A 135,328-nucleotide genomic window follows, 5' to 3' on the forward strand; every position below is an offset into this window, starting at 1 on the left:
CTCACGAGCACTGAAAAACATTCCGGGCTTGGGTGCCAGTGATTGATTCACACCTGTAATCCTAGCTACTCAGGACCCTGAGATCTGAGGACCATGGTGCCAAGCCCGCCCAGGCATAAAAGTTTGTGAGACTCTTAGCTCCAATAAACTCAGAAAAAAAATTAGAAGTGGTGCTGTGGCTCAAGTAGTAGCCTTGAGCAAAATGAACTGATTTGCTCAGATTTATGCCCAAGCCAGAAGGAAATTAGGAGAGAGCTCAACATTGCTGTAAAGGAGACAGATAACTACCACTACAGTACGTCTTTTAACTGCAAAAGAACCATAGAATGAGCTAGCTAAGAACAAGGATAACGGTCCTTGTAAAAACTGACATTTTGCAGTATGCATAAAGACATTTCATAACTATAGCACAAAGGTTCATTTTGATAATTTTGAGATACTCATTAAAAGCCCATGCTGACCTTTGAAATACTAGTCATGCTTTTGTCTATGGTCCTAGGATTATGTGTCTGTGCTACAGCACTAAACCTACAAAGTAGCAAAAGTCTGTAATCCTAGGAAAAAAAATTACCCCTTAGGAAATGATCCTGTAAGAATGCTGTTGCTCAGGGCACTAGGTGGCTGACATCTGAGGATGTGGTGATTGAATGAAGCCAGCCAGGACTGGAAAGGCTGGAGAGTCTGTGAGCCTCTGAGCCTCTTATCTCCACTTGTGGCTTAAGTTGTGGGATGAAGGGGGGGGGCAGGGGGAGTGAGCTCAGGACCGCACTCAGGAGGACCTGAGTTCAAGCCCTAGAACTGGAGGAAAAAAAAGTTCTTTACTAGGACACTTATTTGCCTCAAATATCTGGAGGTTTAAATTTAGACAGTGTTTTCCAGACTTGCTACTCTGATCTACAAAGCACAAGAGTCTTAGATGGCCAGCCAGGAAATGGCAGCTCATGCCTATAATCCTAGCTATTTAGGAAGAAAACCTGGAGGATCAGAGTTTGAAACCAATTCCAACAGATAGAAAAGCTGGTGAGATTTGATCCTTATCAGGCAAAAATTGGGACCAAAGGCATGGTTATCTGAATTATCAACCTGCAAACCAATCAAGAACAAAGAGGCCCTGAATTCAAGTCCTGACACCAGTACAACATACACACACACAAACAACAAGTTCAAATATCTTCACTAGCATTTTTTTTTTCCCATACTATTGAGGGAAGAAGAAAGTACCACTTACCTAAATTAAGCCTTGTATGGTAAGTTCCCAGATAAGCTGCCAGGTCTTCATTAAAATACCTGGTCATAGAATTCTTCATTATTTCACACATAACAAAGTTACTAATGAAAAGAAGTCCCTGACACGTACAGGGTTTTTTTTTCCTTTTTTTTTTTGTCAGTCGTGGGGCTTGAACTCTGGGCCTGGGCATTGTCCTTGAGCTGAAGATCAGCTCAAGGCTAGCACTCTACCACTTGAGCCATACACCACTTCTGGTTGTCTGCAGTTTAACTGGAGGTAAGAGACTCACGGACTTTGATACACATTGTGGCTACGAACCGCGATCCTCAGATTTCAGCCTTCTGAGTAGCTTAGCTAGGATTACAGGCATGAGCCACCATCACCTGGCTTTATAGGTATTTTGTCACTTGAATTATCACATTCACAAGGCACAGACATAGAAATGGTATAACACTATATGCATGGAGAAGGAAAATTACCTTAAATGAAAATACTATGTTAATGGCTTTCTGTAAAATACAACCACGATTCAGTAATAGTTTTAAAAAATTTACTGAAAAGTACAGAACACACTCCTCATTTCCAAGCCCTTGGCCTTATTTGTATTTTAGAATTAAGAATTTGACAGGATTAAAACACTAATAGTATCATACCAGAAGGGTCATAAGTTCATTCAGTGAATACCAGCAATATCTTCAAAAATTCAGATTTTTTTACAAAATGAAGTATGGTTCCAGAGTATTTTTAAATTTTGGAATTGTAGGTAAGAATGTCCCTCTATAAAATGCAGATTTATATGGGAATGGCGACACAATCCAAAATTTAAGAAACTTTCCCTGAGGCAGCCCCACTCTTAAAAAGTCTTGGAATCTTATGAGAGCCACTGAAAGTTTACATATTAAACCAATAAATCTTTATTATTCAAACAGTTTTCACGGCATATCTTTATAAATTTAAAAAATAAATACTTTGTATTATAGCAGAAAGTCACACAGATTGCATCAACTGACTTGTACAATGTAATAACATGAGATAAACTAAGCATCAGCACCATAAAACTGTTAAGATCTGTTTCTTAAAATTCAAGAAGATAGTTCTTAAGCACTGAAATTTTTGACTACATACAACTTGCACCAACAATAGTTTTGGAAGCTATAATTCAGTGATTGGTTCTCGCAGTAGCCATGTTTCTATTTCTGGTAACTGTAGAGACAATGTTCTTCCATTACTAAATAATCAATAAACTTCCTGATAACCTCCCATCTACAAGCATGTCAGGATTCACAAAAGAGAACTGTTAAGTTACTTTATATCTGTAATTTAGATTTGCACAGATATTTATTCTAGCAAAGATGCAGACTGTGTTTCCACCATGTTTTTTTCCCCTTTCTATAGAATCTGAGAGTTAAGATTTAAATCATAATCTTTAATCCTTAAAATTCAGTTCAGCTCAATTACAACCATAGAAACTACTGGTATCAGAACATAATAACTATTTTATTACAAAACTTACTATTTACAAAATGGAAAAATAAGTAAATGACTATTGCAGGCCAAAGTTAAAGGTTTCTCACCCAGTGATTGAATAAAAATTAAGCAACATTTCCATGCACTCACACGTCAGATCATTTCTGAAATATGCAAACTCTTAAAATTCATGTTAGTAAAACTTTAATGTATTCACAATACTTGTATGTTTATGTGGGAGATGGGAGAAATTCCACGGTTCTGTACAGTAAATTTAGTATTAACAGTTTGTTCATTTTCCTTTAATATTTTTTGGCTTCCATGAATACTCATAGCACTGGACATTCCACAGGGAAGAATTATAATAGTACCTTTGTCACTTTGCTGAATTCATCACAACCAGAAAAACACAAGTAGTTTAATGCTTTTGCACTAAACTGAATAGTTTCATCTCTGAAGTTATATTAAACTGAAGCCTTCATTGTGATCAATAGCTTGGATCAGTTTAGAGCGTAGAGTTTCTTTTTCTGTGTATTTTGGAAGATCTAGAAGATTAAAACAGGTATGGGAAACTGGGAGATAGTCCTCACCACCTCCTGTTGACTGGATGACTAGTTTCAGGCTCTTCATACCAAGAATTGGAATGCGATCACTACCTGTTAAAAATACTGCCAACAAAAAAAGCATTTCATGTAAGAGTGGCGACTAATATTTAGTATAGTTACTGACAGTAAAGTCTCACATGAACATCTGCTCTAAGGTAGGAATGGAAGACAAGTTTTTTGAGACATATACTAATGACTCTTTTGTAAACTACTTCAGCATTATGTTAATATCAGCATAAAGACATGGCCCCCAAAGTCAAACTGCAATTTATTTACTTATTTATTTTATTTAAATTTTATTTTTTGCCAGTCCCCGGGCTTGAACTTAGGGCATGAGCACTGTCTATGAGATTTTTCAAGGCAACTTATTTATTTAGTGAGGTCTCAAACTCTTCATATTCCTGCCTGAACTGCTTAGTGCTGGGATTGTGTGTCACCAGGCCTGCCACAATTGAAATGTGACAGAAAAATGCAAACACCCACAGAATGTCCTGTTTTCCACAGACACTGGCAAAGTTTTGGTGCTAAAATAAATTTAAAAAACGAAGATAGAGGGGCCAGGAGTTTGGCCTAGTGATAGAGTGCTTGCCTAGCATGCACAAAGGCCCAGGTTCGACTCCTCAGTACCACATATATAGAAAAAAGCTGGAAGTGGTGCTGTGGCTCAAGTGGTAGAGCTCTAGCCTTGAGGGAAAAAAAAAGTCCAAGGACAGTGCTCAGCCCCTGAGCTCAAGCCCCTCAACTGGGGGAAAAAAAAAAAAAGATAGAAAACAGCTACATTCCAAAAATCTTAGAATTTCTTTAAAAAAAAGTCTCTACAATTCCAGTTTATGTACATACATTTGTAATAGACAAGGCTGTTTTGGAGGTCTACTTAATTTAGCTGTTGAAATAATTTCATATTCAAAGACATGCAAATAACAGATAAACTGCTTTAAAAATTAGTTCAAAATTAAAAACAGGGCCTTGCAGTATACTATATAATCAAACTTACTACTTATTCTGTAACAGAATGCAGAATAGCTAGAAATACTTACACAGAAATTGTTTTTTCTTTTCCAGAGGTAATTCATGGAATACTTCCCAAAAAGTTTTTATTGTAGGATGTTCTGCCCAATACTCCCCTTTGTATTCGGTATTCTAAAAGCAACATAACCACCTTTTATTAAAATTAAGAGATATTTTTTTCTGGTAAGCTGGCATTGTTAGCCTACCATGGTCTAAGAATTTGGAACTTGTGAAATGCAGTTGGCTTATATACAATTTTTTGGACAGTTTGAAACTTAAAGCTCTTAGTTTCTAGAAGGAAGGGGTGTAAAAATGACCAGAAATGACTCCTCACTTCAAAGAACATGATGGTGTCAGTATTATCAATATTTGAATAATGATAAGCTAGAATTACTAAAATACCAAAGAACATTAAAGGTTCAATGACGAGCAAGCTAGGCATGCACTTTACCACTAGGCCAAACTCCCAGCTGCTAGGTACAATTTCTGACCCACAAAAACTATCTGAAACAATGTTATTTTTATGCTACTTAGTTTTTGGGATAACTTACAGCAGTCTAAGACAGTTCCCTCCAAAATACTTTTCACATACTCAATTCAATGAAATCTACTCTTGGCTTGACCTTAACCTTCAATTTTTAGAATAAGAGATAGAAATTATTAAGTTTTTGTTTTTAATTTTTGCCAGTCCTAGGGCTTGAACTGAGGGCCTTGGCACTATCCTTGGGCTTTCTCCAGGTTATTCCTCCTTACTTACCTTGTGGAACTTTCCAGTCCAGCAGGACACTCTCCAGACTGAACCAGTTAGGCCTCGTGTATCACTCACTGAACTCCTACTCTCTCCTTTATATTCTCACAATGCAAGGCTATATACTGTTCAGCAGTATTCTATAGAAATATGGATGTCCCATAGTTTACTCATCTCCTGAAAGATATCTGGTTGCTTCCAGTCTCATGCTTAATGACAGTATTTTTTTTTTCCCTCCAAATCCAGTGCCAATGAATAAACTCATAGTTTTACCTATTTGAAGCAGGTGCTCTAGCACTGAGCCACATGTCTCTTGTGAAATACTTTTTGTGCCAGTTCTGAGTTTAGAACACAGGGCCCTAGGGGTTTCCCGAGTTGTTTGTTTTTTGTTTTTTGGTTTTTTTTGGTGGGTTATGGGGCTTGAACTCAGTCTAGGCGCTGTCCCTAAGCTCTTCAGATCAAGGCTTCCTTGAGCCAAGCCCCACTTTTGTTTTCTAGAGGTTAACTTGAGTCTTAGGTCCTTTTGTGCCCGGATTGGCTTTGAACCTTGATCCTCAGATCTCAGCCTCCTGAGTAGCTAGGATTACAGGAATGAACCATTGAGCCCAGCTCCCCTGAGTTTTTGCACTCAAAGCCAGTACTCTACAACTGGAGGCACACCTCCACTTACAGCTTTTTGTTGGTTAATTGGAGATAACCATCTAATAATGGACTATTCTGCTGGGCAGGCTTCAAACCATGATGCTCAGACCTTGGCCTTCTGAGTAGCTAGGATTACCAAGTACCTGGGCTAAATATTTTAATCATTTGAAGTTTTTTACATAAGGATTTTCCTAGGATGGAGGCCAATGAAAAGCCATTCGGTTTTGGCTGGGGCTTCTATTCATTCCACACCGCCACTAATACCATCAAATAAAAATATAGCTTGGGCATAAGAATGTTCCTATAAAAAGACAATAATAAATAGGGGCCGGAAGTTTGGCCTAGTGGCAAAGTGCTTGGCTAGCATGCATGATGACCAGAGTTCAATTCCTCAGTATCACACACATGGAAAAAAGCTGGAAGTGGTGCTGTGGCTCAAGTGGTAAGAGTTCTAGCCTTGAGAAAACCCAAGGACAGTGCTCAGGCCCTGCGCTCAAGGCCTGGGATTGAGATGGGGGTGGGGAGAAAGAGGGGGTAACTAATAAATTACACAAAAAGGAGGGGGGGGAATCAAGCCTTCTATCAATAAGCCATATGTCAAGGCCTCTTACTCTAGTGGCTTTCTTGCTCATGGCTGGCAGTCTACTACTTAAACCACATCTCCAGCCTGGCTTTTTGCTGGTAAACTGGAGATGTATATATAGTTTTGCATATTTCTACTGGACTTAAACTGTGATCCTCCAGGTTTCACCCTCTGAGTAGCTGGGACACCAGTACTCAACTATTTTTTTTTTTCTATTTAACATCAAAGACTTGTTTTCTCCTACCTTTTCCAGTTCTTTCCAATCATAATTTGTATTTCCAATAACCATTGCTTGTAGTTCATTAGGTTGGAAGAGTAGAAGAACTTTTCCTCCACAGACCTTATGAAAGCCGGCATGAAAAGCATCAAATAAGGAAGCTACTGATTTATTGAATATGTAATCCACATAAGCATCAACAAATTCCTGCCTAGAAATAGAAAGGGCACATGCACAAGTTACAAATGCAGTATAAACCTTTAGGTGGTGCTTGCATTTTCTGCTACTTTTCTACAAATCAGAGAAAAACACAGAGATAAATGGGGCAAAGTCATAATGGAAAAACCCATTATTCTTTTCACATTATGGAACAAACAAAAACAAAAAACTCAGCTGCTGGTGGCTTATGCCTGGAATCGTAGTTACTCAAGAGGCTTCAATCTGAGAATCAAGGTTTGAAGCTATCTCAGGCAAAAAAAAGTCGATGAGACGCTTCATCTCTAATACCAACACACAAAAAAAACCCGAAATGGAAATGTGGTTCAAGTGGTAGACTACAAGCCTTGAGCAAAAAAGCCAAGTGAGAGTACGAAGCACTGAATTTTAAGACTTACTATTATCAAAAAAAAAGAAAAGAAAAACATGGGGAATCGGGAGCAAGCCTATAATCCTAGCTATTTAGAAAACTCAGATCTAAAGGATTAAAGTTTGAGACAAATCAGTACAAATAAATTCTAAATCTTAAAAAAAAAAAAAAAACAACAATAACAAAAAACCCTACATGGCTACTGAGAGGGCTAAAATGGTAGTGCCAGCCTAGCAAGAATGAGATCCCAAGTTCAAACACCAGTGTATCAACAATAATCAGGAATTTTCAGGAAGCATCCAATTTTGGCTTTTTACTGGTCAACAGATAACAAGAGTCTCACAGACTTTTCTGCCTTGGCTGGCTTCATCTGCAATTCTCAGATCATAGCCTCTTTAGTAGTTAGGCTTAAAATTTATGAAATAGTAAAAATTTATACTTCTCAGATCACAGCCTCTTTAGTAGTTAGCCGTAAAATTAATGAGATAGTAAAAATTCGTATCACCTCAGATGTATCCCTAAAGACTGATCTGCTACAAACAATGGGTAATTTGAGGAGTTGGAGGAGATTTGAGGTTCAGCCATTTTTCCTCAGGTGCCAAGGAATCTAAACAACAACAAAATTCTGTGCACAGCTAGGCACGGTGGTTCACACTTGTAATACTAGCTACTCATGAGGCTGAGATCTGAGAATTGAGGTTTAAAGCCAGCCCTGGAACAAAAGGACCTAGGACAATTATCTCCAATTAACATTAGGAAATGGGAAGTGGGGCTAGGGCTGGGAGCTATGGCCTAGTGGTAGAGTGCTTGCCTAGCATGTATGAATTCCTGGGTTCGATTGTTCAGTACCACATACATAGAAAAAGCTGGAAGTGGTGTTATGGCTGAAGCTGTATGAAGTGTTAGCCTTGAGAAAGCTCAAGGACAATGCCCACGCCCTGATTTCAAGCCCCAGGACTGGTATAAATAAATAAATAAATAAATAAATAAATAAATAACCAACCAACCAACCGGTGGCAGTGCTGTTCTTCATAAATCTGATGTTGTTCTGGTTCCTAGTACTTTGTATGTGCTTCCTTCTACAAAGGCTTAGGGTTTGGGTATTTTGAAATTTTATATATTTTAACTTGATATGTGTCTACCTTTCACCTCCAATTTCCATCCATGCTTATTTTGACAAGTATGCTGCTCAAGAGTTTTCGCATCATTTTCTTGACAGATTTCATCCAATTTTTCTTTCTCTGGCAGTACTAGGCTTGGGCCCAGGGCCTGAGCACTGTCCTTGCACTGTCTCAAGACTAGAGCGCTACCATTTGAGTCACAGCACCATTTCTCTTTTTTTCTATGTATGTGGTACCAAGGAATCAAATCTAGGTCTTCGTGCATGCTAGCTAGGCAAGCACTCTAATCACTACGCCAAACTCCTGGCCCATTTCTTTCAATTTTTATTTTCATTTTTTGGAAGGATCTAGCTAGATGTTACTGGGCATCTTGAGGACACTGGTTTGTTTCTCTGTTTTAATATTTGTCTGTACTGTTCACCTTCTCCTACACCCACACACACAGCCCTGATCTTTATTTTCCCTTTTTTGCCAGTCCTGAGGCTTGAGCTCAGGGCCTGAACAATGTTCTTGGGTTTTCTCAAGCTAGAGCTCTACCATTTGAGCCACAGCCCCACTTCTGGATTTTTCTATGTATGTGGTACCAAGGAACAAACCCGGGTCTTCGTGCATGCTAGGCAAGCACTCTACCACTAGGCCAAACTCCTGGCACACATAATCCTGGTTTAAAACTCTGCTTTGATTTCTTTTTTTGGGGGGAGGAGGCAGTCCTAGGCTTGAACTCAGAGCCTGAGCACTATCCTTGGACACGTACTTTTTGCTCAAGGCTAGTATTCTGCCACTTAAGCTACAATGCCACTTCTGGCTTTTTCTGTGTATGTGGTTCCAGTGAATTGAATCCAGGGCTTTAAGCATGGTAGGCGAGCACGCTACCACTAGGTCATACTTCGGGCCCTGTTTTGTTTTTTATTTTTTTAAATATATTCTAATCTTTGATTACTCATTTCACTTTTTTTGTTGTTGTTTTGGGTTGGTTGTGGGGCTTGTACTCTGGGCACGGACGCTGTCCCTGAGCTCTTCAGCTCAAGGCTACCACCCCTGGAGCCACCGCACCATTTCTGGTTTTCCAGTAGTTAATTGGAGGTAACAGTCTCAAGTTCTTTAGTGCCTGAGCTGATTTGGATCCTCAGATCTCAGCTCCTAGGGTAGCTAGGATTATAAGCATGAGCAACTGTGCCCAGCTTCATTTCACTTTTAAAAGTTAGGCAGTTGCCAAGAAAAGGACCCTCCAATAGAATTCCCTACTGAAGAGATAAGCAACTGGGCATGGTGGTATGGGCCTGGGATCCAGGTATTTAAGCTGCAGTCCATGCCAGCTTAAACAGAAAGTAAAATTCTATTAGAAAACTAATGAAGGGCTGGGAGTTTAGCCTAGTGGTAGAGTGTTTGCCTAGCATGCACAAAGACCCGGGTTCGATTCCTCAGTACCACATACATAGTTTAAAAAAGCTGAAAGTGGTGCTGAAGCTCAAGTGGTAGAGCCCTAGCCTTGAGAAAGTCCAAGGACAGTGCTCAGGCCCTGAGCGCAAGCCCAGGAATGGCCAAAAAAAAAAAAAAAAAAACACCTAATGAAAGCAAAAAGGACTTGGCTCAAGTGGCAGAGGTATAAATTATCAAATGTAAAGCCTCAAATAAAATGTCGAAGTTGGACAAGGGTAGTTTAGGGTACTTACTTAATAATTCTGCTAAGACAAAGGGTTTGTTTTGAATTTTATAAAAGCCAACCAACCTTTCTGTTTCCAACCATTTCTTCAAATTCTATGTTCTAATGGTTCTCTTTTCAAATCTACAACTTTCTTCTAAAATATGAACTGGGGGCTTTTGGAAGCTCCAGTCCATTTTATATTGTTGTTTGCTCTAGTCTGCTAGCTAGTTACCAATATTTTCTGGCCTCCAAAAGAGTATGTCTGCAACTGTCTCTTCATCATTCTTTTATTTTTTCATTCCCTTATTGCTATCTTCAAAAGAATTTTAGAAGTAAAGGTGATACCTTCACTGAAAATTCAAAGATGGTTTTATCTAAGCAAAAATGGGTTATGACAGTTTTTTTGTTTTTGTTTTTTTCCAGTCCTGGCTTGACTAGAGGGGCTGAGCACTGTCCTTGGACTTTCTAAAGGCTAGAGCTCTACCACCTGAGCCTTAGCAAAAGTTCTGGCTTTTTTCTATGTATGTGGTACCAAGGAATCGAACCCAGGTCTTTGTGCATGCTAAGCAATCACTCTATCACTAGGCCAAACTCCTGGCCCAACAGGTTTCTTTGTTTTTTTTTTAATTCAAGAATTTGTTAACATCATTGATTTTTACATCATATTTCAAATGTCATGTTTAACAAACAAATATTCAAGAAGAGAATTTCTATATACAATCACTGGCACATAGATTTTAGAACATAATTAAAATTAAGCTGAGGGTTTGTATGCTTTAAACACAGTAGAAAGCGCCATTTAAATGTTATTAGTCCCACTAATGCTACCACAGTTCACTTACCGGTTTTGTTTGTTAACAGCGGTATTTGCACCATTTAGAACCAGCTCTTTCACTTCTGTTGCACCAAAGTTTTCAACTGTGATCTATTAATTTAAATTTTAAAAAAGTTAATGTCAGATTTGAGTATTTTAATAATCTAAATTCTTACTTCCTTCATTATCAAAATGCAGTAAGTCTGAGACAAAATTATGTTACCCAGAAGCTTATTTATGAATCCTGCCCAAAGTCACAATCAGGGATTTTCATCTCTTCTAGCAGCAGATTAATATGCTACCATCATCTTAACTAGCAATTACCAAGTGTTTGGTTAGGTAAGCACAAGAAACTAAGAAATGACACAAAAACCTTAGAATGCAGAAAAATATTAAAAAGATATTTTTGTTCAATGTGTAATTGATTTCAATTATCAGAATGCATTCAGTATAAAACAATTACGTACTATCCCATGACTACTTCCTTATATTCCTCTGTTTGTGTGAATTCTTTATCACAGGTGGTTTTCAGCTACACATTAATTTGATTTCTAAAGACAGTTTCTTTGAAACTTTTTACTCCTCCTAGTAGTATTACTTATTATCATTTTTTTTTTTTGCCAGTCTTGGGCTTGAGCTCAGGGCCTGAGCCCTGTCCTTGGACTTTCTCAAGGCTAGCCCTCTACCACTTGAGCCTCAGCACCACTTCTGGCTTTTTTCTATGTATGAGGTACCATGGAATAGAACCAGGGTCTTCGTGCATGCTAGGCAAAGCACTTTAACCACTAGACCAAACTCCCAGCCCACTTATTATCATTTTTTAGAAAAGTAACACCATTGCCTCCAGATCTGGGCATAGCAGCATATGCCTTCAATCTCAGTAACTGGAAGATAGAAGTAGAAAAATCTTGAGTTTGCCATAAGCCTCAAGCTTGGTAGTAAAAACCTGCCTCAAAAAGCCAAAAGCTTTCAATCAAACAAGGTATTACCTCTAAAGTATTTTCTTCTCTATTCATTCTTTTTGATCTTAATAGATTACACAGGAAGTAAAAGGCTTTATTAATTCCCACTAGAAAAGGTATTAAAGAGCATGAGGAAGAAATGCCCATTTGTAAAGCACCTAGAAGGATAGGTAGAATCCAAAGAGGATTGGGATTCTAGGCTAAGGACATCAATGTGACCAAAGAATGAAAATATATAGCCAGTGGCTCTAACTGAATAATGACAATAAAAAGGTCTAATTTGGTACTAATGAAGGATATAATAGAGGAAGAAAAACCAAATTAAATATGCCTCTTGACACCCTTTCTAAAGCTTTTATTCTATAAGTAGTAAAGAGTTAATTTGAGAAAGAAGTAGCAGGAAGAAATGTTTACATCCACTACTCTTGAAGAAAATACCTACTGCCAGTTCATAAATTTAATGAGTAGATATCAGAATTTAAGTGCTTGGAAATCAATATTTTAGTTAAGTCTTATAATCAATATTCACAAGCAAAGTACCAGTAGCAACTACTCAGGAGGCTGAATTCTGAGGATCAAAATAGTTAGAAGTCAGCCCAGGCAAGAAGACCCTGAGATTCTTATCTCCAATTAACCATCAATATCTAGAAGTAGACCTATGGTTCAAGTGGTAGAGTGCTAACTTTGCATAAGCTCAAGGATAGAGTTGAACCTTTCCTCTGGTAAAAACAAAAAACAAAAACAAAAAAATCCCAAAACTTAAATGGGCATAAATGAATGTACTGAAAAGGGAAAATAAAATTTCACAGAATTAGGGAAATTTCTTTTTCCTTTTTTATGGCAAGTCCTGAAGCTTAAACTCGGGGCCTGGCACTGACACTGTCCTTGGGCTCTACCACTTTAGCCACAGCACCACCAGCTTTACTATGTATGTGGTACCAAGGAATTAAACCTGGGTCTTCGTCCATGCTAGGGAAGCACTCTACCAGTAGGCCAAACTCCCAGCTAGGAAATTTCTTTTTAATTTTGAAAACATATTTACTTCTGCATGCATGCGCTAACTCCTATTAAGACCAATGGATTGATAAACATTTGTAGGCAAACTGGCTTTTCTTGTGTGTATGTGCTGGGGCTGGGGCTTGAACACAGAGCCTAGGCATTGCCCCTGAGAATTTCCGCCCCCCCATCAAGTCCAGCACTCTACCACTTGCACACAGCTCCATTTCTTATTTTCTGTTGAAGTAGTTTATTGGAGATTATAGAGTCTCATAGACTTTCCTGCCCAAGCTGGCTTTGAACCATGATCCTCAAATCTCAGTCTCCACTGTGGCCAGAATTATAGACATGAGCCACTGGTGCCAAACTGGCAAATTGTGTAACAGCAGAATATGAAATCTTTTGTTAGCTTTGATAACAAAACCACAATCAGACTATTAGGGTTAGAAAATAGTGGGGCTTGAACTCTGGGCCTGGGTGTTGTCCTTGAGCTCTTCAGTTCAAGGCTACCACCCTACCCCTGGGCATTGTCCCTGCCACAGCACCACTTCCACTTTTCCAGTGGTTAATTGTAGGTAAGAGTCTTCTGTTCTTTTTTAGTGCCTGGGCTGACTTTGAACCACAATCCTCAGATCTCAGCCTTCTGAGTAGCTAGGATTACAGATGGGAACCACCTTGCCCAGCTAAAAATGTTTAAAAAGCTGGAGTTGTCTGGCGAATATAATGTAACCTTTCTATTCATTATAATAAAAAACAGCGAAAAAAAAAAAAAAGGGAAGGGGGCCTGGAGTTGGTAGCTCATGCCTTCATAAGCCTAGCTACTCCGATGTCAAGGTTTAAGGCTAACTTGGGTAACAAGAGATGTCCAAAACTCCAACTTAACCATTAAGAAAGCTGAGCATGGTGGTGTGGGCGTGTCATCAAAGCTATGGAAGTGTAGATAAGGTTGCAGTCCAGTTCATCCTGATCAAAAACTAAGAACAGAAAGGGCTGACTGCTTATCAAGCATCTTTAAGTCCTGAGTTCAAATCTCAGCACTGCCAAAAACCAAATACTCCAAGCAATCAAACTAAACAAAAAAGAAACAGGATTTTATCACTTTTATGAGTTAATTTTTACTCTATAAACTGTTCCCTTCATTCTTCCTCACGTTCTCTTTAAGTTTCAGCTAGTCTTTTTTTCTGACAAAATTCCATTTATCAATAGCTTTACGTTTGAATAAGTCAGTTATGACATCCCCTTTACCTACTTAATACTGCCTATTTTACAAGATTTGAAGTTTCATTCCCAAATATGGCATATATTTACATTTACATTCTACCAATTTGTCCAGCTGTAAGACAATATTGGCAAGAATGACTATATAGAGCAGACTGATAAGTAGTAAGCTCATTGTTAATCTCTGATGCTCATGCAAACAATAACCTTTTCCTAAACATTCCTGTAATTTTAGGTTCAAAAGTGAATTCCTGGACAAGTGCCTTTTACAATAAGTAATGTTAGCACAGTATTAAAGTGAGTATGCACATATATGCACATAATTGAGCAGGAACATGAATTTTTACATAAAATAGGGCAGAGTAAAAACCTAATAGAACTGATGATAAAAGGAAATAAAGCACATATTATGGCTAATACACAATTGATGCACAAACAGTGTTAGCTAAAGGGTGAAGAATTCCAACTATTATGAGAAATAATTGGACACAGCTGTAAAATGAAAACAATAATGAATGACCAGGCTAACCAATGACTGTGTCTTACCGTAAAATTTAGACAAAACGTTTCCTCTACATCATCTTCTGGATAATCCAGTAATTGTTGCATGCTTCTGCAAAACAATGTATATTTCTTAAGGTAAAATATTGCTATCTTGACAATCATGCTTATACATTTCTCATTCCGACTTGAACTCTGGGCCCGAGAACTGTCCCTGAGCTCATCAGCTCAAGGCTACTACTTGGGCTGGCTTTGAACCTTAATCCTCAGATCTCAGCCTCCTGAATAGCTAGGATTACAGGGATGAGTCACCATACAGCTAAAAAATTTAAGGCTTTATAATGAACTTTTTTGGGGGAGAGGGGAATGGAGGGTCAACCCTGGGGCTTGAACTCAGGGCTTGAGCACTGCCCTTGGGTTTTCTCAAGGATCATGCTCTACCACTGGAACTACAGCAAGACTTCTGGCTTTTTCTATGTATGTGTTACCAAGGAATCAAACTTGGGCCTTCGTGCATGCTGGGCAAGCAAGCACTCTATTACTAGGCCATGCTCACGGCTCCTAATGAACATCTGATCTCAGTAACAACAAAATGGATCTTTTTTGGGGGAGGGGGAGGAGGGTCGGTCATGGGACCTGAACTTTGGGCCTGGGTGCTGTCCCTAAGCTCTTCAGCTCAAAACGACCACCTTACCCCTTGAGCCACAGTGCCATTTCCAGTTTTCTGGTGGTTAATTGGAGATAAGAGTCTCATAATAACTAACCTCCCAACATCAGGCATTAGTTCTTTCAAATCATCCAGGGATGGCTTCTTTTTCAGGAGTTTCTTATATAAAGCCAAAGGAAAGTGAAGATCCACAATAGTAAAATTGTAAATTGCTAACCCACAGATAACACCAATCAGATGGAACAAATCACTATCTTCAAATGTCTGAAAATAACAAATATAAATTTAAAACATTTTTTTTTCTGATCACAAAAAGTCACCCTCATAATAGAAAGGTTTAAGGATATAAAAGTCATAAGAAAAAAGTTCATTCTCATTACCACTTCCCTAGTATAACACCAACGTTAACATTTTTAATTTCCACTCAATGTATTTTCTAAGACCTAGAAGCTAAATATTTATGTAAAAACATTACACATACACACCCTTCCCCAGGTATTTCACAGAAATATCTCCTACCATTATATAAGACAGTCAGCTTCCTGGAAGAAAGACTAATACATATAAGATTTACAAAGAATGTAGATAGTTCCTAAAATTTTCTTTCAAATCAGAGTACTATAATCATTAGAAGCATTTTTATTAAACCAGAACTTAGCAACTTTTATCTATATTGAGAATATGTGGCAAGTATTTTAGACTTTGTGCCCTTCTCAAAAGTATCTACAGCCAATAAGTGAATGAATGTGACTATACAAATATGTAGTGGAAAGAATTTGGCTGATATTGTTTTTTATCCTTTATCTAAATGATCTCCAATAGTAAATTAATTCTTCCCAGAAGAAAACTTAATCTAGTAATTATTATTCAATTTTCAAAATGAGATAAACAGAAGCAAAAGTATTATTTTCAGGCTGACCATCTTTCAAAAATTTGTTTTGTTGGGGGCTGGGAGTTTGGCCTAGGAGTAGAGTATTTGCCTAGCATGCATGAAGCCCTGGGTTCAATTCCTTGGAACTACATACCTAGAAAAGGCTGGAAGTGGTACTGTGGGCTCAAGTGGTACAGCTCTAGCACTGAGAAAGCCCAATGACAGTGCTCAGACCCTGAGTTCAAGCCCCAGGAATGGCTTCTAAAAAAAAAAAAGTTTTGCTGGGCTGGGGGAATGGATTGAGTGGTACAGTGTCTGTATAGCAAATATGAGGTCCTGAGCTGTTCATCTGAAATTTATAAAAACCATTTGTTTAGATAATTCTAACTGCAAGGGTTTTTGTTTGTTTGTTTTTTCCAGTCCTGGGCTTGAGCTCAGGGTCTGAGCACAGTTGTTGGGCTTTCTCAAGGCTAGAGCTTTACCACTTGAGTCACAGCACCAACTTTTTTTTGCACATGTGGTGTCAAGGAATCGAATGAGGCCTTTGTACATACTAGACAAGCACTCTACCACTAGGCCAAACTCCCGGCCCCCAAAAGTTTGTAATATTTGTAATTATAAACTGTACAGGTCACTGAACAAAATACGCTAGAATGACCTACTGCATTAATTTGATACATATGTATACAGTAAACATACAGGTATGTATACAAACGTAGGTATGTACAAAAGAAGCAATTTGTATGGATATTTTACCTTATCTGAAAACCAAATGAGCCGGGAATCTTCATAATACCTAAACATGCCATATTTAGGATCTAGTAATTCCCTCATGATGAGCAAGAAAAATTCTTTTCGTACCCCTCCTGCATCAACAGCATCTTCTCCAACGAATATAACCTAAAACAGCATAACGTAAATAATCAAAGAAATAAAAGAACATTTGAGTCTTCATGTACCATTTAATTCTTAAAAGAAATACACAATTTAATTAAGATACCACCCCCCTCCCAAATAACCTTTAAAAACTTTTTTTTTTTAAGTCCCAATTACATAAAAGAAAGTACTAGTCGGGTACCAGTGGCTTGCATCTGTAATCCTAGCTATTTAGGAGGCTGAAATATGAGGATAACAGTTCAAAGCCAGCCCAGACAGGAAAATCTATGAGAACCTTATTTCTAGTTAACCACTAGAAAACTGGTGCTGTGGTTCCAAGTGATAGAGTTCAGGCCTTGAGTGATAAAGCTCAAGGCTAGCATCCAGGGCCTGAGTTCAGGCCCCTCAACCAATCAAAAAAGAAAACAAAGAAAAATTACCTTCAGTGGCTTCTTGTAATCTATATTCTTGGTTTTTCTAAGAACTTCCATTGCATCTCCCACAATATTTTCTCTACGAACCACTAGAATTAGGCAGGGATTCACAGATTCAATCACTGGGAGAAAAAGAGAGGAGACGTTCTGTCTGTGGGCCTGATCAATAGCCATCTAGAAAACAAAAGGTTAAAAATTGTAGAAAGAATGGTGCAAAGCAGCTACTATGACTAGATAAGCCAACATCTACCTATCAGCTAGAGATAAGCTATGAGTCCTGATGTTTTTAACACACAAATAGCACTGTAACATATGGCATAGCATAGGAATTTAGTAAATTGAGAATAGAACACTTTTGAACTCGCTTATTATTATGAATTATAACTTGTAAGTTATGAATAACTATATCATGTAGGCAAGTCAAGTTAGGAAGTGATGTTTAATTATTTAACATAAATCTAATAAATATGTTTATCTTGAGCCATGGAGGGGAGCATTGGGGGGGGGGATGGGGAGTAAAGCATATAAGGAAATCATCTAGCTAAGTATTTTACAGAAATTTACCAGAAATACGGTGGTCACCATATGAACTCACACACCAAGTATTTGGTTTTTATAATTTAAAGCCTCTCCCCACCCCTCATGGCTTTCATCTTGTTCTTGCTCTAAAACAGAATGTATCATATTAAATGTACAAATCAGGATAGAAAAATAAACAGAGGGAGAATACAGGCAAGAATTTAATGTATATCCTACAAAATTAAAAAGAATGAGGGACGTTGTAAGTAGGGAGGGATGGGTGAGAATGCTGAAAGATGCATAGTATTCATAAACTGATTTGTTGAATGACAACTCCTTTGTATAACTACTTAAAATGAGTAGTTTACTAAGCGTACTAATTTTCTTCTTGGGATTAAAGTAGAAATAGCATTATCTGTAAAATTTTTCCTCTTACTAGGATCCTACAGCCCTAGTATTCATTTTTTAAATGATTTTGAGTAACAAATTGACATAATGAAGTAAGTTACTAAAATTCTGTTTTTAAAAGTATTTTTAGACTTAGATTCAAGGTTGTAATTCTTCATTACCTTGGTCGTGAAACTAGTCAGATAGTCTATATCTGAGGAAGATAACGTATTTTTTTGTGACTACTAGGATTTGAACTCAGGGCCTTACACTTATTATTCAGCTTGCATGCTCAGGACTAGCACTCTACTATGCCCCCAGACCTGCTTTTTGCTGTATAACTGGAGATGATTATTTCACAGACCTTCCTGCCTTGGTTTTATTTTGAACCAAAGGAGGCTGAAATGCCCTCCTGATTAGTTAGGACTCCAGCTTCAAATTAATAAAGTGAACTTACTTTAACTTTTCTTTTTTTTTTGGGGGGGGGGGGTGGGTCGTGGGGCTTGAACTCGGCCTGGTCGCTGTCCTTGAGCTCTCCAGCTCAAGGTTACCACCCTACCCTTGGGCACTGTCACTGAGTTCTTCCGCTCAAGGCTAACAAGGCTACTACCCTACCCAACCCTACCCTTGATCCAAGTCCCATTCCTGTTTTCTAGAGATTAATTGAAGATAAGAGTCTCAGGTCCTTTTGTGCCCTGGCTGGCTTTGAACCTTGATCCTCACATCTCAGCCTCCTGAGTAGCTAGGATTAGAGGCATGAGCCACAGTGCCTGGCTTGACTTTTTTATTGGGGATGGGGGGCAGTCCTGGGGCTTGAACTCAGGTCCTGGGCATTGTCCTTGAGCCTCTCTGTGCTCAAGGCTAACACTCTACTGTTTGAGCCACAGCACCACTTTTGGCATTTTCTGATACTGAAGACTCAAACTGAGGGCTTCATGCACTCTAGGCAAGCATGATAACCACTAATCCACATTTCTAGTTCAATTTACATAGTATCAACTAGTTTTTAAAAATATTTCTTATAAATGAACAAATGCTGGAAGCAGAAGAATGAAAGGTGATGACTAATCTCAACAACATTTAGAATTTTCTTCAAGGCAATTCATATCCTTCATCTACTAAGTAACTGACTGTATCCTAGTTTATTTCACCACTAGTCATTTCATCTTTTACCAAGTAAGTAAGACATATAATCTAACATGTTCTCATGTAAACTAGTAAAACTGTTTTTAAAGACTACATATTTACATAATGAAAAAAGGATATATCATTGTAAAGATATGTGAAAGAAAGTCTTTAATTGCAGCATTTTTTATAAACAACTCTCAGAAGTACATGCATATCATTCTAATAAGCAGTCTTCTTTGTAGGTACTTAGGTTACTTTTGCAAATGACAGCATAACATTGGTACCCAAAGAAAACTGATTATAGGCAGGTTTCAAATATTTATTTTGTATAAAACATTACGGTAGCAGCTTAACACTTCAAAGTCAAATTAGTCTTATATATTATTTTACCTGCATCTGTAAGACTGCATCTGTTTGTAACAGAGTAGTTTTTGCTTGGGCATCAAATACAAATGGATACGTACAGATTGTAACAGGGATATCTGCCAACTGAAAATAAAAACTTATTAGAACAAAATGATTTGTTGTATATTATTCTAAGTACTTTTTTTTGATAGATTCCCTTAATTTTTCAGATGTTTGCTTTACTAAAGAGGAATCTGTCAAATTTTCAAATGAAAATCTGTTTCTTAATATTTTAAGGACATTTACATTTTAAATATTAAGGAAGATCAAGAACTACTGTAAAAGTAATCTAACTAAAAAACACGTAGAATGATAGCTAACAAATTCTGAAATGTAATCTAGGATAATTTCTATGAACTCAAATTTCAAACCAAAATAACGCCTATACACACAATTACAAAAATCACACACAAAAAAGGACATTTTCTTACACAGCAAGAAAAGAAGGGTATATTATTCTGAACACAAGACTTTATTACATCCAACTTACCTCAGTTAATCCATGGCTGACATCCTAAGACAGCAATGCAAAATGCAACAATAATGAGGAAAGAGCAATGTTAGTGACCAAACTACTACTACTATTCAAAACAGCATTTCATATCTTTTGCTTGGATTAAGGAGATAGAAAATGTATTTACCACAACAGTTGTCCTTCCTACATCCTGTTTATGTCTATAAATGTAAGCCTTGTTTCAGATATTTTATGAACATAAAATTATCCAGGGGCAGGGAGTTTGGCCTAGTGGTAAAGTGCTTGCCCTAGCATGCACAAAGACCTGGGTTTGATTCCTTGGTACATAGAAAAAGCTAGAAATGGTGCTGCGGCTCAAGTGTTGGAGCTCTAGCCTTGAGAAAACCCAAGAACAGTGCTCAGGCACTGAGTTCAAGCCCGGGGACGGGCAAAAAAAAAAACAATCTAAACTTTAATACAATTAAATTTGGCTTTAGCAACTAAGTACTTCATTTGCAGGTTATAGAATCTTAAACTTGATGTGATCTTAAAAAATAACTTTATGGTTTTTACTGCATTTATTTCCATGAAAAACGGAAGAAATATTTCTCAGATGTTTGAGAATGGGTTTAAACTTTAAAAAGTCAAAGTCTTCTGCATTACAATACTACACAGAAACTAAGTAAGGAAAAATAAGCCACAAATTGGTTTTCGACAGTAGTAACAAGCAAAGTATAAGCTGTCTTGTATGCTTTTTAAAAGCCAAATTAACTTAAAATATAAAGTATAAGGCAGAAAATGGATTGATAAGTAGCAAAACAAAAATTTACAAAACTTACTACTTTACTGAAAATGAATAACGCCCCCCCCTTTGTTTTTTGGTGGGTCACGGGGCTTGAACTCTGGCCCTGGGTACTATCCCTCAGCTCTTCAGCTCAAGGCTTACTGCCACAGTCCCACTTCCCATTTTCTAATGATTAACTGGAGATTAAGAGTCACAAGGCTTTGTAGTGCCCAGGCTGGCTTTGAGCTTTGAACCTCAATCCTCAGATCTCAGCCTCCTGAGTAGCTAGGATTACAGGCATGAGCCACCATGCCTGACCAGGAATAAATAATCTGAGAAAAACTTACTGCTTCTAGAAAGGCCAGCCACGTGATTTTTTTTTTTTCAATTCAAATTTAAAAGTAGAGGACAGGAAATGAGGTAGAGGTAGTGAAAACAAAGTTTACAGAGCTTACCACTTCACTAAAACGGAATACATACTTTCTTATAACTTCCTGTATTCTCAGGGTTAGAGTAGTCCTCTACAGAAACAAGTTACTGAATGTACAGATGCTGTCTGGTGTAGTGAAAAGAACAAGCCAAAGAGTACAAGTAGCCTTTGGCTACTGGGAAGATCTCCAGGCAACTGGGAAGATCTACAGGCCACTGGAACATCCCGCCTGAAAAGTAACTTATTTGCCTGGGGCCTTTTGCCATTAGACAATGTTACAATGTGATTTATGATGGAGATTTTGGCTATGTGCTATCAGTTCTGCCTCTAGAAAAAGACCCCACAGGAGTAACATTTGACTGAGAACCAATAAAAACTGAACAGTGAAGTTCATGTGAGCTTCAGTAGCTTGCATTGATACCATACATCAATACCAGGTAACTAAGGAGGTGCTCTGCTTTTGGTACATTTCCTGGATTCTCCCTCATGTGCTTCTTCCTGTGGTTAATTTTAATCTATATCCTTTCCCTACAGCAAATTAATCCTCTGTGTTTTCTGGGTTCTGTGAGTTCTGAAAACAAGTTACTGAACGTAGCTTTAATGTGGAGAACAACTTGTCTAAACTTGAAATGGGTGTCAGAAGATAGAACAGTCTAGAATTGAGGTACTTCACAGTTGACTAGAAATAAAGGGAAAACTCAAACCAAATGAGTTTACTGGTATATCCTCCAAACATAGTCTACTTAGTCGTTTATACCAGCCCATCTATTTTGTTGTGAACATGTTATGTTGCTAGCTTAGTAGCTATTCAGAGGTAACATATAGTAACTTATTTCCACAGGACAAATACAGTATTCAACTAAAGAGATCACATTCGTAATGAATAATTAAGATTTTTGACATAAATATACATAGTATCAATGATGAAAATTTTCCTAATTTACATTACTTTTACTAATTTGAATGGGATGCATCACATAGATACTTTTTGTTAAAAGGAAAAAGGAATTTTAAAACATACTTGAGGGTGGAACTGTCCAAAAAGAAATATACTCGTTTTGGATTTTGTCTTATTTTGTTTTAGTTTTTTTTAGGTTGTGTTTTGTTTTGTTTTGTTGTTTTTTTTGGTCAGTTGTAGGGCTTGAACTCTGGACCTGAGTACTGTTCCTGAGCTCTTCAACTCAAGGATACCCCTCTACCACTTGAACCACAGCGCTACTTCCAGTTTTCTGGTGGTTAATTAGTAAGAGTCTCGTGAACATCATCCTCAGATCTCAGCCTCCTGAGTAGCTAGGATTATAGACGTGAGATACCAGAACCAGGTTAAGAAATATACGCTTTAGCTGGTTACTCTAACTATGTACCTCTGTACATCACCTTTATTTTATTTTATTTTTTTTAGTTTTGCCAGTCCTGGGCTTGAGCTCAGCGCCTGAGCACTATCCTTAGACTTTCTCAAGGCTAGAGCTCTACCACTTGAGCCTCAGCACCACTTCTGGCTTTTCTTCTATGTATGTGGTACCAAGGAATGGAACCCAGGTCTTCATGCATGGTAGGCAAGCACTCAACCACTAGGCCAAACTCCCGGCCCTGTACATCACCTTTATAAATTATAAATAATGGGGCTGGGAGTTTGGCCTAGTGGTAGAGTGCTTTCCTAGCACGCAAGAAAACCCAGGTTCAATTCTTGGGTTATCAAATACATAGAAAAAGCCAGAAGTGGTGCTGTGGCTCAAGTGGTAGAGCTCTAGCCCTGAGAAAGCCCAAGGACAGTGCTCAGGCCTGAGTTCCAGCAAGGACCGGCAAAAAATAAAGAAATAATAAATAACAATAAATTAAAAAAAATGAATCTCACTGTAATCCATACATAAAAAACCAGATACACCTTTTATTTTTTTTTCCATTCAGCCAATTTTTCAGAGGCATACACCAATAACATGTATATATAACAACTTAGAAAAATGTGTTAAAAGGAAAATGGCAAAGGGTTTAGTAATAACTAAGGTATTTCTTAAAGTTTAAGAGTAAAGGGCCAGTCAGGCTGGGAGTTTGGCCTACTGGTAAAGTATCTTCCTAGCATGCACGAATATCTGGTACCACCTACATAGAAAAGCCAGAAGTGGTACTGTGGCTTAAGTGGTAGAGCATTAGCCTTGAGGAAAACCCAAGGGCAGCGATCAGACCCTGAATTCAAGCCACAGGACTGGCGGCAAAAAAAAAAAAAAAAGAGTAAAGGGAGTTTGACTTAGTGGTAGAGTGCTTGCCTACTATGTACAAAGACCCATACTGGTTCCTCAGTAAGACATATAGAGAAAAATCTAGAAGTGGTGCTGTGGATCAAGAGGTAGAGCTCTAGTCTTGAGGGGAAAAAAAAGTAAAAGAATACTACACAATAAATTAGAAAATAATCATCAAACAGCAGAAGAGAAAAAAATAAAACATATCACCCTATCATCCTGCCAAGAGATCACAACAGCAGAGGGAGAAAAGAATCCAACTGAAAAACATTTCACACATCACCATTAGTGAACTATGGGAAAAACAGGATTATATAATCACTACCAAGAATAGGAGAATCAAGCATCTACTTCACAAAAATATGTAACAGGAAAGAGGTAAAAAGGACAGAAGAATGGAAGGTGATGATAAAAAAAAAAAAAAGCTAGGCATCTCAGCAGAACAAAAGGACTCCAGTATACTTTATATGAAATGTTTGAGACCAAAAGTGTTTCAGATTTTGCAGTGTTTTTTCTTGTTATTTTCTGGGGTTTTTGTTTTTGTTTTTTGCCAGACCTAGGGCTTGAACTCAGGGGCTTAGCATTGTCCCTCCAATTTTTCTAGGCTCTACCACTTGAGCCAGAGGTTCCATTTCAAGCTTTTTCTGTGTATGTGGTACCAAGGAATCGAACCTAGGGCTTCCATGCATGCTAGGCAAGCACTCTATCACTAGGCCAAACTTCAGGCCCCTGTTTTTGTTTTTTTTTAATTTTGGAATCTATATATGTTGCTTCTGAAACATTTGGGATGCTCAACCTGTGTACATAAAACCTGAAATTCCACAGAATATGATATTTTAACCATCATAGATGCACATACTTGATGGATTCATATATTTCCTAACTGGCAAAGAAAGTAATGGAGAATCTTTCCTTCCAACAGATGTCATAGCAATATTTTTCAGTGATTAACAAAAACCTTGTTTATACAAAGAATTAGTAACATTTATAATTTTGGACGGGGGGCTATTGGGGGGTTATCTTGAAGCTTGAACTCAGCCTGAACACTATCTTTAAAGCTTCTTTGTTCAAGGTTGATGCTCTATTATTTGAGCTACAGAAACACTTCTGGCTTTTTGTAGTTAAAAGGGGGGATAAAAGTTTCACAGACTTTCCTGCCTGGGCTTCCCTGCAAACCATGATCTTCAGATAATGGCTTAATATTACAGGCATGAACCAATGTGCCAGCAAATTAACAATAATTTTCACATTTCAAGTTTAAGACACGCAAACATAATGTTATAAGATATATAGGATAGTAAAGTAGTTACAATATGAGACACTTTTTTTTTTTTGCCAGTCCTGGGCTTTTTGAACTCAGGTCCTGAGCACTATCCCTGGGCTTTCTCAAGGCTAGAGCTCTACCACTTGAGCCACAGCAACACTTCCAGCTTCTTCTATGTATGTGGTACTGAGAAATCAAACCTGGGTCTTTATGCATGCCTGGCAAGGAGTCTAACACTAGGCCAAATTCCTAAACTACTTTTTTTGGAGGGCCAGTTCTGGGGTTTGAAATCAGCCTAAGCACTGTCCTTGAGCCATTAACACCACTTCCAGCTTTTTCTGTGTATGTGGTACCACAGAATAGAACCTAGGGCTTCATGAGTGCTAAGCAAACAGTCTCTTATCACTAGGCACCTTCCCAGCCCTCTTATTTTTAGACAGGGATTCACTATGTAGCCCAGGCTGACACTGAACTCATTTCCCAACCTCAGTATTTATGGACAAAAACTCTAGGTAAAAGGACAACTGGTATACTTCACAATGATCCAGGTAGATATTTCTAAGACACTTTTTTAAATTAGGTGTGCAGAGTACAAAGGATACATATTCCTATGGATTTCTAAGCACTTGGAGAGAATTTTTTTTTTTTTTTTTTTTTGCCAGTCCTGGGCTTGAGCTCAGGGCCTGAGGACTGTCCTTGGACTTTCTCAAGGCTAGAGCTCTACCACTTGAGCCTCAGCACCACTTCCGGCTTTTTTCTATATATGTGGTACCGAGGAATCGAACCCGGGTCTTCATGCATGCTAGGCAAGCACTTTAACCACTAGGCCAAACTCTCGGCCCTTGGAGAGAATTTTTAACTTAAGAGTGGGAAGGGGAGTTTGTTTGTTTGTCAATGCCACAACTTGAACTCAAGGCCTGGATGCTGCCCCTGAGCTCTTTTGGCACAAGACTAGTATTCTATCACTTTGATCCACAGGGCTACTTCTGGTGTTTTCTGTTGGTTAAATGGGGGTAAGAGTCTCAGACTTTCCTTACCCAGCCAGATTTGAACCACAATCCTCAGATCTCAATATCCTGAGGCTAGGATTTCAGGTGTGAGCCACCAATGCCCAGCTTGTATTTTTACTGTTGTTGTTATTTGTGGGTTTTCTGGAGATAAATTTCACTACGTAGTTAAGATTCTCCTGAGAGCTGGTATCACTGGTTTGCACAACATGTATGGCCTGAACCTAGGCACTTTTATTATACTGCTTCTTTGCCATATTTAGGTTATAAACTGGATTTCCTAGTGATCACAACATAATCACCCTTCAGAGTAAATTATCATTTTAAAAAATTACTTGTCTTTTAAATATCCACATAACTTGATTAAAAAAAAACAAAACAAAACAAAACAAAACAAAAAAAAAAACACTGGGGCCAGGAGTTTGGCCTTAGTGGTAGTGCTTGCCTAGCATTCATGAAGTCCATGGTTCGATTCCTCGGCACTACATACATAGAAAAAAGCTGGAAGTGGTGCTGTGCCTCAAGTGGTAGAGTTCTAGTCTTGAGAAAGCCCAAGGACAATGCTCAGGCCCTGAGTTCAAGCCCCAGGACTGGCAAAAAAAGAAAAGAGCTAAGCACTGGTGGCTCATGCATGCAACCAAAGCTACTTAGTCACTGAGATTTGAAGATCTCAGTTCGAAACCAGCATAGACAAGGACACCATCTCAATTAACCCCCAAAAATCAAGAAGTGGAACTATGACTCCTGTGGCAGAGTGCCAGCCTTCAGTAATGAAGAACAAAAGTTCCTTGAGTTCAAACGCTAACATACACAAGAATCTTGAGGTAGTTTTGTTATAGCCCATGTTGACCTCAAACTCATGGTCCATGTCTCCCCCAGTTGTCCTGAGTATTAGAACTACACACATGAGCCACAATACTAGGTTTTATTAAGTATCTGTTGAGTAAACAAATAAATATATCTGTCTTTACAAAGGCAATAAATCACTTGGCATTTGAGCTCCCCACTGATTCTATAAGCGGGGGAAAAAAAAAAAATCAATGAGTCTCTGCAAGTACTAAGAGAAAGAAGTTAAGATTCCTGGAGGAAAAACCACACTAAAAATCACACACTAACCACATCATTAAACAAAAAACCCTACTATGTTTTCAGTTACTAGTAGATTTAGTCTAGACACTATTAGAGGTGTTGTTGAATACACCTATCCACAGGAGCTTCTAATAACATAACAACATGCAAGCAATACGTTTACTCATGCTTCTATCATCACCTGATATAAATTAAATTACCCACTTTAGGGATAGAAAAATTGGCCTCCTGTACACAAAAATAGAAAACAATTAAGAGTATTTTGTATTTAGCTGCTTATCTATCTCCACATTGATTTTTGTTACAATTAAGAATATTTTATATTTAACTGCTTATCTATTTCCACACTGATTTTTGTTATTCTACTTCTTTCTTTTTGAAAGAGGTTCTCACTAAACCTAGGCAGTATTAAAAATTCATGGTGCCACCCCCACCATCCAAACACCAGGATTACAGGTCTGTGTGATCTCACTCAGGTACCACATTAAAATTTATGTGCTTAATTCACCTTAAGATTATGATAGTACTTTAATGGATATTGTGAGTCCAGTTACTAGAGACTTGGCCACATGCTAAAAAAAAGTGTGTGCATGTGAAAATACACATACATATATATGTATATACACATGAACACATATACACATATAGGGAGTCTGAAATACATTCAATATATATAAAGAAAAAAGGAAAAATGTATCTTGTCTCTTTGGTTTGCAGAAGAATACAATATTTGTTGTTAAACATAAATACTTATGCTATGTACTCTCATACTCTGAATAAAAGCTATGAAATAAACAGCACTGTAAAAACCTTTATTTCTTTTGCATTAGAACAAAAGACACGAGAATGAAATCACAAGATATAGGAAACATACCATTCCATAGGCCTGTTGTTGGACCCAGTTGATATAATCATTCCTTATGTCTATCAGTTCTTGTACTTCATGTATATAAAATTTATCGTACTGTATAATCTGTCCTGTTTTTTCATTTACCTAAAAAACAATATACATTAAATTGGTTAAATTAACTAAATTAATTTGCTTATATCAATTTAACCAGAAATATTAAGGCAAGTATTAAGGCTGAGTATTTCTCAGCTAATTTTTCTCCTCCTATGAAAAAAAAAAATATTACTGAGGCCAGGAATTTGGCCTAGTGGTAGAGTGCTTGCATAGCATACACAAAGACCTGGGTTCAGTTCCTCAGTATCACACGTATAGAAAAAGCCAGAACTGGTGCTGTGGCTCAAGTGGTAGAGTTCCAACCTTGAGAACTGCTCAGGCCCTAAGCTCAATCCCCAAGAATGAATGGCAAAAAATAAAAATAATAATAATAATAAATAAATACACACACACACACACACACACACACACAAGTGAATGCTTATTACACGCAAAGTATTAGTCAGTGCTATGGGAGACTGAAGTTGTAGTATCTGCACTAAGTACTCCAAACTCTAGTAGAAAAGTTGTAAATAGAGTTGGGAGTTTGGCCTGGTCATAGAGTGCCTGCCTAGCATGCATAAAGACCCAGGTTTGATTCCTGGTACCACATATATAGGAAAAGTCAGAAGTGGTGCGGTGGCTCAGGGTAGAAGTCTAGCCTTGAGGAATGCCCAAGGACAGTGCTCAGGCCCTGAGCTCAGCCCAGTACTGGCCAAAAAAAAAAAAAAAAGAAAGAAAGACAGAAAGAAAGAAAGAAAAGTTGTAAATGTCTTCACGGTGACAACACAGAACGGATTATGTGCCATTAAAGAATATATAAACTGTACATTATATATACAATAGGAAAAACAAGTCTTTACAGTAGCAAACACGATCTTAACCAAATATGCAAGCTAACCATCTCTTAATACTTATAACATGTCTTAATATTATAATGATATGTTACAGAAAGACAAAAAAGCAAAATGATTTAATTTGAATATAAGCAATACTTATCCTTTAAATTCCAGTTGGAAAGAAGGAATGGAGAAAAATCACAATGAAGAAACTACCAGAGGAATTTGGCCAGCATTTTTCAAGAAGGTAAGGTAATAGGGATAGAAAGTAGGATGGTACTCTAAATTGAAAGCAACTAGGCATTGGGTGTAGGAAACAAGGGGGTCAATTTGACTAAAATATTGTACACACATGCATAAAACATCAAGGTAAAAACCTTTAAACAATTAGCATATATCAAAGAAAAATTGTAACAGGAATGTAAACGGATGAAGGCTATGCGAGGATACTAATGAGAAAGTGAACACAGAAGAATCAAAGAGGGTGAATGTGGTTGAAAGACTATGTACATGTGTGAAGATGGGACAATAATGAAACTTGTTGAAACTGGTTTGGGAAGAAAGAAGGGAAAGTGACATAGGAGTTAGTCTATCAAAGTATAATTGCATACATATATGGACATACCAAGATGTGGGGGGAAATGTGAGTGAAAAGGTTAAAAAAAAAAAGTGAAAGAGGGCCAGGAGTTTGGCCTAGTGGTTAAAGTGCTTGCCTAGCATGCATGAAGACCCAGGTTCGATTCCTCGGTACCACATATAGAAAAAAAGCCCGAAGTGGCACTGAGGCTCAAGTGGTAGAGCTCTAGCCTTGAGAAAGTCCAAGGACAGTGCTCAGGCCCTGAGCTCAAGCCCAGGACTGGCAAAAAAAAAAAAAAAAAAAGTAAGAGGAATTCTGATGGCAGACAGTATCTGGAATGATTCTCCTGACTCTGAAAACAGCAATTACAAACTCTAGACTAGGTATAAAGCAACAATGAACATCAACCCAAAAATGTAGGCAGAAAACAGACATGCACTTTTTTTTTTAAATAAAAGAAAACACACTTTACTCCCAAATTGGCATGAGAGATAAAGACAATGAGCTCAAGAGGTAAGTAGAAATCTTATTAAAGTGATGGAAGTAATAAGTCAAGATGGCAGGTGTCGGTGGTTTATGCCTATAAACCTAGCTACTCAGGGAGGCTGAGATCTCAGGATTGTGGTTCAAAGCCAACCCAGGCACAAAAGACTTTGAGACTCTTATCTCCAATTAACCACCAGATAACCAGAAGTGGCGCTGTGGCTTAAGTGGCAGAACCCTAGCCTTGAGCTTTACAGCTTAGAAATAGTGCCCAGGTCCAGAGTACAAACTCCACAAGTGTGTGTGGGGGGGGCGGGGGGGATTCATTTAAATCAAATTTAAAAGAGAAATCGTTTATTTTATAAAGCCAGAATACACGTGATACCCAAAATTGATAGTAATCTGAGAAATGAAAAATACGAACCAATATATTCCTCATGAAAAAGACAAAATCCTCCACAAAATACAACAAATTAAATTCCACAATAAATATAAAGTACAGTAACGCTCAAGTGAAATTCATTCCAACAGTACAAAATCGACTTTACATTCCCAAATGAATGCTGTTTTTCAGAGGAAAAAGACTGAAAAGAATCGTTTGGGAAGTGACACTGTGGCTCAAAGGGTAGGGTGGTAGCCTTGAGCTGAAGAGCTCAGGGACAACGTCTAGGCCCAGAGTTCAAGTCCCATGACACATACACATAAATCATTTGTTCCACTTGACAGATACAAAACACCTGACAAAATTCGACACCATTCATCAATAATAAACAGCAAACTAGGACAGAAACCTTTCAAACCAATAAAGGCCCTGTAACAACTAACACGACAACTTTCTCCCTAAAATCAGGAAGTATACATGTAGATGACCACTTTCACATTCTACTAGAATTCTTAATAAAATACTGCAAAGACTAGGGGATATGGGTTTCATGTTTGAGGCCCTGAGAATAACACATGCATGTTCACGCACATTTGCATTTTTATATTTACATATTCATTCATATGTATGAGCATAAATACTCCTATGTATAAATGTATAGAGTGCACACAGCTTGGCACTGTAGCTCAAGCACTAGCCTTGAGCTGAAGAGCTCAGGGACAGCACTCAGGCCCAGAGTTCAAGCCTCCCACCTCCACCCTCACCCCCCAAAACAAATATACATAGTGAATGTGTGAACATGTGAGCGTGTGTGAGTGCATGCATGTGTGTGTTCATTCTGATCCTGGGGCTTGAACTTAGGGCCTGAGCTTTTTGTTCAAGGCTAGTGCTCTACTACTTAAGCCATAGCTCCACTTCTGGCTTTTTTTGGCAATGAACTGGAAAGAAAATCCTCACAGACTTTCCTGCCCCAGTTGGCTTCTAACTGCCTGGATTCTCAGAACTTAACCTCTAGAGTAATTAGGATTACAGGCATGAGCTATAAGTGCCTAGCTACAGTCATGTTTTTAATCTGTTTAATGACAAATGCACTTTGTTTTCTTTTTTAACAACATGTTACCAGGGATCTCACTTGGAAGAAACAGACCAGAGCATCATGAAGATGCTACAACTGACTTGCAAAAAGACAAGAAAAATACATACACTGTACGTGGTTATCTCTTCATCCTAGAGCAAGAGTCAGCAAACAATTACTTGTGTGCCCAATATTACCCACTGATATTTATAAATGAAGTTTTACTGAGAAGCCCATACATTTACCTGCTGTCCACAGCAGAGATAAAAGCTGAATGGTTGCAGTAAAAACAAGACATCTCACAAAATATATTCTACATGGCCCTTTAAAGAAAAACTTGTGAATCCTTGCTATAGTTGTTAGTATTGTGTTTAGTAACCAAAATCATTAGTCAAAACCCTATTTACTGAAAGAAAACATATATAATTTTTAAACAAAACCTACGATGGCTTCCCCTCCCAATATTTGTAAATATAAACACTAAAGTGTATTTGTGTGTAGTGTGTGTGTGTGAGTGAGAGAGTGAGAGTGTCTGAGATTTGAGCTCAGGGCCTAGGCATTGTTCCTAAACTTTTGTGCTCTACAGCTCCATTTCCAACCATCTCATGGACTTTCCTACCCAGGCTGGCTCTGGATCCTCAGATCTCAGCTTCCTGAGTAGCTAGGATTACAATTATGAGCCAATAGTGCCTGTCCATTTTCTTATTTTCACATTTCTAATATGCAATAAAATGAGAGGCAAATAAATAAGCATTAAATAAGTACTTGCAAAATAAAACAGGAGAAATTATTGTTCAAAACAACCTATTCAAATTCTCTTAAATGTTTAAAATTTTTAAGTTTGACAATAATATTTTTATTCCATGGACTAATTAATATTTGGGTTTATAAACTTTGGTTCAAGGCTGGTTATAATAACTAAATGTATTTCTTATATTTACTTAAGGATTTGTTTAAAGATTTGTTGCAAAAAAGAAATAGATGGGAAAATCATTAATTTAGAAAACAAACACAATTATTTAGAAGCTAGGCCACAAGTTTTTCCTTTTTACATACTAATATCACTACAAACTACCTCATAAAGACTCAGAAATATCCCAGTTACTTGCCAGTAAACTCATTTATCTCATAAAATATTCATTCCTGGACCGGGAGTTTAGCCTAGTGGTAGAACAAAACAAAGTAATTAAATAAAATTAGGGAATTACAGCATCTTGGGAAGGTAAAATGAAGTTTCTGATAAGAAACTTCGGCTTCATAAAAATGAATAACCTCTCGTAATATCCAGAGGTATTTATTCACAGCGCAGAATGAAGTACAATTTTCTTCCAAGTAGAGATAGAAGAAAAAACTGGCAATACTTAGAAGATGGTAAGGAATTCATCCTCAAAATATAGTGGAGACAATGAGATTAATTTTTTTCATCTATAAAAAGGAGTAAAATACTAACTGTTGATATGAATACCAAAGTTGATAATAATATATGCAAAGTTCTCACCTGGATACTGCTAGGAAATAATATATGTTAGATGTTCTCCAATTTGAATTATCTTTTGTAAGCTGAATCTTAGTACCTAGCATAAGTCTTTTCGAAAGATCTAGGGGAGATTAGTTTTTGTTATACTTCAATCAATAGGTACTATACACTATCTGCCAAGCACTGGTGACTCACTCGTATAACCCTAACTACTCAAGAGGCTGAGATCTGAGGATTGTGGTTCAAAGCCAGCCCAGGCAGAAAAGTCTGTGAGACCTGATCTTCAATGAACTACACAAAGAAAGCTGGAAGCAGTAGCTCAAGCAGGAGAGCACCAGCCTTGAGCATGTAAGCAGCTCAGGGACAGTGCCCTGCCTGAGTTTAAGCCTCGGGATTGGGAAAAGACAATAAAACAAAACTAATCACTTTTCATTAGAATTGAAAAAAATAATAATAGCTTGAATATTCCATAGTACTTTGTCTCCCTCAAGAATAATAAATTCTAATTAAACTGTTTTGCATTTAAAAGAAAATATCTATACGGAACACATTCTGTTCTATGGAACAAACTGTTGCCTGATTCTAAAATCTTAGCCCATAAAATAAAAAAAGGTCTCTAGCCCGGCACGGTGGCTCATGCCTGTAATCCTAGCTACTCAGGAGGCTAAGATCTGAGAATTGCCATTCAAAGCCCATCTGGGCACTAAAGTCCATGGGACTCTTATCTCCAATTAATCACCAGAAACCAGCAGTGGCACTGTGGCTCCAGTGGTAAGAGCTCAAGTGGTAAGCTCAAGAGCTTAGGTACAATGGCCAGACTCAGAATTCAAGCCCAAAACCAACAACAAAAAGTTTCTAGAAATGAAATCTTACTAGAATCTCAATAGAAACTGAGGTTTTTTTCAAGGTAAGTTACTTATTCAAGACTTGTCTATGGTTATAAAAGACAGAATAGTTGTATTCCCTTTCTCGAACTCCCTTCCTCTTTTCTTGCTATATCTAAGGAAAAACAGTATTATATATACATTGCAGATTTGAAATTGATCCTCCTGATGAAATTTTTCATTAAAAGGATCTTTTTAAAATGAAAAAAAAAATAATAAAAAAAAATAAAAAAATAAAAAGAAATAAGATAGGGGCTGGGAGTTTGGCCTAGTGGTTAAAGTGCTTGCCTAGCATGCATGAAGACCAGGGTTCGATTCCTCGGTACCACATACATAGAAAAAAAGCCGGAAGTGGTGCTGAGGCTCAAGTGGTAGAGCTCTATCCTTGAGAAAGTCCAAAGACAGTGCTCAGGCCCTGAGTTCAAGCCCAGGACTGGCAAAAATAAAAAAAATAAAAGAAATAAGATAAACAGATAGTAAAGGTAGAGTAATAAGTCCAGCTGAAAATGAACAATTCACCAAAACAGCAAGAAGGTGTATATGTATGGTGGTAGGGAGATCTAATAAATCTCTTGAATTTAGTCAAAAGGTATACAAATCCATCCCATAAAGCTAGAAAATACTAACAGTACATAAAGGTTCTTTTAGGGAATGACCGGTCTTTCTAAGGAAAAAATTACTATCATTTCTTTCTCATTATAATTAGAAAAATTAGTTGTTGTCTAACAATCTGGAACAAACTATAAAAAGAAAAAGTTCTGGAAGTAGTTGAAAAAAATACACAGGGGCTTAAGAATATAAAGGGAAATAAATAATCCATAAAACTCTTTCATACAGAAAGCAAAGGATGGCTCATGCTTAGCTACTCAGGAAGCTGAGATCTAAGGATCGATCCCTGGTTTGATGTCAGCTTGGGCAGAAAAATTTTCCAATTAACTAGTAAAAAGCTGGATGCAGGGCTGTGGCTCAAGCAGTAGAATGTCAGCCTTGAGTGAAAAAAGCTAAAAGGGGGCACCTTGGCCCTAAAGAAGGGAGGAAGGGACTGAGAAAAGAAAGAAGGAAAGACAATAAGATTATCTCCTTTACCCCTTTATTAATTACCTTAATATCAGGCAAGAAGGTCTAAAAGTATAAAGTATCCATTACAAAAAAGAAAACTTTTTAATGCTATAGGTTCAATATGAGGTTCTGGGTCACTCTGTAGGCCAGAAACTTATGCTTCTCCCTTAGGTCATGTCTGATCTAAATAGCAACTCAAGAATACCAAATGGCATAACAGAGATATATATATACCTACCAACTGTTAGGGATGCCTCAAATCCATCTCTAATGAAACAGCTGAGACTCTACTTCTTCATATAACTTTGCACTTCTACAAGTGTAAAGGGTACTATTTCTTACACTGAGAAAAAGGGCAGGAAAGAACAATAGGCAAATTAATGAATTATATATGGCTTCAATTTCAAATTAGTCATTTGTTTCAAATGAAACATTCACTTTGATTGAGGCCACTAGTACCTGACATCAAAAGAATGTAAGTTTAAATGTTCATAATAACAACAAAGGCCCAGTAGGTTTCAAATGATAATCATTAATAACTCATAAAAATATACAACTAAATCAACATAGTATATTTCTCACAAAAAATACAAGCGTTCTAATTCATTAATATGCTATTATTCTGCCCAAATACAAACATGTTATCTATACACGCTTAGCAAGGCCCAGGAGGACAAAAGTTCTAAAGTATAATACATTACAACTTTTAAAGGAAACTTAACTTTTTCAAATTTCATTGATATGTGTTTTATATCCATCTAAATCGTAATATATTAATTTTGAGAAAAGCACAATCAACTTGTTAACAGCAATGAGAAAGAAAAAATAAATTATTAAACATACCCTATGTAGTATTTCTAAAACCTTTAATGCAGTATGAAGAAAATTGTTGAAAATTCTTCTTTCAGAAGGGGGGATGCCAATCTTGTAGAGTTTCAAAAGATGTACCACAACTTCCTTAAAAAGGTCTACTATCTTGAGGAATAGTGGAGGTTCAAGTATTGACCACCAGTTTTCTGTTATTAAAGGGTAAACATGCAAAAAAAATGAATTTTAAAAGATCACAAATTTCAAAACAGACTAACCTTTCTTTTAGAGCGGTAGTTCTTAACCTTTTGTAAATCTCAGGAAGATGAACAAGGTAGTTCATTTAACATTTCTAGATTTAAAATGTTTCCAACTATGGTAAAGTATATTATCCTAAAAACTTTCAAAAGCAAATATAAATTATGAGCACTTATCTGAATTTATCAGTTATATAAACTATATTTTTAAAAATATACTTAATAAAAACAATTGTTAAAAATATTTACAAATCCTAATTTTGATTTTTGAAGAAAACAAAACACTGCATTGCTCAAATATTCAAGGTTCATTCTAAATTCCAACTTAATATAAATATGAAATGCCCACTTTTAGATGTAGAAACCTCCTAAAAATTAAACATAGAACCATAATATAAAATTGTAACATATTTCTTTCTCCACATTAGTTGTAGTTACATGACTACAAACATTATCTCCTATATAGCACAAAGAGAGAATACAAAAATTTTTAACTCAATGGCTAATTCCCTCAGATCCTAGTATTCTACCTCTTGTGTTTGTTTCTTACTACATTATGCTTAGCTTTAAAGCTCTTGTACTTTAATATATGTTATTACTTTATTTTTTATCTCCATACATCCAATAAATATTAACAGAAACTAAAAGCACTGGAACAAATGTAACAATCCATCATAAAAGGCCAGAAGTTAAAATTAATCCATATAATTCGAAAGATTAAAGTAAATTTATGCCAAAAAACAGAAAAGAGTCAGAGCAGTAAGATTAGATGAAGATTCAGTCTAGAAGCAGAAATAAAACACAAGGAAACTAGTTCAATTGAAAACTTTGCAGCTCAAAGATGATTTAAAACCATATCGAGTCATACTCTAAAGGCAATGAGAAATAAGGATTCTATTTATTTTTACATATTCTGCATATTCTAACATATTCTGCCTTTAGCAACACCAACAGTTAGAAGCAAATGACTAAAAGAGAGCCATAAAAGGAAAAACAAGCCCCACCAACAATGTCAAATAAACAAAACAACAAAAAAAAATTTTTTAGCAAACAAAAAAAAATTTTCATTTAAAGAGAAAAGATTTCAAAAATATTAAAATTCTTACCCAGTACTTTTAATGGTGCCTTTTCTAAGTTCACAAGAGCTGTACCAAAGGGAATTGCTATTGTTGTGAAATTGTTGGAATCACTCATCAGGGGACATTCTGGCAGAGTAAGATAAAACCTCAATGCTTCAACATCAGGTAAGGAGCTAGTCAATTTAGGTATAAGATTCTTTTCCAAACTAGCTGCAACCTATATTTTGACAAAAAACAACACCTACTTCATTTAAAGAGAATGTACTTTAAAAAAAAAGGGGGGGGGGTTAAATAAATCTTATGAAATAATGAAATGAAAATATAGCTTAGAAGGAATATAGTTTAGACTACAATAAAAATTAATGCCTAAGCATTGCTAAAAAATTAAAAGAGAATATTAAAATCAGAGATGCTACAAACATTTGAAAAGACTTATACTTCTTTGACAGCTACAACTGCTTTAAGATAAAACCTTATTTTAATTTTACTTTAATTACTTTATTGGAATTTGAACTCAGGGCCTTGAGCTTGCTAGGCAATCACTATACCACTTGAATCACATTCCTAGCTCTTTTTGCTTTATTTTTTGTTTAGGGTCTCTTTGCTTTTTTCCCAGGGCTGGCCATGAACAGTAGCCTCCTTCTCACATCTCTCACTTAGCTTGGATTATAAACAAGCATGTACCCTATACAAATTATTTGTGAGATAGATTCTTATTAACTTCTTCCTAGGGACAGCCTCAAACTGGGATCCTTCAATCTCTGCTGAGATGCTAGTTTACACAAGTGACTCATCCTACCCACCAGATACCTTATTTTAATTCTAATGTTAATATAGTCAATAAAATTATATAAGCATAACATAATGAGCCTAAGGAACTGCAAAGCTGATTAGCTGTATATACATAAAACGTCTAAATAATGCAGTTAAAAAATATTTTAAACCAAACCTGCTGAGATATCTGAGGATGATCGGGTTGTATAAGTTTGTGGAATAAAAGCCTAGCAGCATTCATATCAACGCCTGAAAATTTGGTACCAGTTCTGTAGTGATCATCATTGCTAAACAAAGATAAAAACACAAGAACAAAAAAAAATTTACTTCTTTTTTATTAGCATATAATTGTACTACCTTAATATATGATTTAATACATTTGACAGTTTAACAAAAAGGAAATTATCACTTACCTAACAGCTAAAAAACTTCCATTTAGGCAACCAGATGAGGAAAATGTTCCATCTATCTCACTAAAAAGAAAATTAAAGAAAAGCACATTTTTAATGAGAAATTTAATTGTTTTCCTTTTCATTGTGGTTCCATGTAGTGCTGGTCCTGGGGCTTGAACTCAAGAGCCTGAACTTATGTGCGAAGGTTAGTGTTCTCCAACTTGAGCCACAGTTTCACTTCTGGCTTTTTTGTGGTTAATTGGAGACAAGAGTCTCACAAACTTCCAGCCCAAGATGGCTGTGAAATTCAATTCTCAGATCTCAGCATCCTGAGTAGTTAACTACAGGCGTCAGTCATTGGCATCTGAGCTAGGATTTGAAGTTTGAAGGCAAAAAGAACAAAGCAAGAATTGGCCTCATTTCTTAAAAAGGAAAAAGATACCTAAAAGCATGGCTCAAGTAACTGAAGGTCTGACTAGCAACCACAAACAAAGAAGAATATTTAGTATTCAAAGCTATAGGAAACTCCTATAACCAATCCTCAAATTAAACTGAAATTAGATAAATTACTGAGAAATGATTATTAATTTGTATGCGTGTATGTGTACATGCAGGTAGCATGCAGCCCACCAACCTTAGGGTTTGAACTCTGGGTCTACATACTGTTCCTGAGGGGTTTTTTTTTGTTTGTTCTTGTTTTTGTTTTTGCCAAAGACTAGTGCTCTACCAGCTTCACTTCTGGCTTTTTAGTGGTTAACTGGATCTAAGGATATCACTGACTTTCTAGCTTGGGCTGACTTTGAACCTCAATCCTCAGATCTCACTCAGCACACTGAGTTAATTAAGATTACAAACATGATCCACTGGCATTCAGTAATTATTTATACTATTTGTTCAAGACTTTTTCAAATAAGTTCATCTGATTCATCAGATAAGATGGGGCATTCTTACAACGCTGGGAGCATGGCCTAGTGGGACCAAGGTTGCACAAAGCCCTGGGTTCGATTCCATGGTGGCACACAGCAGAAAAAGCTGAAAGTGGTGCTGTACTCAAGTGGAAGAGTTCAAAAACCTTGAGAAAACCCAAGGACAGTGGCTCAAACCCTGAGTTCAAGCCCCAGAACTGCCCCCAACACACACACATACACACGCTCAAAAGATGGCCTTCTTAATCAGTATGCACATTTAACTTTTTGTTTTGGCCAGGAATGGGGTTTGATCTCAGAGTATCCCAACTGCTGGGCTTGCTTCTCTAGACTGTGCTCCACCATTTGAGTCATATCTCCACCGCTGCTTTCTGCTATTGTTTTTGTAAGAGGACGTTGAGAAGACTTTTCTGCCTAGAATAGTTTCAAGCCTTCTTAGTAGATAAAGATGACAAGATGTAACCTATTGGCACTAGCACTGTAACTTTCTAATGCCAGCCCAGGAGGTTTGAACTCAGGGTCTAGGGACTTCCCTTATGGGGCTGACTTCAAACCTCAATCTTCATATCTACTAAGAGGCTAGGATTACAGGTATGAGCCATCAGCACTGACAATACTTCACTTTGTGAAAGTCCACATTGTAATAATAGTCCTGGGCATTTGGAAATCCTGGCAGTGTTCTTGAAGAAAATTTCAGAAAAAGTTTAAGCTGGGAAAGCAATCTAAAAACCCTAAGATAAATTAAATACAACCAACAGGGAATGTTGACAAGTATGTCATTAAGCAGTTGTGTCATGGGAACACGATAAAATAGTTTTAGACAAACTAGGAGGAAAGAAATAAAAACAGCCAGGCGCTGGTAACTTAATCCAGTAACTTACTCAGAAAGCTGAAATCTGAGGATTGTGATTCAAATCCAGTAGGGCAAGAAAGTCCCTGAGACTCAATGTCAATTCACCACCAGAAAAACAGAAGTAGCACTGTGGCTCAATGTGGTTCAGAATTAGCCTTGAGCAAAAATGAGCACACAGGCCCTAAGTTCAAGCCCCACAATAATCAACAACAACAACAACAACAACAACACACACACACACTCAAACACACAAAGAAGAAGAAGAAGAAGAAGAAGAAGAAGAAGAAGAAGAAGAAGAAGAAGAAGCAGCAGCAGCAGCAGCAGCAGCAGCAGCAGCAGCAGCAGCAGCAGCAGCAGAAGCAACAGAAGCAGCAGAAGCAGCAACACAAAACAAAAAATCTGCATTATATAGCTACTATGTACCTAAGCTATATGGCATAGATTACGAATTACTGATCTTAGGGCCATGATGAATAAAACATAAGATCATATCAAACAGAGGGAAAATGATATACTGAAGAGACCTGATAAGCATGAGGCATATGAGCTGCTGCTAGTATAATACACCATATCACTGTACTGCAAACATCTGTATAACTAAATGACTTCCAAAATGAATAAATGACATTCTAAAATGACTATAAAAGTAGAGCAAAAAATATGTACACCAGTAACAGGGTTGCCTATTATCAGATATTAAATACTAAATGTATTTCTGGGTGATCACCACAAACACATAAAAAACATATTGTCCTATGACAGCAAAAAATTCACTAGCCAAGTGACATTTTCAACTAAATTATCTCACTGGACAGTACAACAGTCTGTCAATTGTCATTACACAGCACATAAAACACTTCATCCCAAATACCAGCAAAAAGCAAACAAACCAGCAAAATCTTAAGTGACAAGTAATATTTAACTCTGTCAAGGATATAGAAGTTTATGATAGCAATCATAAGACAGAGGAAAGTATTTCAAACAGAATTTTATAATAGCTATATTTCATATTATAGCATAATGTACTTTTATATATATGAAAAGACTATATAAGTAAACAAGATTTTTTTTTGGGGGGGGAGCAGTCTTGGGGCTTGAAGTCAAGGCCTGGGCACTGTCCTCGTTGGGCCTTCTCAAGGAAGGGCTCTACTACTTAAGCCATAGTGCCAATTCCAGTTTTTTCTACGTATGTGATGTTTTGGAATCAAACCTAGGTCTTCCTGCATGATAGGCAAGCACTCTACTACTAGGCCATGCTCCTGACCCAGTAAACAAGGCTTTAAGTAATATCATTATTTGGGAAATTGCATCATTTACATTTTTTTAAATAAAAATGCAGTGGATAGTAGTAGAAAAAAAACACTTTAACAAATCCCCATTAGCAAAGGTTGCTTCACCACACAGAATTAAGAGATTGTGTCTTTGTATAGTAGAATGTTTTCCTTACTTGGCTATCTCCACAGGAAACCTTCCAGACGGGTAGCTTAGCCATTTTTGAATAAGAGTTTCATTCACTGTCCAGATTTGCTTTGAAGGATCAGGATATCTAAAGTCATCCGGTGGCCCAGAGTTCTAGATTTTAAAATTAAAGAGATTAGTCGGGGGGGAAGGGGATAACAGTATATCTGCTCAATGCAAGAATCTCTCAGTAAAAGCCGGGTGGCTCAGGGTGGCTCACGTCTAATATCCTAGCTGCTCAAGAGGTTGAGATCTGAGGATTGTGGTTCAAAGCCCAGGCAATACAAAGTCAAAAGACTCTGAAGAGTTCAGGGACAGAATCTAGGACCAGAAGTAGGGCAGTAGCCTTGAGCTGAAGAGCTCAGGGACAGCGCCCAGGACAAGTTCAAGCCCCATGATTCCCCCCAACCCCACCTCCCCAAAAAAGGAATCACCCAGTACATATCTCGCTTTAATTTTTTTTTTTTTTTAAATCATGGGGCTTAAACTTGCCTTGGGTGTTGTCCCTGAGCTCTTCAGCTCAAGGCTACCACCCTACCCTTGAGCCAATCCCCATTTCCCATTTTCTAGAGGTTAACTGGAGATAGACTCTCAGGTCCTTTCTTGCCCGGCTGGATTTGAACCTCAATCCTCAGATCTCAGCCTCCTAAGCAGCTAGGAATACAGGCGTGAGTCAGTGAGCCCTGGCTTGGTCATGGGTCTTGAACTCTGGGCCTGGGCACTGTTCCTGAGCTCTTCAGAACAAGGCTACTTACTGCCTTACCCCTAGAGCCACAGGGCCACTTCTGGTTTTCTGGTGATTAACTGGAGATAAGAGCGGACTTTTAGTGCCCAGGCTGGATTTGAACCTCCATCCTCAGATCTCAGCCTCCTGAGTAGCTAGAATTACAGGCATGAGCCACCACTCCCAGATGATTTTTAAATTTTTAAATTGAAAAGTCAATTTTGTCTAATCATTGGGGAACAAAAGAAATAGGTTAGACAGAAACAAAATTTTAATTTCTCAAAACTTTATTTTGCCAGTCCTGAGGCACTGTCCATGGGCTTTTTCCTCAAAGCTAGCACTCTGCCACTTGAGCCACAGCACACTTCTGGCTTTTTCTATGTATGTGGTGCCGAGGAATGGAACCTGTGCCATTGTGTATGCCAGGCAAGCACTCTACCAAAGGCCAAACTCCTGGCCCCTCTCCATGGGCTTTTTCAAGGCTAGTGCTCTTCCACTTAAGCCACAGCGCCACTTCCAGCTTTCTCTATGTATGCTGTACAGGGGAACTGAACCTAGGGCTTTGTGCATGCTAGACAAGTACTCTGCCTCTGCAATAGAGCCACACTCCCAGCCCTCTCAAAACTTTTTAAGCTAAGCAATTTTTACATGACTAAATTACCTGAAGGCTAGAGTAATGTGAAAAGCTTTGGTCTCCACCTGAGAAAATTCTTTTCACACAGAAATATTCTTGAGAATCTGTAATAAAAATAAAACCTTTTTTGAAAAAAAAAAGAAACAATCAAGAAAATGACGCCTTTGCAATAGCCCCCCAAAGAATAAAATACTTAGGAATTAACTTAACCAAAGATGTAAAGGAATTAGTTAATGAAAACTATAAAAGCCTAACAAAAGAAATTAAAGAGGACACCAGTTATGGAAAGACATCCCATGCTGATGGGTTGGGAGAACCAATGTAGTGAAAATGGCCATACTGTCAAAATTGATATACAAATTCAATGCAATCCCCATCAAAATCCCAAAGACATTCTTTACTGAAATAGAAGATACAATTCAAAGGTTCATATGGAACAAGACCTAGAATAGCCAAAACAATTCTAGGCAAAAAGAGCAATACTGGTGGTATTACAATACCAGACTTTAAATGCTACTATAGAGCCAAAATAACAAAAACAATGGTATTAGCACAAAAATAGACCAGAAGATCAATGGAACAGAATAGAAGATCCAGAAATAGAACCAGATACCTATAGTCACCTTGTATTTGACAAAGGAGCCAAAGATATACAGTGGAACAAACACAGTCCATTCAATTATTGGTGCTGGCAAAATTGGCAGCCACATGCAGAAAACTAAAAATTGACCCTAGCCTTTCGCCATGCACAAGCATTAACTCAAAATGGATCAAAGACCTCAGTGTCAGACCGGAAACCTTGAAATTGCTACATGATAAAGTAGGAGAGAAACAAACTCATAGGCACAGGCAAAAGATTCCTGAACAGAATCCCAGGGTCACAACAGATTGGAGAGAGACTCCATAAATAGAACTACCTAAAAATAAAAAGTTTCTGCACAAATAAAAGCATAGCCACGAAAGTAGAGAAACAGCCAACCAACTGGGAAAGATATTTACCAATAATACATCAGACAAATGCTTAATATCCAGTATCTACAGGGAAACTAAAGAAACTAATCCCGCCCAAACCCAACAAACCATTTACTAAATGGGCAAGGGAACTAAAGAGAGACTTATCAAAAGAAGAGGTTAAAATGGCAGAAAAGCATAATGAGAAAATGTTCATCATCCATGGTCATAAAGGAAATGCAAATAAAAACATCCCTAAGATACCACCTTACCCCAACAAGAATGGCTTAGATTTTGAACTTAGACAATGACAGATGCTGGCAGGGTTATGGAGAAAAAGGAACCATACTGCACTGCTGGTGGGATTGTAAGTTAGTTCAGCCACTCTGGAAAGCAGTGTGGAGGTTTCTTAAAGAACTGAAAATTGACCTTGCCTATGATCCTGCCATACCACTCATGGGCATCTATCCTGAACACCATAACCCAAGATATCATAAGGGCATCTGCTCAGCTAGTTTATCTCTGCACTATTCACAATAGCCAGGTGATGGAAACAATTCGGATGTCCTACTGCAGATGAATGGATACAGAAAATGTGGTGCATGTGTGTGTGTGTGTGTGTGTGTGTGTGTGCGCGCGCGAGCACACGCGCGCGCGCGCACACACACACACACACACACACAAAATATGGAATTCTACATAGCCAACAAACAAGATAAAATAATGGCATTTGCAGGGACATCTATAGCAATCATGTTGAATGAGACAAGTCAAGACCAAAGAAACAAAAGGCACACGGTATCCTTAATGTGGCTATTAGATCCAAACAGTACAAGAGCGAGGACTCAATATTTGCATACCCAATGCTATGGACATGGCACTGGAAATATAGACACAACTATATAGACATAAAAACTCATGACTCTATGTTTTATTACATAGATTATTATACATCTATGACATATAAACCCTCAGCCTAATTTTGATTATGTTCTAAAATCTAAGTGCCAGTGATTGTATATAGATTCCCTTCTTAAATACTTGTTTGTTAAACACGTCATTTAAAATATGATGAAAAAATCAATGTTAATAAATTCTTTAACAAATAGAAAGAAAAGAAACAAAATCGACAACTTATTTTTAAATCATCACATCTCAGGGCATCAAATTTGCTACTGGATTCATCCAACTCATCTAATTAGACCTCCCATTAATGGTTTGCCTAATTTAAGACGACTTGGAATAACATGGGACTGACTGCTATTGACCGATGATAGAATTACAGCATTAAATGATTTTATAAGCATAAGCAGTATTTTTTAAGTTTCAAGGCTTTTTTTTGTTTTGTACCCAAATAGTTCCTATTTCTGAATTTCAGTGAGTGTAAAAATATTTTTTAAGGGGCCGGGAGTTTGGCCTAGCATGCATGAAGACCCGGGTTCTATTCCTCGGTACCCCAGATACATAGCAAAAAGCCGGAAGTGGTGCTGAGGCTCAAGTGGTAGAGTGCTAGCCTTGAGAAAGTCCAAGGACAGCGCTCAAGCCCTGAGCTCAAGCCCAGGACCGGCAAAAAAAAAAAAAAAAAAAAACAACAACAAAAATATTTTTTAAAATAGAATGCAGATAGCTGTGATGACAGATTCATATTGCTTCATCCAACTTTTCATCTTAAACTTGCTTCGCCAACTTTCTGCCTGGGCTGGTCTCAAAAGCTAAGAACCTCTAAATCCCAATCTCCCTAGTAACTAGGATTACAAGCATAAACCATTATTCCTGGCTAAGACTGCATGTGCATACACACACATGCATGTTTGCACTCAGGGTTTAATATTTGCTTCACTTTTTTGCTCCTGCTTGGTGCTCTGCCACTTGTGAGCCATTCAACCAATCCAGCTGGCCAACAGGAGATGGGACTCACACTACTCTTCTTTCTTTTCTTCACACTATTCTTCTTTCTTTTCTTTTCTCTTCTCTTTTTCTTTCGTCAGCCATGGGGTTTAGAACTCAAGACCTGGGAGCTGTCTCTGAGCTCTTTCCTGCCCATGCTGGCTTTGAACCAGAATCCTTAGATTACCTCTTGAGTAGTAGGATTATCGGTGTGAGCCACCAGGGCCCAGTTTGATACTGACTTTCCTGCCCAGGCTGAACCTCAATCCCGTTTCTTATCTTCCTGAATAGCTAGGACTGAGAGGTACCCAGGAAGAATATTCTTTGTTTTTGATGGGTTATGTGGTTTGGGTACTGTACCTGAGCTCTTCAGGCTCAAGACTACCACCCAACCCTGGGCCCAGGCCTTATCCCTGAGCTCTTCAGCTCAAGGCTACCAACCAGCCCTGGAGCCAAGCTCCAGTTCCCACTTTTTTTTTGGGGGGGTGGGGGCAGGCCTGGGCTTCAGCTCAGGGCCTGAGCACTGTCCTTGGGCTTTCCTCAAGGCTAGTGTTCTACCCTGAGCCACCACACCATTTCTGGCTTTTTCTATGTATGTGGTACTGAGGAATTGAACCCAGGTCTTCGTGCATGCTAGGCAGGCACTCTACCACTAGGCCAAACTCCCAGCCTCCAATTCCCATTTTTTAGAGGTTAATTGGAGATAAGAGTCTCCGGTCTTTCTGTGCCTGGCCAGGCTTTGAACCTTGATCCCAGCCCAAGTAGCTAGGATTACAAAGGTGAGCCCCGCCCCCACCCCACTTTGGCTTCAGAAAGAATATTTACTCTTTTTTTTCCCCCCAGCTGATCTGGGTCTTGAATTCTGGGCCTAGGCGCTGTCCCTGAGCTCTTCAGCTCAAGGCTACCACCCTATCCCTTGAGCCACAGTGCCACTTCTGGTTTTCTACTGGTTACTTGGAGATAAAAGTCTAGGACTTTAGTAGTGCCTGGGCTGGCTTTGAACTGTGATCCTCAGATCTCAACCTCCTGAGTAGCTAGGATTACAAGCTTGAGCCACCGAGCCCAGCCCTGTACTATTTCTTGACCATGGCTGCTATTTATCTGTGACAATAGCTGCTATAGAAGTATGGAGCTCTACCAGGGACGTGGCACTGTGGTTCAAGAGGTAGGGTGGTAACCTTGAGCTGAAGAGCTTAGGGACACCACACAGGCCCAGAGTTCCAAACCCCATGACTGCCCAAAAAAAAAAAAAAAAAAGAATTGTGGAATGCAGAGCACTTACCTATCTTTTACGAAGTATTCAGGATTTGATCCCCAGCTTAGTAAACCAAAACAAAATATTCCTTTCCAGGAAAAGAAACACATTCGTAATTTCTTTGATTATTCCCTACAGCTAACTAAACTATTGTATTGTTGTGAAAGAATTGAGCAAATAATTGCCATTATGAATATGCAATAACAAAATAAACTTATAATGCTTAGAATATACTAATTTCTTCAAGTCATAAGTATCCTAATACCATAGACTTTCAAGAATTAAAAAAGTTGGAACTGATGGCTTATCCTTACAAACCTAACCACAAACTAAGAAATCATACTATAAACACAAAGGCACAAAGACAAATCAAAACATAAGAACCAGGTAGAATCTTATGCAGTTCTTAGCTAAATATAAGCATGACTAAATTAGCTTTTAAAAAAAATGAGGGGGCTGGGAGTGCAGCCTAGAGAAACAAGTGTTTGCCTAGTATGCACAAAGCCCTGGATTCAACACCTCAGTACCACATATACAGAAAAGGCTGGAAGTGGTACTGTGGCTCAAGTTATAGAGGGCAAGCATGAGAAAAATGAAGGAAAGGGTAATAACAAGATGCATAGTACTTAATAAAACACATGCTGAATGGTAACCCCTTTGAGCAACTACTTAAAGGTAATAAAGAATAAAATATACCTTCTAATTAATTCATAATAAAAAGTATGGGCCTTTTCAAATGTCAATGTTCACAGTATGTTCATGTCCAGTAATACAAACAGACAAAACCTAACCAACACACACAAATACCACTTTTATTATTTTTATTAAAAAAACAAACAAGATTCTGGTTTCAACATAAGCTCTTATATGATAGATATCTCTCATATGATAGATCCTATAAAACTGCTTTTATTACTTTATGTAGAATTTCTCTAAGCAAATTTAAAAATAATCACACTACTACTGTTCTGGAATTTTTGTGGTTGTTGTGACAGAGTTTTTAATTTTTAGTATTATTTTTTTTTTTTTTTTGCCAGTCCTGGGGTTTGATCTCAGGGCTTGGGCACTGTTTTTGGACACTTTTTGTTCAAGGCTACCACTCTGCCACATCAGCCATAGCACCACTTCCAGCTTTTTCCTGTGTATGTGATACCAAGGAATCGAACCCAAGACTTCGTGCATGTTAGGGGAGAACTCTACCACTAGGCTATGCTCCCAGCCCAATGACAAGAATTTTTTATGTAAGCAAAACAGGGAGTTCCCAGTGTTGAGATTAGAGGCCTGTACCATGAAACCTATAACTTGCTATTTTTGCATAACAATTTATCCTGGAATCCCCGCAGATACAAAAACATTTCAATAAGAAGTTTGATATGTGCAGCAAAGTTTACAACTTACATTAGAACTTACCAACATCTGATGGACACTGCCCATTATAAGGAAACCAATTTCCTTTTACAGTAAAAGGACTCTTTCTGTTGCTTGTTGACCCAGTTCCCAGCTGTCCATTACCACCAAGCCCAAAAGAGTAAATTCGTCCTGATGAAGGGACAAATGCTGAGGTATGCTGCCTAGAATGAAATTATAGAAGATCTCACACTTTATCTTCCAAATAATTTACAAATGAGAGAAATACAGCAAATTATTAATAACCTAATTTCTCTTTATAACCAAGTTTAAACATACAATATTAAGTATTGTTTGCTTTCACTGTAAATATTCACTGGGAGGCTGGGAGTTTGGCCTAGTGGTAGAGTGCTTGCCTGGCATGCATCAAGACCCAGGTTTGAATCCTCAGTACTACATATACAGAAAAAGCCAGAAATGGTGCTGTGGCTCAAGTGGCAGAGTGCTAGCCTTGAGGAAAAAGCCCAAGTACAGTGCTCAATCCCTCCTGAGTTCAAGCCCCAGGACTGGCAAAAAAAAAAAAAAAAAAAAAAAAGCTGTAATTCCATAACTTCTGAACAAAACATTAACAATTTTAATCTAGACAGAATTAATTTACTGTAATAAGAGTAGGTTGTATAACACAGAAAATTCAGAAATCCTATTATATATGATCAGGCACCAAAATAGCATTTATTCATATTGTCCAAGGAAGTGTCTCCCCCTTCCCTATTTCTCAGAATCTAGTGAAAAGCCTACGTCAATTAAAGCCTTGTATCTGGGCTTTAGTTTTAGGCTGAGGAACTGTGCTCTCAGTTTTGAGACCACAGGCCTCGCAAATGGCTTCCTACTGTCCTCAATTTTGCCTCATTAATTGAAAAACAAAACAAAACAAAAAAAAATCTTTCTGGTCAGGTAGTAGCTTGTACCTGTATCTAAAGGATTCAAAGCTATCCTAGTCAGAAAATCACATCTCCAATGACCAGCACAAAGGCAAGCTGGAGATACAGGTCCAGTAGAACACAAGCCAAGCAAGCGAATCAAGTTCAAAGTTAGTACCTCCGAAAAAATAAAAACAAAGGTTAACACGGTCCATTCTGCCTCCCTCAGTAAGTAATAACTGTGGCATTGCAAAGGAATATATTAGCAGATTAAAAATTACTATTAAAGTAGTTTGTTCGGCTTCTTAAATTAGTCTTCTAAATAAGTGGATTCTTAACCCCGCCTGTTGTAATAGGGGTAGGGTAAACCAAGAACAACAATGTAAATCTAAAAAACTCTCTAAGTGATTATAAAGTTGGGCCACTAAACAATTATAACTATTTAAAGATCATGACAGTTCAGCTTTTAAAAATAGCTCAAAGGTATTGTATTTGTAATACTCAAAAGAGGACCTTTTTCTTTTGGATGATCTTTTTGATCACTTCTGGTACTGCTTCACTTAACATTTTTTAATTTTTTGCCAGTCCTTGGGCTTGAACTCCTTGAGCTACTTTTGCTCAAGAGTAGCACTCTATCACTTGAGCAACAGTGCTACTTCTGGTATTTTCTGTTTATATGGTACTAAGAAATTGAACCCAGGGCTTCATACACACTAGGCAAGCACTCTATTCTACCACTAAGCTACCTACTCAAGAGTCTTGAGATCTGAGAATCATTGCACAAAGCCAGCCCAGGCAAAATGTCTGTGAGACTCTGGCTCTCAATTAACCAACAGAAAACTAGAGTTGGCACTGTGACTCAAAGTGGTAGAGTGCTACCCTTGAACAAAACAACGCAGGGGCAGTACCCAGGCCCTGTGTTCAAAGTCCCAAAGGACAAAAAAAAAAAAATCTTTAAACCAAAAAATGTCATTTTCTGCTTCTATAACACTTATGACTGGATAATTATTTGAAGAAAATAAGTCTACTTAATACTTCATTCAAGTCCAAGACTATGACACCATTATCTGCTTAGCTTCTACTGAGATCTTCACATAGAAGGGCAAATATTGGCATCATTTCAGATGTGCAAGTGGGGGGGGGACTGCTTTACAGTAATCCATTCTGTCATGTAACCAACATAGCCCAGGAGAATGAAGATTCCCATGAACACCTCAATACATCTCATTATTATTGTTAGGCTGGATACCAAGTCTAAACGTTAAGTTTTGGTAGAAACAAACCATGTTAAAAATCATTGAAAAGCTTACTAGGAGATGCAACAATTATAAACACAAAGTTCATAAAATGACAATCATCAAAATATGAGGCAAAAATGGACAAAAGTTAAGGGAGATGGTACAACGGGAGGTTTTGCCCCTTCCTAGCAATCATGGACAAATCAAGAGAAGAAAACAGGAATGGAACACATCAATTGAACCGGATCTAACACACATGGATAGTATATCTAACAATAAAGCATTCTTTGAATATATACTGGACATTCTCTAGGACAGACAGAATTAAGATACAAATTCAGCCTCAACAGATTTGTAAACATACACTTGTATATTTGCAAACATACATTTGTAAATATACATGTATATTTGTAAGTATATATGTTATATCATGTTTTAAAAGTTAACAAAAAGTAACAGAAGGAAAATTAGAAAATTTACAAATACATGCAAATTAAACAACCAATGGATCAAATTGAAATAAAAGTGAGAAAATGCTTAAAAATGACCAAAAACGGGCCGGGAGTTTGGCCTAGTGGTAGAGTGCTTGCCTAGCATGCACGAAGACCAGGGTTCGATTCCTCGGTACTACATACATAGAAAAAAGCCAGAAATGGTGCTGAGGCTCAAGTGGTAAAGCTTTGAGAAAGTCCAAGGATAGTGCTCAGGCCCTGAGCTCGAGCCCAGGACTGACAAAAAAAAAAAAAAAAAAAGACCAAAAACAAGCATTCTAAAAAAGGGCTGGGGCTGGGAATGTAGCTTAGCGGTAGAGTGCTTACCTAGTATGCATGATGCCCTGAGTTCAATTCTTCAACACCACATAAACAGAAAATGCTGGAAGTGGTGCTGTGGTTCAGGTGGTAGAGCATTAACCTCGAGAAAGCCCAAGGACACTGCCAGGGCTCTGGAGTTATTATAACCTCACTCATCAGGATATTGTATGCATATATGCAAATGTCATAATGGAAACCCTGTCTTGTCAAATAAATGCATACTAACTTTAAAAAAAAAAATCAAGAGAATCAGCAGGGTGTGGTTACATGGCTGACACCGTAATCCTTGCTATTCAAGAAGCTGAGACCTGAGGATCATGGTTCAAAGCCAGTCCAAGCAATAAAGTCCTTGAGACTATTATCTCCTATTAACTACCAGAAAACAGGAAGTGGTGTTGTGGCTCAAGGGGTAGCCTCAAGGACAGCGCCCAAGCTCAGAGTTCAAGTCCCATAACTGACCAACAAAAACCCAAGAAAATCAAATCAACAACTTTGCAACCCAAGGAACAAAAATGGACTAAACTGTCTGACTACGTAACTGCAACCCCTTTGTATATCACCTTTACATTAACAATAAAATTTTTTAAACATTTAAGATTTCTTTTGGTCAGTCCTGGGCTTGAGCTCAGGGCCTGAGCACTGTCCTTGGACTTTCTCAAGGCTAGAGCTCTACCACTTGAGCCTCAGCATAACTTCTGGCTTTTTTTATTTTCTACAAATGTGGTACCGAGGAATCGAACCCGGGTCTTCTTGCATGCTATGCAAGCACTCTACCACTAGGCCAACTCCCCGCCCAATATTTAAGATTTTTAAAGATACACTATCACAATGTTTTAAAAGGTAACAAAAAGTAACAGAAGGAAAACTAGAAAACTCTCAAATGTATACAAAGCATAAAGAAGAAAGAATATTAACTATATAGATGAAATATAAATTGCTAAAATCATACTAATTAAATATACTCAAGAAAAAATTAATCTAAATAAAGCTATACTCAAAACAAGGTAAAAAAAAAAAAAAAACCACACATACTAGAACTGAAAGCTTTCCTTATAAATTCTACCAAACATTTAAAGAACCAATGTTAGGTCAAGATTTGCACAGTTGATGAAAAATAATCTCTTATAGGAAAACTTGTAGCAAAAAGGGTACAAGCAAAAAGGGTAATTAGGCAAACAATGCCATTTGCAATAGCCTCAAAAATGCAAGTAAAAAAAATAGGAAACAAGCCCAGAACGCTAGCTCATGCCTGTAATCTTAGCTCAAGAAGCCGAGATCCGAAGACTGCAGTTCAAAGCCAGCCAGGGGGTGCAATTAAAGTCAAGTCCATGAGACTCTTATCTCCAATTAACCACTAGAAAACAGGAAGGGGCACTATGGCTCAAGGGATAGGGCAATAGCCTTGAGATGAAGAGCTCAGGGAAAACGCCCCAGGCTCAGAGTTTAAGGTCCAGGACGGACCACCCCCCTGCCAAAAAAAAAGTAACACAGTCAAAACATAAAATGATACAGATATAAGAAACACTATAGGGGCCAGGAGCATGGCCTAGTGGTAGTATGCTCACCGCCTAGCATGCACAAAGCCCTGAGTTCAATTCCCTTGAACCCACAATCACAAAAAAACTGTAAGTGGCTGTGGCTCAAGTGGCAGAGCACTAACCTTGAGCAAAAAGTGTGTGAGGACAGGGCTGTGAGTTCGGCCTAGTGGTAGAGTGCTTGCCTAGCACGCACGAAGACCTGGGTTTGATTCCTTGGTACCACAGACAGAAAAAAGCCAGAACTGGTGCTAAAGCTCAAGTGGTAGAGCTTGAGCCTTGAGAAAGTCCAAAGATAGTGCTTGGGCTCAAGCCCAGTATTAGCAAACCAAAAGAAAAACGTGCCCAAGGACAGTGCACAGGCCCTGAGTTCAAGCCCTAAGACTGGCCAAAAAAAAAAAAAAAAAAAAAAGGAAAGAGGGCCAGGAGTTTGGCCTAGTGGCCTACTGGTAGAGTGCTTGCCTAGCATGCACGAAGAGCTGGGTTCGATTCCTTGGTACCACATACATAGCAAAAAGCCACAAGTGGTGCTGAGGTTCAAGTGGTAGAGTGCTAGCCTTGAGAAAGTCCAAGGACAGTGCTCAAGCCCTGAGCCCAAGCACAGGACTGGCAAAAAAAAAAAAAGAAAAAGAAAAAAAGAAAAGAAACATTATAGCAGTTACAAACAAACTGAAAGTAAAATCATCATGTGAAAGACATATATTAGGAAGTAGCCCTAAGAATTTTTTTTTTAATGAATAGTAACTAAACACAGCTCTTCTTGTTGTTTTTTTATGTTTGGGGTTCTGTTTTATGTTTTTTGTTTTTGTTTTTTTTGCCAGTCCTGCACCTTATCTCAGGGCCTGAGTACTGTCCTTGGACTTTCTCAAGGTTAGAACTCTACCATTTGAGCCTCAGCACCACTTCCACCTTTTTTCTATATATGTGGCACCAAGGAATAGAACCCGGGTCTTCGTGCATGCTAGGCAAGCACTCTACCAATAGGCTAAACTCCTGGCCTGTTTTATGCTTTTAAGAGAGTCGAGAGTCTCTTGTACTCCAGATTGGCCTCAAACTTGGACACACTCCTGAACCAATATAAGCATTTGTCACTATACTCAGTAAATATAGCATAGAAACAAAAATACTCTTTTCTCTTATGGCTTACCTTCCACAAGCAATCTGTGTAACAATGCTTCCCATGAGTTCAAAAACTTTCCTTGGGTTTATCTCATGACTAGTAGAATTATGACCCAACTGGCCATACCCTCCAGCTCCAAAAGTAAACACTCCCCCTTCCTAAGAAAAACAAACAAGAACAAAAATTACCATTATAATGTCTGATAAAAGGAAATAAAACTGATCTTCAGAAAAAGTAAGCCAATACGAAGACTTTTATTTTTAAAGTTTGACAGATAATAATTCTTTCAATGTTGATTCTTTCCAGAGTAGGTAGTATGTCTTAAGAGAATCAAGGTTGAAGGCTAAATTTGAAGTGTTTCAAATTTTCACTATTTCAACATAATTTAGCTGAAAGTTCTCATTAAAGAAATATAGGTTTACAGTGCCTTTTACATACATATCATTATATTCTGTTAAAATTCAAGGTATGAATAAGTCCAGCATGACTAAAGAGGTCTGTGCTCTCAGCACTCAGTAGGCTAAGGCATGAGACCTTGAGTTCAAGTATAACCAAAGCTACTAATAGTAACAACAGAAACGGGGGGAGCTCTAAAGACAATGTATAGCCAGAATGTACAAATATGGAACTTTTTTTAATACATAATTGTTATAAGCTGGGTGGAAGTGGGCTCATGAGTTTTGAGAACTAAACTAGGAACCTAGCTCAGACTGGAAAGTCTGTGAGACTTGTAACTCCAATTAACCACTAAAATGCCAGAGAAGTAGAAAGGAAAAAAAAAAGTCATCCAAATGTCAGTGGCTCTTGCCACTGTCCATCCTTAGCTACTCAATGAGGCTGAAATCTTAACAGCATAGTTCAAAGGCAAGAGAGCCCATGAGATTCTTAACTCCAACTAAACAACAGAAGGCCAGAAGTGAGGCTGTGGCTCAAGTAGTAGATCACTTACCCTTGAGCACAAAAGCTTAAGGACAGTATCCAGGCCTCTAATTCAAGACAAAGGTATTGCCTATGTACTTTATGTTACATGAAAATATAATTTTACAGGACAGATTTTCTTTTTAAAACTCCAGACACAAAAATAAAAATATGGCCGGGAGTTTGGCCTAGTGGTTAAAGTGCTTGCCTAGCATGCATGAAGACCCGGGTTCAATTCCTCCGTACCACGTACATAGAAAAAAGCCAGAAATAGTGCTGAGGCTCAAGCGGTAGAGCTCTAGCCTTGAGAAAGTCCAAGGACAGTGCTCAGGCCCTGAGCTCAAGCCCAGGACTGGCAAAAAAAAAAAAAAGAAAAAGAAAATCTATTTAAAAAAAAATATATTGGGGCCAGGAGTTTGGCCTAGTGGTTAAAGTGCTTGCCTAGCATGCATGAAGACCAGGGTTCGATTCCTCGGCACCACATACATAGAAAAAAGCCAGAAGTGGTGCTGAGGCTCAAGTGGTAGAGCTCTAGCCTTAAGAAAGTCCAAGGACAGTGTTCAGGCCCTGAGCTCAAGCCCAGAACTGGCATGCATAAATAAATAAATAAATAAATAAATAAATAAATAAATAAATAAATAAATAAATAAATTGAGTTATGATATTATCAACATTCTGTAATAAGCAAAGAACAGCATTGTGTTTTACTGACATTTCTCTTTAGGGAAAGGTTGAGGCAAACTGTGATGACCATTTCCCTCTAAATTTTACATGCAGCTTCAATGGCATACTTCATCAGATTTTTTAAAAATTCCTAACTCTAGCCAGGCATGGTAGCTCACACCTGTAATCCTAGCTTCTGAGGAGCCTGAAATCTGAGAATCGAGGTTCAAAGCCAGCACGGGCACAAAAATTCGTGAGATTCCTATCTCCAACTAACCACTAGAAAACCTTAAGTAATGCTATGGTTCAAGGGGTAGGGCAGGCTCCCCCACACCCCCCCCCAAAAAAAATCCTGCTATTATCACACTCAGAAAAATAGTTACTTCTTCATTTAAAACACAGATATTTGCCACCTTCTTTTTCTTTCATCAGATCACAAAATTTAACAGGTAGGTGGTGTTAAAAATGTCAGTTAGAGCCAGGAGTATGGCCGAGTGGTACAGTGCTTGCCTAGCATGCATAAAGCCTTGGATTCAATTCCCTGGTGGCACATACACAGAAAAAGCTGGAAATGGCGCTGTGGCTCAAGTGGTAGAGTGCTAGCCTTGAGCAAAAGAAGCTCAAGTACAGTGCTCATGCCCTGAGTTCAGGTCCCAGGATTAGCAAAAAAAAAAGTCAGAAGCAAGGAGTTTGGCCTAGTGGTAGAGTGCTTGCATAGCATGCACAAAGACCCGGGTGTGCTCCTTGGTACCACATACATAGAAAAATCCAGAAGTGGTGCTGTGGCTCAAGTGGTAGAGATCTAGCCTTGAGAAAACCCAAGAACATTGCTCAGGCCCTGAGCTCAAGCCCAGGACTGGCAAAAAAAAAAAAAAAAAAAAAAAGTCAGCCAGTTCTGCCAGCATGGGCCTGTTATTCCAGCATTTGGGAGCCTAAGGGAATTAAATCATGTGTTGGAGGCCAGTTTGGGCTACACGTTGAAATGCCATCCACAACATAACTAAAGCACAAAAGTTGGGGATGTAGCTCAAGTGATAGAGCATACCAAGCAATTGAAAGGCTCTGGGTTCAAATCCTAGAAACGCCAAAAATAAAACGAAACACAGCACACATTATGTTCATATTTTAGGCCTTTTCTTACACAAAAGACATCACTGCAAAAATGCCGTATCTGAGAAAATGAAGCAAGATTTCAAGTTTGAAGCCTGCAACACTGTAGTTTAGAAACAACACTCATTTTTTAAACTTAATATATTCTGGGGATCATTCCACAATATAAAACAAAGATCTTTTCTCATACTGATTTATAGTTTGCTATTCTCCATCACACGAAAGTACTACAGTTTATTCAATTAGAATACTATCCATAGAGAGATAAGACTTTTTTCCAATCTTTTACTATTAAAATGATAATAAAAGACAATACATAATTTTCTGTTTGGGGGTTAGGTTCTTAAAAGTAAGTGTGCTAAGGCCAGGAGCGGGGCCTAGTGGTAAGACTGCTTGTCTAGTATACACAAAGCTCTGGGTTCAATTCCTTGGTGCTATACACAGAAAGTGCTGGAAGTGGGGTAGGGCTCCACTGGCCTTGAAAAAGCCCAAGGACAGTGCCAAGGCCCCTGAGTTCAAGACCCAGGACTGTTTAAAAAACAAAACAGGACCTTGTGCATGTTAGATGACTGACCCTGACATATACTCACATTGGAAATTTTTCATTTAACTTGTAGTCAAGACAGAAGTAAGCAAAATTGCTACAGAACTGGAATATATACACTAAAGTGAAGTTGAGAGTTAAAGCTACTGATTAGACCACTGAAACTTCATTGTGACAGCTAATACAATGCTTAAGACTATAACAGAAATTCAGTCTGTTACATTTAAGTCCAATGAAAAAAAATCTTGGGATGTGTTTTGAGTGTTTTGTTACTGGGGCTTGAACCCAGGACCTTAGGCTCTTGCTAAGCTTTTTCACTCAAGGCTGGCACTCTTGCCATTTATTTCAGGCATTTTGTTGATGAACTGGAGATAGATTCATGGATTTTCCTGGCTGCTGCCTCTGATCTTAGCCTCCTAAGCAGCTTAGATCACAGGCATGAGAACCAGTAGCACCTAGCTAAGACAAATGATCCTTAAAACACCAGTACTCTCAAGTTTAAATATAAATAAATACCTTGAAAATACTCAGCAAATATGAAAAAAAAAACTACTGTTAAGCAATAAAAACAAACTTTTGGAAGTACAATACCTTGGTTAATGCAGCAGTGTGATCTTCTCCACAACAAATATAAACTATTTTCTGAGATCTTAATGACTTTAGTAAATTAGGAACATACCTATCTGAAAATTCCAATAAAAGAAGTTAATATTTTTAAAGTTAAAACTCTTCTGAAATATATTTCTTGTACAGCTCCTAAGCTCAGTAGACTGTGATGGCTAAATATCTTTACGAGTCAATGACTTCGCAGTATAAGCCAACTAAGTTAGTAGGTTCCAAGTCTATCTATGTATGCTACCGTAATAAAGTAGGGAGCTAAAGAGCTACATTTTAAAGTCATATATGCAAACAATTTTAAGTACAACTGCTTCTAATTTCCTCCCTATGTATCATTCTTTAAATTTAGATTAGTTTATAATACTACTCAAAAGCCTAAAAATCCAATGTTCCTCTATTTTATAACAGGAAACACAGCATAATAGCATTTTTACACAAAACTTCAATTCTATATAACTTTATCATTAGCAGTTTTTAATAAATCAACAACTCACTTCGTCCATCAGTCATTACATTGTTAAGCTTTATGAAATTAATATTTCTATGTCAAATACTGGCAATCACAATACTAACACCTATTTAAAAACTCAAACCCAAGATCCCAACTGGCTTTAAATAGTTTTAATTTCTTAAAATTCTAAATGTTTAAACATTCTATTATCAATGCCAAAAAAGCTCAACTAAAATTTTATTTAAGTAGAGTGCAGGTGGCTCAAGACTCTAAGTCTGGCTATTCGAGAGACTGAAATCTGAAGATCATGATTTGACACCAGCCCAGGCAGGAAAGTCCATGAGACTCTTATCTCCAATTAACCAATAAAAAGCCAGAAGTGCAGCTGTGGCTCAGCTGTGTCAAGAACTGAAACACTGATACCCATACCCACACGACCCTCCCAAATAAACATACACACAAAATCCACACATATATTAATATCATATAACTATTTTCTTAAAGTACTCATTTAACACTTCATGTATTTTTTCCCACATATTTTCCAGGGGAAACACTGCTGGGACTCAAACCCAGGCCTTATGCATGCCAGGCAAAAATACTCTACCATGGAGCTACATTCCCAGCTCCTTCCCAAATTAATTTCAGTGCCCCCACCCCCCTCCAATGATGGGCAAGGAAATAATGCTGGCTACTAACAAAGTAATATTATTGTCTTTTCTTTTTTTTTCTGGCCAGTCCTGGGGCTTGAACTCAGGGCCTAGAGCACTGTCCCTGAACTCTTCAGCTCAAGACTACCAACCTACCCCTTAAGCCACAGCACCACATCCGGCTTTTGCTGGATATGTGGAACGGAGGAATTGAACCCAGGGTTTTGTGCATGCTAGGTGACATTCTACCATTAGACTATGCTTCTGGTCTCCACTGTCTTTTAATGGGCACTCATTGAAAAGAGTTTAACCAGATAAAATTGTGTGTATGTTAAAATCAGTTTTGTTGCTGTTTTTTTTGTTTCCCACCATCCTCTCAAATTTTACCAAATCAAAGTTTTAAATTAACATCTTTGCCCACTTGTATTTCTAAGGATACTGGGTATTTTCCCTCTAACACATTAAGAATCGTTCACTCATCTAAAATGATTATCTCTTAAATTTCCTTTTTTTGGTCAGCTATGGGGCTTGAAATCTGGGCCTGGACACTCTCCCTGAGCTCTTCAGCTCAAGGCTAGCAAACTACCACTGAGCCATAGCCATCACTTCCTCAAATGATTCTTTTTAAGAAGCATATATGAATTAAAATGAGAACCTACCATTTTCATCATTAAGACCTAGCTGACCAAATTTGTTGCGTCCCCATCCAAAGATAGCTCCAGAAAGAGTGAGTACAAAACTATGGGCGCCTCCTGCTGCAACTTGCATGAACGGGATTCCAAGCAAAGATTTAAGCAGCTGTGGTGAAGTTTGTTTTTTACAGTCAATGCCTAAACCCAACTGGCCATATTTATTCTGTCCCCAACAGAAAACTTCACTTGCTGTAAGACAAAAGAATCAAATTATTTTTCTCACACCAAAAAATTTTCATTTGAAGACCATGTATTTCCGAACATTCCTCCCTTCATTAGATGGCAATATAATTCTTCTTTATAGCAATTTTTATTTATATGGAAATGTACTCCTACCTAGAAAACCTGTATTAATATACTTGAAGCTTGACTAATTGCACAATAAGTGATTCATTAACTAATAAAGGGTTAAGGGTAATCATATTTCCTTTCATTCAACAATATTTTCAAGTTCTAGTTTTATTCTATAGTTCTTCCCAAGAAAGTGTATTATCAACAATATACTAAACATATTTTCCCCCCCTTGGCCAGTTCTGGGGCTTGAACTCAGGGCCTGAGCACTGTCCTTGGGCTTTCTCAAGGATAGTGATCTACCACTTGAGCCACAGCACCACTCTGGCTTTTTTTTTAAATAATTTTTTGTGATTAATAGAAGGGGGTTACATTATATTAACCAGATAGAAGGTGCATAACTTCACAAACACCAATACCCTTTCTCATGATGACATCATCCCCATTTCCCTCCCACCCTCCCCCGACTTCTGGCTTTTTCTGTGTATAAGATACTAAGGAATTGAAACGAGAACCGTGTGCATGCGAGGCAAGCACTACCACTAGGCCATTCTCCCAGCTCATTTTGAAAATTTTACCATTAGATCGGATTTCTCTTAAACAGTAACAAGCCATGTAACTGAACATTTAGCTTACATTGGTTCCAATATTTCCAAATTCTTAACATAGCATGGTCTTACCAAAAAAAAAACCTCGAACAATTCATGACTGTCACACCCTAGCATCTACCTTATACCAATGCCTGTATCTCCTGAATTTTATTAACAAAATAATTGAGCAGTACAACTCATATGCTTAATAATTCATACTTGTTTAAATAAGTCATATTCCATGAATAATTTGTCCACTCTTACACACTCAAATCTACTCTCTATTACCAAGTTATGTATGATTTTCTTTAATTAAAAAAAAAAAAGTATAGCCAGGTGCCAGTGGCTCATGTCTGTAATCCTAGCTACTCAGGAGGCTGGGGTCGGAGGATAGCAGTTCAAAGCTAGCACAGGCAGGAAAGTCTGTGAGTCTTATTAACCATCAAAAAGCCAGAAAGCTCAAGTGGTAGCTAGCCATGAGCACAAAAGCTCAGGGACAGCACCCAGGCCCCAAGTTCAAGATCCAGGATGGGCATTTAAAAAGAGAGAGAGAGAGAGACAGAGAGGGGGGGGGGAGGGGGACAGGGAGAGGGAGAGGGAGAGGGAGAGGGAGAGAAAAGGAAACTGGAAACAAAAAAAATGTATGACTGGTCCATTCTTCACTATTTTACCTTTTCCATGTAAGTTTCCTGTAGTCTGTCATTTTTGCCTTCCCCAGGCTATTTTACAACCTTATAGACACCTTTTTATTTTTATTAAAAGAACAACTTCCAGCTAAGGGTCAGTGGCTCATACCTGTAACCCTATCTGAGATCTAATGATCAAGGTTTGAAAACAGCAGGCTCAGGCAGTCTGAGTTTTATCTCCAATTACACAGCAAAAAAGCTAGAAGTGGAGGTGTAGCTTAAGTGATACAGTGCCAGCCTAAAGCAAAAAGACTAAAGGATAAAATTTAAACCCAGAGTTCATGGTCCAGTATACACTCTGTTGCCAATGGCTCACAGCCTCTAAAATCCTAGCTACTCAGGAGGCTAAGATTTAAAGATTGTGCTTCAAAACCACCCAGGGAAAATAAGCCTGTGACACTCTTAGCTTCCACTAAACATCAAAAAGCCAAAGTAGAGCTGTGGCTCAAAAACTCAGAAACAGCTCCCAGTCCCTGAGTTCAAGCCCAAGGACTATAACTAAAAAATAGATACATAAAATATGACAGTTCTGCCTAGGTCACTAAAGTCCATGAGACTCTTATCTCCGACCACCAGAAAACCGGAAATGTCGCTATGACTCAAGGGGTAGGGTGGTAGCCTTGAGCTGGAGAGCTCAGGGACAGCATCCAGGCCTAGAGTACAAACCCCATAACTGACAAAGAAAAAAAAGAAGCTGGACAGTGGGTTGTGTATTAAGGACTGATGCCAAAGCATAAGCTCCGTCCTCCAGCACAGCACATGGCTGTCACACATGAGCTCATACTTGGCCACCTGTGTTTCCTACTTGTGTTGGACATAGTGCCTGGGATCTTTAGAGGGCAGTGATTTATTTTTCATTTTCTTGGGGAGAAAGCAAGAATTAGACATTGCCTTGTACTGGCTGCCCAAGTCTAGAAATTGTATTTTGGAAGTGAGAGTTACAGGGCAGCTTGCTGTTTCTTCATTGATTATTTCTACAGAAAATGTGACTTGTTGATAGATTGCAATTCTTTTTTTTTTTTTTTTTTTTTGCCAGTCCTGGGCTTGAGCTCAGGGCCTGAGCAATGTCCTTGGACTTTCTCAAGGCTAGAGCTCTACCACTTGAGCCTCAGCACCACTTCCGGCTTTTTTCTATGTATGTGGTACCAAGGAATCGAACACGGGTCTTCATGCATGCTAGGCAAGCACTTTAACCACTAGGCCAAACTCCCGGACCCAATAGATTGCAATTCTTGTCGTGAATAAATAGTTATTTCATGATCTTTGAAAAATGAGACAGAAAACCAGAGAGGAATACACTCCCAAGGCTGTGATGTACCACGTAAAATAAAATATCCTCTCTCCCCATCTTCTTTTTGCCATGTAAATGCAGTCTTGAGTTCCCAATTATAAAAAAAATATATGACAGTTCTAGTGGCTCTAATAGCAGCAGCATCTAATGTAGTAAATATCTAGTAAGATATACAATGAATAAAGTATTAGGCCGAAACTTAATAAGACATGAATTACAATAATTTTAGGAACTAGATGGTCTAAGAAGCAGATAGTCCAATCAGGTTGAGGCAGAAAAATGCATACTACTTTGGCTACTGTACAATTGCTGTCCTTTAAGATATAGAAAGAGACATAATTAGTTCTAATTAATAGAATTAATAACATGGGAAGATTTGCTAGTTGATATAGATCTTCAGAGAAGAGTATAAATTACCAAGAATTAGAATAATGTTGAGAAGTACTAGTAGTAACAAGGGCACAGTCAAGACAGTCTTCTGTTTTAGTGTTGGCCTACAGTTTAATGTCGGTATTGTAAGATATATTCATGTTTCAGTTGAGACTGAAATGAAAACATAACTATTACAAAAGACCTTAAATTTTAGACTTAAGGAGTTTGAGCCAGAAACAAAGAATACTAGTCTTTTTTTTAATCATTTTTATTGTTTTTTGAAACAGATTTACTGCATATTCCAGTTTGACCTTATTTTGAATTCTTCTTGCATCAGCCCTGTGATTAGAGGCAAATGCCATTATGCCCATCAAACACAAGGCATAGAGTTCAAACTCTAGTACACATGGAGTTTGATTCAATATGTGGAGCCAGTCAAACTCCCAGTAATGCAAGGAGGAGAAAAAAGCCCCATAGGCTGGGGGCGGTAGGGATGTGGCTCAAGGGGTAGGATGGCAGCCTTGAACTGAAGAGCTCAGGACAGCACCCAGACAGAGTTCAAGACTCATGACCAAAAAAAAAAAAAAAAAAAAAAAAAAGTTTCATGAATATCCCTCCCCAGGAGGGCTTTGAATTGCAATCTTCAGATCTCAGCCTCCTAAGTGGCTGGGAATATAGATGTGAGCCACCAAGGGGTACCTAGCATCAGAATTCATTAAATGAAATGGTAACAAAAACAGACCCCCAGAGATGGGCGTGGTGGCTCACGCCTGTAATCCTAGCTACTCAGGAGGCTGAGATCTGAGGATCGAGGTTCAAAGCCAGCCCAAGGCTCAAAGCCAGCTCCTGCACTAAACCAAAGGCACTGAACTAAAAAATAGGAGACTCTTGTCTCCAACTAATCGCCAGAAAACCAGGAATGGTGCTGTGGCTCTCAGGGTAGGGCAGCAGCCTTGAGCTGAAGAGCTCAGGGACCATGCCCAGCCAGGCCCAGAGTCAAGTCCCACAAACAATCCCACAAAAAACAGACACCCACATGTATGGCATATGCTTTATTAATCCATGTTCCAACCTTCAGGTATGAATAAGTTAAACCAGAGAAAGAGAAATACAAACAAAACTAATATATACATATAAACAAAGCCTTCTTTGATTTTATTTTCTGGTTGTCTTACCATGTTTATCTGGGACATTAAAATGAGTTTGGTGGAACAATTAATTTTTCCCAGCTATAATTGTTATGTATAACTTTCCCGCCTATACCCCAATCCTGGGTCTGGAACTCAAGGACTGAGCACTGATCTTTGGCTTTCCCCACGGCTAGCACTATACCATTAGCCAGAGCACCACTTCCAGCTTTTCTATGTTTATGATACCAAGGAATCGAACTTGGGGGTCTTCATGCATGCTAGGCAATCACTCTACCACTAGGCCAAACCACTGGCCTCATGGATAACAATCTTAAATAATACCATTCACCCACACACATACATGAAAAAAATTGAATACTTAAAAGTATAAAATTGTTTCACATATAATACTGAGAAAATTTTAAAGGAGAAAATAAAGTGGTGCAATATCGGTTTCAAGAACTGCAAGACTTGCCAGGAGAGGTGGCTCACACCTGTAATCCTAGCTACTCAGGAGTCTGAGATCTGAGGATCAAGATTCAAAGCCAGCCTGGGCACTAAATTCCGTGAGACTCCTATCTCCAATTAACCTCAAGAAAACAAAAGAGGGCTTGGCTCAAGGGTAGGGTGGTAGTCTTGAGCTGAAGAGCTCAGGGGCAGTGCCCAGGCCCAGAGTTCAAGCCCCATAACCCACATAAAAAACTCAACCAAAATTTTATTAGTTTCTATGTGCATGAAACTAGTAAGATAATTCTAAAATTTATATAGAAATAAAATGGAACAAGCAGCAACAAGAAAAGCTTAAAAGGCTCAGAAACTTGATGTTCAAAATATCAAAGGGGGGAAAAAAAGAAAGTAAAGAAAAAACAAAGAGAATGACAGATTAATGAAAAGGAAAACAATGAACAATGCTTACCTTTAGACAGTGCAAGGGAATGATAGTAACCACAAGCAACCTGCACTATCTGGATATCTGATAAACTCTTAATATTTCTAAAAAACAAGAAGAGAGAAAAGGAATCAGTTCATTCCATGTAACATGTAAATCTTGAATACTACGTATGTATGGTATTTATCAGTCACCTACTTTATATGCAAAGTTGTCTACCCATCTAGCAGATCATGGGATTTTTGTTTACTTTTCAGGTTTTTCATTCCTTTTTTAAAAAATTTTTGTGCCAGTACTGGGGCTTGAACTCAATGCCTAGGTGCTGTCCCTTAGCTTTTTTGCTCAAGACCGGCACTCTACCACTTGAGCTCCATTTCCATAATACTTTTTGAAATCAACATCAATTTAACAAAAATCTGTTAAAATCAAAAACATCTATATGTAAAATTAAAAGGTATTAAGAAAAAACACCTTGGAAGACAGTATTTATGCAACTATGCTTATATGTCAAATATTCCTGCATGCTCTTAATAATTCATGTTTTATTTTTAGATTTTTAAAAATTAGTGTGAAATTTGGCAATATATTCACAAATCTATAAAAATCTGTCTAAAATTGGTGTTTTTCCTTAATATATTTTCCTCTGTCAGATTCCTTAAGAATCAAGAGGGATTCCGATCACATATTCTCCCAATTCAGAAACTATGCAAGCTACCCTTTTATTTATATCTAAATTAGTGGCATTCATTTTAATTTAGTTCACATGTATGGTCATCAATCATGTGTTTATCTCCATTCTGTTTTGTCCTTATGCTTTTAAAATCCCCCCTTTCTAACTTTTTGTTCAAATGTTAACTTGATTCTAAAAACTAACAAACACTACAAAAATCTATTAATTCTGTGCATAAATAGTCCCAGCATCTTCTTATGTACCTCCCCTTCACCTTGATAACCTTCTGTTTTTCCTCAATGAATGTTTTCAAGGAAAAAAAAACGGGGAGGGGGAACATGTTTCTTATTTCCCTTTACCTGATACTGCCACCTGACCTGATTCTGCCAAATGAGAGTCCGGAGCAAGTTCTGAACAGAGTGTCGATACCCATGATTTTCGGGAGGCAGCTTCAGCAAATCAAATTGTGAGCAGGAAAAAGGAGAGTTACTCTAATTCCATATTGTTGTATTAAAAATATTTATTTAGTGGATTTATGTTCATTTATTTCTTAACTACAGAACCTGAGAACTGTACTGCTACAAATTAGAAGAATCCAATAAATTTGCAGGATCCAATGTACCTTCAATTTTTCAAATGTAATAGAATGCCATTTTTCTGCAATAGTAAAATTAAAGCTTTGGCCATGCAACGTTTGGAATAAAAAAATACATGGACATGTACAACTTTGCTGAAGTTAGTATTTACTGTTTGCTTTTGAGTATTAGACATATCACATATTGATTTGTTCTTATGTATCTTTGAAAAATTATTCATTACCAATTTCAACTTGCAAGACCAAATAAAGCATTTCAAAACACTATACTCTCATAGAATCCTGTATTTTTCTCCATAGCATGTATCACTACTAATTATCAGCATGTATATTCACTTAGTATTTGTCACCTCTGCTCAAAAATAAGCTCAGGCCAACCATTGTATCTAATATTTACAAACATCCTAATACCTACCATAGTGCCAAACAAACACTATACATGACATGATAACTGCAATTGTAGTCTTGAAAGACTAATTATTATTAGTCATAAAGTTTGTCAAAAACACCTTGTGAATTTGCTTAGAAATTAAACCCAATGATTCTTTCTGAAATACTATAGGGTTTGGAAGATAAAACATATGCTCATTTCTTTAGAAATCTATCTCTACTATGCAGGTAAGAAAATGTTTTCTGCACACTGAAGAAAAATCACCTTTTTTGTGTTAGATTTATCAATATATTTATTAACAATATATTAACAATGTAGAAGGGAGATTTCTCTGCTTTCTTGGCTTTCAGAACTAACCTTATCAAACCATCTTCTCATGTTCTATTTTCAAATAATGTAATTTTATAAAATTCATCAAAAGTTTACTTTTACTTGTAATTTCATATAAAGACTAACACTCAAAATGATCAAAAACAATTAATGGAACCAAGGGATTAGAGGGGAAATAGAAGAAAATAATCAAGGGGTAACACTGCTCAAAAAGAAATGCACTCATTATCTTACTGTAACCCTGTTGCAGTACAATTTAAAAAAAAAAGATGCCTGGTACACAGAAAAAAAAGTGACATTAATACATTAAAAGTTGGCAATATTAAGATGTAATAAAAAGGCCTGAAGTTGTATAAAATATGGGAGTTATAAGACAAACTGAGCTACAAAGTAAGAATATGTCTCAAAAAAAATTCAAAATGTGGGGAGTGGACCAACAGGAAGTCAACTATGTGTGTGTTTTAATTTACTCTTTGTTGCTTTTTCTTCTCTTTATGATTAAGTTGATAACTTGGAATCATTTCAAAGTAGTCTCCTATAATGAAAAGATTTTTTGGGGGGGGGATAAATTTTATAGTAGCTACAAAACTCTACAATAGACAAACTGAAAATTGAGTTAAGAATCAAGATGCAGGAGCGTAGCTTAGTGGTAGAGTGCTTGCCTAGTATGCATGAAGCAACGGGTTTGATTCCTCAGGACCACATACACAGAAAAGACCAGAATTGACGCTATGGCTCAAGTAGTAGAGCGCTAGCCTTGAGCACAAAGAGGCTCAGTGACAGTGGTCAAGCCCTGAGTTCAAGCCCTGGGACTGGGGAAAAAAATAATAGAAATATATTAACAGAGTAAATCAATTAAATACAAAGAAAAACTATTAGGTAATAAAAACAGGAAACAGAATATACTAGAAAATTAGTTATAAAATGGCTATAGTCAGAACTTACCTGTTGATTATTATGTTAAATGACAATGGACTACACTGACTAATGAACACAGAGAAACAAATATTTAATATAAAACCCAGCTATAAGCTCTTTACTTCACCTCTAAGGACTAAAAGTAAAGGGATGGCATAAAATAAGCAATACAAAGAGAATTCAAATTTAAAAAAAATAATAATAAAGCAGTAGCCACATTTACGTCAGATAACACAAACTTTAAATCATAAGCCACAAAACTGGGGCTGGGAAGCCCGGCTTCAGTGGCCCATGCCCGTAATCCTAGTTACTTAGAGGCTGAGATCTGAGAATCTAGGTTGTTCAAAGCCAGCCTGGGCACAAAAGGACCTGAGACTCCAATTAACCTCTAGAAAATGAGAAGTGGGGTTTGGCTCAAAGGTAGGACGGTAGCCTTGAGCTGAAGAGCTCAGGGATGGCACCCAGGCCAAGCTGAAGCCCCATGACCTACAAATATATATATATATAATTTATTTATTTATTTATTTATTTGGGGGCTGGGAGTTTAGCCTAATGGTAGAGTGCTTGCCTAGCATGCACAAAAACAAAACCACAGGTTCGACTGCTTGGCACTACATATACAGAAAAAGCCAAAAGTGGTACTGTGGCTGAAGTGGTAACCATAAGCAACAAAATTAATAAGGTCAATTCAACAAACGGAAATAGCAATGCTAAATGTAAATAGCATACAATAATAAAATAACAGACTTGAAGGAAGAGAGAGGCTCCAACAGATTAATAGTCAATAACTCACTTTCAATAATGACCAGGACATTCAGACAGAAACTCAACAACAGCTGACAGAGTCAAATCAGGCACTCTAGACCAAACAGACCTAGGAGACATCTACATAACACTCCATCCAGTAGTGGCAGAATACAAATTCTTCTTATCAACACATGTAATGTTCTCCAAAATACATCATATGATAGCCTTCAAAATACATTTTAACTGAAATATTATCAAGTAACTTTTCTAACCATAATGCAATAAAACCAAAAATGAGTGAGAATTATTTGGCAACTATACAGATAGATAGAAATTATATAGTTTGGTCTGAACCAACAAGTAGATAAAGAAATTTTTTAATTGAAAAAAGTTCATGGGGCCGGGAATTTAGCCTAGGAGTAGAGTATTTGCCTAGCATGCACGAAGACCTGGAATGGATTCCTCAGTACCACATATATAGAAAAGGCCAGAATGGTAGAGCTCTAGCCTTGAGAAAGTCCAAGGACAGTGCTCAGGCCCTGAGATCAAGCCCAGGACTGGCAAAAAAAAAAGGAGGGGGGAAGAGAACTATAGCAAAGTCTAGAGTGATACAGCAAAAAGCATTACTAAAGGGAAAATTTGCAAATGCCTTGGCTTAGGGGATTACTGTTCTGAGGCCAGTGCATTACAGGTTAGAGAGATGGAATGCCAATCAACGGCTGGGCATGGTGGTGGACAACTTATTCTTCCCACTACAGATGAAGCAAAATGTCTGAACATACTGGATTGCACTGATCATCCCCAGTAATTTGGGGGGCACAAATAGGAACAACAGTTCACACTGGCTCAAGCATAATGTAAAATATTTTGAAAATAACCAATGCAAAAAAGCAATCGTTTTCACCAATCAATACTTCATTTTCTTTAATTAAAAAAAAAAAAAAAAAAGACAAGCACAATGGCTCACACCCGTACTCCTAGCTACTCCTAGCTACTCCGGAGGCTGAGATCTGAGGCTGATCCCTCCTGGCCACATCCCCTCCAGCATCTATTGTTATCTCCAATTAACCATCAGAAAACCTGAAGTGGTGCTGTGGCTCAAGGGGTAGGGCAGTAACCTTGAGCTCTTCAGCTAGAAGGAGAAAAAAAAAAACCCTTAATACCAACTTTAGTTCAAATTTGCAACGTTTAAGCTAACAACTAGTCTCATTTCCACACAGTACACTGAGGATTTAGCTCAGTGACAAGAAAGTCTGCCTAGCATTCATGAGGTCTTGTGCTCAATCCCCAACACTGCCAAAAAGAAATAAATATAATAATTTGTATGCTTCCAGTAGTTAGAATAACAAGCACTTGCCACTGCATCTAGCTTTCCTCCATTAAGATGGGAGTATCATGAATTTTTCTGTCCAAGCTGGCTTTGAATCTCAATCCTATCATTCTCTGCCTCCAAAGCTATGAAACACCTGTGTCCAAAATCTAGCTAGAAATTCAAGTCTATGAGATCACTGAGCCATTGAATGAATTCAGTCTCCAGGCCGGGAGTTTGGCCTAGCGGTAGTGCTTGCCTAGCATGCACGAAGACCCAGGTTTGATTCCTCAGTTACCACATAAGTAGAAAAAGCAGAAAATAGGGGTATGGCTCAAGTGGCAGAGCTCTATGCTGGAGAAAGTCTAAGGACAATGCTCAGGCCCTGAGTTCAGTCTTTTCTTGTTCTTTAACCCTTTTTTTTTTTTTTTTTTTTGCCAGTCCTGGGCTTGGGCTCAGGGCCTGAACACTGTCCTTGGATTTTCTCAAGGCTAGAGCTCTACCACTTGAGCCTCAGCACCACTTCCGGCTTTTTTCTATGTATGTGGTACCAAGGAATCGAACCCAGGTCTTCATGCATGCTAGGCAAGCACTTTAACCACTAGGCCAAACTCCCGGCCCCAACCCTTTTTTTTTTTTTTCCAATATAAGAAAAAAAAAAAAAATAGCCAAGTACAGGTGGCTCAAGCCTGGAATCCTACTCAAGAAGCTGAGAACTAAGGAGTACAGTTCAAAGCCAGTTCCAGGTAGGAAAACCTATGATATTCTTGCTTCTAATTAATCACTAGAAAAGACCAGAAGTCTAGCTGTGGCTCAAGTGGAAGAGAATTAGCCCTTAGCAAAATAGCTCATGTTCAGTACCCAGGTCCTGAGCACCCCTTGGTAAAGACACAAAAATAACAATAACTAGCAAGCTAGTAAAAAGTTCAGATACAATCTATTATTAATTTCATGATTTAATTCTGAAGTGGTACTTAGCTTGCTGGGTATTTTTTTTTTTTTTTTTTTGCCAGTCCTGTGCTTGAGCTCAGGGCCTGAGCATTGTCCTTGGACTTTCTCAAGGCTAGAGCTCTATCACTTGAGCCTCAGCACCACTTCCGGCGTTTTCTATGTATCGAACCCGGGTCTTCATGCATGCTAGGCAAGCACTGTACCACTAGGCCAAACTCCGGCCCCAACTTGCTGGGTATTTTTGATTTTTGTTTTTAACAGTATTGGGGTTTGAATACAGCCCTACTGGGCACAAACTGCACCACTTGAGTCACGTATCTCCAGACCTTTTTTGTTCTAGATATTTTCAGGTAGTTATTTTCAGATTGATTCTGTTTTCAGATAGGGTGTTGAATTATACTAGCCTGAGACCATAATCCTCCCTATATACACTTTCTTCACAGGCAAGATTTACAGATATGCATCACTACTGGGTGGCTTATTTGTTGAGGTGTGGTCTGGCTAGCCTTATTTTTTTTTTTGCTCAGATTAGCCTTAAACCTTGATTTTCCTGAACTCTATCTCCTAAGTAAAGAGCACAGGTATAATCCATTATGCCCAGCATAAAAACAGATTTTTTTTAAATTAAGAAAGTAATTTGCAGCTGAGCACTGGTGTGTCACTGTAATCCTAGCTACTCAGGACACTGAGATCTGAGGATCATGGTTTCAAAGCCAGCCCAGGAAGGAAAATCCATGAGATTCTTATCTCCAATTAATTACCAGAAAACTGGAAGTAGCATTGAGACTAAAAGTAGTAGACTAGCCTTGAGCAAAAGTGTTCAGGGAGAGCACCCCAGGCCCTGAATTCAAGCACCACAACAGACAAAAAGGAAAAAATACTTTGCTCAGCTGGAAACCTGGCTCAGAAGGGCACCAGGCAAGCATGAAGTCCTGGATTCAAACTGTAGCATACAAGGAGGGGAAAACAAAGGGATGGCTAGCCTAACTGAATTAAGCTTTCTGAAGAATTTATGATTATTATTACTGACAATTTATGAAGCTGCCTAATATCTACCTATAAACCACCTAGAAAAGGCCTTTAGAACAGGAAGATTAGAGCCATGGCTTATTGGTAGTGTCAGCCAATGACCAAAAGCAGCCATTGATACTGCATTTAAGTCCTGGTCTCAGACCAAGGTAAAGGGCCTTGCCACTAAAATATGATTTGATACTAAAAATCACTGAACATTGTGTCTCAGTCCTAATAAGCCAGAGACATAGAATTTTGAAACATTGAGAAGCTCTAATAAAATAAATACCCCCAATGTCTTAATATACAGACACTAAAGTTAATTAAGAAGTTGAGACATTAGACAGGCGGTGGACTCAGGAGGCTGAGATCTGAGGATCAAGGTTCGGAGCCAGCCAGGGCACAAGGACCTGAGACGCTTATCTCCAATTAACCTCTAGAAAAATGGGAAGTGGGGCTTTATCTCAAGGGTAAGGTGGTAGCCTTGAACTGAAGAGCTCAGGGACAACACCCAGGCCCTGGGGGTAGGGTGATAGCCTTGAGCTGAAGAACTAAGGGACAGCACCAGGACTGAGTCGAAGCCCCATGATCCACCAAAAAAAAAAAAAAAAAGTTGAGAGACATTTTAAAGAAACACACCAAAGGACTTATGTTAAGGACAGCTCAGTATCGCTTTACCATTTGTAGGCACAAGGCCCTGAGTTGGATCCCTGCACAGAGGTAGGTGGGCGAGAGGGGGCAGGGGGTAAGCAAAAACCAAAGAAATAAAATTAGCTTTAAATTTTCCATAGAAATTCATAATACAGCACAGCCAAATGTGTAATCTGGATTGGATATAGCTCAGTGGCAGACTGCTTGCCTGGTAAATACAAGGCACTGAGTTTGATCCATGTCACAAATACATGAATGATAAATAAGCATCGATCATTGGCCAACCTTGATATAAAATTTTATATAAAAATTATCTCCTTACAAGTGTGTTGCCATTTACTATCCACCTTATATTACTATCTGACTGAGACTATACCACAAATGAACAACAACAAAAAAGTATGAGGTCATGGGGCTCACCTCTATAATCCTAGCTACTCAGGAGACCAAAATTTAAAGACTGTGGTTCAAAGCAGCCCAGAAAAGACCATCTTCAACTAACCAGCAGAAAGGAAAAAAAAAAAACAGTTGGAATGAGAAGCCAGGAGAAAGCTCAAGGCTCCAAGTTCAAGCAGTGGTCCTGGTACAAATAATAACAAAAATAAAACATAAGATAGAAAGCAGAAGGCCTAAGAAAGATTAGAAAGCTTCACCATAAATCATGGTGAAATGTTGGCTTAGAAAGATATAAGGCCAGCTGGGTGCAGTGGCTCACACCTGTAATCCTAACTACTCAGGAGGCTGAAATCTGAGAATCATGGTTCAAGCCCAGCCCAGGCACTAAATAGTATGTGAAACTCTCATCTCCAATTAATCATCAGAAAATCAGAAGTGGCACTGTGGCTCAAGCAGTAGGGCAATAGCCTCTGGCTGAAGTGCTCAGAGACAGCGACCAGGCCCAGAGTTCAAGACCCATGACCCATTAAAAAAAAAAAAATATATATATATATATATATATATATATATATATATATATATGGCCGAGAGTGTGACCTAGTGGTAGAGTGCTTGCCTAGAATGTACAAAGCTCTGGGTTCAATTTCTCAGTACTATATACACACAAAAAGCCAGAAGTGGTACTGTGGCTCGAGTAGGGTAGAGTGCTAACCTTGAGAAAGCCCAGGGACAGTGCTCAGGCTTTAAATTCAAGCCCCAGGACTGGCAAAATAAATAAGACTCACCCTAAAAACAAAAATATTTTGTCTTAAACTCAAAATATACAGCAATTATATGAGAAGAAAAGTAGAAAGTAAGGGAAATGGGGACCAAGATGTGAGAAAGGTTATCAATGTTTGTAAAGTAATGCACCTTCTATCTGGTGAATATAATGTAACCCCTCTATCAATTACAATTACAATAAAAAATATGAAAAAAAAGTAGTAGAAAGTAGGTCAAATGGGAAGTCATTATGTAATTTTTAGTCAACAGCTGTCACTGTGCAAATTGCCAGTTTCTAAAAAAAAAAAAATCAATACAAAAGTCACTGAGAAAATTAATCTAAGACAATAAATTTCTCCTAAAACAGCACCATCATTAAGAGACCTCATAAACAAGTTGAGAAGTCTGTTGTTCTTATAACAGAAGAAAAAATAAGAAATGTGTTTGAGAGCTATGTGGAACTTGATTATAAAATGCTGAACAAGGAAAACAAATACCTAAAAGCTTTAACAGTTCATATTAAAAGTATCCTAAAATATATTTGCTCCTGTAACATATCATTTTATCATAGTTCTTTAAAAAAACAATGTTGGGCCAGGAGTTTGGGCTAGTGGTAGAGTGCTTGCCTAGCATGCACAAAGTCCCGGGTTCAATTCCTTGGTCCCACATACATAGAAAAAGCTGGAAATGGTGCTGTGGCTCAAGTGGTAGGGCTCTAGTCTTGAGAAAACCCAAGGACAGTGCTCAGGCTCTGAGCTCAAGCCCAAAACTGGCAAAAAAATAAAAATAAAAACAAAATATGCAAATGAGTTTTTTAAAGGTGCTATTAGAACAAATCTAAAATTAGTATAACACCCAGGCTTCCATGAGTTCTCTTGTCCCTGTATACATTACTAAGAACAAGGAAGTCTTAAGATGCCAGAATATGTATAATATTTTTTAAGAACTAAATACAGCTAAGTTAGGTTAGGATATTATTTGTGTATCTGAAGACCTACATAGACATAAAAATTTATGACTCTAGAGACATAATGTTCTATTACATAAATTAATAAGTATCTATAACATACAAACCCTCAGCCTAATTTTAATAATGTTCTAAAATCTAAGTGTCAGTGGTTGTATATAGATTCCCTTCTTGAATACTTGTTTGTTAAACACGTCATTTGAAATATGATGTAAAATCAATGTTAATTCTTTAATAAAAAAAGTAAAGAACAATCACACTAATAGATCAAAAAGAAACACTAAATGTAATTAAATTAGGTTAGGATATTATTTGTGTATCTGAAGAATTTAGACAAGTACTCTCTCTCTATTTGGCAGCACTGGGTTTGAACTCAGGTCCTTGGCATTTGCTAGACAAGCATCTAGCACCTGAACCATATCTCCACTTCTCATTTTGTTTTTCAGAAACAAAATTATCTTGTTCAGGCAGGATCCTTCTTCTCCTGCCCCTACCTCCCAAGAGGGGATTACAAATGTGTGCTACCACCAGCAGCCTTTTCTTTAAATCTATAGGTCTACCTAGATAAATGCATGCTCTTACAGTTTTTAGTATTAAAAAATGACTACCAAAAAAACAGACTATAGCCTACATAAATCTATGACTATACTAATAAGATATTACTTTTAAGTTTTAAAATAATTCTGTAATTCTGATTCTGAGTTAAATGATTAATATTTATTAGACTGCATACATTCCTAATTTAAAAAGTAGGAAGTAACTATATCCTTTTTTCATATATTTTTATTATAATTAATAGAAGAGTTACATTATATTCACCAGATAGAGAGTGCATTACTTCACATACATTGATGCCCTTTCTCATGTCTTGATCCCCATTTCCCTCCCCCCACCCCTGAAACTATATCCTTTTTATACTAAGCATGGTCTTTTACATTCAATAAAAACAATAAAGCCTAAAAAAGTTACAAAAAACTGAGTAATATTTAATTATTATTTTAATAGCTGATATTTCCAAGACAGTAAAATTAGTAACTTAAAATTAGTGTATACCAAACAGGAAATTTATAATAAAGCAGTTATTTCCTCATTTCTCTTTTTTACAAACAGAAACTAGAGAAAAATGGAGTATACAAAAGTAGACAATCAAATAGCTCGACCCAAATTAAAAGCAAAAATCCATCTAATAAGTTCAAAGAATTCAAAGAAATAATTGTCAACACTTACAAGCTCACAGTAAGCAGAATGATTTAACTAATTACAAAAGATTTAAGGACCTCTTTCCCATCACCTTTGTTACCTGGGTACTCTGATACATTCCTCTGATCCTAGTAGGCCAAGTTGTCCATCAGAATCGAGACCCCAAGCATACACCTGGCCCTTGTCATTAAGCGCTAATGTATGTGCTTCTCCACATGAAACAGCTACGATATTTTGGGCATCCAGGGCAACAACCTGCTCTACAGAACACAAGTCAAGAAGAAAGACATTAAATTCTACTTTTGAACTCCCTGTGAGAATATATTCAAATCTTCATTTATATTTTTAATTAAGTAAATGCTTAAGAAACAATAATCACATCAGTTGTATTGAAAAAAAATCAAACAAACATACTCCCAACAAAATTCTCATTGTGGCAAAATACAGGTAACTTTATAAGGAATAAGCTACTCCAAATGCTAAGTGACCAGAGCATCTTGGTTAAGGGTTCATAAAGATTATTAATATTCAAAATCAGTATCAATCAAAAAAAGAATCCAGGTTTTAAACAAACAAAATCATTTGAATAACCTGGATGGTTTAGCTACAAATTGTAACACATAAATTATCATATACATCCTACCATAGAGTGATTTTTTTTAAATAACATATGGCAGTTTCTTTGGCCTCAAACTTTGAAACTTTTTGCTTCTAAATTCTGAGAGCTAAGATTATAGGCATGTACTATCATACTTTGTTCAGATTTTTAAAATATAGCATCCATTCTATACACTGAATGATAATTGTAACTGATAGGCTCTGATTCCAATGAAAACCTGTATTAGCAACAATAATGTAACCGCTGTATGTTTGAGTTTTAAATAAATAATTTATTTAAAACATCTGGCCCTTCCACACTTTAGTAATCACATGTAACAAACAGTAAGCAAAGTCAAATTATTTCTCTAGTTGTCATATTTTCCTTAAGATATACAATGTTTGCGTTTCACTAGTGTTTTTTCTAGAATTTTTAACTTAGTAAAACTGTTACAATCTTTTTTTCTTCTCCCCCCCAAGTCCTGGGGCTTTCTCAAGGCTAGAGCTCTACCACTTGAGCCACAGCACCACTCCCAGCTTTTTCTATGTATGTGGTACAGAGGAACCGAACCCAGGTTTTTATACCTCCTAGGCAAGTATTCTACTACTAGCCCAAACTCCCAGCCCCATCCCACTACAATTACAATCTTTAATGGACTAAAAGCATCATGTTGAAAGTGGTTAAAACTGATCAATCTGGGAAGTAGGATTCTCACAAACCTTCCCATATGTAATACGCCTTGCATTGTGCAGCTAATTTATATACTGTGTATATTCCATAAGTTAAATAGAACCGCCCCAGAAGTGAGAGGGGAATAAATCAAAAAAAAAAAAACAAAAACTGATCAATGTTGTAATCAACCAGAGACTCTTATCTCCAATTAACCTCTAGAAAACAGGAAGTAGGACTTGGCTCAAGGGTAGGGTGGTAGCTTCGAGCTGAAGATCTGAGGGACAGGGCCTAGTTCAAGCCCCATGACCCACAAAAAAAACACTGAACAAAGAATAACTTATTGGCATATTCTAGTTCAATCTGCAAACTTAGCTATCTAGTAATGAAACAGACTACATCACAAAAATTAACATTCCTATACAGAAAGCAATTCAAATTGCATCTGGATTACTGTATGTTGCATACTAGAATAAATAAGTTAGGCAGAGATGTCCTCTAAGAATCATCTGTACAACTCTCTTGACATATTAAGTATTTGAAGTACTATGAGTTTATATTTCTTAAAAGTGAAGAGTTCATTATAGTTTATTATACTAATCCCTCACTTTTGTATGTTTACACATTTTCATAAAATTTTACTGCATAAATATGCAAAAAACAAGATGAAAAACACCGCCCCCACACACAAGACAAAGAACTCAGAAGAATCTGTTGCTTCTACAAAGTAGTCCTATAAATCTTAAATATGGAAAAAAGAAAACATATAAAACATAGAAAGGATCTATTATTACTCAGATATTTCTGAAATAAGCCACTGTCTTTCCAGGACAATTGTCAAAGAAGTAGCAAAAAAGGATGTGACAACAAAAGAAGTAAATTAATTAAGACTACCTGCTTCACCAATAACAAATTAATAAGAATACTTAAACAACTGAAAAAGCATCAAAATCAAGAAACAAAACCTAATCACTTATATCAAACAGTATTACTAAATTAACATCACTACATTCCTTTTATGTTCCAGACACTAGACTTACAAAAATAAATAACAAGAAATTTAGCAGTTTTTGTGGAACGACATTAACACTAAAATAACAATATGCAGCAAGAGATATTTAAGCCATGGAAGTTATTACAAAGAATTCTGGATGACAACACTTAAACTAAGTTCTGAGCTCAGAAAAAAAGGAAGATATTGCATGTAACCACCAAAGAAATTCAAATTGTTTTATCAAAACATTAAAATTGGGCTGGGAGTTTGACCTAGTGGTAGAGTGCTTGCCTGGCATGCACGAAGACCCAAGTTCGATTCCTCGGTACCACATACATAGAAAAAAAGCTGGAAGTGGTGCTGTGGCTCAAGTGGTAGAGTGCTAGCCTTGAGAAAGTCCAAGGACAATGCTCAGGCCCTGAGCCCAAGCCCAGGACTGGCAAAAAAAAAAAAAAAAAAAAAAAAAAATTAAAGGTTGATAGGAAAAAAATGTTGCTCAGATCTTTTTTTTTTTTTTTTTTTTTTGCCAGTCCTGGGCTTGAGCTCAGGGCCTGAGCACTGTCCTTGGACTTTCTCAAGGCTAGAGCTCTACCACTTGAGCCTCAGCACCACTTCCGGCTTTTTTCTATGTATGTGGTACCGAGGAATTGAACCCGGGTCTTCATGCATGCTAGGCAAGCACTTTAACCACTAGGCCAAACTCCCGGCCCCTGTTGCTCAGATCTTAAAAGAATAACTTTCCCTAATTTTTAAAGATTAGCCAGGTGCCAATAGCTCACACCTGTGACCCTAGCTACTCAGGAGGCTGAGATCTGAGAATTGTGATTCAAAGCCAGCCCCAGCATGAAAAGTTATGAGACTCTTATCTCCCATTAACCACCAGAAAATCAGAAGTGGAGGCTCTTAGTGGTAGAGTACTAGCCTTGAGCTCAGAGTCAATGCCCAGGCCCAGAGTTCAAGGCCCATGACCCCCACCCCCCAAAAAGACTTCCTGGGGGGGAAAAATGTCACAATTCATAGGAAAAATGGATAAAAGAAAAAAAATTGATTAATCACACCACCAAGTTCAACTTCAAAGAAAAATGTAAGCTCCATGGGAAGGCAACAGTATAGATAGATAGATAGATAGACAGACAGACAGACAGACAGATAGATAGATATAGCCAGATGCAGTGGCTCACGCCTGTAATACTCAGGAGGCTGAGATCTGAGGCTCACTGTTCAAAGCCAGCCCAGGCACTAAATTCCGTGATACTCTTATCTCCAAGTAACCACTAGAAAACTAGAAGTGGTGCTGTGGTTCAAGGGGTCGGGTGGTAGCCTTGAGATGAAGAGTTCAAGGACAGTGCCCAGGTCCAGAGTTCAAGTCCCATCACTGATAGGCAAGGAGGGGTTATGTAAGCTCAGGGGTAGAGCACTTGAGCAGCACACATAAGGAACTGGATTTGATCCCCAGCACCATAAAAAGGAGGAAAATGTTTATCAGAAAATAAGAATATAAGCCACATACTGGGGGCAGTATTTGTAATAGAGCTGATAAAGAATTATCATCTAAAATATTCAATCTTGAAAACTCAACAGTAAGAATACAAAACCACCCAATTAAAAATAGCAAAATATCTGAACACATATATTATCAGATGGCAATTAGGTATACAGGTGTTCAACATAATATGCCACCTAGTAACTTCAAATTACAACAATGAGAAACCAAGTCAGTAGACATGAAAAAAAGCTCTTATCCTTTAGTGATAGGAAAAGCAACTTTGAAAAATGGTTGGGCTCTTTCTTACAAAACTAAACATGTGATCCAACAACCCTACATCTGCACTTAGTATTTATTCAAAAGAACCAAAAACTTCTAACTACAAAAAAAGAATGAATGTACATTCACTGCAGCCTTATTTGCAACTGCCAAAACACAGAAGCACAAATGTTATACTATGCTTTAAAAAAAAAAAAGTATACTATCCTTTCAGTAGGGGAATGTACTGGCATCCAGACTAAAAAGAAAAAAGGTACCAAGCCCCTAAAAGACTAAACCTAAAATAAGCCATCTGAAAAGCCTATATACATACTGTTTGATTTCAAATATATGACATTCTGGAAAAAGTAAAAATACGGAAAATGGGATGGTTTTAAAACAACAACAAGGGATTGTTTTATTACATAGTTAAGAACATGCTACTTACATCTGTTAAAAAACCTTTAAAACATGTAATACTGAGATCTAATGTAAACAATGGAATTTTATTTTAATTATGTGGCTATATAGGCTTATTGACTACAGCAAATGTAAACAAACTATGCTACAGGATAGTTCTCAAGTCCCAGGACAAGCTGAGAAATGACAGCCTATCTGGGGACTGTATATAATATTCATACACACACAGATACACCTGTTCATGTATATGTACATATGTATGCATATATTACAAAGTTATAGTAATCAGAACAGCATAATATAGGCATCAAAACACTAACAGAATAGTCCATAGATAAATCCAAACATACAGGGAAAACTAATTTTCAGTATGGATACCAGAAAGAGACAATAGGGGAATAGTGTTTACACTACTAAATAATGCGAGGAAATGTTGGTTTCCAGAAATAGAAAAATGAGATTGGAGGAGTTGAGGGCATGACTCCGATATACAGCCAATAAGCAAGTGTCATGTATTGGGTTTGAGTCCTGGTCTCAGACAAAAAGAAAAAGTCTTATACACAATATCAAATCAAAATGGATAAAAGACCTAAATACAAATCCTAAAATCTTAAATACAAGCATAGGTTAAAATGCTCCACTGACAGTGGACTGATAAGCACTTATTTTAAATCACAAAAAAAGCACATGCTATTAAAAAAAAAAAAACTATTCAGCCTTTAAATATAGGTAAACCACCATATGAATACTCTATGGGCCAGGAAAAAAACAAATGAAAACTGTCTGACAAGAGTTTAATAATCATACTTACAAAGAACCCTTACAACTCAGGGCCAAAAAATAACCTGAATTAAAAACGTGCATAGCAGGGCATGATGGCTCACATCTGTAATCCTAGCTATTCAGGAGGCTGAGATCTGAGGATGAAGGTTCAAAGCCAGCCCAGGCACAAAAGGACCTGCAACTCCTATCTCCAATTATCTTCTAGAAACCTACCCTTGCTCAAGGGTAGGTTGGTAGCCTTGAGCTGAAGAGCTCAGGGATAGCACCCAGGCCAAGTTCAAGCCCCATGACCCACCAAAAATAAAATAAAACAAAAAATGTGCAAAGCCAGGCACCAGTGGCTCATACCTGTAACGCATGCTATTCAGGCAACTAAGATCTGAGGATTCAACTCAAAGCCAGCAGGTAAGCCCATGACTTATCTCCAATGAACCACCAAAAAAAGCGTGTAAAGTGCTAGTCTTGTAAACAAAGAAAGGAAAAAAGAAACACTTAAGGAACAGTAGACTTAGGCCAAGCACACTTTCAACACTTCATACTCAGAAATCCCTCTTCTGAGTATATGCCCAAAGATGATGAAATTACCTGGAAAGGTAACTTCAGCCCCATGTTCACTGCAACATTATTTGCAATGGCCATGACATGGACACAAACTAAATGGCCTTTGACAAGTAGAAAATGCAGCATATGTATATAGCAGACCCTTGGTATCCACAAGTAAATAAATGATTCTAAAGAATCACAATGTTGAACCAAAAAACCATGAATCCTGCTGTACGCTGGAGGCTCATGCCTGTAATCCTACCTACTCAGGAGGCTGAGAACTGAAATCAAGATTCAAAGCCAACACAGGCATTAAAACATGAGACTATCTACAATAAAGCACCAAAAGCCAGAAAAAATAGAGCTGTGGCTCAAGTAGGAAAGCACTAGCCTTGAGCAAAAAAGCTCAAGGACAGGACAGCAACACACAGCAACACACAGCAACACACACACACACACACACACACACACACACACACACACACACACACACAAGATACAGGAATTCAGAACTGCATTAAAATTATAAATGTTTGATTCAATTTTCCTATGAGGCCACCCAACTTCTGCTAGACAAGCTGCCATTAAATAAACCTAAATTTTTCAATTAAATTTATCATGTCACATTAAATTGACCTTGCACCATCTGTTTTGGGGGAGGAATACCAAGTAATGTAGTAGAATCCCATTCTTAGTTTTGAGTATGTGTGTCAATACTGGAGCTTGAACTCAGGGCCTGGGCACCCAGGATATGATAAGGACACCTGCACAGCCATGTTCATCACTGCACTGTTCACAAGAGCCAAGCAATGGAAAAAACCCAGATGCTCTGCTATAGATGAATGGATACAAAAGATGTGGATATACAATGGAATTCTACATAGCCAACAGACAAGATAAAACAATGGCTTTCTCTAAGAAGTGGATGAAACTAGAGCAAATCTTGTCGAGCAAAATAGGTCATAATCAAAGAAACAAAAGGCAAATAGTCTCCTTGATATGTGGATATTAGATCCAAACAGTACAAGAGCAATGACTCAATATTCTGGTACCCAAGGTCATTGACACAATCATGGAGATATAAATATAATTACGTAGACATAAAAATCTATGACGGGATATATACACTGCAGACATAATGTTATATAAATATGTATCTATGACATAAAAACTCTCAGCTTAATTTTAATTATGTTCTAAAATCTATGTGCCAGTGATTACATATAGATTCCCTCTTGAATATTTGTTTGTTAAACATGATATCTGAAATATGACATAAAAAATCAGTGTTAATAAAATCTTTTAATATAAAAAAATTAAAAATAAATTTTATCTTCCATTGTCCGACTGCTTATTTCCACTGTGTCAATTTTAACCTTGGGCAAGTTATTTAATCTCTTGTAGTCTTAATTTTCCTCTCTTACAGAACTGAGCAAATATATTATTTGCAAGGCTACTTGTATGACTTTTGTATAATGCAAGGGATATAATGGTAGTTACTATAATTATTTTTAAATGCCAGTATTACTATTTGAAATATTTCATTAAGCTTATCTTCCAGAATATGGCTTATATTTTCTCACTACAAATTGCTATACCAATTTCTAAATATACATTTTCCTTCTATTCCCAACTGCAGACTTACTCGACTACCCAACTGATTATACAAATAAACCCATGGTTAGCTAGAGATAACACAAACCAGTCAACCTTTTACCTGATTACGCTTCAAGAATTATAGATTCATTACTGTTCAGATATGAAATCTATAGCTTACCAATTATTGGATCCAATAATATGTATGTGCTTTTAATGTTAAGACAGTATGTGGCTCAATTCCAATCAAGTAAAAATGTTAACATACCAAATATAAAGAGAAAATGCTTTATCAGGAAAAGGGGACAGCACTGGAATTTGACATTAGGGTTTCACACTTGCTAGGCAGATGCTGTGCCAACTGAGCTACACTTACAGCCTTTTTGCACTATTTTTGAGATACAGTCTACAAAACTCACTGCCTGAACTGTCCTTGAACCAGGCTCATCTCATCTTTAACTCCTAAGTAGTTAGGATTACAGTTCTGAGCCACCAGCATCCAGTGAAGAAAAAAAAGTTTGTTTTGTTTTTTTTTCCTGCGCTTACATGAGGGCTTAAATCTACAGCCCCATGACCCAAAAAAAAAAAAAAAAATAAGTCGTGTAAAAGCTGAAAGCATAACTTAAGTGGTAGAACGTTTACAATGCAAGTACAAGGCTCCAAGTTCAAACCACAGTAAAATCATTGTTCTTGTTTTGTTTTTCCCCTTTGGGCTTGAACTCTGGGCCTGGGCGCTGTCCCTTAGCTCTCCAGCTAATGGACAGTACTCTACCAACTCTGAGCCATAGTGCCACTTCCAGGTTTCTGGTGGTTAATTGGAGAATAAGTGTCTCACGGACATGGAAGTTAGCTTTGAACCTCCATCTTCAGATCTCATCCTGAGTAGCCGGGATTACAGGCATAGGCCACCGGCACCTGGCTCCATCATAAAATTTTGTTGTTGTTGTTGCCAGTCCTGGGCTTGAGCTCAGGGCCTGAGCACTGTCCTTGGACTTTCTCAAGAAGAGATATCTACCACCTGAGCCTCAGCACCACTTATGGCTTTTTTCTATATATGTGGTACTGAGGAATCGAACCCAGTGCATGCTAGGCAAGCACTCTACTACTAAGCTAAACTCTTGGCCTGAATTTTTTTTTTTTTATAAAACATTAAACCAATGAATCCCAGAAAAAAGATGCATATACCTTCATTTATAATACAATTAATTCAAGTTCTAATATTAGCCATAAAAACAACCTTACTATGGACTTGTGATATTAGCACAGAATGGAAGTTAAGACAGCAGATATAATATGATGTAAAAAAGAAATGAGGAAAAAACTATGTTACCATAATAAGTTTTATTTATTCTTGGTCTGGGGTGCATCTCAGCATCAGAGTACCTATTTAGCATATGCTTATGGCCCTGGGTTTGATCCCCAGGGCCACAAAATTATATTATATATGTATATTATATATAATTAAGCTTTGAAATGATTATTCTTTTACCACACAAGGTTATAATAAAATACAAAAGTGGCATAACAATATATTGGTAAAATGCTACTTTGCTTCAATATGACACCCAATAGAATGGCAAGGAAACAACTGTGCAGAGGTATTTGATCTGCTTCAAATAGAAGACATTACTGTAAGTAATACTAAATATAAGCACAATTTAGGGATGAAGCAAGAGACTGGTTGGCTTAAATTTTCAGATTCAATTTATAGCTGTTCACCAGTCACCTATGGTTTGACAAGTTACTTACCAACTTGTGCTGCCATTTCTCCGCAAATCTATCCCCTAAGATGAGGGTAATTCTTGCAAACTGTGTCACAAGGATTTTGAAAGGAACCATGAGTTATTGTGTAATGCTCTGGAAATTCCTCAGATGTACGGTCCTACACAAAGTAAAGTATTATTATACATCTCTCTAACAGTAGCATCTGCATTGATCTTTTTCCCCCTTCATTTGACATTGTGAATCAACTTGGGCACTAGAGGTCTAACCCAGGTAATTACTTTTCAAGTAATATTGTGAGAAATATTATGAAAAGCAGGAGTTATAACACATAATGAACTTCTCTGGCCTTATATGTTTTGTATATAAGGCACAGGAAAATTTAGTATTTTTAAATCTGCTCTTCAGTGAGTATTTCATCTATTTATATATTTACTTTCCTATGCTACTTTTTAAATTTTCAACTCTACTGAAAGAAGTTCCTTCCAGACTTATACTTTATGAACAGAGAGAACAGGACAGAAGATGAAGAAGCAAGGACAAGCAATGTCCTTCTAATTCTAATTTCTGATATGTGATCAAAATGACTAATAGTAGAAATTATCATTTTGGGATAGAAGAAATATCAATGTTCATCATCTTCTAACTTCTATGAAAGTGCTGCAAATAAACAATAGATTTTTTTATTGGTGGCTTTACTAATTGTAATGCTTCCATTCAATAACACACACATGCACATATACACTACATATGTATGCATACATACACATACATAATTTTTTAGCTTGTTTTGACAAAAAGTACAAAGCTTTTAGTCTTTATGTTGTTCTTAAAATGTTTTGAAGTTCATGTGTAAGGCAAGGGGGATACAAAACATGGTGTCTTAACTATAACAGCAGCTATAAAACAACACTTTTGTAAAATTTAATTTTTTATTAAAAACTTGGAATTATATTAAAATGCTGAAACTAGTTTCTTCCCAGGCGAATAAACATGCTGCTTCTTCCTCAGTATATCAGGAAAAACATTTGGGAGATTGAAAGTAAACATTTGGCCAGGTACCAGTGGCTCACACCTTTAATCATAACTACTAAGAATCTGTGGCTCTCAGTTCAAATCCAGCCCCGGCAGCTAAATCCAAAAGACTGTTATATACAATTAACTAGCAAAAAGCTAGAAGTGCAGATGTGGCTCCAGTGATAAGGGCATCAGCCTTGAACAGAAAGAAAAGGCCCTAGAGTTTAAGTCCCAGCAGAGGGAAAGAGGGAAGGAGGGAAATAAGGAAGTGTCCCAACGTCTACTTCCCTTGTATCTTGTTTTTACACTTGCAATAGTAGGATCTGAACATAGGACCTTGTGCTTGCCTAGCAAGCTTTCTATCATTAAGCCATACCTTCAGCCCTTTTGGCTTCATTTACCTTTCACTTATGGTATCCACAGATTGCAATTCTCTGCCTGCCTCTGATGTAGCATGCATGTCCAATTATATCCAGCTTATTTCTGAAATAGGGTCATGCTATTTTGTTTTGATCTTCATGGTGCTTGAACTCAGGACCTGGACACTATCCCTAAGCTCTTTTGTTTAAGGCTCTACCCTTTGAGCCACAGCTCCACTTTTAGTTTTAGAGTGGTTAATTGGAAAAGCCTCACATGAACCAGGAGCACAGCCTAGTGGGAGAGTGATTGCCTAGCACGCATGAAACCCTCGGTTCGATTCCTCGGTACCACATACATAGAAAAGGCTGGAAGTGGTGCTGTGGTTGAAGTGGTAGAGCGCTAGACTTGAGAAAGCCCAAGTATTGTGCCTAGGCCCTGAATCCAAGCCGTAGGACGGGCAAAAACAGAGTCTCATGTTTAGCTAGCATGCATGTATCAAGTCCTAGGTTCAATTCCTCAGTACCACATCAACAATAAAAAGCCACAAGTGGCACTATGGCCCAAGTGGTAGAGTGCTAGCCTTGAGCAAAAAAAGCTCAGGGACAGTGCCCAGGGCTCCAGTTCAACCCCCAGGACTGCCGCCCCCCCCCCCCCAGCCCAGGTTGGACTCATGATCCTCCAGCTCTTAGCCTCCTGAGTAGCTAGGATAATAGACTTGAGCTACCAGTGACCAGCTTTGCTAGCTTTTTATTTATCTTCCAGGGCTGATTTCAAACTGTAACCCCTCCACCTCAGCCACAAAGCTGAGATTACAGGGATGTACCACAATACCTAGCTCTGTTAAGTCTCTTAAATTCAGTTTTATCATCTGTAAAATGGAGGCTTATTATATTTACCTTAGCTATCACACAATACTGCTCTGAGGACTAAACAGAGTATTTGAAAACAAACAAAAAATATTGTAACCCACAAAGCTATTTAAAAACTTAACAGACTTACAGCTGATTGGGCCAGGAGCCTAGCGTAATTAGGTAGAGTGCTCACCTACCATGCACAAAGCCCTGGGATCGATTCCTCAGTGCCACATACACAGAAAAAGCCAGAAGTGATGCTGTGGCTCAAGTGGCAGAGCACTAGCCTTGAGCAAAATGTGTCCAAGGACAGTGCCCAGGCCCTGAGTTCAAGCCCAAGGACTGGCCAAAAAAAAAAAAAAAAAAAAAAAAGCATTATAGTTCATTATTTACAAATTATGGTCATAAAATAGTATTATTTCTGACATGAAACAAATCAAACACATGCAAAATATTAATTTAGGACTCCCAACACCAACTTATAACTATGACTGGATATTTAGTCAATAAACTTGTCAATAGTAGTACACTTCCTATAGATTATTTTCAAATGTTCAGAAGTAAATCTGTAGTTATAAAAATTTAATAATTCATTTAAATGGACTCATAAAGCATACTGAAGATTCAATGTTATTTCCTTGTCACCTATAAATTAAGAAATGTAGACACTAGTTTTAAAAAGTTTTTTTCGCTTTGCCAGTGGCTCATACCTATAATCCTAGCTACTCAGGTAGCTGAGATATGAGGACTACAGTTAGAAGCCAACTTGAACAGCAAAATCCCTGAGATACTTACTCAACTAACCAGCAAAAGGCTGGAAGTGGAGCTGTGGCTTAAATGGTAGGGCACTAACCTTGAGCAAAAAAAGCTCAAAGACAGCACCTATGACTGACATTCAAACCCCAGCAATGCCACCAGAAAAAAAAATTTTAAGTGCTTACACAGCAAAAAATACATCAAAGTAAAATAGACACTAATTTCTCTGAAAATATTTCAGAAAGAACTAACAGAGACAGCCTATCTGTACAAGAAAACAAAGAAGAATGTGGACTTAATCAGCTAAACTTCCAAAATGGTCCCAAGAATGTCAAGAATGGAAACACTTCCAATAGGCAACAGGCAAAATTTACTATATAGTACAAGGCCAGGTCCTCCAGTGAATTATCATGATTCAATGCCTCTAGCTCAGACCTATAATCCTAACTAGAGCTGAGAATTCAAGTTCAAAAGCTGTAAGTACAGGCAGATATATCCAAGAGACTTTGTCTTCAAATAACCTGAACAGGGTTGTGGAGACAAAGACAGAGGCAGGGAGACAGGGAGTCATACATATACATATACATATACATATACATATACATATACATATACATATACATATACGTACACACACAGAGCAGAAATATGATTCAAATGGCAGAGTGCCAGGAGTACAAACTCATGCCTATATATTAATCCTAGCTATGGCTGGGCACAGTAGCTCAAGCCTGTAATCCTAGCTACTCAAGATCAAGGTTCAAAGCTAGCTGGGGGACAAAAAGACCAGACTCTTATCTCCAATTAACCTTTAGAAAACTGGAAGTGGCACTGTTCAGTGGTAGAGCACTAGCCTTTAGCTGGAAAGCTCAGGGATACCTCCCAGGCCGAGTTCAAGCCCCACCAGTCACACTCACTCACACCAGACTCACACAGACTCAGACACACACACACACACACACACACACACACACACACACACACACACACACACATCCTAGCTACTCAGAAGGCTGAGATCTGAGGATCATGGTTCAAAGCCAGTACAGGCAGGAAAATTCATGAAACTCTTATTTTCAATTAACCATCCCCCCCTTAAAAAAAAAAAAAACCATAGAAGTGGAGCTGTGGCCCAAGTGGTAGAACCATAGCAAAAAACACTCAGGGACAGCACCCAGGCCCTGAGTTCAAGCCCCAGGGCAGGTATAACCACACAAACATTATCATTATTCAATCAAGCACATTAAATTGAGTGAGGTTAAAGATGAAGATCCTAGTTTTTCCTTCTTCTCAGTATCATTGAACACAGACTTCTGATAATGAAAGATTTTCCTCAGGATCAAGAACACAAACATACACATACATACAGATATAAAAAATAAGCAATCGGGGCCGGGAGTTTGGCCTAGTGGTTGTGTGTTTGCCTAGCATGCATGAAGACCCAGGTTTGATTTCTTGGTACCTCACACATAGAAAAAAAGCCAGAAGTTGTGCTAAGGCTCAAGTAGTAGAGCTCTAGCTTGAGAAAGTCCAAGGACAGTGCTCAGGCCCTGAGCTCAAGCCCAGGACTGGCAAAAAAAAAAAAAAAAAAAAAAGTAAGCAATCATCTGCAAACTTATTTCCTGGAGATTTACGCGATTACTGACAGAATGCTTAAAATTAAACCATTATTTTTACCAAGAAATCTTCCTTAAGTTCCACAATGACATTTCCCATTATTTAATTTTCTAGCTTCAAAGTTTACAGGATACATCGTATCAAATTTCAGTTCTTTCCAATTGTTCCCCTTGTATCTTATTTCCCAACCCAAAATATAAACTTTTGAGACTTTTTTTCATTTTCCTATTCCATAGACTTCATACTTTAGTCAAATCCCTAAAAAGAGACTCTAAAAGAAAAAACATACTCTTCTCAACTTTAGTAAGCAATGCTTCCAGGATCACAATGTAATTCTCACAATGTTAACAAGACCACTGTTAACAAGACCACAAAGAGGCTAATTAGGTTTTTTTAGGATCTAACTTATAGAGTTAAAAGCTATTTCAAAGCCAGGTACTGGTAGCTTGCTTATAATCCCTAGCTACTCAGGAGGCTGATCTTAGTTCAAAGCCAGCCTGGACCAGAAAGTCTGTCAGACTTATCTTCAATTAACTACAAAAAAGCAGAAGTAAAGCGATGGCTCAACTGGTAAAGCCCTAGCCCTGAGCAAAAAACTCAAGGATAGTGGTGGGCCATGAATTCAAGCCCCAGAACTAGCATTATGAACAAGAAAAAAAATGAAAAAAGAAAAAAGCTATTAAAGTAGTCGTGCCATTACAGTCAGTATACTGGCAATTTCTATGTGCTGGCTTTTTACTCTTTACTTGATCTTCCTTTCAAAAGCAATTTGCAGAGATGATTGGTCTACAGGGCAGGTTATATACAAAGGAAAGAGATAAAAACCTCACCTGGGGCCTCACCTCAGAGTTTGGCCTAGTGGTAGAGTGCTTGCCTAGCATGTAGGAAGACCCAGGATTGATTCCTTGATACCACATACATAGAAAATAGCCAGAAGTGGTGCTAGGGCACAAGTGGTAGAGCTCTAGCCTTGAGAAAGTCCAAGGACAGTGCTCAGTCCCTGAGCTCAAGCACAGGAGTGGCAAAGAAAAAAAAAAAAAAAACTGAAGCAAAATTCAAAGCCTAAGCAAAAATGTAAAGACCCATGGGACTCTAATGTAAAAAACAGTAAACAAGGGACAGGAGGAGTATGGTCTACTGATAAAGAGTGCCTGCCTAACATGCACAAAGCTCTGCATTCAAATCCTTGGTACCACATATACAGAAAAAGCCAGAAGTGGTGTTGTGGCACAAGTGGCAAAGCGCTAGCCTTCAGCAAAAGTGCTCAATGACAGTACCCAGATCCTGAGTTCAAGCCCCAGGACTTGAAAAAAAAAAAAGATAACAAATATATTAGCATTACAACAACCTCAATGACTAGGATTATAAAAAAAATCTAGTAAGTTCCATAAACTATTCTTTGAAGTGAAGTACAAGGAAGCTATTTGACTTATAAAATAATTAAACATATTGCATCATTATCACTCATCCAATAAAAAGTTATAAATTAAGGAAGAAGAGAGTAAGACCCTAATTTCAAAAGATATGAATTCTACAGTATTTGCCAATTAGAAAAAAAAGGTAACAAGATGCACAAAAGATGGAACACTTCAATTTAACACCTATTTCATATCTCTTAAAAGTAGACTAATAGTAGAAACTACTTATATAATAAACTGATAAAGAAAAACAGTTGCTACAGGAAATACTTAACTACCATTACTAAAGTTAAAAGAAACTCCATACCACTGTGGTCTTAACCTGGATTTACTAATTAATATGGTAATTTTTAGTTAACTGAAATAAACAGCAGTATTCCTGTTAGTATTTAAATTTAAAATGTAACATATAGGAAAATACATGAAACATAACCAAATTCTTCAAAATTTTTACTATCTGAAAATTTTATTTTGCTTATTATAACCACTGCTTACAAAACCCACATTCAAAAAACTCTTTTATAGCTACCAGTGATGGTCAAAAATAAAATAGAGAAATAAAAGACATTTCCAAGTAAACAAAATTGTATTATCTAAAATGTATAAAAGTAAAAAGGGCCGGGAGTTTGGCCTAGTGGTAGAATGCTTGCCTAGCATGCAGGAAGACCCGGGTTTGATTCCTTGGTACCACATAGAAAAAAAAGCCAGAACTGGTGCTGAGGTTCAAGTGGTAGAGCTTGAGCCTTGAGAAAGTCCAAAGACAGTGCTCAGGCCCTGAGCTCAATCCCAGGACTGGCAAAAAAAAAAAAAAAAAAAAAGTAAAGAAATCAAAATATATTTTAGGCTGGTGGCTCATGCCTGTAATCCTAGCTACTCAGGAGGCTGAAATCTTGAGGATCACAATTTAAAGCCAGCCTGGGCATGGACGGCCAAGACGCTTATCTTAATCACCAGAAAACCTGAAGTGACACTATGCCTCAAGTGGTAGAGCGACAGCCTTGGGCAAAGTGCTCAAGGACAGTGCCCAGGCCCTGAGTTCAAGCCCCAAGACTAAAAAAAAAAAAAAAAAGAATATATTGTGTATATGTTTTATATACATTATATACAATATATAATATATAAAATACACATATATATATAGTAGGTAACTGGGTAACTGAAAAGAGTGCTTTCATCTTAGCCCCCCTTCCCCACTGAACAGAAACATCAGAATAAACCAGGAATTTAAAAGTTGTCCAAAGTGGCTGAAATTAAAAGATATTCTCTATGTCTTTACAGTCAAAGAATATCAATGAATATCACAGAAGGCTGGTATTCTCCATTGTTTTACAATGTCACACAATAAGGAAATATAAGTGGTAAATTTGGTTTTTTATTTTGTAAGACAAAGTGCTAAAAGCATGAAAATGTTAATAGTATGTTTAACTTGTACTTTGTGTGTTTTTTTGGTGGGCCATGGGGCTTGAATTTGGTCTGGGCACTGTCCCTGAGCTCTTCAGCTCAAGGCTACCACTGTACCCTCAGGCCAAGCCCCACTTCTCTTTTTCTAGAGGTTAATTGGAGATAAGAGTCTCATGTCCTTCAGTGCCCGGGCTGGCTTTCAACCTTGATCCTCAGATCTCAGCCTCCTGAGTAGCTAGGATTACAGGCGTGAGCCACCACGCCCAGCTCATACTTGGTTTTTAAAAGCATGGTAAAGCATGTAGGTTTATGTGCTCAAAACTATATATTATTTCAAATTTTTAAGTAACTTATTTCAAATTTTAAAATGTAACTATTATAAATGACAAAATAATTTTTTTAACTTACCTGGTTTCTTCCGGGATTTTTCATGGCCTAGCTGTCCTAGATCATTACATCCACATGTGTACACAGTTCCATCATCCAGAACGAAGACAGTATGTCTCAGTCCACATCCTACATCTCGGATTTTTTTATTTATAAAAAAGTCACTTTTTCTGGGCTCTAGTACAATTTCTTCATCAATTCCACCCAAACCTAGTTGTCCAAAAGATGCATTTCCCCAGCACAACATGCTTGTAATTATTTTGGTCTTCCAGTTTCAATAAGAAACTCCCTTCTGAAACTCTGGGAAGTTGGAAGTACCCTATGTCTGAGGAGATAGAAAAAAAGTTAACATGACTTCAAAGAAAACCTGATGCACAACTGCTCTTTCATCAAGGCTAGGCTACAGTAATTACTATACAGTAAGCATTAAATATATTTATAAGATGCCACCATAAGTATTATTCAACCTCAGACATTAATCAGCTATATATTTTTTAAATGTATCACATGCAGCTGTTTAGGAAAAAATAAATCAATTTCCACAATTCTTTGCAAAACTTAAAACATAGTAACTAGTTTGACTTGTTACCTTATGATAGACAATATATAAAACTAATGGAAACAAATACCTGAATGGAATTAGTGTTGAATTTTTGTTTTCTTTAAAAAATGTCAATAGGAGTAGATTTTTTTTTTCTTCTTTTCAATTCCTGGGGTTGAACTCTCAGGGCCTGATCAGGGTCCCCAAGATTTTGTGCTCAAGACTAGTGCTATACCACTTGAGCAACTGTTTTGGTAGTTTACTGAAGATTTTGAGTCTCACAGACTTTCCTGCCTGGACTGTATTTGAACGGAGACCTTCAGATCTTAACCTAGTGAGTAGCTAGGATCACAGGCATAAGCCACAGGAATCAGGTCAGAAAAATTTTCCAATACTGAAAAACATGTACAATCAACTGCAGAAATACAACCTTGCAATCTCCCTTCACTCCTAATTTAATTAAACAATTTTAATACCTACCTCCACATCAACAAAAAACTGAAGTTCTTATCTGTAACAGAAATGAAACCAATTATGGAAAATTGTATTCATTCCTCACAATTTAAAACTTTTCTAATTATTCATACTAATAGGGAACATAGGAAATTGAGATTTCTTTTTCTGTGCATTTTGATAGGTTTCATTATGAGATAGTCATACATGTACTTTTATCATGCTCAACCCCTTCCCATCTGTTAAACTATATTAAAATATCGTATTTTAATTCAAAATACTAACATCCCCAGTTCTCAATTTTAAAACTAAATCAGTGAGATTTAAATGCAGTTTAAATATCAAGATTCTCCTCTAAGTAATCTATATCTATATTTCTGGGATAACTATTGAGAAATGGGGGGAGGGCAGGAAGAGGAATGCTAAAAATCCCAGGAGTGCTGGTTTTTCAGGAATTGGAGTGGGGGCAGGGATATTGATAGTTCCAGTGGTGAAAGCGGTAGAACTTTCCAGTACACTGAACAGTGCTTCCGTTTGTAAAGACTTAAATAACAGGAGTCCTCTTCATTTAATCCTCTACAGACTTCCAAAAACACACTGCACGGTTTGGGAAAACACCAACCAAAAAAAAAAAAAGAAAAGAAAAGAAAACCTAAGCGAGTAAGTAGCACATGGAACCCACCGAAGTTTCAGGATCCAATTTCCCTTCATTTCGGCTACCCCAGTGCTGCAGGACCGATGTCCCATACCACTAGACCCATCCATGAATAGGAAGCTTGTTTTCGTTATTGGAGGGGGAAACCTCAGTCCCCGATAGTTTTTCTACATTGTCTTTCCCTATTTTAAAAAGCGGGTGTGGGGAGGAAGGGAGGACAGGAGAACTATCTCGGATCTCAGCGTGGTAGGCTGAGCCACTTTATTTCTTTTTTTAAAAGAAGTCAGAAGGGGGTAGTGGAAAGTCGTCCTCTCGCCAGCAACAGGTAGGAGGAGAAGCAATTTAAGTCCCCTGAACCCGCACCCCATAGCAGCTCCGGTGCGGGACCTGGGGGGTGGGGGGGGAATGGCCCGCACACATTAGCTCACACCCGGCCGCGCGGGCCGACCCAGCCAAGTCAGCCCGCAGCTGCCCGCACGCACGCACGCAGGAAGAGGCTAGCCGGGCGGGGCTGGGCTGGGCTCCCGGCGGCCTCAGGCCCCCAGCGAGGCCCTTCCTCAGGGACCCGCGGCCATCCAGGGGCGGAGGTGGGGGGGGACGAGAGGGTGAGAGAGCCCACGACCCTGCCTTCGCCACCCCCGCCCCTCACCCCAAAGCAAGCGCCCCGGGCCGGCCCGTCCTGCCGGGGGGGGGGGTCCCACGCCCCCCCATCACCGCGACCACCGCCACCGCCGCCCACCCGGGACGACGACTCCGCCGGCCCAGGAGAGCCCGGACAGCCGTCGCTCCCCCGGCAGCCGGGCTCCGCGGCCGCGCAGACAAGGTCCCTTCCACCCCCCCGGGACTCCGCCTTCCGTCAGCACCAGAGACCACCGGGGCTGCTCGCTACCCCGGTCGGGGCCGCCGCCTCTCTCCCCACCGCCACCCCACCCCCCTACTCCGCCCCTGTGAAACTTTACCGGGTGCCTCCGAGAAAAGCCGCCGCCGCCGCCGCCGCCACTCTCCAGTCCAGAGACAGCCCGTCAGCGGACCCGGATGGAGCGGGAGGGGAGGACAGGGAAGCGAGCGGGGTGGAGAGAGAGCACGAGGGGTGGAGAAGTTGAGGGAAGAGGCAAACGAGAAGGGAGAGGGGGAGGTGACTTCGGGGAAGGGGGAAGGGGAAGGGTTGGCCGGAAGTGAACCGCGTTACTCGCGCCCGAGCCCGCCCACTTCCGGTATGCGCGCAGGCGCAGGAATCCACCCGAGGGACGGGGACCCCGCGCCTGCGCGGTGGGCAGCTCTGGGCTGCTTTGGGAGTTTTGCCAGCAGCCACCTACGGAAATTGGCTTTTGTGGGGCGGGGGGGAAAAAGGCCCCAGCAAAATACTGTCAACCAAACTGTCAATATGTTTTTAACCTCGCATTGGGTCCCCCAAGGACCACTGAATGAAAAAAAAAATCTCTTCGGGTTATTTTTGGGGGTAGGTGGGGGTAAGTGTTCAGTTTTCTGCTAAGTTTCTAGTCTATAGGGTTTTTTTTTTTTCTGCCTTTCCCAAGAATTCGAAGAAGCAGTTGAAGCTAATCAAGTAGAAAAATAAAGACAGATAACCTTTCCTATTGATAACAGTGGCTTATTAAATAACATCATGGGCTCAGGTTCCCGGTAGCAGTGGGCTCACCACACTTTCTACCATCTACCTGGAATATATATAGCCTATGTGCCAGGTCCTTATTCAATCAAAGAATAGAGAAAATGGCTAGAGCCTGCGCTTCATAAAAACAAAGTTCAGGTTTCACAGGCCTAGCTTTAACATCTTAACCAAACTCATTTACCCCACTCCCCATTAGGCCAAGGTGTTAGGGTGAAGAAGATTTATTCTGTAACAATGGTGAAGCAGCTTCCTGAAAGACCCTCTGTTATTTATTTAGTTTTGTATACTTGTAATATATTATTTCACCTTTCCCCAAAACTGTTATTAAATAGCATGAGTCACAATCTGTTAGCATATTAGAACACATTACTTAATATTACAGCGATATTTAACATTTCTAGAGATATTTCAGATCTAGAATACAATGTATCTGAAAATAATTGCTCAAGACCAATTATTACAGGACCAATATTTTATCACAAAGAAAAACAGTGAACACAAAATGTTTAACCAATAAGCAAAAATTCAGAGCTAAAAATAGTGAAATAATGCTGGAAGACTATCTTTTATTGTTGGTTTTGTTTTGTTTGTTTTTTTATTAAAGAATTTATTAACATTGATTTTTACATCATATTTCAAATGACATTTAACAAACAAGTATTCAAGAAGGGAATCTACATACAATCACTGGCACTTAGATTTTAGAACATAATTGAAATTAGGCTGAGGGTTTGTATGTCAGACACATATTATTCTATGTATTAAAACATTATGAGAAAGACTATCTTTAACACAAGTTCCTTGCTCCATTTTTCTTAGGGAGAAATGATTGAGAAAACCTGGTAGCCGACAATCTACTAGCATCTGTTTTGTAGAGGGAGGAGAAAAACCCGGAAGTCTCCTGCAGCTCCTTTAAATGATCTAGGGCTACATGATCCAGCAGATGTAGGCCCTTCCCAGCAAAAGACAACTATAAATATAACCCCCAAACTATTTAAAAGCCAAGAAACTTGGGTATTTAAGTATTAATTTAAGACCCACTTTGTTATGAAGCCCACTTATCCAGGCTTCCCTTGAAATAATCCTCAAACCTCAGAATTGCTGGAAGTAAAGGGTACTACAGTGCCAGGCTTTATTTTTCAACAGGTCCTAGCTATGTTTCCCTTAACACTATGGGTCCTTCTTTGTCAGTACCTGGGCTTACATGAGTGCCACAGTCTCTGGCTTAAGTTCTGCTACTGGAACCTAACCTAAACTTAAAGGTGAATATTGAGACTACAAGGAATTACACAATAAATTATGTTTATCATCTCCTGAAGTGTATATTTCAGATTAGGAAATTTCTATACTAGAGCATGTTTGAATAAGGGCATTCATTTCCTAGGCTGTTTTAACAAATTATACCACAACTTATATATCTTAACAGAAATTTATTGTCTCACAGTTCTGGAGGTCAAGTCTTGTTTCCAGAGGGAGAATTTATTTTCGATACTTCTCTCCTAGTTTTTGCTGCTTGACAGTAATCATTGGAAATTTTGTGGAAGTAGTATTCTAATCTCTGTTTCCATCTTGGTGTTTTCCTTTTGTGTCTAAGTCCAAATATCCCTCTTTCTATAAGGACATCAGTGATTGGGTTAGAGACCACTCTCAATCCATTATGAGCTCACCATAATTTGATTGCATATACAAAGACCTTATTTCCCAGTTAAGTGACCACAGGTCCCTGAGGGGAGGACTTTAATACATTTCCAGCCAATGTTGAGGGGTGTGTGGTAGCAACAAGCAGAGCTGGACTGACTCACTTTACAATTACTTCTTGCTCAACTCCTATGTTAATGATATGTCTCATCGGGTGGATATAGGATTCCAAGAGATAACACTGTACATTTTCACATTGTACCTGTAGTAGGGGTTTATACATGGCAGAGTTTTGCAAAAATCAGCTTTTACTAGCATATTACTAGTATTCTCTCCCCAAACTACAATTAGGGACACTACTAGACTATTTGGGGCAGAATTCATAGCACTAGAAAAAAAAAAAATAAGGCCAGACATGGTGGCTCACACCTGTAATCCTAGCTACTTAGGTGGCTGAGATCTGAACATCAAGGTTCAAAGCCAGCCCGGGCACAAAAGGACCTGAGACTCTTATTTCCAGTTAACCTACAGAAAACAGGAAGTGGGGTTTGGCTCAAGGGTAGACTGGTAGCCTTGAGCTGAAGAGGTCAGGGACAGCGCCCAGGCAGATTACAAGCCCCATGACCTCCCAAAAAAAAGAAAAAAGAAAAAAAAAAAACAGAACAAGAGCGAAGTATATTTAAAAGATAATTCTTAGGCTATTGCAAAAGATAACTAAAAAATTCATTCCTAGCTCAGTTTTAACCTTGCTTTCTTCTATTCAGCCAGGCTGCTGGATGAGCCTAATCTCACTTCATCAACATCTCAACCCACCAGGCTCCCTTACCTCCCTATCCAAAAACTACCCTCTCCATCCCTATCATGGCTGAGACCTGGAAGAATTCAGTCCAAAATCATTCCAGGCAATGCATTCTTCAAGACTCCATCTCTAAAATAACCAGCAAAAAGGTTGGAAGTGTAGCTTACACTGAATTCAAACATTGGTACTGGCAAAGATGTATAATGTACAAATATTTAAACAAGACTAAAAACTCCATAAGGGCAATTTCTCCAAATTCTGTCCAAACTCTCGGCCCCCTACAAACATTTTTAATAAATAAATAAATGTATTTGAAGAACCCAACTTTTCTTCTTAAAAATTATAATAATAGGGGCCGGAAGTTTGGCCTAGTGATAGAGTACTTGCCTAGCATGCACGAATACCGGGGTTCGATTCCTCCGTACCACATACATAGAAAAAAGCCGGAAGTGGTAGAGCTCTAGCCTTGAGAAAGTCCAAGGACAGTGCTCAGGCCCTGAGCCCAAGCCCAAGACTGGAAAAAAAATTATAATAAAAATATTTTTATAGGACATTTCACAGGTAAATTATTTAGCTATATTGTGTCACTTCCAATTTGTGTTCTAAAAAATTAAGATATGTGGGTCATGATGGTATACTTTCCATTTGAAATTCTAGGTGGACATGAAATTTGCAGAGGAATACTATACTTAATCCTTTAACAACAGTTTATAAGTATTCTTCCATTCTAATTTTTCTGAAATCTTAATGTGACTTGTACCTACCTCTAGATTGCCCTTAAGGAAAACTGGTAACCTGTCGGGTAACATAGTTTGGAAAACTTTGAGAATGAAAGACCAACATTTTGTACATAACTTCTTCCTATGAGTAATTTTTTAGCTTGAAATGTGGGTAATTAGTTAAGTGTATTTAATTCTACCAAGTTCATTCTCTTCTCATGGACTTCACTGTTCTTACCTTCAGTACTCTTTCCCCATTCATCCTTTCTCCACCTTATATTTCCTTCTTGCTTTTATTTATTTATTTATTTATTTATATTTATTTTTTGTGGGTCTTAGGGCTTGAAGAGGGCCTGGCTTGGGCGCTGTACCTGAGCTCTTCAGCTACCACCCTATCCTTGAGCCAAGCCCCACTTGCCCTTTTCTAGAGGTTAATTGGAGATAAGAGTCTCAGGTTCTTTTGTGCCTGGGCTGGCTTTGAACCTTGATCCTCAGAGCTCAGCCTCCTGAGTAGGTAGGATACAGGCGAGAACCACTGCACCGGCATTTTTTTTTTAATGCTAGGGTTTGAACTTAGAGACTCGTGCTTGTCAGGTTGACATAATCATATTTGAATCATGCCCTAGGCCCTTCTTTCTTGCCTTCTCCTCCTTCCTCCTGCTTATCCTCTACTGCCTTCTCCTCCCTGCTTTTTCTCCATCCTGTTCCTCTTTGTTGTGCTGTTTTTGCCAGTCCTGGGGCTTGCACTGTCCTTGGGCTTTCTCAAGGCCTAGAGCTCTACCACTTGAGGCACAGCACCACTTCTGACCTTTTCTATTTATGTGGTACCAAGGAATTGAACCTGGGTCTTTGTGCATTTAGGCAAGCACTCTTACCATGAGGCCAAACTCCCTCATCCCTCCCCCTCCCCCCTGCTTTTTGAGAGGGTATTGCTTTGTAGCTCAAGCTTGCCCTTATCTTCCCAACTCAGCATTCCAAGTGCTGGGAGTGGACCACCAATACTGGCTGCTGTTTTCTTCTGTTTTGAAAACAGAAATAGTTTTAAGGATTTCTAGACAAAACCACTTGATTCAGCAAACGTTTGTGGACCATAGACTCAGTAACTCTGTTAAAAGATTCTGGATAATATGAAAGTAAATAATGCCTAGACCTCAAGATTATCTCTACAAGACATAAAATCTAACATATTATAGTGTTAAACATTCTAATAAGACTGTGTGGCAACAACAAATCAGAAAAAGGCTGGATAAGTGGGACTGCATTAAACTGCAGAGCTTTTGTATGACAAAGGCCATAGCTAGTAAATTAATTAGGAAGCCTACAGAGTGGGAGAAGATCTTCACCAACCAAACAACGGACAAAGGCCTCATATCTAAAATATATCAACAACTCCAAAAATTGAATCACTCCAAAACTAACCTCCAAAGTAACAACCATCCCATTAAAAAATGGGCCAAAGACTTAAAGAGAGTCTTCTCTAAAGAAGAAACAAAAATGGCTTATAGACACATGAAGAAATGCTCAACATCTCTGGTCATAAAAGAAATGCAAACCAAAATAACTCTAAGATTCCACCTCACTCCAGTTAGAATGGCCAGGATCAGGAAAACGAATAATAACAGATGCTGGAGGGGATGTGGCCAGGAGGGATCACTACTACACTGTTGGGGGAGTGCAAACTCATTCAACCACTATGGAAAGCAGTGTGGCAGTTCCTCAAAAGACTAAACATAGAGCTCCCCTATGACCCAGCAATTCCACTCCTTGGCATTTACCCAACCATCCAGAAACAAGGGCATGCTAAATCCACTAGCACAACAATGTTCATTGCAGCACTATTCACCATAGCAAAGATATGGAACCAACCTAGATGTCCCTCAGTTGATGAGTGGATCAACAAGATGTGGTATTTGTACACAATGGAATTCTATGCTGCTGTCAGAAAGAATGACATTGCCCCATTTGTTAGGAAATGGAAAGACTTAGAAAAAATCATATTAAGTGAAGTAAGCCAGACTCAAAGGAACTTAGGCTCAATGGTTTCCCTCATTCGTCATAATCAGTAGAAACCTTGGGCTCTATTAGCAGAGATTTGCAATAGAGCAAAATCTTGATACATAAGGCCATATAGAATGACGCTAATTGAAAGGACCTCCAGGATATTGAAACAAAAGCCATATAACGAATGATTGTTGTCCTTAATGCACTATGTTGTTTCTCATCTCCTTTGCTGTCCCTTGGTTATCTCATATTGTTACAGTATCTCACTTTGTTATCTGATATATTGAATTTATTTGTATTTGGTTATTTGAAATTTGATAGGGAAGGGGGGAAAACCAAGACGGGTAGGGGGTGTGGGGGGGAGGGTAATGGGTACCAAGACATGTGAAAGGGTATCAATGTCTGTGAATTAATGCACCTTCTATCTGGCAAATATCATGTAACCCTTTTACTAATTACAGTTAAAAAAAAAAGACTGTGTGGAAAGCGTAATATGTTCCTTTTGAAAGAACAGACTGTCTGAAATAATTTACCACCAATCATCAGCCTTCTACAAGTTGTAGTATTTTGTTTTTTTGTTGCTGTTGTTGGTATTTTATCCACCCCTGATTTCCAGAGGTGGAACATTCATCCAATCAAGGGATTGTACAGCCCTTCCTGGTTATAGTCCCTCTCCATTCTGAAAAGCTCCCTTTTTTCTTCACTTGTCTTATGGGCCCTAGCCTAGAATTATGGCTTCAGCCTAAAACACATAAAACACTCAAATCTTTTACAAGATTCACTCAACATGTCTTGCTGAGGGCTTCTCTCCTACCTGTCTAGAGAAGAGCAAGGCAAAAATAAGAAGGAAAGCAGATAAAAGAATATTGAAGCAAGGAGCTGGTGCCTCAAACCTGTAATCCTATATACTCAGGAGGCTGATATCTGGTGATTGCAGTTCTAGTCCAGCCAAGCAGCAAAGTCCAAGAGACCCTTAGATCCAATTAACCACTGTGTGATTCAAAGAGGTAGAGAGTTAGTGTTGAACAAAAGAGTTCAGGGACAATGCCCAGGCCCTAAGTTCAAGCCTAAGAACTGACAAACGACAACAAAAAAAATATGTTGAAAATTGTAATACATACAAAGGGTAGAAATGGAGCCTAATACAGTGAATCCTTAAAGCAGGATGAGCAGTGAAAGCATCAACATAGGATTGAAAATAAGCTAGATACGGTGATACATCCCTATAATACCAGCATCCAGGAGGTTGAGGCAGGGAGCTCTCTGATTCAAGGCCAGACTAGCCTACAAAGAAAGTTTCACATCAGCTTGAGCTGCATAGCTAGACCTGTTTCATAGAGTAGTGGGAATAATAATAATGATGGTGATAAATACAAAACTGAAAATAAAGGAAGAGAAGGATACAGATATTCAACTGATAGACAGGCATGTAATATGAAAACATTCTAGGTGGAGAGAGCAAAAGGAAATCACTGAGGCAAGAAAGAATTACACATTTTCTCAAATCCAAAGATTCGTAGAGATAGAGCACAGAAACATAAACGTTTTAAAAAAACAAAAACAGGCAGAGGGTGGATCTCACAGGCGGAGGCTAGTACAAGTAGGGCAGGCACAAGAGTCTAAGCAAAGAGGAAACAACAGTAGTGATGAAGAAAAAAAGATTACATTTGTCATTGAATAGATAGGATTGCTGGATTTGAGGAGAACAAAATGGAGGAAGTTATTTAGAAGGATTTCACAATAGTCTAAGTGAGCAAAAACAGTGGTGGGGGTTGAGGTGGCAATGAAGAAAGGAAGGTAGATTTAAAACACACTTGGGAGATTGGATTAACGTGATAGCCATGAGGGTTTAGAAGGTTGCAGCCATTGGTAGTCTTTTGATTTGAGCAATTAGGTGAATAATGGTGACATTTACAAAAAAGAAGACAACTGAGAAAAGTAGAAGATAGGTTTTGATCAGGAAAAACAAATGTTCTGTTTTAACCTTAAGTTTCAAAAAAAAAATCAAGAATATGTTTGTATCTTTCTTTGTTACAACTGTTGTAACAAAATACCACATGCTGGAATCTTAAATAACAGAAATTATTGGCTTACTTATTTAACTTACGAATTATATAGTTTAAAGAAATTATATTCTCACAGTTCTGGAAGCCAGAAGTCCAAGATCAAGGTGTCAATAGACCTGTCCCCCCCACCCCCCACCCCCCAAAGGCTTCTTTTCCTATGCTTGTAAATGGTTACATTCTCACTGGGTCTTCATATGGTCTTCCCTTGGTCTATATGTTCTCTGTATTCTAGGCTGGAATTCTACTAAAGTCATTAGTCATAATGGATTAGGGCCTGTCCTTATGACTTCATGTGACCTTAATTACTTCTTTAGAAAATACTTGGGTTTTTTCTTTGTTTGTCGATTCTTTGTTTTCTGAGACAGTGTTTTTCTACATAGCTCAAACTGGCCTAGAACTCATTATGTGGCCCAGGTTGACCTCAGACTCACTCTTCCTGCCTCCCTGACCTGGGAGGCCTCCCTAGTACTGGGATTACAGATATGCACCACCATGTCTGGTTTAATTAATCCTTTATGAGACCTATCTCCAACTATTGTTCATATCAGTGGTAATAGAGTGTAGAACTTCAGCATATAAATTCCAGGGAGAAGGAAGAGTAATTCAGTCTACATTGTTGCTGCTGCTGCTGCTGCTGCTTCCTCTTCTCCTCCTCCTCCTCCTCCTCTTCCTCCTCCTCTTCCTTCTCCTCCTTCTTCTTCCTCCTCTTCTTCTTCTTCATCAATGTAAAAAATTTCTTTAGGATCAAGGTGCCAGTGGCTCACACATCTCAAAAGGCTGAATTCTGATTATCTCAGTTCAAAGCCAACCCAGTCAGAGAGATTCTTCTCTCCAATTAAACAGCAAAAAGCAAACAACAACAACAACAACAACAAAAAAAAACCCTGCAAGAGAAGATGTGACTCAAGTGGTAGAGCAACAGCCTTGAGCAGGGGAAAAAAAAAAAAAGCTAAGAAACAGCACTCAGATCCTGAGTTGGAGCCCCAATACCAGCACATTTTTTTCTTGTGCTGTTATCCTAGGTATTACCTTAGGTGACATGAGCCCATCCTAGAAACGAGTGAAATAGAAAATTTAATTTCCGGGGCCCGGGAGTTTGGCCTAGCGGTTAAAGTGCTTGCCTAGCATGCACAAAGACCCGGGTTCGATTCCTCGGTATCCCACATACACAACCAAGCCGGAAGTGGCAGAGACGAGACTGCAACAAGCGACAGAGAGCGAAAGCAAGCAAGCGGAGCCCAACCGAGTGGTGGCCGGAGCGAGCGGGGCCGGAGCGAGCAGGGCCGGAGCGTGCGGGAGCGAGCCGAGCCAGAGCCAGCGAGGCCGGAGCAAGCGGGGCCAGAGCGAGAAGGGGCCGGAGCAGGGCCAGAGCGAGCAGGGCCAGAGCGAGCAGGGCCAGGAGCTTGCGGGAGCGAGCCTGACTGGAGCGAGCGGGGCTAGAAAGAGAAGGGGGCCCAAAAAAAAAAAAAAAAAAGAAAATTTAATTTCCTCCTACCATGGAATCAGAAAGCAAAAAGGAAATATGTCTCTTCTTTTTAACATATGCAAACAAAATTATTTTGAGAATGTGATATGCTATGAAATATGCCAATTAATCTACAACATAAATGATAGTAACTTGGGATATTTATTATAGGATCCTCATAACTATCCCAATTTCCTTTCTCACTGCAAGTTTACTCTCTGGCTTCAATTTCTTTTTTAGTATCCTAGTATCTCAGAGAGGTAATCTTATATCATGAATACTGGAAGTATCTTTAAATAATCTCTTTTTATAAATATGACTGTATTTGTTTTCTATCCTTTACTTACAGATATTCAACTGATATTCATACAGGCATAAACCTGAAAAATTACATGTAATGTGGTCCTTGACCAGTATGTGGGGATGTGTTCATGCATTTGCAATTATAGTGATATTATTCTAGTTGGGGCTACTCTTTCTTATCAGATAAGGTTCACACAATACTAGATTTTTTTTAGCAATAGTAAAGAATGAAACTAATGTTTAGAAACAAAGGCTTAACTACATTCTGGGCGGAAAAGTCTGTAAGATTCTTATTTCCAATTAACCAACAAAATGACAGAAGTGGTGGTGTACCAGCATTGAATGGGGGAAAAAAAGATCTCAAAGCCCTGAGCTCATACCTCAGTACACACATACATGCACATACAGGCATGCATGCATGCACACACACAAGCATGCACATGTGCACACAGAATTAAACTTTATATGAAAGGTGAATAGAAGACAATAACATGAGTTTCAAGCTTTTTAAATGCTTCTCTTCAGAATTTACTTTCATTGAACACCATATATTTATAAAACAAATTGTTGGTTGCCTTTGGTATACAGATAATTTCTAGGGTGGCCTCAAAATGATGACCCTCCTGTTTCTACCTCCCAAGTGCTGGAATTATATGCATGAGCCACCACAAAAACTTGGATTTATTTACTCATATGTCCCCAAGAATGAATGAATACATATTGTTTCATGTTGTCAGAAACTTTAGTTGACAAAATTTTTATCTTTGATGAGTATAATCTGAGAAATTAATTGTTAGAAATTTTTATTAGCTAGGCACTGGTGGCTCATGCCCTGTAATCCTAGCTACTCAAGAGGGTAAGATCTGAGGATCATGGATCACGAATCAACCCAGACAGGAAGGTCTATGAGACACTTATCTTCAATTAACCACCAGAATACGGGAAATGGTGCTACAGCTCAATTGGTAGAGCATAATCTTGAGCAAATAGAGTTCAGGAATAGTCTCACAACCCCCCCCCCCACACACACATACACACACACAAAAAAACCCTAAAGCCAAGGTGAGGTGGCTCACACTTATAATCCTAGCTACTCAGGAGGCTGAGATCTGAGGATCAAGGTTCAAAGCCAGCCCAGGCACAAAAGGACCTGAGACTCTTAGCTCCAATTAAGCTCTAGAAAATGAGAAGTGGGGCTTGGCTTGAGGGTAGGGTCATAGCCTTGAGCTGAAGAGCTCAGGGGCAGTGACCATGGTGAGTTCAAGCCCCACAACCCCCCCCCAAAAGCTAAACTAAATTAATTAAGTATACAATTTTTTTCAGAACAATATATCTGAGGGAAAAGATCAAGCTTTAAGAAGCATTGAATAGGAGCTGGGCATGGTAGCTCATGTCCGTAATCCCAGCTATTCAGAAAGTTGAGATCTGAGGATCTCAGTTCAAAGCCAGCCCGGACACTAAAGAACATGAGACTCTTATTTCCAATTAACCACTAGAAAATGGGAAGTGGGGCTGTGGCTCCAGGGGTAGAGCAGTAGCCTGAGCGAAGAGCTCAGGAACAGTGTCAAGCCCCACAGCCCACAAAAAAATAATAATAATAAAGAAAAAGAAACAAACACTGGGAAGGGCCAGGAGTACTCACCCAGCATGCACAAAGCCCTGGGTTTGATTCCTTAGTATTACATACACAGAAAAAGTCAGAAGTGGCACTGTGGCTCAAGTGGCAGAGTGCTAGCCTTGAGAAAAAAAAAGTGTCCAAGGACAGTGCCCAGGCCATGAGTTCAAGCCCCAAGACTCGCATTAAAAAAAAAAAGTCTGAGTGCAAATGCACTATACATAGTAAACATCCATTACATATTTGTCAGTTGAACAATTGTTCCTTATTTAGATTGTACATCTCTAAAGGTGTGTGTACTTTATTTCTACTCTGTAGCTGTGATGAGCCAGTGAACTTAGTTGAGCAAATCCATTCCATATCTCTAAAGTAAATGGCAATGCAATAGCAATTTGTAAGAACCATGTTTTTAATTCTCTATGAATTGAAATATCTGTGAGCCTCCTGTTATCCAAGATGTGAGACCTGGAGGATGTCAATTTGAAGCTAGCCTAAGCCTAAAAGTCTTCAAGACCATTTCTAGTTAGCCAACAAAAACGTATACTTCAAGTTACAAGAGAAAAACAAGCCACAGTTAGGCCTTTAGTTTGAGCTCCTGCCCCAGGGGGAAAACGCACACACACACACACACACACACACACACACACACACACACACACACACACAAATCCATATGTATAGATCAATAAGTTAATGGTAAGATGAAATAATGAAATATGTACTCAAACTCACTGAACATTGAACCTTAGCCTGCCATATTTTAGTATATTCTAGTTATATTATCCTAAAGTTGGCAAGGTCATCTGACGTCAGTTTTATAATAAAAATTTTAAAGAAAACCATTAAACATAAAAAATAGAAATATTTGTGAGTTCTCAGGAGAGGGGCTCTACTTAACTGATTTATAAATTCCACAAATTTATTAAAGAATTTAGAATATAGTAGAAGTTTGATAAATCTATTATCAAGGTTTTGCTAGTGCCAGGTGCTGGTGGCTCACATCTGTAATCCTAGCTACTCAGGAGGCTGAGATCTGAAGATCTCTATTCAAAGCCATCCCAGGCAGAAAAGTCCATTAGATTCTCATCTCCAATTAACCACCAAAAAGCTGAAAAGGGAGTGATGGCTCAAGTGAGTTCAAGCCCCACAACTGGTGAAAAGAAAAGAGCTGAAAGTTCAGCTTATACAATTGTGTAGGTACACAGGTTCTAGGAAGAAGCATTGTCCTGAGTTTAAATCCTAATTTAAACTGCCAAAAGAAAAGGAAAAGGAAAAGATTTCATCAGTCCAATAACTATCTGCTTTGTTCAACATTGTAGTCCTATGACAAGTCCTAGGACAAGATTTTTTTTTATCTGTAGTAGGAATGTAGTAAATAGCTGTTAAACATGATTTAGAAATCTGGCTGCTGTAAGGTGCAATTAAAATCTTTTTTAAAAAGTTTCTTGGTTCTCTTAGATTCAAGATCAGTTCAGATTAGAATGAGAGTAATCCTGGAAGACTTTTCAGTTTTATTTCATACTGAAAATTGAATTCAGAGCCATGAATAGGCTAAGCAGAAGTTCTACCATGGAGCCCACACTCCCAAACCCTGAAAGATGTGTGTGTGTGAGTGTGTGTGTGTGTGTGTGTGTGTGTGTGTGTGTGTGTAGATGAAATAGCTCAACCACACAGATGTGAGAAAGAAGAAAAGGGAGGCAGGTTGGAAAAAAACAAGAGACTCATATGAGAAAATAGCTCCTCTGAGCGGAGCCACATGCTCTGATACCCAAGGCAGCTGCATGAGGAAGCAACCTAAAATTAGCAGAATGGGCAAGCCTAAGAAGAGAAATCAGGGCCCTGCCCTGGAGAAGTGAGGTAAGGGGCTGGGAGTCCCAGCAGCTGCAACTGCACAGGTCCTCAGCCTTTGGAATCCCTTTGCTGTTTGTGCCAGGTAAGTCCTACCCTCAGCTCTCTCCATGGAATGTAAAGAACTTTCTTAAAGGAATGCCCAGAGATCTGAAAGATCTAGTATCGCCCTGGAAAGAGATATCTCAGGAATATAATGATCAAATAATTCTTACAGCCATCCTACTCTGAAAGTGTTGATCTAAACTCTCACTTTTTTGAATTAGGAATTTCTTGGGTGCATTCTTTTAAGAAGTGGTGGGGGGGGGGAGAAGGGAGGAAGAAGCTGTCTTGAAAACTTTGTAAAACCATCTGGGAAGAGGCATTATAAAAGGGACTATCAAATGATATACAGAAAGGGACAGGACAAGACACTGTGGAGACAGAAAGATTAGAGATTGTATCAACAAGGTTCAGTGAGCTTTTTTCACACTAGACATACCAAGTAGTTGAGCCAGATGAGGACAGAATCCTGGAAAGGGCTAGACTTTTCTGTGTGGTTGTTTAATAAATAATTAGATTGTGATTGATTGTTATAATGCTTGGTTCATTCTCGGCAAGAGTATTGGTCTATCATTAGCTTTTTTGTTTGTTTCTTGTGATCCTATTACCTCAGCCTTCTGAGTGCTGGTCTTAGAAAGAGTTACCACACCTAGCTTTCATTGTTTTCTTGTGATTGTTCTAGGCCTCAAACCCAGACACTGATACAAGTGCTTTACACTGAGCTACAATCCTAGTCTTCCCATGTCATGAGAAAGTATCAATGTTTGTGAAGTTATGCACCTTCTATCTGGTGAATATAATGTAATCCTTCTATTAATTACAATAAAAATTATTAAAAAAATAAAAATAAATGATGCAAAAATCCTAGTCTTCCTCCTATTAGGAATTGTGCAATGATGCCACAATCAATTTTAAATCATTTCCATCACTTCCCCTAAAACAATATCCAGTAGTAGGTGCTTCTCCAACATTCTCTCAGCCCCATAGCCCTAAGCAATCTCTGATCTTACTTTGTGCTCTCATAGATTTGCCTGTTCTAGGCATTTCATATAAATGTCAATATATAATATCTAGACATTTTTGTGTTCCCCTCCTGCTCCTCTTCTTCCTCCTTCTTCTCTACATTCTCCTCTCCTTTTTGAGACAAGGTCTTGCCTATAACTCAGGGTAGTTTGGAACTCACTGTCTTCTTTTAACATAATGCCTAGCTGGTGACTAGCTGATGTCTATAATCCTAGCTACTCAAGAGGCTAAGCCCTGAGGATGATGTTCAAAGCCAGCACAGGCAGGAAAGTCCATGAGACTCTAATTTCCAATTGACCACCAAAAGCTAGAAGTAAAGCTATGGCTCAAAAACAAAACAAAAGCAAAACCTTCAGGGACAGTGCCCAGGCCCTGAGTTCAAGCCCCAGGGCCACACACACACACACACACACACACACACACACACACACCTCAATGTAAGCAAAGCAATATCTAAGTGTATAGCAAGATCAGGAGTTGGAAGCAAGCCTAGGCCACAATGAGTTTCAGGCCAACCTTGGCTAAGAGTGAGATTGTATCTCAAAAGTCAGAAACAGACAGACAGACAGACAGACAGACAAAGAAAATGAGAGAGAGGGGCCAGGAGTGTGGCCTAGTGTTGGAGTGCTTATCTAGCTTGCATGATGCCCTGGGTTCAATTCCTCAGTACCACATACATAGAAAAAGCCAGAAATGGTGCTGTGGCTCAAGTGGTAGAACACTAGCTTTGAGTGCCCAGGCCCTGAGTTCAAGTCCCAGGACTGGCAAAAGAGGGAAGAGAAAAAGAGGGTGAAATGGAAAGGAAGAGGAAAGAGGAAGGGAAGTGAAGAAAAGGAAAGATAACACTTAAGTGTATAGTAAGAGAAGAAAAACATCACTGGATGCATAGCTCAATCGCTAGAATGCTTGCCTAGCAAGCATGAGGCCCTGCATTTAAAAAAAAAATAACCAGAGAGATTACATATTTGAGTTATAGTTGAATACTGCTCAAGTACACGGCCTTGCTCTCCAACCCCAATACTATGCCAAAAGAAGAGGAGAAAGCGAGACAGAGATAGAGAAAGAAAAAGGAAAAAACAGAAAAAGAAAGGGCTGTCTGTTGGCTGTAATAACTATTGATCCATCCCACAGGGCAACTTCATGCCTTCAGTCTCCATTTTCAGTAAACATTTACAGCTGTCTAATACTATTCAAGTTGGATGCTGGTGGCTCATACCTGTAATCCTGGCTACTCAGAAGGCTGAGATCTCAGGATCACTGTTTGAAGCCAGCTAGGGCAGGAAAGTCCCTGAGACTTTTATCTCCAATGAATCACCAGAAAACTGGAAGTGGCACCTTGGCTCAAAGTGGTAGAGCTCTGGCCTGGAGCAAAAGAGCTCAGGAACAGTACCAAAGTCATGAGTTCATGGATAGATAGATAGATAGATAGATAGGCAGACAGACAGACAGACAGACAAAACTATTCAGGTGTAGCAACACTTCAATCTTCCATATGATTATAAAAGCTATGTAGGCATGGCAATTTCTTTTTCTAGTCCTGGGGCTTGAACTCAGGGCCTGAGCACTCTCCTTGGGCATTTTTTTTTCTCAAGGTTACAGCTCTACCACTTGAGCCACAGGACCACTTTCCAGCTTTTTCTATGTACATGGTATCGAGAAATCAAATCTTGGTTTTCGTGCATGCTAGACAGGCACACTATCACTAGGCCAGACACCTGTTCCGCAATTTTTACTTAATGGAAGTTTTGGATATGACATGATTAAATGAAGACAACCATTTAGTATATCACTATAGATCTTATATAGCAGTAAGTATATCCTAAGGTATTGGGTTTTATTTATTTATTTATTTATTGCCAGTCCCCACCTGAGCACTATCCTTGGGCTTTCTGAAGGTTAGAGTTCTACTACTTGAGCCACAGCACCACTTCTGGCTTTTTCTATGTATGTGGTACCGAGGAATTGAACCCAGATCTTCGTGCATGCTAGGCAGGCACTCTACCACTAGGCCAAACTCCCAGCCCAGGTTTTGGGTTTTATTTGTGAGGGGTGTTGAACTCAGGGGCTTACCGTTTTATTAGGTAGGTGCTTTACCATTTGGTAATCCCCAGCCCTCATCCAAAGCATTTAATAAATAATAAATAAAGATGTACTGTGTCTACATACTCCCTGGCATGTGCTTGCGTCTTAATAAATGACTGTGTTTCTCTTTCCTACTCTTTGTTCATAGAAAAAAACCTCCAGGCAGATTTGGAGAAAATCTTAGCTTATCTGTATGCTTTGAATGTACTTTAGTACTTATTAAAGTGGGAAAGGAGGATACAGTAGTAAATATGAACTTTATGCAACTGACGTGGCATCTGACATTATTTCACAGGACATGGAAACTGTTTTATGTGCTAGACCAGGAGGCACCAATTACAATTTCAAGTTTGAATGTAATAACTAATTTCCTTTCTTGGGTCCTCAATTTATCTATACCTCCAGATTAAGAATAATAACAGTGAAGGGCAGGGGTAGAAGATGGGAGGAAGATGTGTAGCTCAGTGGTAGAGGGTTTACCTTACCTAGAAATAATTACACTGGATCAGTGTCATTATTGTTTACATTATTGTTTATACTATTGTAGAAATACTTTATGGTCTCCAAAATGCACCTGGCAGCGTTGCTCTCATGTTAAAGCAACACATTGAATTACAGTATGACTTCCTGGGGTAGTCTATTTACTTGACTATCACAGATCTGGTAGCTTATAATTACCTTGACAAAATCACCAGGTTCCACTGTTTGGTTATCAGCTTTCCAAGTCCAAGCTCAGAAATTTAATTTATTTTCCAAAAATTCTCAGAACAATCCAGTTCTTTAAAAAAAAGAAAAAGGGAAATTTATATTAACCAAACTCTCACAAGAGAACTGCATTGGCCAGAATTTCAATTTGTTAGTTTACAATAAAAAAATGACTGTTTGGGGCTGTGAGCATGGCCCGGTGGTAGAAGGCTTCCTTAGCATACAAGAAGCCCTGGGTTGGGTTTCTCTGTACCACATACACAGGATATGCTGGAAATTGTGGTGTTGTGGCTCAAGTGGTAGAGCGCTAGTCTTGAGAAAGCCCAAGGACAATGTCCAAGCCTGGGCACTGTTTCTGAGCTTCTTTTGCTCAAGGCTAGCATTCTACTACCTGATTCACAGTGCTGCTTCCAGCTTTTTTTTGGTGGAGGGGGGAGATGGTGGTGGTCATGGGGCTTGGGCTTGGATGTTGTCCCTGAGCTCTTTAGCTTAAGGCTACCACCCTACCTTTGAGCCAAGCCCCACTTCTTGTTTTCTAGAGGTTAATTGGAGATAAGAGTCTCAGGTCTTTTTGTGCCCCCATTGGCTTTGAACCTTGATGCTCACATCTCAGCCTCCTGAATAGCTAGGATTGCAGATGTAAGCCACTGCTTCCAGCTTTTTCAGTGTATGTGGAACTGAGAAATTGAACCCAGGACTTCATGCATGCTAGGCAAGCACTCTACCACTAAGCCACATTCCCAGCCCCACAATGATTCTTTTTATGACTTCCCTTTTCTATCCATCATTTGTCATTCCTATTACCTCCTAAGACTTACATATATAGTGGTATGGTAAATACATATTTATTTATGTTTATATACAAACAAATAGAGATTCAAAATATATACATACACAGTATGGATAGTGTCAATTGGGCTATAGACTATTTTTGCCTTTTTTCCTCTCTCTGGGGGAAAGGAGGAAAGATTTTTTTACTCTGTGTGTGTGTGTGTGTGTGTGTGTGTGTGTGTGTGTGTGTGTGTGTGTGTGGTAGTACTAGGGCTTGAACTCAGAAACTTGAAGATAAACACTGATCTATATACACAAATTTTCTTTTTTTTTTGTCCTGAAGTTTGAACTAAGACCTTATCCTTGCTAGGCAAGTGTGACTCACACTTTTTCTCCTTTCGTTATTTTTTAGATAGGATCTCATGGGTTTTGCCCAGGACCAGACGCAGACCATGGGTTAAGTAACCTATGCTTCCCTCACAGCTGAGGTCATGGGCATGCACCACAATGGGCTTGTTGGTTGTGATGGGAGAGGGGCCAGCCCAATCTCAATCTTCCTTCTCTCTCCCCCCCATACCAGGCCCTTCTAAACAATAACTTTTTTTCCCTCAAATATTTTCCTGGTAGTAAGTTGTCATGTCATTTGTCTTTTTCTGTGTCAGAAAGAACACACAGAAAAAGTTCTTTCTTTCAGTATGTTTTCTTTCTTCATATGGAAAACATGAACATTAATGTGTATTTTAAAAGTTAAGGCCATCCTGGGGCTGCATAGTGAATTCCAAACCAGCCTGGGCCGTAGAACAAGACTCTGTCAAAAACAAATAAAAATCACAGGGTGGAGGGGGGGTGGGGAAGAGAGAATGAGAAAAAGAGAGAGGGGGAAAGAGAGAAAGGGAGCTGTGATGGAAAATAGCTTTATCATAGCTGTGATAAAGTTGTGATGAAAACTGCTAATTAAAAAAAAAGAGCTGAACAACACTGGTGGCACAGGCCTATAATCCTAACCACTCAAAAAGCTGAAATCTGAGGATCCTGGTTCAAAGCTTTCCCTGATAGACACATCTGAGAGACTCTTATCTCCAGCTGGCCATCAAAAGCCAGAAGTAGAATTGTGGCTCAAGTGGCACAGTGTTAATCTTTAGCAAAAAATAAAAATAAAATGAATCTCTCCTGCCTTCACCTTCCCAAATTTTTCCACTCTAAGTCATTCCCTCTTCACAATAGTTTTGCTCATCTATGTTAAGTATCACACTTATTCTGATATTCTTCTTCTAGATTAAATGAGAAACAAGATAGTCAAACATACCTTCAATTATTCTTTTCTTGCCATAAAGTACATACCACCAAGTTAGATATATTGCTTTGATATTTGTCACCCGTCTATTTATTTGGCTGAAGAAGTCTTGTTTAATACCTGGTTGTCAGATCAAATTATAATTTAAATCCTTTAGCTATGTTTAGCCCTTTGGCTGTGGGTGAGTTGAGAATTTAGAATGCAGAAGCAGATGGTTCAGGAGCATGGTAACTTAATAGGAAGCCTTTTACCTGTGTCTCATTGGTTTGAATCTGAATATGGTCGACTGCTACTATGTTTTATACAAGAGGCAAACGACCTGGTTCACATTTTGAATGGACAGCCCTTCATGGTACAGAAACTCATCGTTCTTTGGCACTAATGGGCATTCTTGTTGTCAGCTTCTGGAGAGATGCCAAGAACTGATTCAGTCTGGAAACCTGAACTGCTGCCGGGTCTGAGTCATCCCTCTAGGTGGCTCATTCAGCCCTTTGCTTTCCTTAGGTTTACAGCAAGGCACAAGAACTCCAGACTAGATGAACAGACTAGATGAAATTTATCTCAACTGGATTTCTTTTTCATACTAGTATTCCTCCACCAGCCTTTAATTCATTAACGAACTTCTTTTGACAGGGCCTCACTATTCTTCCCAAGCTGGTTTTGAACTCCTAGGCTTAAGTGATCCTCTACTTCATGCTCCCAAGTTCTGGGGTTACAGGCATGTACATCTATGTTTGGGCTTCACCTAATATTCATGTAAAACTCAGAAAGCAGATAAGAAACATTTTGTAAAATCTGTTTCTGTGTTTTTATGAGATGAAATTGCCCATAGTAGGGTAAAGAAGTTTTTAATACAGTAAGTAGCTTTAAAATAAAGTTCATAAGCAATTAGATTTGTTTCAATGAATAAAGTGAATTAATCTGGTTCTCAGTTTTCATAACTCCTAATAATGATACTTGTAGGAACTAGTATCTAGTGACATGAAAGGATCTCTGGCTGACTATATATATATATACATATATATATACATATATATATACATATATATATACATATATATATATAGTTGTTTTTTTTTTTTGCCAGTCCTGGGCTTTAGCTCAAGGCCTGAGCACTGTCCTTGGGCTTTCTCAAGGTTAGAGCTCTACTACTTGAGCCTCAGCACCACTTCCAGCTTTTTTCTATGCATGTGGTACCAAGGAATTGAACCCGGGTCTTTGTGCATGCTAGGCAAGCATTCTCCCACTAGGCCAAACTCCCGGCCCTGACTTTATATTTTTTAAGTTGCCCTAGTACAAAATAATTATAATGAAAACCATTCTCAAAGGCAATAATGTTTGTTTGTGTATTTATAGACGAGATCTCAATATAAGCTGGTCTCAAATCCTAGGATCAATTGTTCTGTCTCAAGTAGCTGGGACTCTATACCTGTGCCATTGAGCCTGTCTTGTTGTTGATATTAATGTTTTTATTGGAGTGTAGAATATCATTATGTGATTGTAAATAACTTAGAAAGAAGAAATAATATGAAGATAGCACCTTAAAATATTGTAACTATATGGTTGTGCATTCCTGAGTTTAACATGCCTAATAATTTTCACATAGTCATAGAAATAATTACTCTCTTCTCTCTTCTTCCTTCTTCTTCTTCTTGTTTTCTTTTTTGTCTGGTCATGGGGCTTAAACTCAGAATCTGCACACTGTTCCTGAGCTTTTTCACTCAAAGCTAACATTCCACCATTTTAGCTACAGTGCCACTTCTGATTTTCTGGTGGTTAAATGGAGATTAGAGTGGAAGGGAAAGTGGGAGAAAAACAAGGGAAGGGGTAATAATATTCAAGAAGTAATATACCTACTACCTGATGAATGTAACTATAACCTTTCTATACATCATCCCAACAATAAAATAAAATAAATGGAGATAAGAGTATTATGGCCTTTCTTGCCATGGGTGACTTCGAACTGCCATCCTCAGATCTAAGCCTCATAAGTAGCTAGTATTACAGGTGTTAACCACCAGTGCCCAGCTCTTCTTATTTGTTATTAATGTTATTTTTTGATCATTCAATCATTTGGATTGCCCATGATTTAGAAGCACTTGGGGCTAAGTCAGCATATTCTCAAAGCACCACTCATCTCCTTACTGTACTTCTTCAGAGGCTTTTCCCAAATTGTCTCCCAAATGCATTCCTGCTCTCGTTAGGAATGCCTCTGAAGGTGGTGTGTTACTGTAGAGAATAGTTTAGGCTTTGGCGTGATGATGCAGAGCTTGAGTGTGAATCATAGCTTTGAGTAGCTTTGTGTTCATTTCTTCTCTGATCTTCTGTTTCCTGCTCTATAAAAGATGATGACACAGCATTCCTAGGATAAACTCAAGGTTGACTTCCTGAGATGTTTTCTGATTCTCAAATTTGTGAAAAACCACTGTAGCATATAACTTTCATGTATCATGCTCCATACTTGGAGAATCATGATTCATACTTCCTGAGCTACTGCATTAAATCAAATGACATGTTCAACATGAATAGCAGAGCTGGGTTGATGTGGACACTGAGCTTCAGTCAGCTAGTGTCATAGCAAAGTCATTCATTCATCCTATTTCTTTATTCTGTCCCAAGTTAATCCAATTTACAGTCAGTAAAAAAATAGCTGAAATCTTGACTGACACTAGTCTATAGCATGTGTATTTTATGTCTACTAGTTACTTCCCAGCAAACAGAACACTTGGGACCATTAGCTGCAATTCGCCCAAACCAAGGCCTGGGAATAGACAGAGCTTGCATCTCTGCTATGAAGATGAGGTTCGTGGAGCTGGGAACATGGCCTATGTAGAGTATTTGCCTACCAAGCATTCCTCAGTATCATATAAACAAAAATAACTGAAAGTGACGCTGTAGCTCAAGTGGTAGAGTGCTAGCCTTGAGCACAAAGAGGCTTGGGGACAGTGCCCAGACCCCTGAGTTCAAGTCCAAGACTGCCAAAATAAAAAAAAAATAGACTCATGAAGCACAAAATTCAAGAGAAACAGTGTGTTAAAACATTAAAAAAATAATAACTAGTCTGATATTTCCAGGATGATCACAAAGCAAGAACCCGATATGAAACAAAGGTTGTAGAAAGGCAGTCAAGAAAAATAGTAGAAAGTCAGATTAGAAGAGTGTAGAGATATGAGTGCAACTCTCATGGAGCACTTCTGGAAAAACCTCTGAGAAAGGTGGCCATGGTAAACAGAACCAAGACTTTTATGAAGCAAGGACTCCTCTCCCAAGTACCTCAGGAATTGTTAACATCCATCACATCAAGCACATGTAATTACTCATTTTGTGACTATCCAGTCATGTTTTCTTCTTTCTTTCAGTTTCCCTCTTTCCTCTCTGCCTCTCTCTCTCTCTCTTCTCTCTCTCTCTCTTCCCTTCCCTCCCTCCCTCTCTCTCTCTCTCTCTCTCTCTCTCTCTCTCTCTCTCTCTCTCTCTCTCTCTCTCTCTCTCTCTCTCTCTCTCTCTCTCTCTCTCTCTCTCTCTCTGTTTCCTCCTCCTACTTTCCCTTCCCCCTTCCCCTTCCCATTCTTGCTTTCTCTCTCCTATAATTTTTGTTTTTTGTCCTGAAGCTTGAACTCTGAGCCAAAGAAAGTGCTGTCTTTGGGTTTCTTTTTCTTTTCTCTTTGCTAGTCCTGGCGCTTGAACTGAGGGCCTAGGCATTGTCCTTAAGCCTTCTCAAGGCTAGCACTCTACCACTTGAGCCACAGTATCACTTCTAGGTTTTACTGTGATTAATTGGAGACAAGAGTCTCAGAGACTTTCCTGCCCACACTGGTTTTAAACCATGTTTCTTGGATCTCAGCCACCTGAGTAGCTAGGATTAAAGGTGTGAACCACCGGTGCCTGGCCTCTCCTGGATGTTTTTTTATGCAGAGTTTTTCTATATAAAGCCTCACATTCTCACTATCCTTGTGTCTTCATACACTATCCTTTACCTCCCTAAAGCTGGGATCACAAGTATGATCCACCCAGCTCAGTTGATTTAATTCTTAAATGTATTTCTATATTAAACAAACATAACCATTTAAAGACCATTTAATGAATTAATGCTGATGAAATTGTAGATCACTTGAGCTTTCCTGACAAAGAATTACAATAATCGGGTAAACATATAATCTTAAATTGAGATAATTTAAAAATAATTCAATATGCTGTACATAATTTTTATGGCATGCCACAGACAAATATTTATTCTCTGCCTACTTTAAAACATGCCAAAGTGTAGAATTGTGTGGTGAAAAAAAATTTCTTATGGGGCTAGGAGTTTGGCCTAGTGGTTAAAGTGCTTGCCTAGCATGCATGAAGACCCGGGTTCGATTCCTCGGTACCACATACATAGAAAAAAGCCGGAAGTGGTGTTGAGGCTCAAGCGGTAGAGCTCTAGCCTTGAGAAAGTCCAAGGACAGTGCTCAGGCCCTGAGCTCAAGCCCAGGACTGGCAAAAAAAAAAAAATTCTTATGGCTCAAGGAAGTTGTCTATTTGGGTAGATTAAAATATAAATGCATAAGTATAAGACAGGTGGCTGAAGGCCAGCAATGTGGCCTAGTTGTAGAGTTCTTGCCTATCATGCACAAAGCCCTAGGTTTTATTGCTCAGAACCACATGCACTGAAAAAGCCGGAAGTGGTGCTGTGGTTCAAGGGCCACAGAGCTAGCCCTGTGCAAAAGTGCTCAAGGACAGTGCCTAGGACCTGAGTTCAAGCCCCAGGACTGGCCAAAAAAAAAAAAAAATGTAGCTGAGTGCCTGTGGCTCATACCTGTAATCCTAGCTACTCTGGAGACTGAGATCTTAGGATTGTGGTTCAAAGCCAGCCCAAACAGAAAAGTGCATGAGACTCTCATCTTCAGTTAACCAGCAAAAAGACAGAAAGAAGTAGAAATAAGGCTCAATCCATTAGATCAGTTACAAATATACTTATCCTCAGCTTAGTTAACACTGTGGTAAACTTTTAAATTAAATTCTCTGCAATATTGTTCACCTATTCTTTTCAGTGAGACTGTGCCAAGGCTAATGAAAGGAAGGGAACCCTAAGACATTAACACACATAATGACTACCTTAAACCAAGAAACTTTGTTTAGACTACACTGTAAATAACCCATTCTCAGTTTGGAATAAAGAGCAATTTGGAGATGAGAAGAGTGGATGAAAAAGCAAAACAAAGGATTTTTTTTTTTTGCAAATTTTCCTACATTGAAGGGGTACTACTTTTGTTTGACACAAAGTTTGCTAAATCCAATAACCACCAAATACAGCATTATGCAAGTAAAAATGTGAGGTTATATAGGAATATAAAATCCAAATTTCTCCTGAATATTCCATGGTTTGTGTTCTGCATACTTTGACTTTGTACTCTTTTCTCTTTGGCAATAAGTTCATCCCTTTCGACATTTACTAACTTATGATCAATTATATGCAATAAATGATAACTTCTCAGAAATATGTATTATCCCTTGCTTTTCTAGACAACCATTTTTATTGTGACCTGTCTCTCTGTCTCTGTCTCTGCCTCTTTCTCTCTGAGTGTATATGTGTGTGTGCGTGTGCGCGCGCTAGCCAGTACTTGGACTTGAACTCAGGACCCGAGAGCTATTCTTTAGCTTCTTTGCTCAAGGCTGACACTCTCTCACTTGAGTTACACTTCTGATTCTGTCATATTTTTGGAAATAAGAATCTTATGGACTTTTCTGCCTTGGTTAACTTTGAACTGTGGTCTTCAGACCTCAGCCTCCTGAGTAGTTAGGATGACAGGTGTGAGCCACCAGCACCCCACTTTTACAGAAAATATCCCTAGACATCTTAATTTGTTCTTTACTGTTCTCTTCTTGTTTCTGTTCCATAAACACCAAGTCCATAAAAACCTAAGTAATAATTTTCACAAGTTCTTTGCCCATCTACAGTTAGGAAAAAATAAAAGCTTAATTGCCTCCTTTGGATTATTTCTGATTCTTAAAAATTAATAATTTAAATTAATAATGCTTATTCTTCATAAGAAGGCAAGGGTGGCCAAATAAATAGAGTAAGATCTATACTAAAAGAGCTGTTTGAATCTACTCATCTGTGTAGCCCACTGGCTGGCTAACTTGGGGAAAACTACACTTCTTCAAATTTAATTCCCCACTCCTTCCCCTAACAGTGTCTTTTTTATTAGAGACACATGACTAAGGCTGCTCCCTTGAATATGTATTGGAGAATGCTCATTTCCTTTTTTTAAAAAAAAACTCACATCATTCTTGTTGGTGCAATTCCTAGGGTCATGAGTAAGAACACTGAACTTTGTTTCCAGCTTTCTGACATGTCCTTGCAGAATAAAAATAGAATCTGAGTAGAATTGCCCAGAGCCTGCCATACTAGTAGATTCCCATGCTCACATTATTAAGGGAGAATTCCAACTTATTTTATTACCTTTAAGTTACCAAAATTAAAAATAAAAGTATGGGGGAGGGAAACGGGTACCAAGACATGTGAAAGGGTATCAATGTATGTGAATTAATGCACCTTCTATCTGGCAAATATCATGTAACCCTTTTACTAATTACAATAAAAAAATAAAATAAAAATAAAAGTATGGACTTATATTGGTGTGTTTGGACATAGCTCTTAAAGCATTTAAATTTTGTTTCAAGGGAACAATGCTATTAAACTATTTCAGCATAATACTTGTAATATATTGAAACAACAACAAAAAAACTCTATGAAAGCAGTAACTGTTTCCAGGGCTCTATCTTTGAGCATTAATGCCTACTACTTGCCTGTATATTAAGTTATGTTCCCAGCTGAACTATTTCAAAATGTTACTTTTGCTTTACTTTTGTTTTCATTTTTTCTTCTTTTCTGTTTGCTTGTTTGGTTATACCAAATGGTTTCAGGATTGGTCCTATCACAAAAATGATGCCAGTGGCTCAAACCTATAATCTCAGCTAGCCCTAAGAACAAATGCTCAGAGACAGTGTCTAGGCCCTGAATTTAAGCCCCAGGACCAGCACAAAGAAAACAAACAACAAAGAAACAAACAAAACAACTTCAAATACCACGTACTGTCCCTTTAGAATGTTCACTAAAAGAGAAAGTATGTTTTATTTTTTTTTAAAGTCTCTGTAAGGATTTATTTTAGCATAACATGGCAACAGAGAGGAATAAAAAAGTAAGAAAAATTTCCTGCCTCCTTCCCCCACTGGAAATGAGAGTTAGACTCCTAGTCTTAATTATTTTCAGAGATATGTTAAAAGTTTTAATATTTAAATATTTTCAATGGTGATGAACACAAACTAAGGCTTAGATTCTCAGATCAATTCTGGCTCAGGTATTTGCTAGTTGTATGAATGTGGGCAGATTTTTAACCTCTTTTGAAGCTCCAGGTCCTCATATATAAGGTAAAATTATAATAGCACCTGATTTATAGATTATTGTGTTTTTGCTTTTTCTTTACTTTGTAGATTGTTGAAGGAATGCATTAGTTAAAGCAGTTAATAATATGATCTACATAAAAAGTTTAACAAATTTCTAGTGTATAGCTAATGAATGTTAACTTTATTTAATATAATTTTTATTAGTGTGGTGAATTAGTTATATGTTTTCTTTTCTTTTCTTTTGCCAGTCCTGGGGCTTGAACTCAGGGCCTAGGCACTGTCCCTGGGCTTCTTTTTGGTCAAGGCTAGCACTCTACCACTTGTGCCACAGTGCCACTTCCAGCTTCTTCTATATGTGTGGTACTGAGGAATCAAACCCAGGGATTCATGCATGCCAGGCAAGTACTCCACCACTAAGCCACAGTCCCAGCCCCCAAGGTGTATGCTTTCAAGACTATAAATGACACAAATTGTTTTGGATTGTAACTTAGTGTTAGTAAAAGAATGTTCTTTTGTATTTTGGCAGTGCTGGAGTTTGAACTTGGGGCCTTATGCTTGTGAGGCTGGCTCCTCACCTTTTGCTCTTTTTTTTTTTTTCATCAAATAAATAGGCTATTGAAAACTGCCTTTGTCCTAGCTGGTCTTGAACCATGACCCTCCTGCTTTCTCCTTCTCAAGTAGCATTGTTACTAACAGATGCTTTACTATTTTATTTACCACTGTCATATGTGTGTGTGTGTGTGTGTGTGTGTGTGTGCGTGTGTGTGTGTGTGTGTGTGTGTGTGTCTGTCTGTCTGTCTGTCTGTCTGCATGAGTGTCTGTGTGTCTATGTATGCACACACATGTCTAGGACTGAACCCCAGGACCTCATGCTTGTTAAATAAATATTCTACTCTGAGCCCCCAGGATGGTTTTTGTTTTAAGTTCCAGGAACATATTCTTTTTGTAAATATTTCTTTTCCCCTCCAATCCTGGGGCTTGAACTCAGGGCCTAAGTACTATTCTTATGCCTTTTTGTTCAAGGTTAGTGTTCTACAACTTGAGCCACAACTCCACTTCTTTGAAGATACTTTTTAAATAGCAAAGAAAGCTTTAATTACCCGAAAATTGGGGAAGCAAACATTAAGTATTACAATAAACAATCATTTCCCCACACTTCCTTTATTAAATGCCACTGACTGTAGTCTCAGTTTTGTATCCAACAAAGGCATTTTACACATTCTGTGTGGGGACACTTCTTTCTTTAGAAATTCCTTTACAATCTGTACTAAAGTAAAGGGTATCTTTACTGTGGCATTTCTTTACATTTTCATCCAGTCTCAGAGATCAAGAAAAAGCTCATTTCCTTAGTCATCTTAGTTATGTTCCACGCTCACTACCCCACCCCTCCCCGCCCCAGGCAAAGAATATCACACAGACTGAGTTATTAAAGTTGATCTGAAAGAGCAATCTGTTCTAAATGACTGTCCTGGATCTGCAGTGGAACCCTGTAAATACCCTTCATTACACTGGCAGGGCGGGATCACATTTCCTTCATGCTCCTTTTATGGATGACCCAAGGTTAGGCAGAGATTTAGGCTTGAGCTGATCCTAGTTGATTGATAGAAGGATGGCGCCGCTCTTCAGACAGGTAAAACAATAGCACGTTTGCTTTTCAGGATCATGCTTTTAAGCAGATGTTCTGTGTGCTTTTTAAAAACCAAGGAGTTTATGAACTTAAAGTTTATTTCTTTTTTGTTCTCTTAGGCAAGCATTTTAAAAAACTGTTTAGATGAGAAAGAAATATCTTCAAGATTTCATCTCTCAATTATATCTTGAGGTTGGTGTAAGACCCTTTACAATCCACCACCTCTTTACTGTTTTGGATGGCCAAGAAATTGTCTCTCATTTCTCACTATTAAAGTTTGGGGAAATGTATGGAGGCCTTTGGTGTTTGAAAATAAGGTACAGATTTTATTTTGTTCTGTTCTGTCTGTCTTCTAGTATTGGAAGAAGTTATGCCTTGATATAAACCTAGGAACTGTAAGCAAAGCTTACTGAAACAGTAAGCAAACCTAGGAACTGTAAGCAAAACTTACTGAGAAGTTTCTTTTAGACAATTAAAACTGTAGGAATATGGAAAACTAGCAAATACTAAAATGAATCTATATGAGTCTATTAGCACTGAAATCCTCTCGTACTTTCCCAGCAAGTGAAGACTTTCTCTGTCATAGACTTCCCAGGTCCCTTGATATTCCTGCCGACCATCCCACTGGGAGTAAATTGTCTCTGTAGCTGAGTGACTAAATTGGGGAAACAGGGCAAGGCGAGCACAGGATCACATTCAAACATAACACACACACACACACACACACACACACACACACACACACACACACACACACACGTGTTGGAGGGGTCACTCAGCCTCTGAGAAAGGCTTGAGACATGTAACCTTGTGCTTCCTTGTCACGAACAAATTGTTGTTTTGTTTTGTTTTTTAACTATGTTGGGTATTTGAAAATTTTAAAGATTCCTTATGTCACTTAACTCTGATAAAATATAACTAGTTAGTTTTTTGGTGTCATGTTTACACAAATATGTAATCATATAGATGAATATAAATAGCACATAAGCAAGGAAGGATCTGTGATGGGAGAGTGGAAACTAATTTTATAAAGTGAAATCTAGGATGTATTGCAAGCTAAGTGCCTGTCATTGCTGAACAATTCTGAAACATTTGTATCTAGCTCTTTTTTAAGTGGTCAAAAAACCTTGAATACTGTATATGACAATGTTACAATAAAAATGAAAGCAGGGAAAATTTCCCTGGACTCTTTCTTCTGTTACCTTTTTTTTTTTGGACACTCTAAACCTGCCCCACTAATTTCTCTGCCCCACTAATAGTCAAGAGTCCCCTCCAACTTCAATATTTTATTCTGGGTAAAAGGCAAGGTACCAGGTTTCTGATGGCAATTCACAAGAAGTAAAAATGGGTTCCCTTACTGGGGGGTAAGCATTTTCTTAAGGAGGACTAGTTTGTAGCACATTAGCTACATGAAATAGAGGTTCCATTTTTCCATGTCTACTCCCAAGACCTAGCAGCACTGATATTGGTTATTACTTAAAGATGTAAGAGCCTAATAGTGGCTAAGCCTAGCTACTTGGGTTGCAGAGTTTAGGGGGAGTTGGAGGTTCAGTACAGCCAGCCTAGAATAAAAGTTTGAGACACTCCATCTCAACCAGTGGCTGGGTATTATGTTGCAAGGAGTTATTCGAGCTATTAGGGAATTCCAGTGACTTCAGTGTCCTCTCAATGGCAGCAAGAGATTCATAGTCGAGGCTGGCTTGGGCATAAAGCAAGACCTCACCACAAAAATAATGACTGGGCCAGGAGCATGGCCTAGGGTAGAGTGCTTGCCTAGCATGCACAAAGCCCCAGGTTCAATTCCTCAGTACCACATACACAGAAAATGCTGGAAGTGGTGACGTGTTTCAAGTGGTAGAGCACTAGCCTTGAGAAAACCCAAGGACAGTGTCCAGACCCTGATTTCGTTCAAGCCCCAGGACTGGCAAAAAAAAAAAAAAATCAATGCAAAAAGGGGCTAAAGGCATAGCAAAACTGGTAAAGAGACGACCTAAAAACTCAAGTGCAGGAAGTAGTGCTGTGGCTCAAGGAGTAGGGCGATAACCTTGATCTGAAGAGCTCAGGAACAGCACCCAGGCTCAGAGTTCAAGTCCCACACACACAAAAAAAGCTCAAGTGCAAGGCCCTGAGTTCAATCCCGATCATGGGGGGGAGCGGTGGAGGTAAGATTTGAGTTGATGATGGGGGTATTATTTATTTTTTTATTTATTTGTTTACTTCTTTCTTTCTTTGTGATAAATGGGGATTGAACTCAAAGCCTCATGCTAGGCAAGTGCTCTATATTTCCAAGATCCTCATTTGAAATTAAAAAAATGTTGGAGTATCCACATAAATAAACATGGAAGTCTCTCTATATAGTCCAGGCCAGCCTCAAACTGTCCATCCTCTTACTGCAGACTCCTGATCGTTAGGAATAGAGGAGTGTGCCATGACACCCAAAGTTATGTAGTCTGGATACTGGTATCATGCAGGATTAGGTAAGAAAGCAAATGAATCCAGAAGGGGTATCAATGAGTGAGAAGTAATGCATCTACTACCTGACAAATGTAACTGTAACCCCTCTATATATTATCCTGATAATAAAATTTTTAAAAAGAAAGTAAATGAATTGGTATGATGGAGATCTGAATTACTTGGCTAATGAGAATAACCTATCCAGATAATTCTATTCTTTCTTTTTCCTTCCTAGTAACTGTTTTTTGCCAGTCCTGGGGCTTAAATTCAGGGCCTGACCACTACCCGTGGGCTTTCTCAAGGCTAGAGCTCTACCACTTGTATCACAGCGCCACTTCCCGCTTTTTCTATGTATGTGGTGTCAAGGAATTGAATCTGGGTCTTGGTTCAAGCTAGGCAAGCACTCTACCACTAGGCTAAACTCCTGGCTCCCTGAGTAACAATTTTCCAGAATTATTTTAGAGTTTTCCACAACTTCCTTTGTCTTTTATTTTGTTTTGCCAGTGTAAACATAAAATCCTATAATATAAAGTGTTGTGGAACTTTTGATGTGATTGTAATAAACTAATTTTTATTTCTATTCAAGGTACTATGGACAGTCTCGAAATGACTGGAAAGGATAAACTCTTAGTAAATTCTATGAAATCAGAAAAATGTGCACATTTTGTGCACTGATTTATAACTGGAACCTGGCATATAGAAGGGATTAAGTAAATATTCGTTGAATAAATGAATAAATGGGAAGAAACTGTGTGTGAGTAAACTGTGTGATTTAGTTATAATGCTAGATTTAAACCAGTGGATTTCTTCTTATTGGAATGAAAGATAATCAAACTTTAAGTCAGAAATTTCAAAACCTGACAAGACTGGTGATGTTATGTCATCACTTAATTTATAATAATCAATGGAACTTTTTTTTATGGATCATGGGACTTGGGCACTGTCCTTGAGCTCTTCAGCTCAAGGCTACTGTCCTATCCTTGAGCCAAGTCACACTTCCCATTTTTTCTAGATGTTAATTGGAGATAAGAGTCTCAGGTCCTTTTGTGCCCAGGCTGGCTTTGATACTCAGATCTTAGCCTCCTGAGTAGCTAGGAGAGCCACCATGCCTGGCCTTCAATGGAACTTTTTTCAAACTCTAAAAATGTGTAGAGTAATATCAAAGACAATATACTTCCATCTTACTTTTTTTCTTTAAAATACTAGGGATTGAACTCAGGACACTACTACTGAGCTACAACACCCAGCCCCCCGAAGGTAAACTTGTACAAAAGAAACATATGAGCAGATGCTGGTGTAAAATGATTTTCTTTCTTACTAATTGATAGTGCTAATGAAAGAAGATATCTAGTGTTGAAATTTTCAAATGAAAAACTATTCCCAGGTTCTCATACATGGTAAAAGTTGTAGTACATTATGGTATATAATCATTTTTTAATTGTATATTTTTGGAGTACCAAGGAATTGAACCTAGGGCCTCGTGAATGCTAAGCAAGCATTCTATCACCAAGCCATGTTCCTTGCCCTATGCAATGATGTTGACCTTTTTGAATATCCATTTTTTTCCCCCTGATTCGTCATAGTGTTTCAACTCAGGGGCTGGTCGCTAACCCTGAGTTCATTTTGTTCAAGACTAGCTCTTTACCACTTTGAACCATAGCACCACTTCTGGTTTTCTGGTGGCTAATTGGAGATAAGAGTCTCCAGGACTTTCCTTTCTAGGCTGATTTTGAACTGAGATCCTTAGAACTCAACTTGCTGAGTAGCTACAATTACAGGTATGAGCCACCAGTGCCCAGCCAATTTGCTGGTTTTGGGTTTTTTTTTAAGTTATTTAAATTATTTTTTTCTGAATTTATTCTCAGACTAATGTGTATTTTTATTTTTATTTTTTGCTAGTCCTAGGCATGAGCTCAGGGCCTGAGCATTGTCCTTGGACTTTCTCAAGGCTAGAGCTCTACCACCTGAGCCCCAGCACCACTTCCAGCTTTTTTCTATGTATATGGTATCAAGAATCATACCTGGGTCTTCATGAATGCTAGGCAAGCACTCTACCACTAGGCCAAACTCTTGGCCCATGATGTGTATTTTTTTTCTGTGATTTACATATCACATAATTTTTGTTCTTTTTCCTCTATGGATCCCATTCTTGTTTGAATTTTGAGGTGCTCATCATGGAATTTTTACATGATGCTTTTAAAATATAATTCTACTGTTATGATTATAGTGTTTGTACAGAGGGGTTACTGTTTTAGCTCTTTTAAAAAGTATTAATAGACAATAACTATTGTATGTTTAGCCTTTAGAAAGCAGCTCAATAACATCCTTCACTTTCATATTCACTAGACTTTTATATTGCCTTTCTGTAGTCAAATTTTCTCAACTCTATCAATCACTAAATGAAAGTAAATTGCTTAAGGTTTAAAGTGAAACATCTTAAAAAGCAGGAGTTTTGGTACTTTGAAAAATAATGCCAGGCTGGGAATATGGCTTATGGTAGAGTGCTTGCCTAGCATGCATGAAGTCCTGTGTTTGATTCTTCAGTACCATATACACGGAAAAAGCTGGAAGTGACGGTGTGCTCAAGTGCTAGCCTTTTGCAAAAAGAAGCCAGGGGACAGTGGCCAGGCCCTGAGTTCAGGTTCCAGGACTGGCCAAAAAGAAAAAGAAAAAAAGGCTTTTTTTTATAGATAGAATGTAATATAATGCATTTCTACTTCATTCCAACATCAATCAATAATCACCACTGGCCTTCCACTGCAAGTCTAATTCTACAGGTAGAAAAATCTATTGCCTCCCCCCTCCCCCCATAGGTGCTGTCCTGCCATGGAATCCCTTGCTCAGTTTTCTCCTGTCCAATCAGGTGGAATGTTTCTCAGGCACATGGTTTATACAGCTCAAAATAACTTGGGACCTGCAAGCTGACAAATGCTCTGGCTGCGGTGGTGACAGGTTGTCCAGTTTCTTACAGCCATCTTCACTGAAACTGCAGTTAACTCCTCACTTCTCTATGGACAGCGACTCTCTAGTTCCAAGGACGTGAAGAACTTTCTTCCTCCTCTTTTCTCCTGTGCTCTCATCTCCAAGTTCTCCTTTGGATAATTATCTTCGAAGTGGAGTGCCTGGGTTGAACATCCTCATCTGGGTCAACTAAAAAAAGAAAGGTAATACCCAAATTTAAGTTCACAAGTGTGGCTTGATAACAGGGCATTGACAGTGGGAAAGGGGATATTTCAGACGCTAATTACTGTCACTGAGAGTAAAACCTAGGGTAACTTTCTAACTCTGTATGCTGGGACAGACAATTAAATGAAAAACAGAGAAGTCTACATGTAAAGCTTTGGGCGGGGATGTGGTGGGATTCACTGGAGTCAGTCTGTTTTGCTTTCTACAGGAAAAAAAAAAAACAAAACCTCTTCAACTGAGTAAGTTGTGACGTGTTGTGAATATCAATAGCATTTTCCACTCATTTATTTACTAAAATAATTTAAAAAATAGTGCAATGCCTACTTCCTCTTTGAAGGAAATCGAATCTAAAATAACTCCACAGTTAAAAACTTTCATTTAAAAATTTTTTATCATGTAAAAGGATACGCTTGCTATATTTAGTGTGGGGAGATCTGTTCCCAGGATTAATGTACACAACAGCTGCAGAAAGTCTTGCTCAAAGGACATTGCTCTTTCTTTCTCCTTTCTCTCTCTAGACTCTACCCCCACCCCTCTTTCTCTCTCTCCAGCTACATCAAAGACATTTGACAGTCAGTGACAAATGTTTGGCCTGGTACATTTCAACTATTAGCAATTATTAGATGCACAACTTGCACATTTTTTGTAAAAACTGTATAAACAAAGGAAGAGGAAAGGTGGATCACTATTTCTAGTCACAGGGCGTAGACATTACAGAATGCTGTTAGCATATTGTATCAACTTTTCCACAGAGTTTTACATAGTAATTATAGATACTAAAATCATTTTGTTTAAAAGAAAAAAATTGCTCTCTACTTTTCCTTTTCAAAACCTTGTAATGGCTCAAGGATTATCACGTTAGTAACAATTAAGTAAATTCTTGAAACCCAAAATTGAACTGGTGTCCTAACTTTATGATCTCTCCTTAGTAACACTTAAGTTCACATAAAATCCTTAGTCACTTTTGAGGAAATCAAAAATGTCTCTGTTTATAGCTATTATGAACATCCAGGAAACAACCCAGTACAGACAGAATGGTCTGTTTAGAAAGTTAGAAAAGTATGAGTCCCTGAGTACAATCACTAGTACTGGAAGGAAGGAAGGAAGGAAGGAAGGAAGGAAGGAAGGAAGAAAGGAAGGAAGGAAGGAAGGAAAGAAGACAGACAAGCAAGCAGGCAAAGAAAGAAATTTAAGAACATATTTTGGGCAGACATGTATACTTGTGGTAGGAACCAAAATTGGAGTGACTACCTGCAGTCACTAGAGAGTTCTAGAGTTCACTGATGATCACAGTCAGCTTGACAATCTGTGACCAGGCTGCCTGTACATAGACCTCCAGTACTGTCACAATGCAATCCCTACTCAAGGAGGGGCCTAGACCACCTTCACCCCAAGCACTTGAACTAGAACTAGGTCTTGATATATCCCAAGCCTATCTGAGGCACCTGCTCTTCTCTCATTCTGGCTAATGTATGATGTCAATTTCATTAGGAAAGTTGCCTCTAAAAAAAAAAAATCTATCATCACCTAAGATTTTTTAAAAAAAAGAATGAAAATATGATGTTTTCCTGTTTTCATTTTGGAATGAAATGAATAATTGAGTTAATGAGGATTGATGGAGGCTTTTTATTTGTACTTCCTATGTAACAACTCAATTCTTAATGAATGGCAAGATGTTGAAAGATATAAACAAAGTTTCTGTTCCTATCACTTTTATGACTAATGCCAAATCCACCCGCTTTGCACTGTGATTGTAGGGATGAAAACTAGGACCTTGTATATGAAGGACAAATGTTCAAACATTGGGCTCTACCACTAGTCTCCCATTCCTTTTAGTTCTTAGATTTCTTCCTTTAACCTTTCTGTAATACCTAGGATTCACTTTCATATTATTTCTTTGCTGCTTTTCAGATTCAATAGTTTTGGAGCTTTGGCTCTAACATTCTTTATACATATTTATCCTCTGCTGTGTATAAAAATACACACATTAAGGGCCGGGAGTTTGGCCTAGTGGTTAAAGTGCTTGACTAGCATGCATGAAGACCCGGGTTCGATTCCTCGGTACCACATACATAGAAAAAAGCCGGAAGTGGTGCTGAGGCTCAAGTGGTAGAGCTCTAGCCTTGAGAAAGTCTAAGGACAGTGCTCAGGCCCTGAGCTCAAGCCCAGGACTGGCCAAAAAAAAAAAAAATACACACATTATATTTCATAATAACCTATCTCCTTTTCTCCCACCTAAATAAATTCTATTGTACCTCCTTATCTTACCAACTTGGTTAAAATAATGAAGGAAAGACTCATTTACCTTTTAGCTTATTTTCTAAAAATCTTTTCATTCCTTTAGCCTCTGTCTTTTAGAAAAGATATCTATTAAACAGAGGTCCTCAAGTCTCCTGTTTGTCATCTCTGCTCTACTGCTCTATTTCAAACATACTCTTTTTGTTTGTTTCACTGTGCTGGTACTGGGACCTTAACTCAGGGCCTGGTTGCAGTCCCATAGGTTTTTTACTCAAGGCTGGCTGATGTTATACCATTTGAGCCACAACTTCACTTCTTTGTTTCATTTTTGAAAAATGGCTGTTGTAAGATGGGGATGGAGGCTGTCTCACTATGCAACTCAGACAAGTCTTGAACTCTTAATTTTCTTGCCTCAGCCTCCTGAATGCTGGCATCTCCTGTATGCATCAGCACAACTCATCTTCTAATATTTTTCTAATGCTTTTTTATACATGAATTTAACATTTTTTAATTTTTTAAAGATTTTATCAACACTGATTTTTTTACATCATATTTCAAGTGTCATGTTTAACAAACAAGCATTCAAGAAGGGAATCTCTATATGCTTTAATTTAATTTTTGTGCTAGTACTGGGTCTTGAACTCAAGGCCCCTTAGATTTAAAAAGAAGTGTATTGTTATTATTAGAAAGGTGATGTACACAGGGATTATAGTTGCATATGTCAAGCAAAGAACATATATGAGTTTCTTTGTGGACAGTATTACCCCTTTCCTTGCTTCCTTCCAGATTTTCCCTCCTGTCCCTACCCACAAATTGTATAGTTCATGTTCAACATAGTGTCTAATGAGTAGCATCCCTGCATTTGTTCACGCTTTGTCCCTCAATTTCTGTGCCCCCTCTTGCACTCCCAAAGACAGATAAGTGAACAAACAAGGCAAAAAGAAAACAATTCATGGACAGTCCAGGCTTGCTTCAAAACATGATCCTCATATCTCAGCCTCCTGAGTAGCTAGGATTGCAAATCTGAACTACTCGCACACAGTTTACATTTCTGAAGTGTTTTTCACAGGGCTGGGAATGTAGCTTCACAGTAGCCTGCTTGCCTAGCATACATGAAGCTCTGGGTTTGATTCTTTAGTACCATATACACAGAAAAGGCCAGAAGTGGTGCTGTGGCTCAAGTGGTAGAGTGCTAGAGTTGAGCAAAAGAAGCCCAGGGACAATGATCAGGCCCTGCATTCAAGCTCCAGGACTGACCAAAACAAAAAGTGTTTTCACAAACAAACTTCAGGAGTAAACAGTGTAATTCTGTTCAGTCCCAATTGAAGATGAGTTATTTAACCATGAATAACTCTACCTATTCTGGTTGCCTCTCTTCACAAATAGTTATTAAACATTAAGCTATTTTTTGTGTCAACAAAGAAACTAGATTTGGGTTTGATGGCCCCTTTCAGTCATTGTTGCTTTTTGTATTTAATGGATGTGTTTCCACACTGTAATTAATAAACAGAAGCAATGTTTAAAGATATTTCTTTTTCATTGCTTTATTAAGGTTGGACAAATAAATATTCTATATATTATATTATAATGAAATGTTTTGATATTTGCGCACCTTATGAAAATATTAAAGCAAGCTAATTAAATATCATCACCTCACATACTTTTGTGTGTGTGGTGAGAACACACTTAAGACACTCTATTTGTGTGCACGTATGTTTGTGCCAGTTTGTGAGGCTTGAACTCATGTTCTTACTTAGCTTTTTCTGCTCAAGGCTGGTGTTCCATTACCTGAGCAACATTTTCACTTCAACTATTTGCTGGCTAACTAAAGATAAAAATCTCTCAGATGGGGGCCGGGAGCATGGCCTAGTGGTAGAGTGCTTACCTAGCATGCACGAGAAACCCTGGGTTTGATTCCTTGGTATCATATACACAGAAAAGGCCAGAAGTAGTGCTGTGGTTCAAGTGATAGAGCGCTAGCCATCAGAAAGCCCAAGGACAATGCTCAGGCCCTGAGTTCAAGCCTGAAGACCAGCAAAAAAAAAAAAATCTCTCTCAGATGTGTCTTCCCTGGCTTGAACCTTAATCCTCAGATCTCAGCCTCTTGAGTAGCAGTAGTAGTAAGCCATCAGCGCTAGGCTCAAGAAAGTCTTACTGACTGAATTAGATTCTTTCCTAGAATGTTGCCTTTTTGTTGTTGTTGTTGTTGGTTGTGGGGCTTGACTCTGCCCCTGAGCTCTTCAGCTCAAGGGCTACTGCCCTCCCCCTTGGGCACAGTGGTTTTCTTTAATTGAAAATAAGAGTCTCACGTTCTTCAGTGCCCAGGCTGGCTTTGAACCTTGATCTTCAGATCTCAGCCTCCAGAGTAGCTAGGATTACAGGCATGAGCCACCTCGCCCGGCAATGTTACCTCTTTAAGGTAACATTTTCCTCACTGCTTAATCTGCAGTGCCTTGAATGCTGCCAATAAAAATAATTATGGGAAGAAGGTTGGCTCAGTGGTAGAGTACTTGCCCTAGCATGTGAAAAATCCTGGGTTTGACTCTTAGTACTGGAAAAAAAGCTGTGGGAAGAACAAATGAATACAATCTAAGTTATCAAGGTCTGGGAGCACGGTTTAAGAGGTTGAGTGTCTACAGAGAAAAATCAAGGCCCTAAATATAGATGTGTTGAATTAACTACAAATCTAGAGTCTGATTTCTTTTCAAAGTTTTTCCTTGAAACAAATTATTTCACCAGTACTACTATTTCTTATCTATAAAATGGAGACCATATATAGCCATAGTTGTCATAAGATAAGAATAGTTGTAACTACCGTTTATTGAATGCTTGCTGAAAGCCAAGCACATTTAATCAGTATTAACCTATGAAATGGCTACTGCCATTATCTCTGTTTTATGGATGAGGAAACTGAGGTTTACAGAGCTCAGACTCCCTCAAGTTTATACAGGTAAGAAGTGTCAAAACTAGGATATGAACCAGTTGTATCTACCACCAAAGTGTAAGAGCTCTTAAAACACTAAAATTCTAAAGAAACCCTATATTTTGAATGTATGGAAGTTTTTCCCTTTTATTGTCTGTTTTTGCCCATCCTGAGGCTTGAACGCAGGGCCTGACTTCTGTCCTTGAGGTTTCCCCCAAGGATAGCACTCTACCACTTGAACCACAGCACCACATCTGGCTTTGTCTGTGTATGTGGTATCAAGGAATTGACCACAGGGCTTCATGCAATTAAGTAAGCACTCTACCACTAAGGCACATTCTTGGTCCCTGTTTGGAAGTTTTGTTATAATAATTTCTCATAGCCATAAGCCTAAGAACAAGTACACGTTAACACAATTGGTTTTTCTATCCACAGAAAGTAGTGACTGCTTATATAAATATTCTTTTATTTATTTCTACCATACACATAAACCCTTTAAAAGTTCTTCATCAATATCACTTTTACCTAAGTGTTCTTTTAAATAATGATAATATCAGTTGAGTACACAATGTATCAATAGACCCTGTTTTAAGGGCTTTGGCTTCATGATGTTATTATTCCTCACCCTCTAAGAAATAAATATGGCCCATGTTTTGCAGATGAAGAAACCAAAATGCAAAGAAGCTAAGTAAATTTCTCAAAGTCGTGCAACTGCTAAGAGATGAAGCCAGTTTTTGAAATCATGTATTTCTTGTGTCAAGGCCTATGCTCATGAGACAAGCCATCAGAAAACAATTTGCGAGAAAGTCACATTGTGATATCCAGTGAATACAAAAAAATAGGTTCTGAGTAGGAAACAGTTAATTTTTTATTCTTACACCCAAATATATCTGGAAGCTTAAAGTAAACTGAAGAACTAGTTGGTTAAATACAGCAGTTGCTGGTTGTAATCAGTGTATCAATTACACTTTCAAATTGGATGCATTTTGATCTTTACTTCATATATGTTTTCCACCTAGTTGATGCACAAATAAGGAAATATTTCTGAGATACCAATTCACTTTTATATGCATTTTGCATATTATCCACCATTTTACAAAATTTTAAATAGCCATATAGTTCTAGTTAATGAGCATATAGTAATTGAATTAATTAATGTCTTACTATTGGGCATAATTCTAGGTTTTTTTCCTATTATCCATGCCATAACAAATATGTTTGCTGATAAGTATTTGCCTTTATCCAACACACTTGCATTCTTAGCCTTTTTTACCCCTTCTGGTACTCAGGCTTGAACTCAGGGCTTTGCCTTTGCTAGGCAGGCACTCTACCATTTGAGCAATGCCCTATTCCTTTTTTGACATTAGTTATTTTTGGGATAAGGTTTAAGTTTTTGCTCAGGCATCTGGGATTACAGGCATGGGTCACTGTGACCAATACCTTAATTAATCTTAAAAACAACAGGAAACAACACCACCAACAACAAAAACTATCAACTTCATAGACTTCACTCGAATAAATGCCTCCATTAGGAACAATTTCAACTTTGGCAAGCATGTGGAAAAAAATATTTTGCTGTAAGTGATCCTTGTAGCCAGCTCTAATTGACCTCTC

The 135,328-nt window shown here is 38.3% G+C and overlaps 1 protein-coding gene across 9 annotated transcripts; it reads right to left on the minus strand.

Annotated features, from left to right (window-relative positions):
* Positions 1-2,706: 2,706 nt before the first annotated feature.
* On the minus strand, positions 2,707-96,993 carry Herc4 (HECT and RLD domain containing E3 ubiquitin protein ligase 4). 9 transcript variants are annotated; one of them, XM_090346421.1, is made up of 27 exons: positions 96,972-96,993; positions 93,272-93,302; positions 92,272-92,575; positions 75,475-75,634; positions 65,506-65,595; positions 64,504-64,580; positions 59,195-59,416; positions 57,408-57,499; positions 53,609-53,739; positions 48,020-48,180; positions 42,544-42,620; positions 41,148-41,272; positions 37,943-38,002; positions 37,705-37,816; positions 36,783-36,972; positions 35,456-35,628; positions 27,768-27,887; positions 20,119-20,142; positions 19,614-19,712; positions 17,196-17,363; positions 16,636-16,779; positions 15,106-15,272; positions 14,387-14,453; positions 10,693-10,775; positions 6,526-6,709; positions 4,338-4,440; positions 2,707-3,363 (listed from the first exon to the last, which is right to left on the minus strand). In XM_090346421.1, the coding sequence occupies exons 3-27, from the start codon at positions 92,495-92,497 to the stop codon at positions 3,155-3,157; spliced, it is 3,264 nt and encodes a 1,087-aa protein (XP_090202547.1). In that variant the 5' UTR covers positions 92,498-92,575; positions 93,272-93,302; positions 96,972-96,993; the 3' UTR covers positions 2,707-3,154. The 9 variants fall into 9 exon arrangements, with proteins under 9 accessions (XP_090202547.1, XP_090202548.1, XP_090202552.1 ...); XM_090346422.1 differs by lacking the exon at positions 96,972-96,993 and adding an exon at positions 94,859-95,066 and having other exon boundaries at positions 65,524-65,595; XM_090346426.1 differs by lacking the exon at positions 96,972-96,993 and adding an exon at positions 94,859-95,066 and having other exon boundaries at positions 2,707-3,240.
* Positions 96,994-135,328: the final 38,335 nt, after the last annotated feature.

The sequence above is a fragment of the Megascapheus bottae genome, chromosome 15 (assembly GCF_031878675.1).
Source record: "Megascapheus bottae isolate mThoBot1 chromosome 15, mThoBot2.hap1, whole genome shotgun sequence".
Lineage (NCBI taxonomy): Eukaryota > Metazoa > Chordata > Mammalia > Rodentia > Geomyidae > Megascapheus > Megascapheus bottae.

Excerpts from the sequence above, each read along its gene's own strand:
- Herc4 (XM_090346421.1), bottom strand. The coding sequence starts at position 92,497 with ATGTTGTGCTGGGGAAATGCATCTTTTGGACAACTAGGTTTGGGTGGA. Across the intron at positions 38,003-41,147 it reads TTTCCTGTGGAGATAGCCAA|TGAGATAGATGGAACATTTT; the intron begins GTAAGGAAAACA and ends TTTTCTTTTTAG. Across the intron at positions 20,143-27,767 it reads AACAACAGGCCTATGGAATG|GATGTCAGCCATGGATTAAC; the intron begins GTATGTTTCCTA and ends TTGCTGTCTTAG.